At 47.4% G+C, this 143,165-nt stretch overlaps 2 protein-coding genes across 3 annotated transcripts; one reads left to right on the top strand and one right to left on the bottom strand.

Moving 5' to 3' along the window:
* Positions 1 to 1,696: 1,696 nt before the first annotated feature.
* Positions 1,697 to 52,920, top strand: VAPB (VAMP associated protein B and C). 2 transcript variants are annotated; one of them, XM_041732469.1, is made up of 6 exons: positions 1,697 to 1,988; positions 28,346 to 28,498; positions 42,609 to 42,712; positions 46,101 to 46,181; positions 48,131 to 48,307; positions 51,358 to 52,920. In XM_041732469.1, the coding sequence occupies exons 1-6, from the start codon at positions 1,931 to 1,933 to the stop codon at positions 51,514 to 51,516; spliced, it is 732 nt and encodes a 243-aa protein (XP_041588403.1). In that variant the 5' UTR covers positions 1,697 to 1,930; the 3' UTR covers positions 51,517 to 52,920. The 2 variants fall into 2 exon arrangements, with proteins under 2 accessions (XP_041588403.1, XP_041588402.1); XM_041732468.1 differs by lacking the exon at positions 1,697 to 1,988 and adding an exon at positions 2,229 to 2,492.
* Positions 52,921 to 69,039: 16,119 nt separating this feature from the next.
* APCDD1L (APC down-regulated 1 like) lies at positions 69,040 to 119,356 on the bottom strand. Its single transcript, XM_041733132.1, is given in 5 exon segments — positions 69,040 to 69,818; positions 74,467 to 74,721; positions 74,723 to 75,020; positions 77,735 to 77,873; positions 118,668 to 119,356. Coding segments are annotated over 5 exon segments (1,497 nt in total). The 5' UTR covers positions 118,717 to 119,356; the 3' UTR covers positions 69,040 to 69,062.
* Between the last annotated feature and the right edge of the window lie 23,809 nt (positions 119,357 to 143,165).

The following is a 143,165-nucleotide window of genomic DNA, read 5'->3' as shown; positions in this document are numbered from 1 at the left end:
GTTAATAAATATAATAAGTGTAAATGGACCAAACACTCTAGTTAAAAGACAAAGATCATCTTTAAAAAAACCTTTTTACTATGAAAAAATTTCAAGTATACAGAAAAGTGGGAAGAATAGTATAAAGAGTACCCAGATGCCCACCACAGTAGAGCCAACATTAATTATTCAATATTTATTTTCTCTCTATATATAGGTATAGGAGACTATTAATAATACATATATATATATTTTTTTAAAGATTTTATTTATTTATTCATGATAGACAGAGAGAGAGAGAGAGAGAGAGAGAGAGAGAGAGAGAGAGGCACAGGCCGAGGGAGAAGCAGGCTCCATGCTGGGAGCCCGATGTGGGACTCAATCCTGGGACTCCAGAATCACGCTCTGGGCCAAAGGCAGGTGCTGAACCGCTGAGCCACCCAGGGATCCCCCAAGAATGCATACATTTTTTAAGAGATTTATTCACTTAGAGAGAGAGAGAGAGACAGCACTCGTGCAGGCACAGGGGAGGGGGAGGGCATTGAGAAGAGCAGAGAGAGCCTTAAGCAGACTCCCCTGAGCTGAGCTAGATCTGACTGACATTACGACCTGAGATCACGACCTGAGCTGAAATCAAGGGCTGGATGCTTAACAGACCGGGCCACCCAGGCGCTCCTTGGGAGCCCATACTTTATGCAGGAAACATTACACGATGACATAATATTTAAGTGGCAATAATGACGTAGTGTTCACTTTGGAGGCCAAGCACATCTGCGATCCCAGCAGTTTATTTTAGTTTATTCCCAGCAGCTTTTTAATAAGTTATTTGGGTGGTTATTTTTCTGGAGGCCCGCTCTCCAGCGGGTTCTGGTTAGAGGGTAGAAACCAGGTCAATCTCTCTGATCATTGGATTTGTGGATGTTGGTTGCAGGTGTTAGTAAAGGACGCAGCCCCGTGCTTGCCACGGAGTAGCTGTGTAAGGGAGCGCTGCTTTCACCACGTCCCACCGTGGGGTTATTGAAGGCGGTCAGCGGAGTAGCATGAAAGCAGCGAGCAATAACTGGTAGTTTACTGTGCATCCATTGCTTAGCATAGGTCACGGTGCCTAGCACACGCCACTCACCTACAAACATGCTTATGCTAGGAATATAGGACTTTCCTTATTATTCAGTCTGCACCAGAGGCTGGCACTACAGAAGCAAGGCCACGGTGGAAGTTTCTTCTCTTTATTATTATTAAAGCACTTTGCAGGGATCCCTGGGTGGCGCAGCAGTTTGGCGCCTGCCTTTGGCCCAGGGCGCGATCCTGGAGTCCCGGGATCAAATCCCACGTCAGGCTCCCGGTGCATGGAGCCTGCTTCTCCCTCTGCCTATGTCTCTGCCTCTCTCTCTCTCTGTGACTATCATAAATAAATAAAAAAGTTAGAAAAAAAAGATTAAAAAAAATAAAGCACTTTGCACAGCGGCGGGCCCCCGTGGGTCCTGAATAAATCACCTTCGCCCTGCGGGGCCGCACTCCTGAGCATCCTTGACGGCTCCGCCTCCAGCCCTGCACGAAGCCCCGCCCCCTGCCGCCCGGTAGCCCCGCCCCGCGGCCCGCGCCGCGCCTGCGCACAGCGCCGGGAGGGGCTCCGCGCGCGCAGCTTCCCGCCGCCCGAGCGCGCGCAGGGCCAGCGGGCCAGCCCGCCTGCGTGCGTGCGTGCGTGCGTCGCTGCGTGCGTGCGTGCGTGCCGTGCGTTCGCCGGGCACCGCGGCCTCGCCCTCGCCCTCCGCCCCTGCGCCTGCACCGCGTAGGCCGCCCCCCCCCCGCGCGCGCCCCGCAGACGACCCCCGCCCGCGTCCCGGCCGGCCCCCCCCTCTCCGAATTTAAAGGGGGCGCAGCATTAACGCCTCCCGCCCCAGGTGACCTCTCAGGGGGTCCCCCCGGCAGAGCTGCCCCGCCGCTGAGGAACATGGCGAAGGTGGAGCAGGTCCTGAGCCTCGAGCCGCAGCACGAGCTCAAATTCCGAGGTAAGCGGGACGCCCGCCATGTTCGGCCGCGGGCCCGGCCCGGCCGCCCCGCGCCCCCGCCCGCGCTCGCAGGCACCGGCGGCGCGGTGGTGACGTGAGCGCCCGCCCGGCCCGCGGTCCCCGCCCCGCCCCGCCCGACGGCGCGCCCGCCCCGCGCCCCGCGCCCGCCGGGCGGCCCCGGCCCCGGCCCCGGCCCCCGCCCCGCCCGCCTCCCCCCGAGCCGCCCGGCCCGGGAGGCGCGGGGCGCGGTCCCCGTCCGGCCGCGGGCCCTGCCGAGCGCGCGCCGCCCCCGGGGCCGCCGCCCCCGGGCCCCCCGCGTTGGGCACCCGCCGTCGGCCCCGCCTCACCTCCGCCTGGCGCCCGCAGCGCCGCCGCCACCTCGGGAGGTTTTACGCACTTGTGTGCTGCGCTCGCGCTGGACGGGAAGCTCCATGAGGACAGGACGCGCCGCTCCCTGCCGGGCGCCGAGCACACGCCGGCAGGTGGACGAAGCGCCCCGCACAGGTGATGCGACGCGGCCCGGGGCCTGCAGCTGGCGGCCCGGCGCCCACGGCCCCGTCTGCGCGCGGGGCGGGTGCGGGGTCCCCCGGCAGCTGGGCCCGGAGCCTGGGCCACCTCGTGCGCCCCGCGTGCCGCTGGCCAGCCGGGGCCCTCGGGGAAGTGCCGCTTCGCACTTCTTAGGGTTTATCTGACCAAGCACAGGCGTCCCGGGCCGTGGGCACCACGTCAGACTTGCCCAGTCTCCTTTTCTTTTTTTTTTTTTTTAATATTTTATTTATTTACACATGAGAGACACAGAGAGGCAGACACACAGGCCGAGGGAGAAGCAGGCTCCATGCAGGGAGCCCGACGTGGGACTCGATCCCGGGCGTGAAGGCAGCGCTAAACCACTGAGCCACCCGGGCTGCCTAGTCTTTCCTTCTAAAACGTGTTGAGTCACCGTCTGCCAGGTGTCTGGTTGGCGTCAGAGAGGCAAGGAATGAACAAGCGACCCTCCCGTTCCCCTCCCCAGCTTAGAGCTTACCTCCTCGTGGTGGGGGCGGGAGGGGAGACAAATCAGCAAAAGAAGAGTACTTATTCCAGATTGTGGTAAGTTCCGAGAAGGAAAATACAAAATAACAGCAGGTGACCTGATGAGCCTATGCTTTAGGTCCGGTGGCCAGGTCACCAGGGGCCGCCAGCGCTTGGCCGGCAGCAGGTGCTCGGTAGGCATCCGTGGAATGGATGCTGGCCACAGGCACCCTCATCTATATGCACTGGCAGGAGGTAGTACAGGGGAGCTTACCCGGAGTTACCCGGTTGGCACATGGCACGTTTGAACTCAGACTTCAGAGCTCACACTCTTAACTGTTCTGCCGTCTGACCCCTGGGAAATACTCTAGAGCTGTGGCTGTCACTTTGCCTCCCAGAATAACAATCTGAAATGACTCCAAATGGTATAATGAACCAAAGATTTTCCAGTTAAAACGAAAATAGAACCCCACAAACCTAACATTGGTTGTGATTCTGGTGGCAAGTACTTTGCCCTGGGTGACGTTCTCATGGCCTTCCTCTAGAGCAGCCAGACTCGGGAACAGGGAGCGCAATAGTTTCCGCTCGAATCGTCTGAAGTTCTCTACTCCAGAAGCAGGATTCTGCTACTCCTGAGTATTGGCACATTCATTCGTTCAGTTCACATTTACTGAGTGGCTGCTGCACATGTCAGGTACCAGGGAAGAAGAATCACTTTCGCCCTCAATCCCCCCCGCCCCAGGCCTTAAGTTTAGGGAAGGAGGCAGATGACAGACCCATCCAGGACAGGTGCAATGATGGAAGGTAATCAGAGTACTCCAAGAGCAGTAAGGAGGTCAGATCCTGGAAAAGGTGTCATTTGAGCTGAGTTTAAAGGTCAAATGGAAGAGACTGAAAGAATGGGGGGGGGGGGGAGCGCATCAGGCAGAGGAAATCCCATGTGTAGAGGCAAAAAGCCTGAGATGACTGGACCCCTTTGGCAGCAGCAAAGAACATTTATTGGGGTTGCAAGGCAAGGTAGGGGATGAGACTAGTTAGACAGGAGTAACGTCCAAGGTCTCCTGTGCCTGGACACAACCAATATCCAAGTTCAAATTGTGTCGCTTCTCCTTAGCTAGTTCTTCCTTGATTGATTCCCATCCCCCTACCTGTCTCCCAGTACATACACTCATCTGTTAGGTTTTTGAAAGAGGTTCTGATTTTTGAGAAAAAGTTTTTGTTTTGGCTTTTTTACGTAAAGATGTTTGATCTTTGGCTGGCAAGTTCAACCCTCAAAGTTAGGTCATTCATCAGTCCATGGGGCTGGAACTCACATCTACTTGCTTCTTTTTTTCTTTTAAAGATTTTATTTATTATTGAGGGAACAGAGAGGCAGAGATACAGGCAGAGGGAGAAGCAGGCTCCATGCAGGGAGCCTGACGTGGGACGTGGGACTCGATCCCGGGACTCCAGGATCACCAGGATCACGGCCCTGGACCGAAGGCGGTGCTAAACCGCTGAGCCACCTGGGCTGCCCTACCTTGCTTCTTAGAGAAGGTTCTGTTGTTGCTTAGTAGTGATACTGTGGCTGTTCAGCAGCTTTATAAATGCACAATATTATACAGAGATGGCTGGTTGTATTTAGACAACTGATTTCATCATTTCAACTTCTTTACCTGAAAGGTAAGGCAGAGAACAGTGACCTTTGGCCCTGGGTTGCCCAAAGTAATAATGGTCAAAGTCACTGGATATTTTTGCTAGGGAAGTGGTCCAAGAGAAGTCATGGTATCAAATTGTTGAAGGCTGTTGGCTCGCAACTTCAGAAGAGGCATCTGCAGGCATGTGTAAACCACTTTATGAGATTGGTTTATTTGTTGTAAACTGAGCACTAAAACAAATTAGAGACTCAGTACTCTGGCTTGCTGCGTAGAGTTCATTCATTTCAGGGTGAGAACTGCCACATTTAACTGATCTGTTCCAAGTTATGCAGGGTGATGACTAACTTTAGGTGGTTCATTTAGATGAACCAAACCTGTAGGCTGACTTAATAAGAAGGAAATAATTAAAATGCCTAAAATAATACAACCTTATCCAAAGGAAAAAAGTTAATTTTCTTTTAAAGGAGAAAAAGAAGCATCTTTTAAATGCAGCCTAAGATGATAGGGGATTATATATGTTGGATTCTTTTTCATTTTGGGCATTTTGTGTGATTATGTTGAGGTTAAGGATGTTTTTGAGGAAAAGAGAACGCAGACTTATGTGACTTTGTCCAGACTTCTTGAAAGTGCCAGGCAGCACTGTGTTAAGTATCAAAAGAAGAACTGTTGGCCTCCTGAAAGAAGCATGACACTGACATTTGTACTGGTGAAATAGTACAAGCTTTTTGGGGGGTGGAGGTACCTTTCTGAGTTTTTGGAAACTCTTAACAAAGGGTTGTTGCTCTTTCTGTTGATCTCATGTCTTCTGAGGCCTAACTTCCTTTCCTTTGCATCTCCTGACCATGAGGGCCCTCTTGTTGCCCAGCTCAAAGACAGCTTTCTGAGGGAGTCACTTTCGGGGCATTTTGTGTCCGTTCTTTTCTTTCTCCTCTCTATCTTCTTCTGTCAGATTCCATCTTTGGTAAATAGTATGTCTTGTGTGTTTTTGGTCATTGTCCAAGACTCTTATTCCTTCTTCGCATCCTAGCACCCTGTCCCGCCCATGATGCAGTCATGTGAGAGTGGTCTGTTAACGGCTCTCATAAGCTGATTAGTTAAGGTGTAAGTCCACTGTGGACCTTTGCTTTACTCTGAGATGAACCCAGTGACTTTCAGGACATCTTGCTATTGGTCAGTAGGAATGGCACCAGTAGATTGGTGTGGTTGATGACCACTTTGGGGAGAAAATAGGAACCAGAGTGCTGCAGATGGAGGATAGGTTAGCAAAACTGTCTTTTGTGTTAGGAAAGCGTGCTTGGAATCATTAGTTCACCCCCTTAAGTTAATGTGTAATTTAATATTGTTTAGGAAGCTAAAAAGTATAAAACCCTGTAGATACAGTCCGTTCGATGCAGTAATTATCTTTCAGATGCTAAGTACAGCATTAATTCTTTAGCTTTAGTATAGCACTGATTTCTTTAACATTTCATGATCACATAGAACAGACTGTGTTTTACAGCACAACAAAATGTCAGCAGTGTGCTTAAGATTCTTTATGGTAGTGGTTTAAATCCATCCTGAATAGATTATCTTCATTTATTTAATTATTAACCAGCTTGCTCATCAAAAGCAAGTGGCATTAAACTTAGCTTTAATCAAACTTAAATCTTCTTAGATTGTACTATTTACTTCTGAGTTTGTGTTCTTGGGAGAAAAATGTGGATCAGAAATTAGCTTTCTTTTATTCACTTCTCTTTTTCACAGTTCATTCCTTAGGGGGTTGACATAGCCATGTGCTTATTATATCTGGAAATTGATGACAGTTCCTTGACATGTGTGGTTGTGATGTATACAGTAATTTTCTTCATGATTGTGTGGTAGCTTACATCTGTGTGTTTTTATTGAAATAATTAGTCTGAATTAATGCTTATCAAAGAGATGAACTCTTAAACATTTTTAACACTGGCCTTTATGTATGAAATTTATATAATATCTTGTTTTCCAGTTCTAAAGACAAAATATTGAGAACTTTGACCCTGCAGTATTACCACTTGGTAGTTGAAAGGGGAAGAGTCAAGGGAGTAAACTATTCTGGTTATCACTTAAGTACTACCTTTAGGATCAAATTTTAAAACCTGAAACTTGAATTTTTACATAAGGAATTACCTCCAGGATTGCCTCATCCATCCCCCATTTGTATTTGAAAAATTTGCCGTCTGAAGGATGACCATGATTTGGAACAAATGAGCACAGCTTTCAGCAAGATGACAAGAAAGACGAACACAAAGAGTGCTGAGTTCCATTAGTCAAGACAAGGTTGCCATAGAGTGTCTTTAATAAAATAAAATAAAAGCCTTCTGCACAGTTATTTTGCAGTGGGGATTGTGTTAAAACAAAGTTACATTATGCTTTCCAGGCTTGCTTCCTCTTTTTCTGTCATTTTAGGCTCCTTTCAGCCTGTCATCAGCATAGCACATCTAGGATTGCTTTGGCCCTTGCTCAGTGGAGATGTGCCTTCTTTGAAGTTTTTACCTGATGGACCTGGGCTGCTGGCTTTACAAAACCAAGAGTTGTTTAAAGAGCTTTGTTTATGGAAACAAAGTTACTGAACTTGACAGACATTTTAAGATTATTTAAAAAAAAAATCAGTGGGGAAAGTATCTCTAGAATATCTCTTTTTCTAGATGTTAAATGTGTTAACAGAAGCTGTTGATGTCTAGATACAATGCCTTAAGTGCTTTAGGGTTTCTGCCTTGCATGGAAAAAAACAAGTCTTTGAGAAAATGGCATAGTTTCATGGGAAACAATCTTTTTTTTTTTTTTTTTTTTTTTAAGATTTTATTCATTTATTCATGAGAGAGACCGAGAGAGAAAGAGGCAGAGACACCGGCAGAGGGAGAAGCAGGCTCCATGCAGGGAGCCCGACGTGGGACTCGATCCTGGGTCTCCAGGATCAGGCCCTGGGCTGAAGGTGGCGCTAAACTGCTGAGCCACCTGGGCTGCCCCATGGGAAACAATCTTGAAGTGCTTTTATTTTATTTTATTTTATTTTATTTTATTTTATTTTATTTATTTATTTTTTAGTGCTTTCTTTTAATAGCATGTTATCATTAATTGCACAAAACTGTAAAGCTATAGAAACACCTTTTTAGAGTTTTTCCTTTATCCTTTCAGAGGGCTATCATCAGGTTTTGACTAGTAGGTTAGTATTTCTTTTCATTGTGTCAGATAATGTTTTCAGTCAGACTTTTGGTTTGTGTATATGGCTGCACGGGCACCACAGGTGTGGCTAGTGGTATGTGTTATTACCAATAATTCATAATGTGTTTGAATTAGTACACATGAGCCATTCAGTAGGCTCCTACAACCTTAGCTTATCTGGGAAGGGTGGTTAGGGAGAAATACTTTGGGGGAGAGATAGAGACTTGCTTGTGTTTTTTGGATTATTCTTTAAGGCAGTGGGGTGGACCCCTGGACCATTTACCTAGATTTGAATTGCTTGTGATGTGGCTTGGAACCTTTATAGCTGAGTTGCTTTGATTGTTTCTACAGGCTGGAGGGTGCGCAGAGAATGGTGTAGAATAGAAAGCTGAACCTAGAGAGCTAAAAGCAGAGGACATATTTGTAAGGGGCCACGTGGTAGACTCGCCCAGCTTCCCCTCTGGGTTGGCTCTGGAGGTAAGAGTAGCAGCTGTGGTGGTGTGCTGATGTTCATTTGGAAAGACAAGTTAGGAGAAGAACAAACATTTCTAGAAGATAAATGTTTAATTTCCAGAAGGTAGTCCACAAAGTGTAGGGACTGTTGTAGATGCTTTCTTTTCTTTATCTTGTTTAACCTACGTCACAATCCTGTGAGGTCAGTTACTCAGTGTTTTAGACAGCTGGGTCTAAATGAGGCTACAGAGGTAAATGGGGGTGCAAGGCTTTAACTCTGGTTTGTCTAGCACCCAAACCCATTTCTTTCCAGTATATCACTGTCCTCTCTTTAGACTGAACTCATAAAGGGGTTCATTCTTTGGGGGAGGAATGCAGAGAAATCATAACCATTGAGGAAGTGTTAGTATCTGTCAGGATAATTGCTTAAGAATGTTAATTAAGAATTATTCTTTGTGGAATTTTTTATAAAGATTTTATTTATTTGAGAGCAAGAGAGAGCGCACAAGCAGGGGGGAAGGGCAGGAGGGAGAGGGAGGAGCAGACTCCTCACCGACCAGGGAACCTGATGTGGGACTCGTTCCCAGGACCCAGGAATCATGACTTGAGGTGAAGGCAGATGCTTAACTGACTGAGCCGCCCAGGCACCTCTTTGTGAAAATTTTTATGAGGGATTTTGTACTATACTTTTTAAAAAGTTTGTATTGATGTTGAATGCTTTGGAAACATTCTTTGGTATACCTTGTGGATATTCTCTTTTGATACCAGATTTTGATGGTGTTAAATGATTCTGTATATTTAGAAAACATTAGCTTTCAAATAATTTGCAGTTCTGTCATTGAGACTTTGGATGGTAGCATGAAATGTGTGTGTGTGGTAGGGATATCACAGGTTTGCAGGTTTGTGAAGGGGGAATTAGGTTCGAAGGGTGTTTATTAAGATAGGAATATCTAACATAAATGACCTTTATAGATGCCAACTTAAACTTTGCAGGTGGAGGGATGCCTGGGGGGCTCAGCAGGGTTAGTGCCTGCCTTTGGCCCAGGGCATGATCCTGGGGACTGGAGATCCACATTGGGCTCCCTGCTTGGAGCCTGCCTCTGCCTGTGTCTCTGTATCTCTCTCTCTCTGTGTCTCTCATGAATAAATAAATAAGATCTTTAAAAAACAACAAAACTTTGCAGGTGGGGCTGCAAAACCTTTAGTCCTGAGTGTTCCTGATGGGCCCCTCCCTTTAGCACGGTGCAAACAGGTTAAGTTAATATGTAACTAGAGATTTCTGAAATACTTAGAGAGACTAACTCAAGGTGATTAACAAAAAGTGCTCTTTTATTCTGTATGAGGTGTACTTTAGGAAGTCCTCATTCCCCAGTGTTGACCTGCAAGCATACAAATCTGATTGGGGAGGGTTTAGAGATGTGCATGGATATGATGATTGTGTGCATAATAGATGATTGTCCAGTTGTGACCATTTTGGGTTTCTTCCTTTTCCACAATTCATCCTTTGAGGTTTTTCTTCATGGACAAACAACTCCTTCTTGTCTGGTAGAATAAACATGACTGATTTGGGGTTGGTTCCGTCACATATACTGAAAGCTTCCTATGGGCCAGTCGTTGGGTTGGGAACTGGGAAGGAGTCCTGGCTCTTAAAGTACCCAGCTTCCAGGAGGTAGAGGAGGAGAGGAGACCATGGAAATAGGACACTGTTGTCCTCAGTTGGGAGCCTGGAAAAAGCTGTTTTAGTTCTTTGGGGTTTTGATCTCACAGGAATGAGGCATGTGAGATTGATTACTCTGGGCTTATACTGTGTGGTAGGCATTTTTCTTTCTTTCTTTCTTTTTTTATAACATTTTATTTATTTATTCATGAGAGACACCGGGAGAGAGAGAGAGGCAGAGACACAGGCAGAGGGAGAAGCAGGCTCCATGCAGGGAGCCCAACATGGGACTCGATCCCAGGACTCCAGGATCACACCCTGGGCCAAAGGCAGGCGCTAAACCACTGAGCCACCCGGGCTGCCCCAGTAGGCATTTTTTTAAACCATTTAATTAATTCTAACAACAGGCTTAGGAAGTAGACAGTTAGGATCTTCAGGTTCATGAACCTGCATTAGAGGTGGAGCTGGGATTGGAACCAAGGTCTGTCTGAGTGCAAAGCCTATGTCCTTTATCACCACGTTGGCACTATTTCTTCCCTTAGACCATGAGTGGAGGTGTGGCTGACTAGGAAGGCTCTACATTTCCTTCTTTATTATGTTGTTAGGAAGATGAAAAAAGGACTGGAAACAGGACAGTGGGAATTGAGAAGAAGTAAAAAGAGAAACAGGAGAAAAGAAAGGAACGGTGCTTAACTGTAATTGTAATCTAGTAATGGCCTCTGTGGCCTTGCTGCCACAAAGTGCAGAGTTGTTCTAGAACCTTAGAGTGACTAACTTTCAGGAATTCTTTCTACTACTTCTTTTTACCCTTAAGAACTTTTGTTCTAACTTGATCACTTCTGACTGTGTCATTAATTTATTAGTGTTGAAAATTATGTGCTCATATCGTCACTGTGCCTTCTACCTACTGGAAGTCCTTTATTTACTCAGTGCCTGAGGTCCCAGATGTTGCCACTTGACTGGGGACAAGTTTAGCCTTTAGTTGCACCATTCAGCATGTACATACAGTACAGTAAAGAGAAGAGAAGGAAAGGAAGGTACCTATCTCAGAAGTCCTATTATCACTATCTCCAGTTATTTTTTTATTTTTTAAAGATTTATTTATTTATTTTAGAGAGGGAAGGGGGAGAAGTGAGAAAGGGAGTGGGGAGGAGCAGAGGGAGAAGAAGAGAAAGAGAATCTCAGGTAGACTCCACGTGGAGCATGGAGCCCAGAAAAGGGCTCGATCCCATGACCCTGAGATCATGACCTGAGCAGAAACCAAGAGGCGGGATGCTTAACTGACTCTACCACCTGGGCATCCCACCATCTACAATTTAGAAGTGAGAGAATGTAGGCCCAGGATTCAGCGAAAGGTGTAATTTGCACTGAAGTCCCTCAGCCTGCAAAGTGTGTGTGTCCTGTATTATGAAGGGGGGCTTTGTTCCTGCCCTTGCTGTCACTTGGAGGTCCTAACCTGGGATCACTGGCTTTGATTGACTCTTTTGTGGGATGAGGATGCCTGAACTGAACATCTCTTGGTGTTCCTTCCAGCTCTAGCTTTGATAACATCACATTTAAGTTTATTTTAACTGAAGAAGAAAGATGGAAAGCTCCTTGAGGGCAGAAACTGGAGCTTGTATTTCCCATAGTACCCACCAGTGCTTTGTACTAGCAGGCGTAATTAATATTTAATTAACAAACCCTCTTTTCCTGTTTAAAAGCTCAGTATTCTGTTGACCTTTCTTGAGTATTTCTGGAAATACTCTCATCTAGTTTTCTGCATCTCAAATTGTACAGATTGTATATTATTTGCATATTTTGTTTATGTCTTACTCTTGGGTGCTTCATTTTCTAACTGCTTTTATTTTTTCTTCTAGAATGCAAACTCCTTTAGGTTTTGTTTCCTTAGTTTTGTCCAGTAGTGACTAACAGAATAAATCTTTTTTTCCAGGTACATTTTATGGGCCCCTTCCCCCTTTTTGCGGAGCAGTTTTAGATTAATAGTAAAATGAACAGGAAGGTACAGAGATTTTATATATACTTTGTTCCTATGTGCACAGCCTCCCCAGTGGTCAACATCCCCCACTGGAATGGCACATTTGTTACAACTGATGAACTTATGTTGACCTGTCATCATCACCCACAGTTCATAACTTAAGTTAGGGCTCGCTCTTGGTGTCGTCCATTCCATGGTTTTGGACATATGTACAGTGACATGTTTCCACCATCATAATATCATAAAAAATATTTTCACTGTGCTAAAAACTCTTTTCCACCTGTTCACCCCTCTCTCCTTGCCAGCCTCTGGTAACTACTGATCTTTTTACTGTCTCCATAGTTTTGTTTTCTTCAGAATGCCATAGAGTTAGAATCATGCAGGGTCTAGCCTTTTCAGACTGATTTCTTTCACTTTGTAATGAATATATTCTTTTCTTATCCTTTTCTTCTGCTAACCCCAAAGAGGGAATACAGCCCTGGACATGGTCATCTTTTTAGTGTTTGGTTTGACCATTTGAAATAGAAGCATACATAAGAACAAATAAAAAGAGATTTGCTGAAAAAAACCCAGAAGTTTGTCCTTGTGGAGGCTTATTTGAATTCTCATTCTGCTGGTTGAATTGATTTGTTGGCATATAAATGTATCCTGATGGACTGCTCTGAAAATCTAAATTCGTGCTTTTTGACCTTTTTAAGTCAGACAGTGCTTTACTAATTGGATGAAGGAAAGCCATGAATCACTCCTTAGAGAATTTGCAGGTGTACTCATTCAAAACTTCTCCTGTGATCTGGGGACAGAAGGATCACAGTTACCGTGGGTGTCTAGCTGACCTCTAATCTCACTCAGAACAGCAGAGGTGGAAGAAACATGAGAGGTCATCTAGAGAAGTCCTAAGAAAACTTGGTCCGTTCATTTGGGTATTTTTATTTTATTTTATCAGTACTTTTTAAATGAATGCCTTTGTTGCCTTCTTCCTTCAAAGCAAGATTGTATCTTTTTTCTGTACTTACCCCTGCTTGCACTGAGGCCCTGAGTGCAGTGCTCAGCCCATCAGCAAGCCTCTGAGTGTGGTCTCTTCCATCTTTAAAAGGGAGTAACTGCTTTCTCAGTCATGTTTGCTCTGTTTCACTAGTCCCTCCATGCTGCCTCTTGTCCTAACAGGCTTCTGGAGATAGCAGTCTTAATACCTATTTTTACTATCCCTCACTCCTGCTGCTTGTGCCTGGGACCCTTGTTACCCTGCACTACCCGCCTGTGGGTCCCACACAGTGTCCCTGTCTTCCATGCTCCCTCTAGCGCTGTTGCTGTTCCTTCTCTGACATTCTTCCTTCCCATCCCTCCCCATCCCTTGTCCCTGTTGGCTTCTTCCGCCCCTCGGGAGCCTTTCGCCCAATCCTCGTGGAGTCCTGGTAGTGTGGAGGGCTACAGGGTTTCCTTCTCTACCTCTTCTCGGTTTTTCTTTTCCTAAAAGATTTTGTTTGTTCGAGAGAGGCACAGAGACACAGACAAAGGCAGAAACAGGCTCCTCACAGGGAGCCTGATATGGGACTCAGTCCTTGGACCAGGATCACGCCCTGAGCTGAAGGCAGACACTCAACCGCCGAACCACCCAGGCATTCCTCTTCTCGCTTTTCTTTCTCAGTTTCCCTCCTGTGCTCCTTCCATCTTTCCCTTTCCTTGTTGGGGGGCTCTTCTGCAGCACTCACCAATGTAGTGACTCACCAATGACCCCAGACCTGACCCAAACCCATACACAGGGCCGCAGGGACCTCAAATACAGCAGACTCCAAACTGCCCTCCTCACTCCTTTGGCTTTTTCTCTTCCTATCTCCTCTTCCTGCTGCGATCACTGTGTGAGCGGTGCCCACATCCATGCAGTTGACCAGTTCAGTGACTCAGAGCCCATGACTCAAACCTGCCCCTTCTTCCTTGTCCCCTCTGTGGCTGCCTTATTTCCCCCTGGATGACAGTAATAGCCTCTTGACTGGCCTTCCTGTCTGAGTCCTCTTTTCTCTATACTGATGATACTTTCAAATATGTAAATCTGAGGTCATCGCTTGCTTGCTTAAAATCATTAAAGATCTCTCCATTGTCAAAAAGAATGAAGTTTAAAAATTTTTAAGATTGATTGATTTGAGAGACCGAGAATAAGCCAGGGTGGGAGGGGACAGAGGATGAGGAAGAGAAGCAGACCTCATGCTGAGCCACAGAGCCTGGAGGCCAATGGAGCCCAGTGGAGCCTGATGTGGGGCTCCATCCCAGGACCTTGAGATCATGACCTGAGCCAAAACGGAGAGTCAGACACTCAACTACCCAGGCAGCCTTAAAAATTTTTTTATTTTTTATTTATTTATTTTTTATTTTTAATTTTTTTAGATTTTATTTTTAAGTAATCTCCAAACCCAGCATGGCGCTCGAACAAGACCTGGAATATTGTTTGTGCCTGTCACCCTTGATTTCTCGCATTGTCTTTCCTTCACCTGTGTTCCAGCCTTTCCTCCTGCCTGGTCCTAGGCTTTGCAGATGTTGTCTCCCTGCCATGCAGAATGAGGGTGTTCCTTCATCTGTCTGCTGCTCCCTCTCACCTCCCTTCAAGGGTCAGCACAGCTTCAGGACTTGAGGTCATGCTCCTGTCACACTGTCCACTCACATGTGCCTGAGTCCTGTACCCCCACACTTGTGTGTTTCTTGATTCCCTTCCTCATTAATCAAGAAGATCTTCACCTTTTTTGGATTTTGTCTTTTATCCCCAGATACCTTGCACTGTGCCTTGCACGTGGCAGGGTCTTAGGGCATTAATGGTGTCTGGGTATAAGAATGCTGAAAAAGGAGAGAATTGGAAAAAAGAGGAGGGGACTTTCTGTGGTGAGGAATGGTGAGACCCACCAGTACAGCTGGTGTGGACACAGTGCCTTCTCAGAAATATGTAAGGTTTTCTACCCTGTGCGGGCACTTTTTCCTCTCCTGCAGACTTCCCTTCTCACCTATCCTCGCCTCCTCTTTCAGAGCCAGAACTGGCTTCTCACCCTGTGTTCTTTACCCATTCCGTTCCCATCACATATGGTTATCTTGCTCCATTAGTCAGCCTATTCTGGTGTCTCAGATTTCTCTTCTGCTTAACTCCTGCCCTGTTCCTACAAACATAGTGAAGTTTCCCCTTCCTGAAAAGAAATTGCATTCCCCTAGACCTTCCCCCCCCCCCCCCCCCCCCCCCCCCCCCCCTTAAGTGAATGCCCAGTCTTCCAAACTAAATTTCTGGAAACAAGGAATCTCAATTACTGGTTACATCTTCACTTTCTTTCAATTCTCAAGCCTTACCACTCCATTGAAACTATTTGTAGTTCACCAAGTTTCTGTTGCAACATGTATCTTTGACTTCTCTGGTGAACGTCCACCTCTTTATCATTCTTTTACTGGGTGTTAACATTTCCCAGGCCCTGTTCTCTGTCTTCTCCACTTAACCATTCTCTTTTTGTTTTCTCGTCAACAGTGCCTTCCATTATCACTTCTACACAGAAAATTTCAAAATCTCTATCTCTGAGCAGGTATTTTGATCCCTGGGCTATGCCTACTGGCTATCCCTGCCTATAGTTGTCGTGAAAGCACCTCAGACTCGACACAGTCCATACTGCATTCAGGATTCATCTACTTTTTCCTGTCGAATGTGTCTTTCATATCTTGGGAATGGCCCTTGCACCCTGCTGGGTTATCTGGAAGACCCATATTCATCTTTTACTCCCCCTCTTCCACCTCTGCACCCCTGTGCTGCTTTTATCCCTACGCTGAGGATAGACCCTGTCACTTGAGGATTATTGCCCCATGTCCCAACTCTTTTTCTGATTCTCCCTCCTTCCCCCATCCTTCAGCCCTCCTACAGTTTTCAGAGCTATTTTTCTAAAATTGAAATCTGATCATATCATTTCTGTATTTTAAAGCATTCATTGGCTTCCTAGATCTTACAGGTTTAGTGTTCAAAATTCCTAGGCCAGGATCAAAGCCTTTCAATATTGGGCCACACTTTTTAAATTTTTTAAAAAGTATCAGCTTTCATTTTCCATTTTAAATGACTACAGTATTTATAAGCTGTTTAGAGTAAGAAACCCTCACGTGTTCTCTCTCTCAGACACATGCAAATACGTGTCTTATTTCTGCTTTATACTACATCTGTAAATGCTGTAGAGGCATGGATGCTTCCAGAACCCATGTCAGAAAAGAGAAACCAATTTTTTTCCTCACACCTATCTTCCTAGAATTATTTTTAATATTCTTCTTTCCATTTCTTCATGCAGCACTTGCATAGGGTTTAGGTAATTAGATTTTATAGTTTATTTTTACTTATACTATAAGCTTGTCAAAAAGCATTTCTCAGCTTCATTCCCTTCCCTTGTGTTTCTTCTCCTATAACCCTATGGTGTCCCCTGTAAAGGCCCCACTTTGATCATACCACACAGCTTTCACCAAGGCTCTCCTGCAGCTCAAGAGCTCAAGAGGTGTATTCCTTCCTCTTTTTAGACTCCAGGACTTCTCTCAGTGTTCAAATCCCCAGGCTTCCTACCCTCCTGTGTTTACATAAAACATATATTAACTTTAACCCAGTACTCAGTGCAGTGAGAGGTAGTGGACAACCCACCAGTTAAGAGGTGAATTCTGGGACCGGGCTGCTTGGATATGAATCCTGGACCTGCTACCTAGAAGGCACATGACCTTGGATAAAGTATTTAACTTCTCTGTGCCTCATTGTCTTCCCTGTGGGGCATGTTAGGATCAAATGAGTTAACACATGTAGAAGTGCTTAGAATAGACCTGGCACAATTTTCAGTTTTTTGTGTGTAGTCTCTACCCACAATGTGGGGCTCAAACTCATGGCCCCAAGATAAAGAGTCGCATGCTCTACTGACTGAGCCAGCCAGGTATCCCAGACGTGGCACAATTAAATGTTAATTAAGGTCACTATGATTTGATAATTTCTCTTTTTTCCTAACCACAATATATCATCCTAGAACCTCAGTCTCAGATTCTTATTTCTTAATTCTGCTGGGCCCTGGAATGCTTCTCCAGGCATACTTACTGTCTTCCTAGGGTTCTGGCAGAAGCAGCAAAGCCATCTCTCTAGCTGGAGGGCTTAAGCACACACCAGACAGTTCATTTGCCAGTTACTTATTGAATGCCTACAATGTGCTAAGTATTGTTATGGGTACTTGAGAGACCAAGGTGAAAAAAACAGACAAAACTTTTGCCTTAGCTTATCTTTCAGTAGGGAAGATGGGTACTAAGTAAAAAACCAGGAAATATATATAACATGGTGCCAGATAATGGGGAGTGGAAGGGGGAGGGTGTGGCACACAGGTTAAAGAGGTTTGGCAGTGGGTTCTGTATTATAAAGAGGCAATTGGAGAAGGCCTTGTCCTTAAGATGATACTTGAACTGAGACCTGTATCAAATGAGTATGCAAGCCAGACACACATTTGGGGGAAGAGCATCGTGACAGGGAAGGGGCAAGGCCCCAAGGTGGCACTGAGTTTGGTGTGTTCATGGAGCAAGCAGCAAGATCATTGTGTCTGCAAAGGAATGATGGAGTGACACAGGAGGAGATGGATTCAGAGATGGAGGAGGAGCCTTCCTGGTAGGCCGACCACAGGAGAGACTAGGGATTTTGTTGTGAGTTGAGAAGCCATGGAGGATTCCAAGCAGGAGTCTGTTTTTAAAAGACCGCAGTGTAGGGTAGGGTGTAGGCTCTGAGAGTGTGAGATGTGTGGGTGATGGTATGTATGGAAGCTTAAGGCTACTACAGGAATCCAGGCCAAGAGTAAAAGAGAGACCACAGCTAGCACTAGGGTGGTGGCAGTGGAGAGAATGTGGTGAGAAGTACTCACATTCTGCTCTGAAGGCAGCGCTGGCTGCTGGGTTAAATGTGGAGTGGGACAAGGAAGAGAGGAATCTTAGATAACTGCTTTTTGGCCCAAGCATGTTAGTGAGTGGTGGTTCCTTTTCCTGAGATGGGAAACAGTGGGTTTGGGGGAGGGGAGAGGGACTTAAGAGTGTTATTGGGGCCTGATGAACTTCAGATGCTTAATACACCTGCAAGCTTTGATCAAGGGAGAGGACCGGACATGGATATAAACTTGGCTATCATTAGTGTTAGAATATGCTATTAGAAGGAATACTTTTTTCAGTTGAGAGACTAGATAAGCCTTTCCAAAAGGGAAGGCATTTGAGCAAAACTTTGAAGGCAGAAAGGGGGGAAATAGAAGATATTTTTCAACCAGGTTTCACAGCCCTTTTCCCTGGTCTCTGGTTGAATTTGTTTTAGAAGCTGCTGACCTGGTTGATAATCTCTTTTTGGTTGTGTAGCCACTTAGGTTCTCTATTGAAAAAGAGATCAGAGCAGATTATATACTGAGTAATAAACCGCATCCTGCTATTCCTCATTGTTCGCAGATTGAAAATGCAAGGTGGACCATAGAGGTACAGAATGCTAGATGTGTTTTGCTTCCCTTCTCTGTGTGTCGGCTGTGAATATGTTGGTTTTGGTGTGGAAGCTTTTCAGTGTGTTATCATCTTCACTAAAGATTGAATATTTGGGGGAAATTTTTACTTCTACAGGTATTGACCTTATGCACTTGACTTGAGCTGTTAATTTATAACTTAGTCAAGTTAAAACCACAACTACAACCATGTGGAATTGGGACCCCTTGCTGTCTTACCTCTCATATCCCTCACTTGGGCATAATGTCTATCTTGACTGTTCTTGCTTTGTGTGAAAAAATGAGTCATGTTTTGCCAGTCTCCTGTTGAGGTGGAATTTTATTTGGAGTGAAATATTGCGTATCTTTTTATTTTCATGATCACTGTAATCACAAATTTTGGTCTTCTAAAGAGAGAAAAATTACTAGATGTTTGTTACACTGGGATAAAGATGGTACATTGAAAAAATTTAGTTTGTTAAATGGTCTAAGATACTTTTAGAACTGATACATAAATTTGTACTAATCAGGTGTATTCAGCTGTTTACTGTAGTCTTAGTGCTGAGTATAGATAGGATTATGCAGCTTCATATACCCTTATATGATACTTTTAGCTATTTTTCTGTTTAGAAAAAAGTGTTGAATTAAAGAAAAGTAGTCATGGTATTTCTCTCTAGAGGGGTAAAGAAAGGCTTCTAGTCTTCACAGTTCTAATAATAGACTTTGTCAAAATTTTAAGTTTGGGTTTTTGTCTTGAATTAGTGAGACCACTGCTACCTTCAACATGTTTTTAAATGATAATCTTGGTTTTCATAAATTATACAGGAATGGCTGTTGTTGGTAGGTATATTGATTTTTAGCACTCCACAATTTGGGATTCCAGTATTTTTATACATCCAAGGCATTCTGGGTAAGAAGAAAATGATCTCAAACATTGCCTGCATCTGATGTAAACTGTAGGTAGCTTTTTTTTGTGTGTGGAAAAAAACTTACAGAAAAATACAGGTAATATAATAAATACCCAAATACAGAATAACGAAATGTTAATAAGTTATTATACTTGTTTTAAATCTTTCTTTAAAAGGTAAACTTTAGGAAGAATTTGAAGACATGTCTGCCCACTCATGCTCCTCTCTTCCTTACTCTCCAGAGGAATTTAGTGTGACCTGCTTTCACTGTTGTCTCTATGACTTGATGTGCTTTTGTGGCGTGTCTCCTGTCAAAATACAGGTCTCCTTAATTATTCTCAATTGTTGTATAGTATTCCTTCATAAGAATGTAGCATATTTATTGTTAATAATGAGTTCTTTGTGTAGTCTGATTAATAATTGCTTATCTGTTAACGTAAGCTACAAAGAGCTTTCAGTTTCCTAAACTGTTCCTTGTTTCTAGTTGTTATGTCTTTTTCGGGTAGCTTTCCTGAGTTTGACCTTAGGCCTTCCACAGTACTTTTATCTATTGAATTCTTACACTGCAGTAGAGTGCCTTGTGGTCTAGCTTTCCCACCCGTGGAGTTGGTGGCCGACTGACTTTTATTTCTTTCTGCTCCAAAGGAGCTGGGAGACTAGTGAGTTGAATAAACAGCCTGAAAGGTTGGTAGAGTCTGTTTCAATCAAGCTGGCTTCTGGTGTTTCTTTGATGGTATCATCAGTGAGTATTTATGGTGTTGATTTCTCTTGCTCTAATAATGGGTGTGATGTGTCTGTCTCCTGAGGATATTTTATTTTATTAATTTAGAGTTACTTTATTAATTGAGAACACTTTGCATTCTGAGATTTCTTCAGGAAAGGGATGTGTATGCAGGGTGGTTTATGTGTGGTTATTCCACAGTAAGAGCTACACAATTAAGCTTTCTGTTAAAATATTGGAATCCAATGTCTGCCATTAAAAACACATTGGTCGCAAAGCTTTATTTTTGTTTCTAAAGCATTGATTTAATCTGTGAGCTAACAATTCAATCAAGAAAATAGATTAAAAAAAAAAACTTCTCCCAGTGTCCTTACTCTTGAATTCATAGTTATTTAAGAGCTCACCCTCTTTGGCTATCTGTTACTATGATATCTTCTTTTCATTTTTTTAGAAGGGTGTGACTTTAAACAAAATTATCTTAGAATAATAATGATGAAAGCATTATTGACTCAAGTGAACATTTTTAATACCTTCAACCTATGTATGAACAGCACAAATTTATCATGACTTCAGATCCCAGTTATGGAGTTGGCATCTGTTTATATGAAACATGCCAGGATCAGAGCTGAGTTGCCTCTAAAGAAGCCTGCTGTTCATTCACGCTGTACACACTTACTGAGCCCCTCTACTGCTTTGGGTTGACTGTTCTTGGCTGAGGGCATCCAGTGATGAACAGGACCGACACAGCTTCCTCTCACATACAGGTTTATTCTAGGTGGGAAGTTTATTCAGGAAAGGAACATGCGAGCTGTCAGGTGATAGAAATCCTGTGCTGAGGGTAGAAAGGGTGATAGTGCCGGGGAGGGGGCCGGCAGTAGACTCGAGCCTCCATTTACAGGGAGCCTGGTTGGGCATACAGGGAAGGCATGCATGAAGAGTAAAACCATTGCTTAAAATAGCTGGGATCATGGTGTGGCCATTCATTCATTCATTCAGAACATTTACTGCATATTTTACTCTGTCTGAAAGTATTCTAGACATTGATGATCAGTATTGAACAAGAGGGACAGAAATGTCTCTGTTTTCCTAGAGTTTCCATTTTGGAAGGGGAAGACTTACATAAACAAGGAAAAAAAAATGTGAGGATTGGTGCACTGCAGATGGTTGGGGAAAGCAAGAGGCAGTAGGATACTCTAATGGGAATAGACTGCCAGCAGATAAATTTTAAAGACATCTGTAAGATATCCTACAGACTTTGCTTCATAGTGTCCATTTCTCCCCATTCCTGTATATTTTTCCCACGCACGAAGTCTGTTGTATTGAAAAGCATGATTTTATTGTCTTAACAAAATCCATCATCGGTCCTAGGGTTCTGGAGACAGATTATTACCTTCCCAGAAGGTAATCTTTTCAGAGTTGAAATGAAATATGGTAAGTTATTTTTTTGGAAGGGTTGAAGAAAGGAGAGATACTGTACCTAAATTGTGTTTGCAAAAATATAAAGTAATACAGCTCTTTTTATGCAGAGTGAAAAAAAATAACTGTTGTGGAGCTAATAACTTTAAGTTTATATCTGGAAAGCTGAAACCTGATAGATTATATATCAATTTGTTATATAAGTTATTTGGTAACACATATAGTTTGAATTTCAAAGTATTGTAGCTACATTAGGAACATATTATAAAGGAAGGGTATGTATTTCTAGCACCAGGATTTCATGAACTCCAGAAAAAGGAAGAAAAGCAATTTCTTTGCAAAGCAAAGTATCATTCTTCATGTATACGTATGTGTGTGTGTGCATATATACTTTATTCATTTTTGTGTACACATAAAATACATAAATATTTCACAATTAAAATGTAATATCAGAAGTGTTGGAGGTGCTACCAAAGCTGCATTAGTACAAAGTCCAAATACTTCTTTTCTCTTTTTTTTTTTTGAAAAACAAAGAAACACTTTGTTTTTTAAAGCAGTTTCCAGTTCACAACAAAATTGAGCAGAAAGTACGGAGGGCTCCTGTATACCCCCGACTCCACATATGTACAGCCTTCCTCACTATCAGCTTCCAGCACCAGAGGGCCACATCTGTTAACACTGGCTAACCTACATCAATACATCATTATCATCCAGTTTGTAGTCTATGTTAGGGTCCGGCTGGGTGTTGCACATCCTATGGATTTTGACAAATATATATAATGACATGCATCGACCATTGTAGTCATACAGAATAATTTTACTGCCCTAACAATCCCCTGTATTCCACCTATTTAGTCATTCTCCTCCCAACTTCTGGCAACCACTGATCCTTTTTAGTTTACATAGTTTTGCTTATTCTAGAATGATTCTATAATTGAAATCATACGGGATGTAGTCTTTTCAGATTGGCTTTTTTCACTTACTAATACACATTTAAGATCCCTCCATGTCTGAATTATGGCATGATAGCTCATTTTAGCACAGAATAATATTCCATTGGATGGACAAGTTTATCCATTCACTTACTGAAGAACAGCTTTGTTGCTTCCAAGTTTTGACAATTACGAAAAAGCTGTTATAAACATTGATGTGCAGATTTCTTGGTGGACGTGAGTCTTTGACTCCTTTTAGTGAATACTAGGGTGTGCGATTGCTAGATTGTATGGCAGGAGTATGTTTAGTGTTTTTTTTAAGAAACAGCCAAACTCTGTTCTAAAATGGCTACGCCATTTTTTATTCCCATCAGGAAGGAATGAAAGCTCCTGCTGCCCCACATCCTGGCCAGTGTTTGATGATGTCAGTGTTTTAGATTTTGGCCCTTCTGATAAGTGTGTGTTGGTATTTCACTGTTTAATTATTGTTTTAATTTGCAGTTTCCTAATGACATATGTTGAACATATTTTTCCATTTGTTTATCTTATTTTCCATCTGTCTATCTTCTTTGGTGAGGTATCTGTTCAGATCTTCTGCCCATTTTTTGTGTTGTCCATTTACTTACTGAGTTTTAACGGTTCTTTGTATATTAGGATGACAGTCCTTTATCAGATGTGTCTTCTGCAAATATTTCCTCCCAGTCTGTGGCCTATTTGTCTTCTCATTCTCCTGACAGTGCCCGTTGCAAAGCAGACTTTTTCACTTTAATGAAGTAGTGCTTGTCAATTATTTCTTTCATGGATGATGCCTTTGGTGGTGTCTCTGAAGAATCACTGCCAAACCCAAAGCCATATAGATTTTCTTCTGCGTTATCTTCTAGGAGTCTTACAGTTTCTTGTGTTTGGGGTGTGTGTGTGTATTTATATTCATTCTAGTAAATTGAATTGTTGAGTAAAAATGAATGATATATTTATTCCTTAAAAAATTCTGTCCTGCTGTTTACAGATGGGGTGTGGGGCATAAGATGTGCTTGAGGTTACGCAGGTAAGCAAGGCCGAGATGGAGTTTTGAGTTCACTTGGCAGTTTTCCCTCTTACTTTTACATCATTGGGACCTGAGCTCTTATTCTTTTGTAAAAATGGTATTTGCAGGGGCAGCCCCGGTAGCTCAGCGGTTTAGCACTGCCTTCAGTCCAGGACCTGATTCTGGAGACCTGGGATTGAGTCCCATGTCGGGCTCCCTGCATGGAGCCTGCTTCTCCACCTGTGTCTCTGCCTCTCTCTTTCTCTTTCTCTTTCTCTTTCTCTTTCTCTTTCTCTTTCTCTTTCTCTTTCTCTTTCTCTTTCTCTTTCTCTTTCTCTTTCTCTCTCTCTCTCTCTCTCTCTCTCTCTCTCTCTCATGAATAAACAAATAGGATCTTTTAAAAAAAGTGGTATTTGCATTTCCTGAAAGGAAGGCTGTCGTTGGTCTCTTTCTCTCTGGGTCTCTGAATGAATGAATGAACGATTGAATGATTACAGAAGAGAAATACAATACTTGTACTGTGCATAGATTGGTAAAATGTTTAAAGATTTAATGGAATACTTTTTTTTTTCTGAAAAATGTTCCTGTGTTTCCTGCTTAGTAAGTTTATCCAGCCATTTTTGATGAAATTTTCAGTACTTGGAACCTGGCCTCTTACTGTTGAGAAGTTTGCTGGATTGTGATCTTCTTTCCTTGGCTTTTAAACCAGCATTTTATAATTCCAAGACTCCATGTTTGTAAGACTGAAAAATTAACTGTTCCTCCTTTCACCTTTAGTGCAATGCATACTTCTGGTTTTGTAGTCTCTGTATTCTTTGCTTTCTAAGACAGGTGAGTTTCAGATCTTCTTACTGTCTGAAAATACACACTTCAGAATGACAGTAAGTCACGCCTTGGTGGAGAAAACAGTTTATACTGTGCTTAGCTTTATCTAAATTCCATTTAGAGCATGTCAAGGAGTCCATACTCAACTTAGTCCTTGGTATTCATGAGCATCTACAAACTCAAGAATTTTCACAGATGAGTATTTATAATATGGGGCATAAAGAATATTACTCAAATTGTTAAGAAAAATCAAAATGTTAAAGATTATTCCTAATTTGTCCCAAATCACATTGCTTCATTTTTTTGGCCTTCATTTCACATTTTAGATCCTTAGCTCCTAGTTTTGTATAAACATTATATGAAATAAGGAATAAAAAAATTGGAAAGAAAAATGATTAAAGTATGTGCTATGGTTCTAGAGGTACCAAATCATTTTTTCATTTCTTGGAGGAAAAAAGTCTAACTTTTGAAGGAGATTTCATTTGTAAAATTGACTCTGTACTTTATAAGCAATGTTTAAATTCACTGGTGATAAATATGCATGTTGGTATAGTAAAATCCCATTTTTTACATAATGCTTTAATGGAAATGGCAGTTTTATGAAATGAAAGTGACTAGTAAAAATCTGAATGATGCTCATAAGCCTTTACATCATTTTTATTGAGGTTTTTGTATATTCTAATTCATTAATACGGGGGAAAAGGAGATCACTAACATGGTTTATTTCCTATAATTACTCAAATCGAATATAATTTATTTTCAATAAAATTCTTAGAGTACATTGCCCAGGGTGGGGAGAAGAGGGCTGGCCTGTTTTTACAAAATGTCTGGTTTTTACTCATGAGACTTTGCTGTTTTAACAATGTTGTTCATTTGCTTATATTTTCAGTATAGTTCCCTCTAGATTTTTACAAATAACCTACATAAGTGCAAGAAATCTCAAATGCTTAAAAAGCCCAGGATTGAATGTTAAGGGAGAAACCTGGGTTATTGTATTCTACTTATTACTACAAATATTGTTTTTCTTTTAATAATTCAGACTACCTTTTATGTGATTCATAATGTGAAACATTACTTAAATTACCATGTAATAGATTAACTGGGGAAATTTCCAAAAAACACTTAGTGTTTACAGTTAAATTTGGTTTATTTTTGTGGAATACCTAGAAGAAAAGGTCAGTGTAAGGGATAACCAAATACTTAAATTTTGGTGCTCCCCTACCTCCAACTTCTTGAGGTAGGGCAAGGAAGAGGAGACACTACAATCTGAGTTGGAAACAGGTAAATATTCTTAATTTCATCATAGTGAAATCTTGCCAACAACTCTATTTTCTGCTCAGTATGCTTCAGACCGCCTTATGAAAGTCTGTTTTTGTTTGGATGTGATTGTGGGCCATTATGGATTTTTGGCATTCTGATCTGAAGATGCTTCCATGTTCTTGAGACAGAATTTTGTTGAAACTAATAACTTTTATACCCCTGCCCCCAGGCTTTATATTTGAAAGCTCACTCCTTTTCAGGTGTCTCTTTATGTAGACACAGTTTTGTCTGTTTTCTTCTTTGCCCCAGCATTGTGGAGCTACCTGAACTGGAGCTGCGTTTACATGGAGTTGCTGGGATTGGCAGCTCTCATGTAAAGGCCAGAGAATGTGTACGTGTTTGGTGGTTATGCCTACGTAGGTGTATGTGCCGTTTGTGCAAGCGTGAGAGAGAGAGAGTGTGTGTGTGTGTGTGTGTGTTTGTAATTGCTCTCTTTGACCCCAGAAAATCAGAATTGTGTTTAGCTGTTCTTTTTTCTTTTTACCATTGCTGAAGTGATCTCCACTCTTAAGCAAGTAAAGGGACTTACTGGGGGATAAGTCAGATTGTGTGCTTTGTGGAAGGTGGAAAAGGGTGGAGTTATAGAGAGCTGCTGCCTCCATAATCCTTCAAACACTGTCTCAGCACCAAATATCCTGTTTCTCCCTTGATGCCAAAAACTTGATACGAGGATGGAGCGTTGTCAGCATGTGGCTCTCCTTCATTATAGCTGAAAATCTTCTTAGGCCACAGGGCACCTGCCCTCTTGGGTAAGCTTTTGGTTCTCAATAAGGAGTGGACTTGGAGTGTAGTGAGAAGGTTGTGATGGGTGTCAGTCAGTGAGATGCACTACCAAAGGTGCTTTTACCAATATCTGGCTACAACTGCACCTATAAAATGCCTGACTCCCAGAGGGCCAAACTCAGGGCTTATTGGAAAGGTAATCGGATGGAAACATTCTCTTCAGGTATTTCATTCTTGAAGGTGCCATTGCCCACGAAATGAGGATGAGTCTTGGTGTAAGTAACTCCAAACAGTAGATGACCCAGGAGTACAGTTGATTCTGCTATAATGCGACATACACATTCCTAAAAATCATCATACTATGTAAAATAATACCACGATAAACAGGACTTAGAAGAGAGAGATGACATTAAGTGTAGAGCATTCAAAAACTTTTTTGGTCGTGCACACACATGGATAGGAATCTAATCATGGTTTTACACACATTAAATGGGTTAGGAATACATATATATTCAATAAACATGGCACTTCACCTTGAAGAAGACATGAAGTTTGCTTGTGGAAGTGGCATCAGAAGAGTTGTAGTTTGTAAGTCACTGTACAGTGGAGGAAGGCAGGCAGGTGGTGACATCAGGTGTGGGTGGGTGTGGCTGCTAACCCACAGGTGAGCTGAGGTAGCAAATAGGGGTTGAGGTGTGTGTAGGGGTGTATTTTATGTGTTTCTAGTCTGCTTGGTCTAGCTGGATGCAGTTTTCTGTGTTCATGTAGCATTTCTTGCAGACAAAATCATGCATAAGCAAATGTGAAATTTGTTTTATGCTTAGATTGTCCCCCTAATATGCACATCAATCACATTGGAACAAATTCATGATTTTAAACTAAGCTTTGTGGCAGAACTGTCTGTAGTTTATTTGATTCTGGAACTGAGTCCTTTTGCTTTCTTCCTTTCCATCATTATTGATTTCTTAATTTATATTTAAGTTAAGCCCATATCAAATTGATTTTTTACACCCTGAGCACTTCTGAAGGAGAGAAAGCAGCTTGAGATTTTAATTTTACTACAGCTTATCCACCAGGTAGTTTCCTCCTTAGTGAATATCTTTGCCTGCCTCTCTCTCTCTCTCTCTCTCTCTCTCTCTCTCTGTCGTCTATTTAGATACACACACACTGAGACCTTTACTAGATGCCAGGCACAGTGCCTGGAGATATAGAATGTATTCTGTATTCTGGAGATACAAAAACTGGTAAGATATCTCCCATATTAGTTACCTCAGGGGACAAGGAAAGCTTATTAACTTCCTCTTTATACATCTCTTATTGTTTGGCTTGTTTTAAGAAGCGTGTTTTACTTTTTTAATTAAAAAATCTAATAAAGTAGAAAATGAATAAATAATAATAATAAAAAATACCTTCAGGGCACTGAGCTTTGTTTCAGTCTTCCCAGTAGCCTGTGTAGTTATAAAGCTGAACATGACGTTTCAGGTGTGGGCTGCCTAGCAGGACTCTGAATTTGCTGTAATTAATGCCATGGCAGCAACACTGTGTTGTGGGGAATTTCTGTGTTTATAGACCATTTACACCTCAAAGTCTTTCTTACATTTGCTGCCCTTGGCACACTCTGCCTTTGATAATTGTGGGACCTAGTTTAGTCCTCCAGATTCTCCCTATTAGAGTTCATCTTATTGTAGAAATCAGTATTTAACATAGGTTAAGAACTGGTCTTGGATTCAGGCTGCCTGGTTCAGATCCTAACTACCTATTACTAACTAGCATGAACACTTAGACAAGAAATGCATATTCCTGAGCCCATTTTCTCATCGATAAAACCACAATAACCATAAAGTTGTGAGGTTTCAAGGAGAAACTAGATGTTAGAACACTTACCTAGATTGCCTGTTGGTGTGGTAAGAACATGGTGAATTTCAGAAGCTACTGCCAGCCATTAACCTCAGTTCCTTTCTCCCATCCAGTGATAGTGCGCTAGTTCTGGATCTTGAATCTTCCCCTAACCATATACCCCATATTCCTTTCCCACCCTGGAGCATAGATTAGTCTTCTAAATTTGTCTCACCAGATCTCCAATCAGTCTCTGTCTCATTCCACAGGTCCCTTCACTGATGTCGTTACCACCAACCTAAAGCTTGGCAACCCAACAGACCGAAATGTGTGTTTTAAAGTGAAGACCACGGCACCACGTAGGTACTGCGTGAGGCCCAACAGTGGGATCATCGATGCAGGGGCCTCCATTAATGTATCTGGTAAGTCCCGAGATTGGAGGCCCACAGGGGTGGGCCAGAAGGTCCCCCGAAGCCAGTAGGGTTTCTTAAAGTTTGAGTTTGCAATAGCAAAATAAGACCACAGACTTCTCCCTCAACCCTCCACTCTCTGATTAAAACACTTAGTGGGTCCCACTCCCCTATTGGTTTTCCATAATTAATACCTCTTTGGTTTCATGCTTATAGCATTCTGCGCCTCAATAGTTAAAGCAAAATTAAAGTGGTAACTTCAGACTTTACTTCAGAATGAGTTTGGTTTTCACTCCCTTGAAATTAAATCTGCCCTTTGGCAATAAATAAAAAAGGGCTAAACAAACTTAATTTTACTTTGTGGGAGAACGCTAAATGGAGTTATTTTCTTATTTAAGCTAAATGGTTTCTGACATTAGGCTCGTGTCATTCCCAATGATTGGTAACTGCACTTTACTGATGATGAAAAGCTTGGGGAGGTGAGGACTGAGGAGACTGGAATATATCCAAGGGCGAAAGTTTTGTGCGTGTCTGATGGGTTTTTCCCTTTCTGTCTGAGAATGCATATATTTTCCAAAGTCCAGCTTTTGAAAAGATGCTGGTAAAGTGCCCAGATTGAGAATTGGATTTTAGAATTAAGGAGATGTAAGTGATGGGTTTGCGTTTAAATGTCTTTTAGAAATGGAATAAACTTTCAGCTCATTAGAACTTCTGGATTCAGGATGCCTTTTGTATTTGTGGAGGAACTGTGGGGGAGTATGTGTTTATCCTGTAAAAATCAAGAGACTTTGTGTCACAGAGGGTTCTGCATCATTAGAAGCTCTACTACTCATTGAAATGGGTACCTGACTGGCTTTTTCCATGACAGATTTTGATTGTGATGCATTTGGCTATTCATTTGACACCTAAAGGAAAATGATTCACCTCTTTGGAAAGATACAAGGTGTTTCATTATCTGATCATTTCTGCAAACTCTTATTCCCCACACCCATTGGTCTCTCTCATTATGGTGCTCCCACACCAACTATCCCCCTGTGTTCTTCTCTCTGAGGCTGCAAGACCTGATCTGGACTCTTGAATTGGGTTGTTATCCAGGAAGTCAGGAGGGCGAGAGCCAGATTTTATTGAGGGTCTCCTTTGTGCTGGGCCAGCACACACATTATCTTCTATAATTTCTGTTATTTGGCCTGTGAGGAATGCATCATTACCTGCCTTGTACTAAGAAAGAGACCTGTGGCTGTAGGCTCACAAAGCTAGTAAGTGACACAGCCAACACTGGATCACTGTGTCTGGCTCCAAAGCCCAGACTAAAGTGCAGTGGCTGGGTAAGGAAGGGGTCCAAGGTGTTGGTATTTCTGTACCCCTTGGATTCATATGGTTTCAGTTTTTCTGCTGAAATCAAGGGCAGCTGAAATCTTTATTCTCCTCTTTTATTGACTTTTGTTTTTCCTCTTGATTTCTTTGCCCATATCAAATTTGAGCAAGGTTGTCAGTAGATGAGAATTACCAATTTTCACGGTAAATAAGAAGGCAGCAACATACTTTCTGAATAAAATAGCCTCCACAGGCAGTTGTACGGTGTAGGTGTGCTTTCCAGTATGAAATATAAATGTTTGTGTGTCTCTTTTCAAAAAGATTCATCCCTCCCCCATCATAGGAATGTGGTTTTTTTTTTAAGATTTTATTTATTCATTTACTTGAGAGAGAAAAAGCACTCAACCCAGGGGAGGGGAGGGTGAGAAAGAGAGAATCTCAAGCAGACTCCCCCCCGCTGAGCACAGAACCTGATGTGGGGCTCAGTCTCACAACCCCAAGATCATGACCTGAGCTGAAACCAAGAATCAGATGTTTAACTGACTGAGCCACCCATGTACCCTTATTTTAATTTTTTTTAATTAAAAAACTTTTTTGGAGTGTTTTTTAAAGCATTACTCCAAGGCATTTGTTTTGATTTATAATTATTTAAAGAAGACCCAAGATTTTGTGGTGGCAGCCTTTCTTTGCAGATAAGAATGGAAGGTCTAGAGCATAGGTGTGATTATCTAGAGTCACATGGGTGATTAGTACTAGAGCTGGTACTTGAAACTGGCTTTGCTGCTGGTTCAGTGGCTCTTCTGTGATATGAAACTGCCTTAACAGTGTTAGGAAGTGACCCCACTAACAAATGAATGTAAAGTATAAAGTACCATGGTTCTCAAAATGTAATGTACTTGGGGGAAAGCAAATGAATAATAAAATACCCTGTGTCTACAGGCCTTATTCCTAGATGAAACAAAATTCTGTTTGTACATGAGTAAAGGCTCCTTTGTTTTTACTTGGTGTGTATTTAATCTCACTGCTTCAGGTGCATCTGGGTGAAGCCAGATGTCATTGCATTTCTGGGACACCATCTCCAGTTAACAGAGGAGGCTGGCACCCATTTGTTGCAGCTTTGCATGCTGAGGGACCATTGTATAATTTATTAGACATTGATACTTTGAGGTTAAAAGCACTGGGCTTCTCTGAGGTCCTCTTAAAATGCAGCTATATGATGACATCTTCGTGAGTACGTAGAGTTTCTAGGTTCCTATGGGATAGAGAATATCCTCAGGACAAGAAAGCTACCAGCAGACAGGCAGTGCAGATTGCCGAAAGGCCAGGTGTCACATGGCCAAATTTGGCATCACCCAGTCTCCTCAAAGATCACTAGATTTGAGGTCTGGGAACCTGAATGGGAAACTTGGTTGTGCTGTTTAACCTGTTGGCTGATCTTTGGCTGACCCATCAATGTCTCTAGGTTCTAGTTTTCTCATTTATAAAATGGAAGGAATGGTATCTACCTCATGGAGTACTTCCCAGTGCTGTGTCAACTGAAAGCATAGCACAAAAGTGGAATTGTTTTTTTCTCACTAGCTTTGACAAAAACTGGGTAGTTTTTGTTGAACATGGATTGTATTATGTTTGAATTGCTTTTTTAGAAATAAATTAATTCCATACATTTTATTAATGGACTTTCGCTAATTTAAAGAAGAAATGTATTTTTCTTTCTATAATATACATTTGTTCTCTAGTGAAAAGCTACTAGTGAATTTTCAAATATAATCTATCAAAAGGTGGCTATCAAATCAACTTAAAATACTACCAGCATTGCCCTGTCTACCACACAGAATGTCACAGCATACCTGCAAAGGACATGCCTAGTACATTATTTCTCTCCCATTTCTGAAAACCCTTGGGATGTGCTACCTATTAGGGAAGGTTATAAATCATTCTTTGAGAGCAGGAGCAGGGAGGGAAAGAAGGAAGAGGGAGGAGGAGGAGGAGATTCACCCACATAGCTGGCCAGACGAATTGAGGTTTTGAAGGCACACAAATCAGGTTTATATTGGGGGGGAAAGAGGAGAGATTTTGAAGCTATCAGATATCTTTCTGAGGCACCCTGTGAAACTCTTCTTAGCTTTCAGGTAAGCTTGATATTCGAGGGAGCTTACATTGTGTGTCCAAAGTGCAGACTCTGAGCTATCTTGTTATTTTCTCCGGAAGATGGCAGATTACTTACTGAGTTCTTAAAAATAACGACTCTGTTTTAAAAACTTAGGGGGAGGGATCCCTGGGTGGCGCAGCGGTTTGGCGCCTGCCTTTGGCCCAGGGCGCGATCCTGGAGACCTGGGATCGAATCCCACGTCGGGCTCCCGGTGCATGGAGCCTGCTTCTCCCTCTGCCTGTGTCTCTGCCTCTCTCTCTATCTCTCTGTGACTATCATAAATAAATAAAAATTAAAAAAAATAAAAAAATAAAAACTTAGGGGGAAAAAAACAAAAACAAAAAAACTTAGGTGGTAAACTGGGGTTGGAAACAGGCATAATCTAAATTTTGTGTCTGTAGGTGAAAAATGCATGGCTTTCCCAAAGGGGTGGTTTTGAGTCTGGTCACCTGGGTCTAGGATGGGAGTCCTTTCCTTTGTCCTTTATGTAGGTGCTCATCTCATCTCATCCGCCCAGTAGCCCCTTCTGTGGTCTCTGCCTATTGGATGAGCAGTGTAGTAGATGAAAGAGTGATGAGCGCTTTCTGTTTGCATCCTTTGGCCCAAAATGCCATGGTTTTGGCCCTTGCTCCTTGATACACACCATCTACTAGAGATGGTTTTGAATTATTCAAATCTGGACCTCAGCAAAATAGCAACACTTAAATGGAGATTGGGGAAGAGGAGATTGGATTTTTTCCCCCCTGAGATTTTAAATGCAAGGAAAATAGAACTTTTTGAATTAATGAATTGTTTGAAGCAGTGGGGGGTCTCCCCATTTGTTCTAGCTTTACAAAATTAAATCTATTTTCTGAACTGTCTGGTGGGAAAATATTTTTAAGGTAGATAATTTCTGAAAATGTCTTTGTGGTAAGCTGTTAGCGGTTGTGGATTTTTTTTTAATACTGCAGTTTAATAATGAGGGAGTTTTCCATTAATATTCCAAACCATGTTTGCCAGCGGATACAGCAGGTGAAGTGGTAAAATTATGGGCCCATCAAAAATACTTATGCTTCCTGTAATATGATATTAAGTTTAATATTTTTATAACCTTCACTGAATTCTAATTTCACTAAAGTAGCAAGCATGCTTCCATTTGCAGTTCAATTATGCACATTGGTTGCCTTTGTACCAAGCAAATTAGAAATGCAAAATATCTGTGTGGGGGGGGGCATTGGAAAGAGTCATTAAAGACACCAATATTTAGGTACAGATACACTTTACTAAGTGAATCCTGGGAATTGAAAATGGATCAAAGACAAACAACCACAAATCTAGTAGTGTCTGAATCAGTATTTTGAATTAAAATCCTGAGATGCAACTCTTTCCAGCACTCCTTTCAATCACATGTTAAAGCATAAAGTTCTTCCAGTAAAATCCTGAGGACAGAGAATGCATATCAGCAACTCTTCTTGGATGGAAACATTGGTCAATTAAAGTAATTGGGTAGTATTGCAATTGATAATTAATCCTTTTAAGATTTTGCTGACTCAGTTTAATGGAGCTGCTTTCTTGTCCTGGACCAGTCAACCTTGGGCTGCAGCTTTTAGGTGATTAGCACCAGTGTATAAATGCACTGCCCTTAGAGAAAGAAGCCAGGCATTCATCTGTCAAGTGCTGATAGCAGGAGCTAAATTTGGGGGGTTTGGGCATCTTAACAGTAACATTCTTCTTTGTTTGATCATTTGCTTTGGAAGTCTCTGATAAGTGAAACCTTTTTATAAATGGTTTTTATGAACCAAGTTTATTCTTCTCAGACAAGAACAATTCATATTCATACTTAAAAGATACCTTTAATCTTAAAACCAGATAGATGATAGATTTTTTTTTACAAAGAAATTAACAAAAATTCAGCCTAATTATATTTCTTAAGATTTTTTAAAAGTTTACTGTGATTTTTAAGTTTCTTAAGAAGAATCCCTTGTTTTACTTTCTTAGGAGTATGAAACTATTCTTTACATCTTCAAAAATCATGGTCAAGAGGACTTCTCAGTACTGAGTCTACCTCACTGAGGATGGAAAGTACATACAGCTTTGGAGCAGCCAGGAGTTCTGTTCTTTTCACTCATAGTTTCTTGCATATTTAAACACTTGAGCTCTTCATCTCAACTCTCTTATTTACTCTTTATTATTATTTTAAAGATTTTATTTTTAAGTAATCTCTACACCCAACATGGGGCTTGATCTCACAACCCTAAGTTCAAGAGCTGCACACTCCACCAACCGAGTCAGCCAGGGGCTCCTGTTCTTAGACTGTTAGCCTTGTCCTGCTGTCCAGCCCGTCACAGGCCAGAATGAAGTCACAGGGCTTTGGGATGTAGCCATATTGAAGGACTGGACAGGAATATCACAAAAAGCAAGTAGGGAAGAGAGTTCAGAAATAACAGCAGGGCTATGGAATTACTCTGTATTCTACTTGATCAATCCCAAGAGCCATGTCTTGTAGGTCTTTCTAAGACAGTATATAATGGGTATTCATAATCCCAAGAGTCAATCAAGAAAAGGCTATATTGTATTCAGGAGACAGGGAAGTATGTTGGAGTTTTTAAAAAGATGTATGTTTTAAAATATATAAAAAGAGTGAATGAGGCCTTTTTTTTGGTCAGTACTTTGCATCTGGCACATTTCATCTTCCAGTGACACTGAGGGTACATTTGTACTCGTCTCTGCACAAATAAGTCATCCAGACAGTGAGGAGTTTGTTATCTAAGATGGGCTATACTGAATTAGAAAGTCCTATAGAGAACACAAAGACAATTCAATGTTAACTTATATATAAGTAGATAAAATTATTTACCTGCTAGACTCATGGTTCTATCCATGGGGGCCTGAAAAGCTAGAGTCTCAGAAAGCAGTTATGTTTTCAACATTTTGAGAATTCTAAAGGAAGTAATAAGTTTACTCATGATAAGGATACACAGTCTACAATGCTGAGTTGCTTTGCTTTAGGCTAGGATTATTTCACCTCTTTGTAGTAATACTGGTCTTTTAAGCTGATCAAGCTCTAGCTTGTTTCTGATTAGCTTAAAAAAGTGGAGAAGTAACTATATTACTACACCATAAATGCAGTTTGATAGAGAATAACTTTTTGGTATACAGGCGGTATAAAAGGAGAATGAGGGGATAGTTGTGATGGGAAGATTGGAAACCATTGTCTGAACCCATGGGTGGGAGGGTGAGTGGCCCCAGGATGTAGAATAGAAGGGAGGCCAGACGGTTGAGAGTTAAAGAGGGCTTCCTCTCTTTGTGCTGCCCCAAGGAGATTTCTGGAGGGAGCATGGTTCAGGAGTGCTTTGAATGTTGGAAGGGAAGAAGGTACACACCTGTTAACCAATGAGAAACTAGTACCCAGAATATGAGATCTCAAAACGTGAATTCCTGGTCTTAGTCAAATTGGGTGGAAGGGCAAACATGGGAAGGAGCTTAAGCATGTTAGTGTCAGCAGTGTCCAGTAGCAGAATAAGGTCCCAAAGAAGAACAAGGGTGTGAGATAGCATTCTGGTGGGGGCCGTAGTGTTAAGTGATATATTGAACATGCTTTCTCCAGGTCTCTGGGCTGGCAGCATCAGTATTATGTTAGAAATACATTTTCTCAGCCTCACTCCGGATCCTTTGAATCAGAAACTCTGGAGGTGGGGGTCCCACCATCTGTGTTTTAACAAGAACTCCAGGTGAGTCTGATGGCATGCTGAACCTTGAGATTCCCCTCATTACCAAGTCAGATTAGTGGCTTAAATTCTGGAAGACTGGTATATTGAGATGTCAGTAGGGTGTGCCAGGTGGGACCAACATGATAAGAAGACACTTTGCTAATGACAACACCCTGAGTGTGGGGGTGTGGCCAACACAATGTGTGTACCTGTTGTTGGGCCATACTGAGTGTTGAGGAGACTGGAAAGGGTCTACCTAATTGTCTTTTACTTGGGAACTAGAGTTTTTTTGTAGGAGGGTTTTGGTCTGAGGAATATGGAGATGGTGAATAGGGTGTGTAGGGGAGATTAAATTGACAGGGGTTATAGGAGCTGTGCAGAGGGATTTGATGGGAGAGATGCTGGGAGGAAGAGGGAAGATCTCTTAGTTGGTGAAACGTGTCAATGGGGGCCTCAGCTGTGATTGTGGTAAAGTACAAGGAGGGAGACAACTCAAAGGTAAGATTCTGAGGTTAAAACAAATAATAAAGCATGTTCTGTGGTGCCTGTGAGACTTTGATTCATTTGCTCTGTTCGCATTATGATGCAGATGAAAGTGATATGTAACTTGCTTGGGTTCTCCTAGGAAGCTGTTGTGCTGCGTTTAATGAGGTCATCATTTCTCTGAGGGTGTGTGTGTGTGTGTGTGTGTGTGTGTGTGTGTGTGTGTGTTTAGTAGCATATATTCTGCATATCTTCTCTTGTGAAGAAAGTTTGATCTTACTGACCCAGTGTTTTATGAGCCCCGAAGGCCCTTTCCTAACAGGATCCCACTTTTACAATCTGTGATACAGTGGACATCGTATCACAAAGCGTTAATGTTGGTGAATGGTGAGGAGCGGTCTCCTGGTAACCGGCTTCTTTTTAATGTAGTATCAGCAGATACATTTTAAAAGTAGGATAGATGGTTCGTTTAAGAGGGTTTTATCATCAGTGTCTCTGATATTCAAGTGAAATAAATTAAGTTAATGGGAAGCTCTTTTATAGCCTGTCATGGAAAAAAGTACATAATTTCTGTCACAATTTGCATGTATGGAGCTGAAGGAACAAACGATTAACAACATTTATTCTGTCATGTTCTCATAAAGCTCCAGCTAATAGGGTATAGCAAATTGAATTGGACATGAGATGATAGTAGCTGAGAAATACAAACTTTTCAACATGAGTTGGGGGCAGTGTTAAGGATGTGGATAGTGAGACACAGAAAGGCTTTATGAAGGTTCTCAGGGTCTGGGTGGCCACTTGACTTCCTCGTCCTTGCTTGCCAGCTGGGCGCCCCTAAGGAGACGAGAGCTTGTGGGCAGCCAGCACTTCTTTCCCACTTGCTGCTGCAGGTGGAAGGAGAGTGGGGGTACTGGGGCCAGGGCTGCTGCCCCCTTACCCCCAGAGCTTCCTGGAGGTTCACCAGCAGGCCACGGTTTTTCACTCCCAGTTCCACGTTTTCACTTCACCAGCCTCATGCTTGTTTGTATTTCACAAGTCGCTGCCACCAGTGCTCTTGTAAGGTGATTTGATTGCTGCCAATACCCACTTGGTGATTTTACATTCTTGTTGAACTTGAAAGTGATGCCTTCTTGTGGTTTTTCCAGATCTGTGCTGTGGCAGCTTGGTAGGTTGGATGCTCTCTAGGCCTGGAGTGTGCTCATGATGTCTGTGACATCCAGTGGTGGCAGTGGATTCAGCACCCACCCTTCTGCAGAGGTGGAGCGATCAGCTGCCCGGTGGTTCGGTTAGAGGAGACAGGGAGCCCCAGCCCCTTCCTGTAGTGGGTACATATGATGCCTGTGTGGACACTTCTGTCTCCACCCAGGGCCTGGATGCCCGCTGGGACTCGCATGGCTTGGTTTATGAGGTTGCTTTCACTTTTATTTATTTATCTATTTATTTTAAATAATTTCTTTTTAAGTAATCTCTATACCCAACATGGACTTCCAACCCGGAGATCAAGAGTCGCATGCTCCCCTGACTGAGCCGTTCAGGCACCCTAGTTGCTTTCTCTTTTAAACTGCACTTTCTCCTAAGAGGCACTGAAAGACCTACCAGTCCTTCACTTAAATTACTTAACCAGGTTATTTTCCCCCTGGAGGGGCATGTGAGGCAGCTTGTTAGAATAACAGGGCTCAGCCTTTTGGTCTCGGGACCCCTTTACACTCCTCGAAATTGAAGATCCAAAGAGCCTTTTCATTTGGGGTTTGTATCAATATTTATCATGGTGTAAGTTAAACTGAGAAATTTAAAGTGTATTAATTAACTTCAGGAACGCTAATAAGTCAATTACATGCTAACAGTGACATTTTTAATGAAAAGTAACTTCAGAAATTCAGTGAGAAGATTGGCATTATTTGACATGTTTTGCAAATCTCTTTAATATCTGGCTTAACAGAAGACAAGGCTGGATTCTCACACCTGCTTTTACATTTATTTAGTTTGTTACAATGTGTTCTTTTGGTGAATGTATATGAAGGAAAACCATTTTTGTCACACTTACGTAGTTGGGAAAGGAAAGAGTATTTTCACTAGCCTTTTCAGATCACTGTGGATATCGTACTTTGATACTACACCAAAACTTGACAAGTGGCATTTTTCTTAAAGTTCAGGTCTATGTGGAACCTTGAAGCCATGACAATGAACTATTTGAACTTTGTTTCACTAAAATGCATTGGTCTCTCTTGCATTTTGAATGGATTTTGTAATACTCTTTGTTAACTGAGTTATGCAGGTCTTCTAAATGTTGACATATTTCTTGACACAATATCAAAAAGTCACTGATCTCATCAGAAAAGTCTTCAAGTGTTTGAGAAACTGAACTCTTGATGTCAGAAGTTTTTCAAAAGTCTCATTTTGGGAGAAAGCTGGATTTTATCATTTGCAGCAACTACTATAAGTTGTTTTCCTTGAGTGAAGTTCACTCATTTTTGAGCAGATATTTGCCATATATACACTCAGGTCTGAATAACTATTGTTTTTCTGTTGATTGTTTTTTCAAGTAATTGGTCTTCCATGAGAAAGCCTCTGGTTGGGATCCCAGGGTGGCGCAGCGGTTTGGCGCCTGCCTTTGGCCCAGGGCGCGATCCTGGAGACCCGGGATCGAATCCCACGTCGGGCTCCCGGTGCATGGAGCCTGCTTCTCCCTCTGCCTGTGTCTCTGCCTCTCTCTATCTCTCTGTGACTATCATAAATAAATAAAAATTAAAAAAAAAAAAAAAAAAAAAAAGAAAGCCTCTGGTTTAGCTCACAACCCAAACAGCGGTATAGCCACTTTTCCTGACAGCAGAGTGCTTCACATGTACTTGCATTTCCTTGTAAGATGTGTTGTCAAGGGTTGAAGTTGAGTAAATTAGTCATTTTTATTGCTTCCTCCAGGATATTATTAAGTGAAAACAGCCTTTTAAAAAATGCTGCAAGTGTGGCAATGCCTGACACAAAGACTCTGCTGTGTGGGTGCTGTTGCCTGGCTTTAAAAAAAAAAAAAAAAAAAAAAGGCGCTGGCGATTTTACTCTTCCACTTTGCACCAGCCATCCCTGCAGAGCTCAGCACTGGCAGAGGGTCAGAACGTCCTGGTGTTATCATGACCATGCTGTTAGACTGTATGGATCACTTGGTTTGGGCACCCTTGGGGTTCTCTGGATAGTGCTTTGAGAACCTGGGTGTGGAATCTGACTCTGGAAGCAAAGCCGGTGTGGAGCTCTGGCTCTATCTTTTAATATGTTGGCCATGGGATCCAAGTGAGACCAGTCAGCCTTTCTCAGCCCTTGTCTTCTCATCTGGAAGGTGAAACACAGGCTTCTTTGGTGGATTGTTGTGGGGACTGACTGGAAGAAGCAATGAAAGCATGCCTTCTGTGGAGCCTGGTAGACAGTGGCACCAGTAAGGTCCTTTTCCCATCCTTCCTGGGATGTTGTGAAGGGGACTGGGAAGCTCCGGTGGGGTGGAGAGATGGGAAGGGGCAGTTTTGTCTTAGCACATGCCTAGAATCCACAGGAAGGTCTCTTGGCTTTTTTTTCTAACTTGCACTGCTTCAAGGAAGAGCGTTGGGGGGGGAGGATGGAAGGAGAATAGCAGATATCTCTGAGGCTGTTTGCAGGTGAAGGGGACTTAGGTTCTCTGGACCCGTCGGTTGTCTGTGTGTGACCCAGTGTAGTTTGAGCTAAAGAGCCAACTTCTCTGCAAATTAACAGTGTCTTCTGATTGCTATCATCTGAGCATTGAGGGCTTTTTACAGATAATTCTGGTTCAGCCTCAGAGCTCTCCATGGTGGAGGACTATAGGGGGCCTTTCACAGCTGGGAAAATAAAATCTCAAGGATTAGGCAGTTTTTGCTCTTAGAGCTTGCATGCTGCTGGACATCTGTAGTGTAGGACTAAGTTCTCTTCTTTCCCATGCTAAAAAAAATACCAGAGCATGATTTTGTCACAGCCAAGTGAAACCTGAAATTCTCAAAACGTAATTCACATTAATTTTTTTAAATGAACATTAATCCAGGGGCACCTGGGTGGCTCAGTCAGTTGGGCATTTGCCTTCTGCTCAGCTCATGATCCTGGTATTGAGCCCCATGTCAGGCTCCCTGTTTGGTGGGGACTCTGTTTCTCCCTCTGCTATCCCCCTCGGCCCCCACTCAAGCTCGCTCTCTCTCTTTCAAATAAATAAAATCTTTAAGAAGAAAAAAAAAAAGAACATTAATCTGAACAGTAGTTTGAAGACTGTGACCCAACTTCAAAGAAGGTTGATAGTCCTTGTCCAAGAGAGATCATAGTACATGTGAAGGTATTGGCCCCTAGTTTATCTTGTGTATTTTCCTTGTTGCATCCCTGGAGGTAGACAAAGCATGATGGGAGTTTAGCTTTCAGAAGAGTCTGGGGACTGATCTGCTAGTCTGCTCATTTGTCCCTGAGGTTAAGTGTCAAGCCCATGTGTGCGATGATGCCCCAAGTCTGTCCCCAGGAGAGCTCTTGCCAACTTGGTGGTGCTAGAGGGAGAGATAGTTGCCTTCCGGGCCCAAAGCCACCAGCAAGGACTGCTCTTTTGGGAGGGAACTGTACCTCTGCACCTGCAAGAGTAAAATTCCAGGTAGAGTGGCCTTGAGTTTTAAATGACCTTTTGTTCTCTCTGCTGGTGGTCACACTTTGGATTTTGGGTATTCAGAATATCTGTATTGGTATCTAGACTTGATGTCACGTGTGTATAAGACCCGAACTTTTTCTTTTTATATTTACTTTAGAGAGAGAGAAAGCACATGTGCACTCATGGGGGGAGGGAGCATGGGCAGAGGGAGAGAAGCAGACTCAACTGTGAGCATGGAGCTAGACTGGGGTGGGGGGGTTGATCTAATGACCCTGAGATTGTGACCTTTAAGAAAGGTTTGTACATTTATTGATTTTTATCTTGAAGAAGTCTCCCAGTAACGTCCCCTGGAACTCAGAGCACGTTAGATGGGTGATGTGGGCAGCAGAATTGTCTGGGCAACTGTGTATACCGAAACATTGAAATCTGTTGTGTTGTTGGATTTCAGTAGACTTTCTCTGTCCTGAAGGTAGAGGGAACTCTGTGTCCCAAAGATGGATGTCAGGGATATTTGCATTTTGATTCCCTATTTGCTTTTTTTATGTGATATGATAGGGGAATGTGAATTCGCAGAATGTGAATCTGCCTTCTATTGGAGTGACTGGTGTGGCAGAAGGAGTGGGTGCTGGGTTGCACTTGGCTCTGAAGTTTTGCTGCTTCATGACAGTGTGAACTAGGGTTTAGGACATGTGCCCTTTATCTGCTGCAGAGGGTAGTGGATAGTAAGCTTTAGAGGAAACCATAAGATGGGGCTCAAAGGCCACAGAACCTGATGAGTGCCCTGCAGGAAAGGTGCTTGTGGAGGACAGCACTCGACCTGGTAGAGGACGAGTCAGTCCCTTGTGGTGGGCCACCTGCATTGAGTGTCCCTCCTTCATGGTGTGATCTCAGGCAGGTTAGTTAACCTTTCTGTGCTCCAGTTTGTTCACTTGAAAACAGGCATTAAAATAACCTCTGCAATAGTACCTACCTCTTAAAAGTTAAATGACATACAGAGCCTAACATACAGAGCCGGGTTTTTGGCACATGGGAGACGCTGAGTTCGTATTAGGGCTTCTCATGGTCAGGGCTGCAGGAGGCATTTGCTGCGTGTGAAAAGGTGTGTGTCGGAATTTATCCAGATGTGTGGTTTAGCCAGAGCCTTGCAGCGGGTCAGCAGATCCATTTCAGAAGGGTGGAAGGTTCTAAGGAAGCCAGTAGGAACAGGGAGGCACCTCCTTAGTGCAGTGGGTGTGACTTGCCGGAGGGAGCCTGTATATGAGATTCCTCTAGGTTCTTGGGGTGTAGGCTGGTTATGTTCTCCCATGCTGTGATTGTGCTGGTTGTGAAAATTTCCTGACGCTGCATTGGCCAAATTGTATTTGAAGCAATACATGAATACCTTGATAGGGGAAATGGGACCAAGAAAAGCTAAAATGAAACTGTCACTTACATGTCTTGGATTATTCTTCTAGTTTACTTTTTGAAAAGATCATTTTGCTGTTTTGTCTTGAGCAAAAAAGCATATGGTATTTGTACCTAGTTTACTTCGTCTGTAGGGCCTATATCAGACCTCTGTGTCAGGTGGGCAGTTGTGAATGATCCAGGGGCTAGGAATCAAAAAACCTGGATCCTAAGCCCAAGTCCGAGCTCTCCCACTACTTGCTCTTTGATTTGGGCGAGTCCCCCAACTTCTGGATCTCAGGTTTGAGACGTAACAAGTGGAGAAGACACTGGGCATGTTGCCCTGCTGGCCTCACCTGGGGTGTTTATAAGACTCAGATGAGAATCCTGGTAAACTGCTTTATAACCAAGGTACAAGTTTTAACATAACAAATGGCTGCGGGTAACGAAGCTCTGACCCTCCTAATGAAATATTTTCTTTCTCAGTGATGTTACAGCCTTTCGATTATGACCCCAATGAGAAAAGTAAACACAAGTTTATGGTTCAGTCTATGTTTGCTCCGACTGACACTTCTGATATGGAAGCAGTAGTAAGTACTGAATGCTTCTTACTTTTTTTAGTAATTAAAAAAAAAAAGATGAGGTACAGAATTTTGGGTGCATGCATTTCAAAATGTGTCAAAGTTTTTAAAGGGGAATGGTGTTTTCAAGGAGGTTTGTACTTTGACTACCTTTATGGTTTTTCCTCAAACTTTTATTTTAACATTTTATGTAACTTTCCAGAATACTATTCTTTTCTGACTTTTTAAAATCAGTTTGCTTCAGCACTTCCTTGTTCTGATGAATTGTGTTTTAAATGGTTTGAGGATTTCTTCCCTTTATACCCCCTTTCCATCCTCCATAGGAAAGGGTACTTCTTAGTATAGGGAATGCCTCTTACCGCCTCTCCCTGCCCACCACCCTGACCCCCACCCCGCAAGAGCCCAGAGGGATGTGAGACTATGGAATACTTAAATGTCCTCCAGTGCCAAAGGGTTTCTTCCTTGCTTGGTTCTGGTAAGCATGATTTTTTCCCCCTCCCTAGTTTCCCTCTTTTTTTTTTTTTTTTTTCCCTGCTTAAATACATGTTTAACCCTTTCTCTAATTTCAGTAAAAATAGGATGACTTTGTTTTTATAAAATGAATAAGTGATATTATATTACTGGTTTTTCTGGGAAAAGGTTATAATGGAAATTCTTCTTAAAGTAAACTTTTTCCACATTTGAAGAAATTGGCAGACATTCTGCTGTCTGCAGGAATCACAATGTACAGATAAACCTTACCTTACACAGCCCCCGCTAGACTGGAGAGTCCACACTCACAGATGGGAAGAGAAAGGCAAGGTTCCCTCAACGTCTGCATCATCACTTTCCAGCTCACCACCCCAGGCTAGGAGACTGGTCACCTGAGGAGTACCTGCAGTTGGGAGGCAATGGTGGCTCACAAAGCACCGAGGTTTTTCTCTTTCAAGTTTTATGCAAAGGGCTTTCTATGCACCACTTCCCTTCGTGTCCCAGTGTCCCATTCAGCCTTTTCTGTTAGTCTTGGAAAAGCACAAATGACCATCTTTGTGGATGTTTAAGTTTGGGGCAGGAGATGAGGGGTAAGCCAGATACCTTGAGATTTGAGAGAGATGAGTGATAATAGACTACCTTCCCCTTTCATAAGAATGATTATTGAGGCATTTACTACTTTCTCTTTTATTCCCAGAACATGATGTGTCACTTCATGTTAATTTGTGTGAGCAAGGAAATGTATGGCAAATACAAAATTTGGAATATCCAAGAATGTATTCTGCTTGGCTTTTGCTGCATGGCTTAGTGACAAGAGCATGGGCTTGGGTGTCTTGGGTGTGGGGCTGAGCTCTGCCTTTTACTAATGTTGTGGCCTTGGGCAGTTTTCATTAACTCTCTATAGGGTTGGGTTACCTGTAAAAGGGGGATAAAAACGTAGTTTACACTGGTCGTGGGATTCCGTGTGCTGTGTGTGTCAGACACCTGGCACAGTCTCCAAAGCTGTTGTATCTGAGCACTATTGTAGGCCAGGCCCTCTATATACAATGAGGGTGAATTTCACTCCTTTTTATGATAATTTTCATAACAGTTAAAATTTTTTATATGAAATGTATATGGTAGGAAAATTTGGAAATATACAAATAAGCACAAATAAAACTAAAACTGACCTGTATTTATTTATTTATACTAGACCTAATCGCAGTTATTCAGAGCCTTGTGCTATTTCTTTATTTTTAACTATTTTTTTTTGTATTTTGATCTATAGAGTAGAAGTGGAAAAAATTATACAGTGACTACTCCTATAACGTTTATCTAGATTCACCATTTAATACTTTGCCACATTTGCTTTATTTCTCTTATAAACTTTCTTTTTTTGCCGAACCACTTGACTCTAAGACACAGACTTCAGGACACTTGCTCCTACATGCTTCAGAACAAGGACAGTGTCTTACACAGTCACAGCACTGCCCTCACAGCTGAGACGGTTGACATTAATCCAATCATATTATCTAACCGAGAAACTCCAATGCCGCGTTCTCCAGTTGCTCCAAAGTGGCCGTTGGTTGTTCTTAGTCAAGTAGAGTACAGTACCCTCAGCCTTTTTTGTTTTTCATGACTTTTAATTTTTTGAGACCAGGCCAGTTCTTGGGTTTGTCCACTTATTTCCTCATGATTAAATTCAGGTTAAATGTTTTTTAGCAAGAATATTCCATAAGTAATATCATGTATGCATCATATCAGAAGGCATTCAGTACTGGGTTGTCCCTCTACTGGTGATGCTAAAAGTTGGATTACTTTGTTAATTTGGTGACTGCCAACTTTCCAGTTCAAGGCAAGGTTGCCCCTTGTGGTTAGTATGTGATCTTTGATACTCTTGAGTAATTGGACGCTTGGAGACCACGTGAATAACCTGCTCACCAGCAGTCTCACCTGGTGGTTTAGTGTCTAGTGATTGACCCTTGCTTGATGTTCTTTTGACACACAAAAGAACTTTTGTATACTGTGTGTATACAGAGGAACAGACTTAAAATATTGTTTGTAGCTTCTTCACTTAATGTTCTGTGAATTTTCCCTGTGTAATTAAATACTCTTCAGTATCACTTGTGAATGGCATGCTGTTCCACTGAATGGACCTGCCATGGTTTATTTGGTAGTTCCTTATTGCTTGACATACAGATTGTTTCCTATTTCTGGCTCTTGGTACCTGTGTTGCGCTAGCTGCCTCCTGCATGGTCCTGGGCCGAGGGTGGGAAAGTTTGTTCTTTTTTTCTGTGTTAACCTTCCTGCTACGCTGGTCTGCAGTTCTCAGCATACCCTGGAATTCCTGCCCTCCACTGCCCAAAGGAGGAGGATTAAGCCAGGAGTACATCATCCCAGAGCATGGCTTTAGTCAGGAAGGTGTCCTCACCAGCAGACCGGAGAGAGTGGGGGGTCAGCCCAGACAGGGGTTCACTCATTAGTTCACCCTGTTGATAGTTGGCAGTGTGGTTCTAAAACCACTCCCACGTAGTATATGCTACCCTAAGAAGGATGTACCTGACAACATAAGTTTTATTTTCTTAAGGAGAGCCAGAGTGACCTCTGACCACCCAGACATAATTTAGAACATTCCTCTTCCTTCAACAGTGGTTGTCTCTGTCCCATGTGCTTCCCACAGACTAGCAACAGGAGCAGCATTGGTTGACTTGGAGGAATCAGGCAGCAGGACTGGGATTTGGAAAGTGTAATAAATATTCAGGAAAGCTAGTGTATTTAATCTTGTCATGTTAAAAATATTGAAATCGCAGCAGACGTAAGTTCTTTGTTTGATATACATCAGGGCTTTCTCATTAAGAGTATTTTTTTGAAATTGTCAGTTATAGGAAGAAAATTATTCTCCCAGCAGCTTTATAATATCCTGATTATTAAATTTAAATTGTTTTAGTGGAAGGAGGCAAAACCGGAAGACCTTATGGATTCAAAACTTAGATGTGTGTTTGAATTGCCAGCAGAAAATGATAAACCAGTAAGTATGTTTATAGTTAACAATAATTGAATGTTGCAAGCTGATACTTATTTGCATACCATCTCCTGCAAAACCAAGATTTAAGTTGGCAAATTATTTTCCTTCTTCTGATGTCTGATGAAAAAAATAAGCTGAAGTCAACAAATAAGTGGGCCTTCACGAAATCAGCCTTTGAGAGACTTGCAGAAAGAGAACTAATTGAAACAATTTTTTTTCTTGAAAAGTGCAACCTGTTGGCTGTTGAAATGTCATAAATCCTAAAGAGTTTCTTTTACTTGGCAAAGTGATAGGTTGCTGTAAAAGAGTGGGTAAGTCTAAAATGGAATAATTTGCCGTTTATCATGGTGCTTGAGGGACAGGTGGTAAGCTCTCAGGTTCTGTTGCTGTATAAACTGCTGTCTTAGGGCTCTCTGTCTACTCTTTCCCCTAACACCACCCCACCACCCCTTTTACCTTCCTGCCTCTTTAGTCAAAACCTGCTTTTAGATTAGGGTTTCTCAACCTCAGCACTATTAACGTCGGGGCTGGATCCTTCCCTGCTGGGGGATGCTGTCTTACCAGCATCCCTGGCCTCTCCTCACTATGTACTAGTGAGGTGATTACTCCTCTTGGGTAACAACTAAAATGGTCTCCAGACACTGCCTATTGTGCACTGGTGGGGGCAGAAGCACTGTCCATTGAGTCACCCCCTGTGCTGCCTAAGTTATTAGCATTAAGGCATATGTCGTAAGGGAAAGGACTAGCTGCCTCCAAGCTGTCAGCTCGCTTTTCTCCATGAAACTAAGGGGCAGGCCTGTCATGGCCCTTGCTCATGACCAGTTGAAGAGAGAAGACTGTATCTGAAATGCTAATTTGGACCTTCCTTCCACTTAGTCGGAAAAAGTTTAATTTGTATTAAAAACACCCTGTAGAACATTCCACTACCCTGGCTGTTAATAGCTGGAGTTGGGAAATCAAAATGCTCACATTCTGTTAGCGTTGTCCATAGTGATCTCCGGAACGCTGTTGATTTTGCCACGGCTACTGTATTTTCTTCCTGCTCAATGACGGACCACCATCATTAGCCTGTTTCTTTGAACGGGTAATGGGATTTTTGTTGTTGTTGATTTTGACTATTCCCATTGCATATTTTGTCCCAGGAAGGTTGATTTGGGAAGCTGTGAGACCTGTGCTCTGCTCCTGGCTCTGTGCTGTACCAGCTTTGTAGATGGGAGCCATGCTGTTTGCAGGGCTCTCCTCTTCTCACCTGGAAGATGAAGAGTCATACTAGAGAGAGTGCAATAGGGAGAGCCAGTCGTGTTCAGTGTGCTGCATGGAACCTGCAGGGCAGTGATGGCCAGCACATCTGACCACTTCCATGCCTTCCCTGGTAGTGTCTCCTCCCCAGGCACTCTCCAGAGGCTGTCGTCATGGTCTCGGTGGGGAAGTAGAGGATGTGTAGCTTCCCTCGATTGAAATAGCAGACACTAAGCTAGTTTCACCCTCAAACCAGCTTCGAAGTTCTGAGTTCGTGAAATAAATCGCCCTCTGTATAACATTCTCCCTGGCCTCCCACCTCCCCCATCCCAGCCCGTCCTGGGGATGTTGTGGTCTTCCTGGTGACAGTAATTTGTTGCTAATAACTCCTGAGCTTGCACGATTACGATATGCTAATTTTTACATGGCAGGAATTTGATCGTGCAGTATGCACAGGCTTTTTTCTCTTCCTTTGAAGTATTAGTCTCAGCCGAACTTCATTATTTGTCCTTATCCATAATTTCTGGGGCCCAGTTGCTTTAGATTATTAAGATTCTAGATAAAGTGATCCATTTTTAAAATAAATGTGACATTTTACAGTGTGGATGAAACGCTACCACGTGTGGTGTTTGCTGAGAACTACTTTACTTTGCATAAAAAAGTCCTTTATTACATAGTTGGTGACACTTGGGCTTTCATTTATTTCTGAACAGCATGATGTAGAAATAAATAAAATTATACCCACAACTGCATCAAAGACAGAAACACCAACGGTGTCTAAAGCTCTGAGTTCTTCTTTGGATGACACTGAAGTTAAGAAGGTGATGGAAGAGTGTAAGAGGCTGCAGGGTGAAGTGCAGAGGCTCCGGGAGGAAAACAAGCAATTCAAGGTAATGGCATTTTCTTTTCTTTTCTTTCCTTCCCTTTCCCTTTCCCTTTCCCTTTCCCTTTCCCTTTCCCTTTCCCTTTCCCTTTCCCTTTTCCTTTTTAAGATTTTATTTTTTAATTTTTTTTTTTTAATTTATTTATGATAGTCACAGAGAGAGAGAGAGGCAGAGACACAGGCAGAGGGAGAAGCGGGCTCCATGCACCGGGAGCCCGATGTGGGATTCGATCCCGGGTCTCCAGGATCGCACCCTGGGCCAAAGGCAGGCGCCAAACCGCTGCGCCACCCAGGGATCCCAAGATTTTATTTTTTTAAGTAATCTCTCCACCCAACATGGGGCTTGAACTCACAACCCTGAGATCAAGAGTCACATGCTCTATCAACTGAGCACTCCAATAGTGTTTTATTTCTTGATAATCTATAAAAAACAGGGACTTTTTAACACTCTGATCTTGAGTGGGGGAGTTGACAAATCCCTGAATTTGTAGTTGTTTTGTATTTACACATTCTTCCCCTAGGGAGAAATTTCTGTGGCTTTCATCAGGTTCTCAAAAGAGCTCTGATTCCCTCCTGCCACCCCACTCCCACCCCCACCCCCACCCCCCAAGTTAACCAATGTCTCTGAGGAGAAGCTTTTCAACTATTTAAATTCTTGTTCCCTTGTATTTGATGTGTTGTAATAATGTATTTCATCCTCTAAACCTTTCTGTGAGTAGGGATTGTTACCATCCCCAGTGTACAGGTGAGGAGACTGAGGAGCAGAGGTTAAGTGACTTGCCTGAGGTCGTACTTGGAGTGAGACTTGAACCCAGGCTTTGTGCCCTGAGCTCACAGTGGTTCCATTCTCCGGCCTCAGCCTGCAGACTCTTGTCCTCTTGTAAGAGCTCCTCTTGCCTTCGCATTAGTGTAAACTGAAGATAAATTCTGAGACTAAACACAAAACTGCAGTGGTTATCCTGAATTCACAGTGTCAAACCCTACTGTATCCCCAGTAGGTGAGAATCTTTTCTTTAGGAGGGTAAATAGGTAAATACCTGTATTCTTTTAACATAGGCATAATTCTGGTTTTTGAAGATTCTAGGTGGGTCTGGGCAGTAGGATCTCCTCAGACTGTTCACATGGTGATGAGATTGGAGATGGGAGGTTGTCACAGTAGACAGGTGGAGATTATAGAAGGAGAAACCCGGGTCTCCAGCTTGTGGCTGTTGGAGAGGTAGTTGGCATGGGTGTTGAGAGGCTCAGGTTGAACTGGGCAGTAAAGGAAAGTAGGGTGCACTTCATTTGGCCTTGTTGGCCTACGGTGTTATGCCAGTGACTGCTCACACTTGACTAGCTCTGGATCTGTGATGGTCACAGCATCTCCTGGGCCTCGACTCACAAAACCTGTCTGAGGCGCCGTCCAGCTTTAAAAGTATGTCTATTTCAGACATGGTCTTGAAGAGAATGGTTCTGAGCATCTGGTCATAGGAACGTCTGTTGCAGCTTAAATATGAGGCTGGTCTATTCACTTCTCGATCATGCCACTCACCCATGCCCTAGGCTTTTGCTCTTTAACCACCATAGCACTAGACACATGTAATAAATACATTCCATTCAGTTGACTTCTCCTTCTTTTATTCTGACAGTGCTATAGATACAGGAGACCTGACAGTGTCTGGAGAATGGCATCATCTTCTTTTTTTGCAGTAATCTTGATTTGCCTCGTTCAGTAACTTCTTTTAGTATGGTGTAAATTATGAAGCTGACACTTTACTTTTTGACTAAAAATCTAAGATATGCCTAAAGCTTCTCCTTGAGTGTATTTCTCTTCAGAAACAGAGTCCTGTGCCGTTTAAAGTGATAAATAGGTAGAAATAGCTTCTGTATAAACCCAATAAAATAAATGCTGTATTTTGCTGTGCCCATTTTTTTTTTGAAGTTAATCGAATAACACTAGTCATTTATCACTGTGCAGCGATATTGGCCATGCCCCATGAGCAGAATATCTTTAAAATATTATCAGACCAATCTTGACGTTAGAAGATTCTTTATCCTGCCAAATACTGATTTCTTGTTTTGTGTTGTTTCATTCTTTCATTTGGCCAACACATTTTCTGAGCCCCTCCCATGTACTAGCACTGTGGGCACAAATACAAGCTGTCCCTGCCACTGAGGAGCTCCCTGCTGACCAGGGTAGCTGGGGACAAAAGTACTGATGAGCTGAATGATGAGTGGCCCCACAGAGATGGCCACAAGTGCTGTGGAGAGTCAGCTCAATGGCCTGCCTGTTGTCTCCAGGACGGACAGGTTTGGGGATGAGTAGTTGGGGTAATTAGCTAGAGATGCACCTGAGCCCAAGTACAGAGGCCTTGCTGCATGCCCTGTGGAGGGGTGTGGAGTTGGCCTTGGGAGTAAAGGAAGAAAAAGTTTCTATTCCATGTATTAAGTAGAAAAATATCTGAGCTGCATATATGAGATTCAGTCACATTTTAATATTCCAAATACCGTGTTTTCTGTCCAGCAGTCTACATGTAACTCATCAATACAGAGTTCTGCATTTGAAAGCTGCTGCCCCTTTGTAGTTTCTTGTGATTTTTATATTTGTGCTTTGAGAAATGCCTATCATTTCAAAACTGGATGACTTGGTTAGGGAAGCCTGCTCCGTAGAGGGAGGGAGGACAGAGAGGGTAGGAGTCCGATGTAGAATGGTGGCCCGGAGGCATGGCCAGAGAGGTAGATGGCTTCTGGGGGCAGAAGAGACTGGCTGAGCCTTTCAGAGGCTTTTTTCTGTAAGTCATGGGGAACCAAGGTACTTAGATGTATGGTATAAAAAGGTGCCTAGCAGCATTGTGTAGGTGGGTGGAAGGAAAGAGGGGTTTCTGGGAATATTTTCTGAGTGACCTCAACCCAGTACTTTCTCTGTGGGATTCAGTTTCTCCCTTTGAAAAATGAGGAGGCTGGCCCACACCATGTGATTCAAGTGTGTTTTTTAAAGGCCCATCCTGTTGAACTGTACAGTTGACTTTTGCTTCTGGTGCCTTGGGTTGTCTTTGAAATGTGCCTTTGCTCCCATAGGAGGAAGATGGACTCCGGATGAGGAAGACAGCTCAGAGCAACAGCCCTGTGCCTGTGTTAGCTCCAGCTGGGAAGGAGGAGGGCCTCAGCGCCCGGCTCCTCGCCCTCGTGGTTTTGTTCTTCATCGTCGGTGTGATCATAGGGAAGATCGCCTTGTAGAGGCAGTGGGCACAGGGCGGAATACTGGATTGATGGGCCCGCCATCCCCTGGGCTTTGACTTTATCATAACCATGTGTAAAAAAGAAGTTCATGTATGATGACATCTCACAGGTCTTGCCTTTAAATTACTCCCTCCCTGCGCGTGCGCACGCGTGCACATACACACACACAATTATAACGTAACAATCCTTTAGAGAGTTAAAAATGTATAGTAAATGATTGGGGGAAAAGAATGGTCTTTATTAATGACAAGGGAAACCGTGATTAAATCGTAATGGCATGTCGTGTCATTTTAAACATGTGTAGCCTTGGTACATGGGGCTGGGTTGATTACTTCTCTTAGAACAAGACACTCTTCCTGCCTGTTGGTGCCGGGCCTTGGGGAGCTGGAACCCGGTGCGGTGGGGAGGGCCGTCATCTCCACATAGCAAGCCCCACCCACTCACTCACTCTCTGGGCTGCTGCTCCATGTTCTGTCCCCGGCTGTCTGTCCCCGGCTGTCGGTTCATTGGGACTGATGAACAGGGTCAGAAGCCAGTGGTATTGTGCTGTGGCAGCGTCAGATCTGCCCATCAGGAGCGAGAGGCAGTGGGAGGCAGCAGGAGGTGGACTGACCCAACACTTTGGAAATGAAAGTCAATGCTTTGTTCTCTTAAAGGGACCAAGCTAAATTACTGTTGGTTCATGTAGTGAGATTGAATTGTTATTGAGAGATGTTTAATGCATATTTAACTTATTTAATGTATCTCATCTCATGTTTCCTTATTGCCACAAGATTATAATTAATGCTGTGGCCTAAAAATCACCTGTGCTACCTAATGCCAGTGGGTGACGCTGGCACTGCTGCTGGAGAGCTGTGGGCTCCTCTCTCTCTCTCTGTTTCTCTCTCTCTCTCTCTCTCTCTCTCTCTCTCTCTCTCTCTCTCTCTCTCTCTCTCGGTTCTGGGCTCTATGTACGCTTGGAGGTGTGGTTTATTGGAATGTTGTAGAACAGCTGCCAGAAGTGTTTCACTGTGTAAATAAATAACAACTGTCAAAGAGAGGGAAGTCCTTAGTAGCAACAGTCAACTCTGTTACCCTTTCTAACTGGAGAAGACTAGCTGATCTTGTTTTTTTCCCTCATTACCCCTCAGCCACCACTCATTCTTCCAGCACATGTGCCCCAAGTCTGGTCCTGACCTTTCCCATGTGGCCCTTGCTTGGAATGAGGCAGCAGAATGGTAGCAGACAGGGAACCAGCTGGGTGGGGGCGGGAGAGGGGTGAGAGGCTCCAGATAATCGTCAAGTAGTGATTGAGAGTTTGACTGTAAATTAATTTTATGCCATAAAAGACCAATCCAATTCTGTTTGACTATGTAGCATCTTAAAAAGAAAAAAAATTAAAATAAAGCCCCAGAATTAAGAGTTCTTTTGTCATTTTGTCACACTTGCTATAGGGGGGAAATTATTATCCTTATGATCCTCAATATTATTTTGTTATTGGAAGGTTGGTTTTAAAATGAGCCCTATCAATTCAATGAGAAATATATATGTTTAATGATTTGAAGTGTGTGTGTGTGTGTATGTGTGTGTGTACTATTGGCTTCAACTGAGAGTGTAAAAATAAAACTGCTGGAAATCTTTAAGCAGCTGGTCACCCTTAACCTTTCCATTGCTTTGCCCCTCAGTAGAAAGAAATGTCTCCTCTGTGTCAAGGAGCCATGCAGAAGATTAGGGACCGGCATGCTGAGCATGGCTCCGGGAAATGGGTGGGTTTGAAAAGACAGTCATCAAAAGGAAGACAGTTCTTAGAAGTCATCCACTTGAGTCACATTTCTCCTGAGCTTGGCCAGGGCAGAAGGGCCTCGCTTCTGGCCCTGAGGAGATCTGATCAGGGACCTAGAGCCTGAGAGGCTGGGTGTCTGTGGTCTAAGTAAGTAGCTTCTGTCTTCATGAGAAGTTACTATATCCTGAGTGCTCGTGGGGATCATGAGCAGACCTGGTTCTCAGCCACCCGCCTGGTGGTCAGACTGTGTGGAGTGTGTGCACATGGAGGGCTGCCCAAGTAGAAGTTAGTCCTGGTACTGTCCACGTGGATCCAGGGACTTTGAGAACGGGGTGAAAAGACTGTGCCTTCTGCCATTAATTCTCTGTAAGTGCAGTACAGTCTGTCCAAGTGTGTGAGCTGTAGCGAACCAGTCTTCTTAGCTTCCAGCAGCTCATGGCCTCAAAAGGACTGTGATTAGGAGGGTCTCAGACTGTTCCTGGGAGTGCAGCACAGTCCCATTTCCTTGGAGCAGGGCTCTGTAGACTTTTTCTCAGGGAGTGTGGCTGTGTGTTCCCATGGACTTTATTCACAAAAGCAGCTGGTGGGATTTGGCCTATGAGGCTGGAATTTGCCCGTGTGTGCACGGAGACGACTAAGTTCTTAAAAAGAGTGCCCCAGATATCTGTTCTTTTCCAGATATCTTGGGAAGTGACTTAGCGTTTTATGTATTTGTAGGAGACGACATTCAGCTTCTCAGAAGATGTGGGCCTTTTGTTTGTAGCTGAAAATCAGAATTACAGATCCCCAGTTATCTTTCCAACTAATCCTCCTGTAAAATCTCTCTTTCCTTTAGAGATTATGATTTGGTGACGGCATCTTAATTTATGAAGCTTTTTTGGCTGAACAGAAGGGAACTCTCCCCCGGGAGAGAAAGGAAGGTAATGGTGGGAAGGTTGGATATGATATGAGTCATCCCATGAGTAGAGTGTGTCAGGAGAGGGAGAGTGTGGCACAAGCGCTGCTAAGGGTCGGGGGCCAGAACTCAAACCTGGGGAAGTCAGCACTTTTGAGTGTCTCTCCTGGAATGACAGAAGAGGAAGCATTAGAGAGTGAGGCAGAGGGTAGATGTGTGGTCCTCTCACGTGGCCTGGCCTGTCCCAAGAGGGGAAGAGTCACGTAGAATAAAGTGGCGCGGCATGGGCAGGCCAGACTCCTGCCTGGTGCCTTGGGCGCTGTTTTGCAGCACCTCTGGGAGCGGTGCCTTTGTTTTAGAAACCTGCCACCGAGCCCACAAATACAAAAGAGATGTAAGCAATAACAATCCTGTAAATTTTTATTGATTGAGTTTTTAAATTGATAATTTAAGCTCTCTCCATACAATACAAAATACCTCTTAAAGACAGCAGGCCATATTATTTGTAGGTATGAGGACCCGGCTTTAATTTTTTTCCTTCATCTAGATTTGCATGTTTTCCCTCTCTAGTCTTCTAAATTGCTGGAACCAGCAGTAATAAATACTGATAAAATCAAAATTGATTTTTACCAGTGGACAGTTTATGCCTAGAGAGATGGCTTATACCTACATAACACAGAAGGGGGAAAAATGAGGAACCTCCAGTGATCCGTGAAAACCTAAACGCTTTCAAACAAATCCCAGGAACAGAACTGCTATCCAAAGATATCAGTGCGGACTTGCAGGCTGTGTTGGGTCTGATAGAACTGAATGCAGTGATAGCTTAGAGCTAAATAGCCTTTCAAATTAATTTGAAAACAAACTGTGTGTGTGTGTGTGTGTGTGTGTGTGTGTGTGTGTATAGCATATATACCATATGTAAGTAGCTTAACATTTTCCAAATGGTGCCTATATATTTTGCACACACGAATCTTTGTATTTGCAAACTCAGAAACCCATGCCAAAACACAGCTCCGTTTGTCATCGTCAGCCCCTTCTGTAAACTAGACCATTTACAAGTTTCTGGGGATGGTTTGTGAAATTCTTGATTTGAACGAAAGATCCAAGGAGGGAGGTGGGACCCTTGGCGTCCCAGGCGCCCCCCCCCCTGCCCAGCCCTCCTCAGGGGCAGGGGCCGCTGCACCCCCTGCTGGCGGGCCGCTCCCCGAGGGCGGCTTCCCCCGGCCTGTCTGGGCGCCTCCGGCTAGAGGCAAGCATGCCTCTAGCCGTGGAAGGGACCTGCTCTGAGGAAGTCCCTGAGAGCCGGGCGGGAGCTGCTACGGCCCCGACGAGCGGCCCCGACGAGCACTGGAGCTGGGAGGCACCTTGGGCCTAGCTGCACCGCCCGCCCAGGGGCTCCCTTGGGCTCTCCCCACCCCGCTGGGTGTGTGGAAGGCCACTTCTCTGTAACCTGCCTCGGATGGAGCTGCTTTGACTGGAACCTTCTAGGGAAAGTTGCTGTTCCAGCCAGCGCTCCCTCTGCCCTGTGCAGACCATTTCCAGAACGTTCCCTTGCCACAGCTGTGACCCGGGGGTGGGGAGCGGGGGGAGCTGGGGGCTCTGTGTTGCACGTGAGGAAATGAAGCTTCCGAGAGGTTACGCTGAGCAGCTTTGCAGAGCCTCTCCCTGGGCACGAAGGCCGTCGTGAGGCTGGGATCGCTAAGGCACGGCCTGGAGCTCCATGCCTCCCGCTCAGCGGAGCTGCGTGGAGGCTCCGGTGCGTGACTCCCACGGCCTTGGCCACTCGGACCGTTTGTACCCTCATCAGAGATGTTGCCCTTCATCCCTCGTGCGGTCACTCTCAAGAAGTAGAACCCAGACTCGCGCTGAGATGCTTTTCTAATTTCTTTTTGAAACTAAACACACTTCAGACTGAGGAAAATGTGTGTTTTCCCTTTTCTGGTTGCCTGAGGATCTCTGCTGATGCTTGCGGGGAGTGAATCTGGGGGCCGTAGCAAGGAAAAACGCCAGTCTGTCTCAGGGAGGCAGGGAAGGACGCTTTCCGCGGGGCTTTCCAGAACCTGTAAATTAAACGTGAAGCGGAGGGCAGTTCATGAGAATAGGTATCACAGAAGAGGCCTGCCGAGGTCAAGGGTGGCCGGCTGCTCGGCTCAGCCCTCGCCCCGAGTTGGTGCCAGGCTTCTCTGGCTAATCCTGGAAGGGTGCAAGTCACAGCAGACCCTGGTGGGGAGCAGCAGCCAACGGGCCTCCAGCCAGACTCCTGCACCCTAGTCCCGGCTGCCAACCCTCAGCCCATGGGCTCGACCCCCCAGGATGTCACCTGGGGTGCCCGAGCCGCCCCCCTCCCCGCCAGCCCCTGGCAGGGGATCCGGACCTCCGTCTGTAGGGTGTTAGCCACGTCATCTAGGCCACTGAAAAGGTTTCTTTTTACTTACGTTCATCACAGGGGTATTTTGGAAAATTCAGAAGACTGGAACACACACGAACGGTTGTGTGTAATAGTTACAAGTGAAACCCGAGGAGGTAGATGAGAGGTTGTCTCGAGTAATATAATTACTTTGGATTTTTTTCCTAATGGAATTAATTCATTAGAAAATAATCTGCATCGACTCCGTAGAGGAAGAAAAAGCTAGCAACAAAAACATAGCTATTACCTAACTTGCTGTAGATATTTGCAATCATGATACCTTGGAATGTTGCCACAATATGGATTGCTTTGATTAAAAGATGTCAGTTGAATAAAACAGTACCATGGGATAATAGTTTTCTGCTGCTAGATAAATGCTAATGTTTATTTTTAAACCAGGAAACATTGATCCTGTGACAATGCCCTATTAGAATTACTTTATTATACCACAGGGTTGATGTATATTTAATCATTCGGCTAATGGACACGGGCGCAGGACGGCCCGTGTGCTCGCTGCAGTCCCTCGAGTGCCACCCGAGGGGCCCGGTCACTCCTGCCCCGCGCCACCGCCGCCGGCCCGAGCGAAATAGGTCACCGTTCACCCTGTTTCCCTTCAGAACATGCCAACCAGGGTAGACAAGCCCAGTAGCTCGACACATTTTCACTAAGACGTAGCACAGACGAGGATGCATACATAGCTTTTTGTGACATAAAACAATGACAGATTAGCATGCATGTTTCTCACGTCGACTCGATGGTTTTCCACGCGACACGAAAAGGTCTGGTTCTCTCTCTGAACCGGAAGCCTGCATTCCCATCTTCCTTTTGTACTTCAGAAGTAAACTACGTTCAGCTGTGACCCTCCGCCGTGGCATTCGTTTCAAACGAGGTTTTTCCATGGACTCTTCCACTTGGATTCAGAGGTCAGAATTTATTGTCTGTAATACTGAGACCATGTGTACAAGCCCCGCTTGCCTTCAGCATTCATGCGTTTAGCACACATTTATTGGTTTACCTTCTGTAGGTTAGGTGCTGGAGGAGATGCTGAGGAATTAATCAACGGGAGCGATTTGTTTTTGTGCTTTTCATTCGTAAGCAACCTCAGTAAAGTGATTCGAGCTTCTATGTAGAGAGCAGACTGCAGAGTACATTTGGTTCTCATTTCTGCTGCTAGCATTTCCTTTTTTAAGAATTTATAAACTGCTGCCATTTGGAACTTCCTATAAGAAACTCTGAATGATCTATTTAAATGTTCCCTTTACCTCTTCTCTCCTTTGTGAGTAAAGAAGTCATTTCAGCGGTGCACGCGGTCCCCCCCTCTGCTTTACAGCTTTCTCCCTGTCTTGGGGGAAAAAAAAATCTCTGCAGTTTGCGGTGTGTGTTTTTATTCTGACTCCAATGTACATTAACATTTTGGGGATCGAGTATTTTAAGAGATGTCTTAGAATGCTTTCATTTTCATAATTTTTCTTTTCTGTATTTTAAGTCGTATTTCCTGTTTTGACAGAGAATTCATTTAAAAAGTTGGTACAGGAAAGGACTCTACCATCATACGTTCTGGTTATCTGATATGTAATAAATTCATGGTTTTATGGCTGACTTTACATTTCCCGGAGGGAAGGAGATGTATTTCTGCAGTGTCCAGATCGAAAGAGCCATTCACAACGTGTTCTCACATGTTCTGTGTCAGCCTGATGAAACCTGCCCTACCGAGGCATAAACTTTTGTACTAGCCGTCTCCATATTATGTTCAATAAATTCTGTGCTCTGAATATATTTAAAGGATGCTTCAGTGTAAAATTATTTTGAATGGATGGCTTAAGAGCATTTGGATATGCTTTAGAGAACACACTAGGGCCCATCGCTTTTCCTCCGCCACTGACTTTTAGGAACATAAAATCAGTTTAAGATGAAAAATCATAGATATCTTGTGTGACGGAAACAGACTTAAGGGATGACTTAGGTCAACTTCCTCATTTTACTGATGAGCGAACTTTGGCGCAGAGAGCCTCAGCCTGGGAACGGGCCCGTGTTCCTGGACTTCCTGGGGGGTGGGGTGGGGAGGGTTTGTGGTTGATGTAGGGAGTACTAGCTGGTGTAGACTGCTTCCAAGTCTGCACGGTGGGGCGCCTCTAAGAAACGGTGGACAACTCTCCACCTGAACAGTGTTCCCTTTTTAAACGTTAATGACCACATTTTTACCTCCTTTGGAAAAGTAATACCTGCGAACCTTAAGACTTGACACCAGTCCAAAAGACAGCACGACGATCCCCCCCACCCCACGCCCAGGCCCAAGCCCACTGCCCTTCTCCAGAGACTCCTGGACTTCCCATTTCCTGTTTGCCTCTTTCCGGGGATCCTCTCTGCGCGATCCTCCTCCGAGCACGCACAGCCCCATGTTTTCTTACAGATGGGAGCACACACTACCCGCCCCCCTCATGCGTGATTTTTGACCTTGTAATATGTCGGAGACCATGTCCACACGCGTTTTCTTAATGGCTCTGTGGTTCTCCCCTGATGTGCGGTAGTTCACTAACCAGCCCTCTGTAGGGTGCACTTCCCTCGCCTCTAGTCCTGCTGCCACGGACACAGCCGCAGCAGTGCCCCTGTACACGAGCAGGAACAAGAGGGCACGGTTCCTAGAGGAGGCGTGGTTGAGTCAAAGGGTGCCTGCATTTGACAATTTGTCCCAAGCCTGCCACACTGTCGTCCACAGAGGACATGCCAGCTCCTGTCCCAGCGAGGCCTGCCACCCTGCTCTGCTAGCATGTTGCCATGTCTGATTTTATTTCTTTGCTCATCTGGAAAGGGCACAGATTCTTAGGTTCCATGTCCTTGCATGACTCTGAGCAGCTTCTCCACGTAAAGGTTGTTTGAACCCACTCGAGAAGATCTGGAATGATGGACGTTCAAAGGAAGGGAATTACCGCGTCCAGGGCCGGTGCTAGAACAGCAGAAGTGGACTCTACAGGGGGACATTCATGAGTGTGGAAATAGGAGCGGACGGTATTGTTCTCCTGGGGAAATCGCGGGCTGCAGGGGGTGTGGAGATGGGTGGAGCAGGGCGAGATATTGCCAACCCATCAAGCTCTCATTCCTGCCTTCTAGCCTGTCCCGATGGCGATAGTGGAGATGAGCATGTCCTCTTGCTTCCCAGGGTCCCTCTCACAGGGGGGCACAAATGAGGCACATTTCAGTGTCCTCAACCATGGGGAGTTCTGGGAGAGGGACTGGAAATGGTGGTCATCCTTGCAGCTCTGAGGTCGAGGTGTTTTCTAATCAATAATCGAAGGAGCTGTGTTGGCATTATCTCTCATGAGTGCCTCAGGAAGACAAATCTACAGCCTGGGAGGTTGCCAGGGTCCTGTGATGGAGGAGAGCCCCCCGCCACCCCAAAACACCCCCTGCCCCATCCGAAGCTGCTTTCCCTTGTCCAAGCAGGACTTCTGTTTCTGTCTTCTTAGCAATGCTCGGCCACTAAAATCACTTCAAAGAAAAAAAAAAAAAGTAAAAGTTTGGAGAAACACAGAATTAGTGTTATGGACTTTTTGAAAAATGTACCTTTATACTACTTCAAAAATGTTAGGAAAATGTGTATGGGAGGCAGGAGGCTTTTTAAAGTCAAGCCAAGACCCATTGTCGTATTTCAACCCCCGCCTCGCAGTCACATTTCCAGTCCTAAATGTGACTCCAAAGCGCAGAATGTATTTTCCGTTCGTAATGATAAAACCATCAAAAGGTATCCATCCAGCCGCTGCGCGGGGAGGGCCCGGCAGCTCGCGGCGGGTGCTCTGGCTATTTTCTCCCGTTCCCCTCAGTCTTAGGCCCTGAGGGTGGGTCTTATTTGTACAGACTCAACTGCTACATTGAGCACCCTGGGGTGCCCGCTCAGGGGCACCCTCCCTGCTCCACCACCCCTGGCCCCCGAAGTGTTTGGACCCTTTCTTGCCGTAGTCTGTCCTTACTGGACTGAAGCAATTGGATGGGGGATGTTCTAGGTTTTGTTGTTGGATTTGGTTTTGCAGTGTTTTTTGGTTTATTTTAATTCCAGATAGTTAACATACAATGTTAGTTAAATATATATATATATATATATATATATATATATATATATATATATTTAAAGATACTATTCATGTGTTTCAGAGAGAATGAGAGACAGAGATCATGAGCAGGGAGGAGAGGGAGAAGCAGGCTCCCCACTGAGCAGGGAGCCCGACACAGGGCTGGATCCCAGGACCCCGAGGTCACGACCTGAGCCGAAGGCAGACGCTTAACACCCCCCTGCCCCGAGCCACCCAGACACCCTCAGTGTTCTATTCGTTTCAAGTACATGATGCGGTGACTCAGGCCTTGCACACATCACCCGGCGCTCATCACAACAGGTGCCCTCCTTCATCCTCATCACCTCTTCCCCCAGCCCCCACCCCCCTCCCCTCTGGGGACCAGCAGTGTGTCTTCTGTTGTTAAGAGTCTGTTTCTTGGGTTTCCTCTCCCTACCCCCACCCCCGCCTTTGCTAATTTGTTTTGTTTCTTAAATTCCACATAGGAGCAAAACCATAGGGCATTGTCTTTCTCTGACTGCCTTATTTTGCTTAGCATGATACTCTCTGGCTCCATCTGTGTCATTGTAAATGGCAAGATTTCATTCTTTTTTGTGGCCAAGTAATGTTCGCTCGTGTATAGAGACCACATTTTCTTTATCCACTCATCCGTGGATGGACACTTGGGCTGTGTTCATAATTTGGCTACTGTACATAATGCTGCTGTAAACCTTGGGGTGCACGTATCCATCTGAATTAATGTTTTTGTATTCCTTGGGTCAATCCCCAGTAGTGGAATTACCGGATCGTACATTAATTCTATTTTCAGTTTTCTGAGGAGCCTCCATGCTGTTCTCCACAGTGGCTGCTCCAGTGCGCACTCCCACCAGCAGTGCAGGAGAGATCCTTTTTCTCTACCTCCTTGCCAACACCTGTTGTATCTTGCGTTGAATTTAGCCCTTCTGACCAGCGTGGGGCAGTTATCGCTTTGTGGTTTTGATTTGCATTTTCCTGGTGATGAGTGATGTGGAGCATCCTTTCATGTGTCGTGTGTTTTGCAGTATTTTGTAACTGTACCTCCTACCAGAGCACCTCATTGGCATAAATGCAAAGTATTTCTAATAATGAAAACGAGCAGACCCACATGGCCTTGTGCTTCCACTTCCTACAGGCAGCCACTTAGCACTTTCTGTCTTCTGGTATTAACATCTGTATTTCTCAATCATGTGGTATATTACTTTTTCTTGAGTTTTTACTTCAAGGTTTTATCTATTGATTTCCTTCTAAGGAAGGTGAGGAGTTAACTCCAGTAACCTTTGTCTCCACCCGTGTCTGAAGCATAGTGTCATGCTTCTCCTCCCTTTCATAGTGTCATGTCACAATTTTTGGCTATGTCAGTATCCTTTTGCTTGATGAAGACTTAGATATTGTTCACCGCAAAGTATTGTCTGTTCTGTGATTATATTTCCCTCTTATACATCACCCTTCCCCTCTCCCCTGCTTAGTTTCTTATATATCTCCAATTAACTCAGCCCTGGACTCTGACAGAAGCACGAAAGCATTCACCCATTCCGTAACTCTCTGATTCTTACTTATTTTCTCGGGAGGAGTCCCTCCTGGAGCTCTCCGTTCTCTTGCTCCTCTTTGGACTGATTGGTCTCCAGACCTGCTGCTCGACTCTCATCCCAGGAAAGCCCTTCCTTTGCCATCATCTGGGGGAAACTCCCTTTCTTCTCTTCTAGGTTGATCTCCTGTTTTCTGGATCTCTGGCTTCCTCTTTCTTGTTTTTATCTCCTCACTGTGGTGGAGTATATCCTTAAGCCAGTTTCTGAGAAAGGAGTATGTGGGAGGTAACTTTTCTGAGAACTTCATGTATCTGAACATGTTCCATTCTGCCCTCCCACTCAATTGATAGTTGCACTAGGTATAAAAATCAAGGTTGGAAATCACGCTGAGGATTTGGGGGAACACTGTTTACTGATTGCCAGTTTCCTAAGGCCAATAAGAAGTCTGCTACCATTAACTGGTGATCCTTTTTTTTTTTTTTTTAAGATTTTATTTATTTATTCATGAGAGACACACAGTGAGAGGAAGACACAGGCAGAGGGAGAAGCAGGCTCCATGCAAGGAGCCCGACTCAGAACTCGGTCCTGGGACCCCAGGACCACGCCCTGGGCCAAAGGCAGGCACCAACCCACTGAGCCACCCAGGGATCCCCTCTTTTTTAAATTTAATTTCTGGAGAGATTCTTCAACTTTAATTTCTAACTTTCTCTTGATTTGTCTGCCATCATTTTCATAATTTTCAATAATTCTTTCTAATTACTATTATTTGTTTATAACAACCTGCTCTTGCTTGATGTATATATTCTTTTCACTGAGGATATTCTAATTCTTTTTTTGTTCTTGTTCTGTACAGAAGAGGAACTGAAAAATGGCAATGGTCTTTAAAAGGTTGGCATTAGGGATCCCTGGGTGGCGCAGCGGTTTGGCGCTGGCCTTTGGCCCAGGGCGCGATCCTGGAGACCCCGGATCGAATCCCACGTCAGGTTCCCGGTGCATGGAGCCTGCCTTCTCCCTCTGCCTGTGTCTCTGCCTCTCTCTCTCTCTCTCTCTCTATCATAAATAAATAAAAATTAAAAAAAAAAAAAAGGTTAGCATTGTTTTCACCGAGGGCCATATAGTTATCATCCTGCCTCCAGATAAGGAGGCATTATCTGCTTCTTACCAATCACTTTGAATGTTTTTTTTAAGTGTATTGATTTATTTTTAAGTAATCTCTACACCCAACATGGGACTCTTACTCATCACTTTTTGTCTTTTCATTTTGGAGGCTTTCCTTAAATGGCTGGTGATCCTTGACTGTCCTTTAATGTATTTATGACTGAAGCACTAAAGAACTGGTGGGAAGTGGCATCTGTGTAGGTGGGATTTGCTGAATGGTGGGTTTCCAGGCAAGCTAACTGGGTAGGGACCTCACAGATACCTCCCCAGGGAAATTCCAGGTGTCAGCATCTGTAGTTGATTTAATGTGGGCTCATTGCTCTGGAATCTTCCCATCTCCTTCCTGGCAGCAGAAGCTGGCCACTATCTCTCAAGGAGAAGAAGCCTGTGTAACCCAGTTGTTTCATGGGTAGAGTTTTATTTGCTACCTAGATTTTTAGCATGACACTTTGCCCTGGATGGTCTCCAAGTCCAAATACCCTGATTGCCCATCTGGTTTCATGCAAGGGTCAGGAAGAGGATCTGGAGGTAAAACTCCTTTGTAGATTTTCATGTAGTCCTGTTTTCAGTCCCCGTGCTCTCCCACCTCCAGGGTTCCTTAGACCACCACTTCCTAAGCCTTTGGGGGCTTGCCTCTGACCCTTCTGCTACTAACCCAGCCTGACAGCACCTTTCTCTCCACTGTCACCTGCTGTCAGTGTGTCACCTGTCAGCCCCCCAGACTCTAGAGGTTTGCTACCATCTCTTATTGACTCTTCTCCTTTTCTGTGTATCCATGTGACCTTGTGCCTGTTTTTTCTTTTTCCATGATTTATTGGGGGCTTCAGAAGGAAGTAGATGTGAAAGTGTGTGTTCCACTTGGCCCATGTTGGGTAGTCAGTCCATAACATGTAGTTCTTAATAAATTGACAGTTGGGGACACCTGGTGGCTCAGTGGTTGAGCATCTGCCTTTGACTCCGGTTGTGATCCCGGGGTCCTGGGATCGAGTCCTGCATCAGGCTCCCTGCAGGGAGCCTGCTTCTCCCTCTGCCTATGTCTCTGCCTCTCTCTCTCTGTGTCTCTCATGAATAAATAAAATACAAAAATCTTAAAAAAAAATAAACTGCAGTTTATTTTAATAGCAGTAATGACCAAAAAGTAAGGGTTTTTTTGTTAATTATTTTCCTCCCAAGGAGTTAAAAAAAATACCAAATATAGGAGTGAGAGTAGTAGGTTGTTAATTAATAACCCTTAGGAAGTAAATACGACTTCACTGGAAGAAGACCCATCCTCATTGAGATTTTTGTTTAAAGCTATTCCCCTTGGAATTCGACATTGCTTCTTCTTGAGTCTCTAACTCAAGGCCAGGCATGGCCTTTCCAGGTGGTTCAGCCCGTTTCCCTGGTGAGGAAACTGAAGCTGGGGGCTCCACAGCTAAGGATGGGAAGTCGTAGGTGCCTGCATGATGCTAAGGGGTTTCCCTGTCTCGGTGACCTCTGTATGCATGAGACCTGATGGGGCCCCCAGGGGGTCCTGCCTACATCATGCCATGTGGCCTCCTGCTCGGGGACCGCAGTTGGTTCCAATACCCTTCCTAGGAAGAGCCTGGGCAGGAGAAAACGGAGTTCTTCAAGCTCACAGTTCTGGGGTCTGCTCTGCCCATCTTATTAAAAAAAATAATAATAATAAAAAGCAACATCAAAATTCCAAGCCAGGTTTGGAGTACGTGGCTGTCCTCTGGCCGCTGGGGTTCCAAGCCTGCATGAATACTCAGAGTGTTTATTTGTTCAGCTGGTGTTTGCTGTGCTCCTACTGTGTGCCAGGCGCCCTGCACACACGGACGTGGTGAGGACAAGACAGACAAGGGCCTGCCATCAGGGGACTCATGGAGGCCAGGGGCCGACAAAGAAATAAGGAGGTGAGGCCAAGGGTCCTTATGGTGACCGGTGCAGGCTCAGGTGCTGGAACATTCCAAGCAGAAGGAGGGACAAAGACAAGACCCTGACAGGTGGGGCCCAGGTGAGCACCCACGTAGTGGGGTGCGTGTGAAGAGGACCGGCGTCCAGCCTCCCAGGGCCATCTAGAGCAGGTTGGAGCAGGTTGGAGGGGGCTTGCCCGAGCCCAGCCCCAGCTCCCCAGGGAGCAGAAGCAGCCCCCCACCCTCCCGGGCCCCCCCATGGCCCTGCTGTGCCTCCCTCCCTCCTCTGCGTCAGGAGCCGAGGCTCCCGGCCTGTCCCCTCCCGCCCCCCTCATGCCTGAGTCACCGTGGTCCCCAGAGAGCGGCCTGAGTGCAGCAGAGCCCGCGTCACTGGGAGCTGCTCTTTCTCAGGCCCGTAGCTCCGCTGGGAGATTAAACACATTCGCTTAGAAAAAGCAAAGAAATAGCTTCTTTTGATAACCAGCATCTGTTAGTTAATGGGCCTCTGAGAGCTGTATACAATTTAAACTTTTTATTAAAAAAAAAAAAAGCCTCATTTACTCTCCTGGGAGCCTGCGCTATGAAATTATAAACTGCATGGGTTTTTTTCCCCCCCTTTTAAACGTGACTGAACATAGAATGGAGAACATTAATTTTGTTTTGTTTTGTTTTGAACTAGAACTATGGGTTTTACTTTCCCCTCTGTTGATTAAAGCTACCTTGGGTTTTACGTGGAGGGTGGTACAAGGGGCAGTCAGGGGCCAGAAGACGTGTCGTGGCTTCCCACGCAGCCCCTCGGCCCCCCAGGTCCCCGGACAACCCCTTCTTCTTTCAGTCCGGGAGCAAAGGGCTTGTGGTCCTTTCTCCAGCCGTGGCCTTTTGTCAGCATCCACTGCTCCTGGGAGGAGGGCACCTGGGTCCAGCCCAGGGGACTCTAAATAGCAGTGGCTCATGCTGTGCCCACAAGGCAGCTCTGCGTCACTTTCCCCAAATACAGTCAAGGAATTCCACTGTTACCTATGAAGGGCCTGGGACCCCAGAAACACCCCAAGACAGATGCTCAGGCCTCGGGTTCTGGGGCCCAGGTGCTGGTGATCTTGGGCAAAGCCCTTTGTCCTCTCTGAGTCTTTAGCATCCTCAGGAGCAAGATGCAGAGTCACAGCCCTCACTTCCCGTGTCCCCTGCCCCCCACTGAGAGATGCTGTGCCTGGCATGAGCCAGCAGCCCCGTCACAGGTCTCGGTGTGAGGACGGACTGGCATCGTAAACACGTGTTACTCGCCTGTACTTACTGAGGTGCTAGTGTGCGCACGCACTGCTGGAAGGGACTGTCGAGGCCAGCTCGGGCCTTCCTTGTTCCGTGGAGCTTATAGTTGTGGTGCAGGAGGCAGAGCATACGCGTGAATGGATGGTCGTTTCCGACAGTGTGATCAGTGAGCATTATAAAGAAGGGACAGCAGGATGGAAGGGATGGATGGATAGAAGGACAGAAGGGGAAGGGGGGGCTGCCGTTTGGGTTTGCGGGTAGTTGGCCTCCCCAAGTGGGTGACATCTGGTCTGAGACTTGAAAAGGCCAAGCTCCTGAGGATCCAGGGGAAGAGTAGCAGCAGTGACACGTGCAAAGGCCCTGAGGTAGGAAACAGGTTGTTATGGTCAAGAAACAGAAGGAAGGCTGATGCAGCGAGGGTGTGGGAGGTGCAGCTGGCCCTTGCAGACATCAGTGACCGAGGAGGAGGCATTTTATTCCGAGTGTACTGGAAGCTCTGGGAGAGTTTGTAACAGGGCAGGGCAGTCGCCTGAACCGAAGGGGCATAACAGACAGCCGGGGTTTACCTCCACTGGTTTTATTCTCTTTCACACATTCCCTGGAAGACACTTCACTTCCTTTCTTTAGAACCATAATCCCCTTGGTTGACTTTAATAACCGGCAAGAACATTTTTCAGGCTGTTTAATTTTATTAAAAGATTCAAATTTGATGACAAATGGTGTCATGGTTGCCTCGAGCCTCGGATACAAGACTTGCTCAGCCATGGACACATTATCGCCACCCACCCTCATCCCCACCAGCAACTGTACCCCCCACCCTGGTGTAGCCTGAGACCGTAAATAATCTAATTATTTTTTTGTACTTTGGTAAATATGCCAGGAACACTCATTGCTCTCTGAGACCTACCGAGAATATTAACTTGCTGGTTTTTTTTTTTTTTTTTTTTTTTTTTAAGAACGCTGGGTGGATAAGTGAGAGCAATTTCAGCGGGCTGATGGAACCCCACACAATCTAACAGGGGACACAGGGCTTCCCTCTGAAAGCATCCTTAGCCTCGATTGTTGTATTGTTGTTCGAGATCTGTGATAAGAGCCCGAGATAGGAATCGAGGCGGGGAGGGGGGCGGATCCCAGCCCCAGAGTCCCCGAAACCCTGGAGCCACCAGGATGCCAGTAAAATTCGCAGTGTTATGGGCGAGGCCCCGGGAACGCAGGCGGGGGCCCTGCAGAGGCGCAGCCTGTCCCCACCTTGATGGCAGCCCCCTCTGATCGGAGGGGACACCGGCCCGTGAGCATCGGGGCGAGCCGACGTTGCCTGGGGGCCCGGCGACCCCGACCTCTCCCTAGGATGGTCCCAAAGACCCATTCGGAGGTCTCTCTCCCTCCTTGTCAGTTAAGCGCAGGGAATCTTGAAAACAGAGGATGCCTGTACGGGGCTAATTACAGAGCACCTTAGTGTCGCCACTGTCATTAGTATTAATTACTTTCCAAAGGCTGGAAACGCCGCGCTCCTCCAAAGACCTGCCCGCAGCAGCCGGCGCCGCGCAGCGCTCTCCTGGGCCCCGCGCGGCCTCCTTCGTCGGGCCGGGAGGGCTGCTCCAGCCGCGCCGCATAGACGGCTTGAGGCCCGACTCCCGACGCGGAGGCAAGTGCAGACAAACGCCCGCAGCCAAAACTCAAGAAAGCTGAGTTGCCCCTGAAGAGACCAGGCCTCTCCCAGAAAGCCGCCAAGTACCGAAAGCCCGGAGCAGCATCTTTAATTCATGGCTCTGGTTCGAGTTTGTGTTGCTAAATTCGAATTAATAATCTTTAAACAACGATCCACAGGCTCGGCAGAGCAGCGGCAGCACCCTGCGCAGAGAGCCTCGCTCCCGCGCGCCCGAACGCCAAGGTCGGGCGGGAGAGGGGCTGCTGCCCTCCAGCCCCGGGGACCCCGCCAAGCACCTGACGCTGCCGCGCCCGGGTTCGTGCTCGACACTCGAGTTGAATTAGCGGGCCGTGGCGTGGGCTCCACAGGTGCCGCGGGCTCAGGGGCTGCGGGTTCAGGTGCTGCGGGCTCCGCAGGTGCCACAGACTCAGGTGCTGCGGGCTCTGCAGGTGCCGCGGGCTCAGGGACTGCGGGTTCAGGGGCTGCGGGCTTTGCAGGTGCCACAGGCTCTGCAGGTGCCGCAGGCTTTGCAGGTGCCACAGGCTTTGCAGGTGCCGCGGACTCAGGTACTGTGGGCTTCGCAGGTGCTGCGGGTTCAGGGGCTGCGGGTTCAGGGGCTGTGGGCTTCGTAGGTGCCGCAGGCTTTGCAGGTGCCACAGGCTTGCAGGTGCCACAGGCTCAGCTGCCACGGGCTTCGCAGGTGCCTCGGGCTTCGCAGGTGCCGCAGGCTCAGGGGCTGAGACCCCCGGGAGCCCCGGCGGGCAACGGCAGGGCCGCGTGACTGTCGGCAGAGCAGCGGGAACACAGGCCCTTCTGGCGGACACATGGAGGAGTCTGTGCCCGGGGGGAGTCCACAACGGTGGCGAGTGTCCGGGGGCGGCCTAGAGGTCAGAGGCCAATTTCATAGGCACGTGAGGAAGGCCAGCCCCAGTGCGAGGGGCAGGACGGGGAGAGGCCAGGGCCCCCCACCACGGAGGGGCTTCTGCGGAGGCCTGTGCCGTGGGGCCCCGGGCACCCCCTGGGCCACTCTGTCACAGAGCACCAGGGGCGCCTGGTAGGACGTGGGACGCCTCTCCGGGGTGTCAGGACTTGACCCGTCCGTGGGCCTCTGTCCGATGAAGAGCAGGCTTTGCCCGAGGGGGTCTAGCTCCATCCTGAAGAGCTCGTACTCCACGTGGGGGAGCCTGATGCCCAGCGGCAGGCACCCATTGGTGGCTGTGACGTCCCGCTCGGTTCCCAGGGACCAGGCCCCCGGGCCCCCGCAGCTGCTCGGTTCGGAGAAGTTGAGCATGGCCGTGGTGACCTGGTCCATGGGAGTCACTCGGGCCCGCGTGACCTGAAACACGAGTTCGGTGCCGCCGAGGACCTTGCGGGACGGCGTGCCCCTGGTGTAGCGGCCCGCGGCGTAGACCGTGAAGGTGGGCTGGTGGCAGGCGGGGTCTGAGAAGTGGCGGTAATATCCCTCCCAGGAGCGGTTGTGCCCGTGGAAGGTGAAGAGCCTGGTGAGGAACAGCACAGCGGGGCGCACCTCGCACCCGGGGCTGACCCACCGGCCGCCCAGGCGCAGGGGCAGGGCCGCCTGCGGGGGCAGCACGGGCGGGTGGTGCTCGTCGGAGCGCGCGATGAGGCTGCACACTGGGCAGGGCCGGGCGTGGTGCTGGCACAAGACAAACAGAACAGTCAGTGCCCGACGTGGAGGAGGCGTCGGTGCAGCCCGGGGAGGCGGGGGTGTCGTGGGGTCCCGCCCGCGGGTCACTCCCTGCCTCCCGCCCCCACGGCCACTTTGCTTTCCTCGGATCTCACTAAGCTCCTCCTTCCGGGCCTCCGCACCTGCCGTCCCTCTAGCTGGAACTGACCCCAGATGTCTGCTGGCAGGCTGCTTCCGATCTCAGCTCAGCAAGGCCTTAGTGAGAACTTTCCAGATCATAGACCTGTCACTTCCTATGTCCTCTTCCCTCCACCCTCCCCCTATGCTGGACGGTAGGCCCCTGTGGCTACTCCAGCCCCGGGGCCTGGTGCGGTGCCTGGCTCACAGCGGCCACACACTGACTGGCTGAACGGGGACAGATGAAGGAGAGATGGAGGCGCCTTATGCCCTGGGCCTTGCAGGTGGCCTTTCCACACGCATCCTGCTTGGTCCTGAGATGCAACCTTTCCAATTCGTCACCTTTCTCCTGACCCACTGTTACTCCCCCTGCCCCGTACCCCTCACTTTTAGGAGCCTTCTAAGTGCCAGGCGTCATGCTCAGCCCTGCTCGGGCAACTGTCATATGTTCTGGCCGAAGACGCTGGAACACGGTGGGCCGGGCGGCCTGCCATGGTCTCCAGCCTGGAAGTGGAGGAGACGGGCTGGAACCTCTGGCACCTCTTCCCCATCCCTTCCATACTGGAAACTTCACTGTCCTCACAGCAGTGCCGTCTCCACCTTGGGGTGGACAAGAGAGGCTCTTGTAGCTTCAAGAACCTCCCCTGGGCAAGTGAGCATCTTTCCCTCACCGCCTTGGGAAGTGCGTGCGCCGACGGGGATGAGGCCCGTTAATGTAATTGTGGCCCTGGCGCCCCATTGTGGAGCGTCTGCACTAGTGGATAGTGGAGAAGAGATGTAGCCCTGAGATGTTCATTCCAGTGTTATTTATCATAGAGGAAACCAGCCACCCTCTCGAGTGGCAGCCACAGCCACGGCCCTCAGTTGTCCCAGGCCGTGCATTTGCTTTGCTCTCTCTTTGGCCTCATTTACAGTTGTCCCTGCTTCACAGAGGCGCAGAGCTGGGCTTACAGTAAAACACGTCAACAGGGAACAGATGCCAAGCCAAAGTGTGTGGGAGTAGTCAGTCTGCATTTTGGAGGGAAAAGGCTCAGCAGAGGCCAAACAGGAACCAGAGAGACACATCCTGGTGCGTTTTTTTTTTTTTTTTTGGTTGTTGGGGTTTTTTGATTTTTTGTTTCTGTATTTGTTTTTCTTTTGTGTTTTGAAAGAGAGCTATTGGCCAGAATTTAGTCCAGAGCATCGTTCTGAAAGGTGAATGTCCTGGAAACAACCACTTGTCAAAGCAAGGTTGACGTGAGAACTTAGCAGACATCCCCTGCTCTTGCCATCTCAGGCCAGGGGTGCGGGCTGGACGGGCAAGGGGGAAAGAGGGGCATTTGGAGGGCCTGGCTGGGAAATCAGCTACCCCCCCCCCAAAAAAAACAAAAGATTTCCACAGATGGCTGCCGAGTGAGTTTCATGCCAAACAAGTGGCATTCGGGAGTCCTCCTTTAGAAAGAAACTCTAGGACGATTAAGAAACAGTTTGCCTTTTCTTTTTCTTTTTCAGATTGCCGCATTTTCAGCTTATTATTTGTATTCTATGATGAACCTAAACTTGACTTGATTTCCATAATACAGAAGACTATATTATTTTTGGTTTGGGAGATTTTGACTCGAGGACAGACTCGAAGGCACTTTGAAATGCTGGTAAATGGCTGCAAAAGCGTAATGGGAAGAAATGAGCCGGCTGGGTAGTTAGCTGGAGTGCCGGTAATTGGAACGCTGGCTGATAAGAGTCTAATTTAGGCATTTTAACCCACATTCCCACTGTTGTCGCACTGATGTGTATTGACAGGGCGTAATGCATTACATCAAAATAACACCAGGCCTGTCCTCCCCGATTCCCCCTGCAAACGAGAGATCTTCTGCAGGCAGGACACTTGGGATACCGGCTGGTAATTCGGGGCAAGTGGTTTTCTGCATAACAGAAACAAATTGAGAGCCAGTGAGCCTCTCAGGTGAGAGATGAGAGAGACCAGGCATCTTCTTTCCTGATGCATTCGGAGGGGATGAAAGATGAAAACCCTTCCTGGCGTCATTCTGCAGAGGTTTCGGGGTTGCACGTGTTAACAAGGCCCCAGCCAGCAGAATTCACACTTGTGCGGAAGCCAAACTCTCACTGGTTCAAACCTGTTACATAAAGTTATTTCTCAAACAGCACATAACAGTTTCTAATTAACCCCCAGAGGTGACACCAGGCTTAGATGATTTCGGTCGAGTGTTGGCTGATTGATTAGGATTCTACATCCAGGCAATGAATTTGGGGATCAAATTGGTTTTAAATTAACTTCTAAAAATGTTCATGTTTACCATCTGGTTTGGGTCATGGGCAAGGCCCGGGCCCCAGAGAGCATAAGGTAACGACTAATTCGTTACTTGGGGGTTTATCTGCAGCATTTTCTTCTTTGAAATTCTCTCTCTCTCTCCCTCTCTGTCTCTTTCCTCCCTCTCTCTCTCGCTCTCTCTTTCCCCCGAGGAGGGGGCAGTTGCTGAGCAGATATTTAATTTAATGCCTGTACATCTGGCACTGCTCATCTACGCGCACATTCCTGTTCTGCTTCTCAATCACTGTGCAGGTTGCATTGGCCACGCTGGCTGGGCAGGCAGCAGGAGGGCAGGAGTCTGCGGCCCCACAGCCCTGCCTGGGGAGACATGAAAATTGTCATCCTCTGCGCCCCCGGGGGTCCATCCTCTCCGTGTTCAGAGCAGTTTGCCCTCCTAATGAGGTGGTGGGCGCCGGTAATCACCCCGCTGCCAGGGCCTTCTTCTCTTTAAGTAGGATTAACGTCAGACCAGCCTAGAACATTGGCTGCCAAAAAGGGAATAATTTTGAGGTCACGAAAAGAACTCAGGCTGATTTTCTGATGATGAGAACTTCCTGTGCTGCTTCTCTGCTCTCCAGATCCTGGGTTGGGAGGAGGGGGCGGGAGAGGAGAGGAGGTACCATGGGGCTCATCCCTCGTGCCTCTCTTTGGGGTACTTTGACACGCAGCTGCTCACCTCTGGAGGGAGAGGTTAGTTCCTTGAGTGCTGGGTACACAGTAGGCACTCAATACATGCTGAATGACACAGGAGGGTTGCCTAAGGGCTCGCTCGACAGGGGCTCCCAAACTCACATATCCAATCTACTCATTCTCGCTTTTGAAAAATATTCCTTGGGTGCGCCCTACCTTGACTTCACTTTCCACACACCCACACTAATAAAAGTTAACTTTTCTTGTAATTGCCAGGGTAGGCAAGGAAGCCCTGTAACTTCTGGAACCTCCGACTTTGTTGCCTGTCTCCTCTTAATAAGATACTGGGACCTTGTTTACCCTCAATTACAGAGAATAAAGGATATCCCTGATGTTCCCTGGGTGGCTATTTTAATAGAATTGGTTTCTGTTTAAATTCTATGTATTTTATCTTACGCTCCTACAAACATTTTTCTGAGTTGGGGTGGGGGTGGGTCCTGAGGCTTCCCACGCTGCGCTGGAGAAGTCACGAGCCCCTGCCCCATGCGGACCAGGCTCTGTACTATGTGCCAAGAATACATCATGAGTGGAGCTCGGATTCTTTGGGCCTGTGTGCCCATCAGGCTGGAAAGGGCCACCAGATCTCCCCCAAATGAGGGCGGTATGTTAGTGACCCCTTAATTTAAGAATCTAGGTTAAGCACCGCAGGTGAAATCCACGTGGGAGTTGAGGGGGGGAAGTACATGTCCCTTTGTACTGCAGCCCCTGCCCAGAGGGCGGTCCCTGGGCCACTGGGGAGCCCCTTAGACATGCAGGGTCCCAGGCTCCACCCGGACCACGGGGCCTGACCCTGCCTTCTCAGAAGATGCCCAGGTGATGGCGTCTTGAGAGCAGGGCCTGAGCAGCGCTGCTTTCCCCGGCCTTAGTGTGAAGGGGCACGCTCAGCGTCTCCGGCTCCAGACAGCAGCGAGGTCCACGTGGACCTTTCGGGGGGCACCTTCCATGGGCGGCGTGGCCGTCCAGCGGAGCCCCGGAGAAGCGCTGACCTCTCCCCAGTTCATTCACTAATATTTATTGGCCCCGACTGTCTGCCAGACCCGGGCCACGTGTGGGGACACAGGAGAGAGCAGGGCCCTGCCCTTGCAGAGGGTCTACTTCTAGAGAAGGTGGCAAGAAAACAGACCATGCAGCCCAGGGCAAACTGAGTGCTGGAAAATGTGCAGAGTGGGGATTGGAGGGAACGTCTGATCTGGGAGCTGAGAGAGGCCTGCCCAAGCCCACACGCCCAGCAGGGGCAGAAGGGGACCCCGTGGGGCCCACAGGAAGGACCTCAGACAAGCTGAACTATGGTTCCTTTGGGAAAAGCCAGCCCTGTAAAGATCTGAGAAAAGCTGTCTCAAGCAGAAGGAACAGCATGTGCAAATGTCCTGAGGCAGGTAGGCCAGCCTGGGGGTGCAGAGAAGGGTCCTAGGCAGGGACCAGCCCATAGGGGGCCTATTGGGTTGGGGCTCAGAGCTCGTGCTCTCAGAGCTTTAGACTCACCAGGGCGCTCTGCAGTGGGCGCTGGTAGCCCCTGGGCCGGTAGTGCCGCCTCTCCGCGTGGTTGGTGTGGATGTCCCCCAGGTACAGCTCTTCCACTAGCCGGGGCCCGGCCCGGGGCTGCAGCTGCAGGTGGCGCTGCATGCGGACCAGGCTGAGCTCGTGCATGGTGAAGCCCAGGGCTTCCGTGCAGTCCTGCTTGGCCCGGGCGCTCAGCAGCTCGTAGAGGGCGCCGGGCAGCCAGGCCCGGGCCGGGGGGCAGCCGCTGGGCACAGTCCCGGCCCGCCCAGGTCTGGTTGAGGCTCCTGGTGACATCGAGCAGGGCACGGCGGCTGTGGAAGACGATGCCCACCTTGTGCAGGTGGTAGTCGGCCTCGGTGGCACCTCGGGTAACCCAGGAGGCCCGGCGCAGGCGGACCTTGCCCTTGATGAGCAGGGAGTGCGCGGGCTCCCGGCAGGAGGGGTCCCTGTAGTAGAACTGGTAGGCTCGGAAGAGGCGGCTGGGGTAGAAGGTGTAGGAGCGGGTGAGGAACTCGGGTCCCGGGCGCACCTCACAGCTGTCGGAGGGAGAGAGACGGGGGTTGGGCCGAGCCGGGAGCACCTGCACGGCGAGCCCGCTCCCTCTGCCTGGTTCCTGTCCCCCAGCTGGGCCCCGCCGCCTCGATTCCCTGAGTGGTCTCAGCTCCACCTTTGAGGCCACGGGCCTTCCACTTGCCTGTGGCCTCCACGAAAGCCTTGTTCTTCCTCCTGCAATCCTAACTGCCTTCTCCAGCTGACGTCCCGCCCTGTGGCGCCGGCCCTCCTACCTGTGCATACCTACTGGCCCAAGAAGTGCGCAGACTTTGCAGCCAGAGGACCTGGGTTCAAATCCCGTTTCTGACCCTCAGCAGCTGTGGATAATGCCCAGCTCCTTCCCGTGTGACGCAGAGGCATCGGGCCCACGGTCAGGGTTTCCAGGAAGCACGGGGTCCAGGGGGGCGTCCAGGAGGTGCTCAGGAAACCAGAGGCTCCTTTGCACCATTTGGGGAGCCCTGTGCTGTGAGCTCCGGGAGGCAGTGGCCTGCCCGTTCTTTCCCCAGTGGTTCCTTGGCTCCTGGCCCAGAGCCTGGCACCCAGGGGACCCTCCCTGGGGCCTCACTAGTGAATCGTGGTTGATGGGCACTTACGTCCGGTCTCCCCTTGGCTAGGTTGACTTCCCTGACCAAATTTCATTTGTGCCCGTGACAGGTTTGTTGATTGAAACGAGGGCTCACCAAGCTTTTTCTGTAAAGGGTCAGATAATAATAAATATTTTTGTTTTGGTGGGCCAGGTGGTCTCCAGAGCTAAGGCAGCCAAATGGGGTGGGGTGCGGCCTGGTGGTGTGCCAATAAAACTTTATTTACAAAAATAGGCAGTGGGCTGGACCCGGCCCCCAGGATCTCTTCTGCTGGTGATGACAAAGCACAGGGTGGGGTCGGGAGAAACAGAGGCTAAGTGACTCCTAGACCCACGGCCGCACCTGGATTGGGGGCAGGGGAGCCCCTGAGACTTTGCATTGAGGGCGCAGGCCGGGTGGATGCTGGATGAGTTCCAGGGGAAAGCAGGCCGGGCGGGGCCCCCTTCGCATCGCCACTGTGAGCGCGCACCACCGGTACTATTACTCTCTCGGTAGTTTTCCTGGCGAGGCTGATGGAGCAAAGGAAACATGTTCTTACCCAGCACGAAAACAGTTTCCCTTTTCTTTTCCTTTCAATCTTTCTGATTATGTTAAGGAGAAAGTCTCTGTTGGAACTACTATGTCTTTAACGCCAACCTCCCTTTTCTCCCAGAGAAAACAGACCCAGGACCCGAGGCAGGCAACGAATCTAGTGAGAATTTAATTATGTTGTTTTGTTTTCATTGACTTTCTTTTTACAGTTACCTCCTATTTATGGCAGGTGGCTCCGCTCTCCCTATCCGGGGTGATATTACACTTCCTTTAAAAATAATTATAGTACGCTGCAAATGTGTGCAGTTTACTGTATACCAATTATACCTCAATAAAGCTGTAAAAATAAATGAATATATTTAGGTAAACAAAAGCAAGCTGGCTCAAAGAAAATCGGAAAGGAAATGCCAGTATGGGAGGTCGAGAAAGAGGAGAGGGGTGACTCACACACCTGAGGGTGGGAGGCCATCCTGTCCTCACCTGTATCTCGGACAGGGCTGGGGGACGAGGGATATGCCTAATGGGACCACAGTGGCCGTCTCAGTGGTTCCCAGACTCTGGATCATTCCCTGCAGTTGCCTCCAGGAAGCAGCAAAGCCTGTCTGGAGAGCACGAAGGGGAACTTTCTAGGAAGAAAGTTCTAGAGGTTTCTAGAAGAACTGTCCTGGAATGCTGTGGTCTCAGGGCAGAAGCAGCCTGCAACCAGCTCTGACCTTTCCCGCGGCCCAGCTCTGTCTCAGGGTGACTTGACCAGCAGCTCCTGGATCTTACCTGGACCCTGTGGAGTTGGGGTGGGCAGAGCCTGGGAACGCATCCAAAGTGGCTTTGCAGAGCTCACGTCCCCTCCCTCCACCCCGAGTGCTAACAGATGTTTGGCAGTGGGATTTCTCCTTGACCCCAGGAGGTGCATGGAGGACACGGAGAGTCCAGTCCCTGACACCAGAACAGGACTGGCCCCAAAGGGATGGCGGGGGAGGGAAGGATGTACTAGCTGTGCAGGAGGCCATGGCTTCCCTCTCCCTCACCCCGGAGGGAGGGCTCAGCTGTTGTGTAGCGTCTGTGCTCCACAGATGAGGGTTCGAGCACAAAGCCCATTGCCCCAGAGCCACAAACAGGGCCTCTGAAATGTCAGGCAAGCCTGTCGGGTTAGAAAGAGAATTTGACGGATAAACAGGACCCCCGAGCCCTCTCTGGTCCATCGCGTCCGGTCTCAGGACCTTTGCACCAGCCTCTCCCTCTGCCTGGCTCTTCCCCTGGGTCTCTGGGTGGCTCCTTCTTCTCTTAGCTCTCAGCTGAGTATCACCACTTCTCAGAAGCCCCCCACCCCACCCAGGTCACTGGCTGTCACATCCTTGGTTCTGTTCCCTTCATTGCAGAGCTTAGCACCATCTCAGGTTTAGGTCACTTATTCCTGTGTCAGCAGGTTTGATGCTTGTCCCCACCGTGGCTGCAAAGCCCTATGTTCGGCAGGTAGCAGGCCTCTTGGCCAACGGGATGAATCATGCCCCATGGATGCCGAGGCTCAGAGAGGGTGAAGTCTCCCTGCCCAGGGGCCCGTAACCAGGGTGACCTCAGGGTCTTACCCAGTGGAGACCCAGGGCCCTTCGAGGCGTGGGGGCAGTGGCGCAGTGATGGGTACTCTGTGGGGCAGGGGCTGCTGGCAGCGGGGTTCCCAGCGTAGGCGGCCACCCCCTGCCATCCCAGTCGCCTCTGCGGTGCGGGCTGCAAAGTAGACAGATGTGAGTTAGTGACCCTGACGCACCCCAGAAGCTCTGTCTGCCCTGCCCGCCCTCCCAGCCCATCCTGGGCTGTAAGCGGGGTCAGAGAGGCAGACCCCATCGGGCCCCTTCCCGGGGCATCCAGCTCTGCCTCCACAAGTCAGGCTGCCGGGAGCTGCGTCTGCACTCCTCACCCTCTGCATCTCAGCCATGACCCCCGTGGAGTGAGGGCACCCCAGGCTCCCGAGCTGGAAGGCCTGCCACCGTGGCTGTGCCGTGCCACACTCCTGGGAGGCCAGGCCTTCCCAAGCCCCGGCTGCTGTGGCCAGGTCCCGCCGCGTGGCGCTGAAAGCCTCTGCAGTCCTGGACAAGGGGCACTCTAGACCCAGACCGAGGTGCTGGGCGGCGGGGTGGCACCCCCCATCCACCCAAGAGCCCAGGTTCCCCTTGGCCTCCACCCCACGGAGCAGGCCAGAACTGCCACTGGAGGCCACTCACGTAACGGTCCCTCCTCGGTGCCAGGCCTGTTGTCCGCCTGCCCGTCAGGGGCCCCAGGCCAGCGCCTGGCACACAGCGGGCGCCCAGTACGCGTGTGGCGGGTATCAGGGCTGATGCACGCGGCTGACGGGGCCGGCGAGATGGCCGTGAGCAGCAGGGGCCTCAGGCCCTCCCGAGTGACCCCCACATGTGCTCATCTCGTGGACACCAGCCAGGCTTGGCCACGGGACTGTTCACAATCTCGTCCACTTGCTGTCCCAAGGCGAGAGCACCAAGGCCTTCAGCTGCTAAAGAGCAGCGATTTCCCCAGAAACCGTCATCTCCACTCAGAGGCTTGGGCTTGACATGACCCAGATGGCGGGATGTGTGGGCAGCTTGGCGGCGAGCGATGTCCAGATATTACAGCAACAGGCCGTGTTCAGGGGCGGCCGGCCTCGACCCCCGGCCCCCGCAGCAGGCTTTCCAACGGCACTTCCTCCGCCCGAGCCGCCGTCCAAGGGGTCGGGGGCAGCTCAGGGACACGGGCCCTGCGCGGCCGGGGGAGGCCTGTCGGCTGAGTGGAGAAGCAAGTGGCAGGCGCACCGTGCCCCCTCCTCCGCTGCCCGCCACACCTTCCCGGCACCGCCGGACAAGGCCTCGGGTCCCCGCGCTGTCCTCTGGCAGCTGTCCGATGGGGCGTGTGGCCCCCAAACCTCTCTGGGCCCCAGGCGCTTCTCAGGAAAACGAGGCAGAGTAGATCCCTCACTTCCTGGAGGCCCGGGGTCTCATTTGGAGACTCTTGGGGTCCCCGGAGCCCAGCGGAGAAGTCACGGCTGATGCCAGGGGGCCCAGCCACGCCGAGTATCGGTTCCTGATCTTCGCTGCCCTCGGAGACGGGCGTGAGCGTCAGCTCCTCTCATGGGCGGAGGCGCAGGCCGGGTGAGCTGGGCTTAGCTGGCATGGGGCCCGGGCTCCCCGAATGCGGCCGAGCCCAGGTGGTGCCCGACGCAGCCACGGTTGGCCTCGTACATCACAGGCAAGGGGGACGGGGCTGTTTTAAAGACTTGGTGGGATGAATTTGCTGAATGAATGAATGAATGAATGAATGGATGAACGAACGGATGAGCAAATGGGCAAAAGTGCTGGGGCAGCGCCGGGTCCTTGCCATATTTCGGGTGTGTCCTACAGCAGATCTGTTGGTTTCAACCAGCCAAATAGGAGAAATGGAAACAACCGCCCACCCGGTGGGGGCTGACCTGGCGCCACACGGACACGTGGCCACTCGGGCTGCCCGAGGGCTCAGCGGGCCACTCCGCACGCAGGGTGAGTGCACACCAACGGGAGACTTGGAAAAGAAGCTTCGGGTAGTTCTGCACTGACTTGGGCACATCTCGGGTCTCGAGGACCGGACGCAAAACGTTGTGGTGTGTGGGTGGGCCCCAGAACTGGGCCCGACGGCCAGCGTGGCCCCACCAGGGACCCCGGATGTGAGCCATCCGAGTCTGCACCTCAGACCCTCTCGTGCGCCTGCAAGCACCCTCATCGGGAGACTCTGGGGCCCCCGGACTCAGCCCTGCGGTTAGTGTGAGCATCGCTGGTGTCAACGAAACCGATCTCCAAGTGGCGGTTTGGAGAATGCACACAAGCAGAGGGAGGAGAAGGACCACAGGGGTCAGCGTTACTTCCCTGGCAGGAAAATCGAGCTTATGTCTCCGAGCAAAATAGCAAACGGGCCCTGAAAATTATATTGACATTGTTTCCACAAAGCTCTGTTTCTCGAGGAAATGTTTTCTGTTCAAAAGAAAACAAGCCTTTCCCCCCTGTACTCTCTGAAGCTACCGAGAGGAGAAGGCTCTAGACGTGAAATTCTGTTGTGAGTCCTCAGACAGGATGTTCCTGCTGGCTGTGTTTTAGTTTGTCTTGTTTCTCCCTGAGAAATTAGGATTTCATGAAGGCGGGAGACGACATGAAATCTCACCGTCTTCAGAACAGACGCACACAAAACCCAAAACCCAAAACCCAACTGGAGGTCTTCGTGAAAATACCAGAGCATAACATCGCCTCTTGGCTGTTTGCAGAGCTTCAATTTAAAGGTTGTAAAAATTAAATTAACCAATTACAAATGAATCTGTGCAAGATTTTTCTGTTACAGCATCTGAGGTAGATTTTGATGGTTTCTTTCTCTCCCCCCTTCCGCCCTACCTTCCCCCGCCAAGCCCCCGCCGCCCCGAAAAGTCTTAGCTAGAGGAACAGCTGAAAGCAGATGGTGCTGTGAGCCAATTGCACAACTTTTCACAGGGACCTGATAGACTGAGTTCAATGCATGGGCCAAATTGATTTTTATCAACCATGGATTTTTAATTAACAGTGGTGTCCACTTACCGCCATCCATTATTTACTGTTTACCCACTAATTAAAAATTATGCTGCTTTTGCACTCGTAAGAGCAGGGACATTTGAAATTAGATAGCATCGTTCAAATTACCTGCAGAATTACATCCAGAGCGCCCAATTGCTCAGACCAAGCTACTGGGGTTTAAAATATGATCTGCTCCAACCTTTACGTATTATTGTGAGTCAGAATGCCAGAAACAGCCTACACAGGCCAACGCCGGATGGAGCCTGCCTGGCATCTTAAGGGGGAACGATGCTTGCTTTACTCGAGCCCAAGCCCTTGGCTGAGATTGTCTCCGGATCCGCTGCTCTGTCTGCATTACGGCGGTGAGTCCTTCTAGCAGTCCCACGGGGAGCAGCCTGTCAGGGCATTCACAGGCCCGTCATGTCTGTGGCTCAACTGGTATAATCTGCACAACCACCCATAGCACAGGTTCTATTGACGCCCCCCCCCCCCATTTTGCCGATGAGGAAACAGGTTCAGACAGGTGGAGGGACTTGGCTGGTGTCACTTACCCCAGGCAGATGCGTCTTACCCAATTAAAAAATAAATTTTGGTGGAATACACCTAATATAAAACTCATCATGTTCACCATTGTAAAGCGTATGAGTAAAATTCAGCTGCATTTAGGTCGTTCAGCACGCTGTGCAACCACTCCCACTGTCTGGTCCCAGAAGATTCTTATCACCCCGAAAGGAGGCCCCGTACGCATCAGTGGTCACTCTCCACTCTCTCCTCTCAAACCCTGGCAACCGCTAATCTGCTCTCTCTCTCTCTCCAAGGGTTTGAGTATTCTGGATATTTCATATAAATGGCATTAAAAATATGTGCCTTCCTCTTATCTGGTCTTCAGAGCACTTCTGGCAGGTGGATGTGGTTATCCTCATTTTAGAGATGAAAATGCAGGCTTAGAGGAGGGTCACACCCAGCTCCACCATCCGTGTTTTCTGCAAAGATCACAAGAGTGAGCCTGAATGGAAGGGGGAGGAGGCGGGGAAAAGACATGGGGTTTGTCGCCAGAGAAATATCAGGTCTTCAGAGATCTTTCTTTTGGGGGAAAAAAAAAGCAGCAGAAAAGCAGTCATTTTTCTTATCCTAATTGGCCTGTGCTGAGGTTCTGGGAGGTGATTCTGGGCGCGGGGCGAGCGCTTCCTCCAGTGGGTATGTGCTGATTCTAGAGGGTGTTAAAAAGCAGCCACAGTGACTGTAGCACACTTGTGCTGTGTGATCCACGCTTGCCAAGGACAAGACTGGATTTTCAAGGGGGGCTTGGCCTGTGCTGGATTTTAAGATATTAAGTAATGCTCTGAGCAAATAATATTTAATAAGCAAATGCACAAGTGACTCACGGAACACATGAAGGACGGTGGCTGGGTGTCCTAGAGCGGCCCTAACAAAGGACCACACACGGGGTGACCTGCACAGCACCCCTCCATTCCGTCAGACCCGGAGTCCGACATCAAGGTGTGCGCAGGGCCGCGCGCTCTCCTGAGGCTGTAGGGGAGGATCCTTCGGGCATCTTCTGGCTTCTGGCGGCTCCAGCCATTCCTCGGCTTGTAGAGGCATCGCTTGGGCTTCCGCTTCCATCCACTCGTGGACCTCTTTCCTGTCCTTCCAGCATCGTCCGACAGATGCCACCATGTTTCTCTAGCGGGTGTTCTTCCTAGGGAAGAACAGGGATGAATCTGTTCCTGCCTCGGGGCCTTCGTGCATGCTGTTCCGTAGCCAGAGCACTGTTCCTCCGCGTCGTGCTGGCGTCTCCCTCTGCGCTGAGGTCTGAGCATGGATGGCAGCTCCTGGCGGGGTGATGCCGAACACCCCCTTCTGCTATTTCCTGCCTGCTTCTGTTCGGTGTGGCACTCGTTGCAGCTGGCAATTAGTAACCTGCTTTCTGTCTCTTTTCTCTTTTATTTTTGGACTTTTCCATTTGAAATAATTTCAGACTTACAAAAATGTTGCAAAAGCGCCAGAAAGTTCTAGCATACCCTTCGTCTAGTTCCCCAAAAGCTCATATCCTGCGCAGACACGGTGCTTGATCAAAACCAGGCCTCTGATGTTGATACAATGCTATTAACTCATCTACAAACCCTACGCAGGTTTCACGGGCTGTCCCACCAGGGGAGGATCCGACTCAGGATCACACAGCACGTTTATTTTTCACATCTCTGGTCACCTTTTTTTTTTTTTTTTTTTTAGATTTTTATTTATTTATTCATGAGAGACACAGAAAGAGAGAGAGACAGAGACACAGGCAGAGGGAGAAGCAGGCTCCATGCAGGGAGGCTGACATGGGACTCGATCCCGAGTCTCCAGGATCAGGCCCTGGACTGAAGGCGGCGCTAAACCGCTGAGCCACCCGGGCTGCCCTCTGGTCGCCTTTAATCAGAGAACTTTGGTCTGTTCACAACCTGGACACCTTCCGAAGAGTATTGGCTGGTATTTTGTAGTGTGTCCCTCAATTGGGATTATCTGATGTTTCTTCATGATTAAACTCAGCTTATGCAGTTTTGGTAAGAATGCCGTCGAGGTGATGTTGCGTGACTGTCGGGACAGCATCTCAGGAGGCACACGGTGTCTGTCCATCCCAACGCTGGTGACGTTCACTTTGATTCCTTGCTCCGGGAGGTGATTGCCAGGTTTCTCCACCATTAAATTACTACTTTTCTCCTTGTAATGAATAATTATCTTACGAGGATATACTTAGGTAATGTAAATAGCTTGTTTTCCATAATTTTAGCATCTCCTGATAATTTTAGCATCTCCTGATGACAACTGACAATTCTTGCCTACAATAATGATCACTGCAGTGATCACTCTCTACTTGCATCACCCCTTCTGAATTGACTGATTGGGATTGGGCTGTAAGGAAGCACTGTCTCTTCTCCTATTTATCTCTTTATTCAGTTGCTATTTGCATCAGTGTGAACCTAGATATATTTATTTTATAGGTTTACAATCCATTGCTATCATTTATTCATTTTGCGGCTGAATTGTCCCTGATTTGGTCATTAGGAGATCCTTCGACTTAGCTGTTGTGTAACTTCCAATATGCCCTTGTCATTTTGGTGAGCACGTCCTCATTTTCTGACACCAGAAGATCTTCCAGGCTCATTTTGTGCTTTCCTTGCCCTTGCCCTGCAATCAACCATTTCTTCAAGGAGTCCTGGTTCCTTTTTTTTTTTTTTTTTTGGAGGATGGTGTTTAGAAACCAATATCTGGGTGCTAGGTGTGCTCACTGCTGCTGGGGTGTCCCTCAAGATTTCTCAGTTTTTCCTTTCTTTCTTTTTCTTCCTTTCTTCCTTCCTTCCACCCTTTCCTTTCCCTTTCTTTTTTCTTTCCTTTCCTTTTCTTTTTTTCTTTCTCTTTCCTTTCCTTTCCTATCCTCCTTCCTTTCTCTCACTGTCTTCCCCACTAGCCTGTCTGCTCATGAGGACAGGTCTTTCTCTCTCTTGCTTACTGCTGACTCTTCAGCACCTAGCACAAAGCCTGATGGATGCTCAATTCATATTTATTGTCAAGCATAAAAGCACTTAGAACACCTGCACATAGCAAGTGCTCAATAGATGCTAGTTATAATTGCTCCTTTAGTGAAATGAATGAATGAATGAATGAATGAATGGATGACTTGTGCACCATAATACTGATGCACATGAGCTCTTTTTGTTGACACTTCTCCCACCCTTTGGGGTTCCCTTCCTAAACATCAGCTGGTGATTTCTGTAACACGTGTGGCTATTGGGGTCAGGCTTGAAATGGACACAGAAACAGAGACGTTTTACAGTTGTTGTGATCACTAACAGTCTGGCTAAGGGTGAAAGGATGGTAGGTAAGGGAGTTCACAGCAGGCTGGGGATCTTGGATGATCCAAGCAAGAGGGGAGGAAAGAGAAGTAGGTGGAGAGAAATTTAAGTGTGAGCATCAAATGCTGCTGAGAACTTCAAACAGGCTGGATCCAGCATCAGAATCAGATGCTAGGTACTTTGCTTAAAAACTTCTGTTGAGGTTTGGAACCCACCCCAGCCAACCAGGACCCTGATGTGGTTGCTTACCCCCAGGGAAGGCTCCACCTAGCCCCATGGCACGAGTCACAATGGGAGCCGGGTGTGTGATTTTACATTTTCTAGTAGCCACATTTAAAAAGCTAAAAAGTAACACGTGAAATTAATTTTAATGATTTTATTTGGCCCCAAATATTGTGTTTTAACATGGAATAAGTATGAAAATTATTAATAAGACATATACTTCTTTTCATAAAAGGCTTGGAAATCAGATATGTATTTACAGTAACAACACAACTCACTTTAGATGAGCTGCATTTCAGGGGCTCAGGGGCCACACACAGCTAGTGGCGGCCATTCCAACAGCATAGCTCTAGCTCAGGAATGGAGAGTGTGTGTCACATTTCGTTTTATTGGAGGTTTTCGAGCTGGTTTCTGAAGGCCACTGGCATTTTGGAGGGGGGAGGAAAGGAGAGACCAGTGAATGCAGCTCTAGCCCCCCACCCCCAGCTTTACCCCAAGTAGCTCCTAGTTTATATAATGGGATGCTGATTAAGATCTCCTTTGAAAAAATCATTCTCTTGCTTAAAAAAAAAAAAAAAAAACAAAAACACTGAAATCCTCTGGTTTATTTCAAAATCCTCAGCTTGAGGTAATTCACCTAGAATGTTTGGACTTGGAAGCTTTTCCCCTTTTTAATAAAAATCTCCACCCAAAAAAATAACCTCTCTTGATTAGAGGTGGCCGCCTTTTGCAAATTGAGATGTGCTGGCGTGCAGTGGTAACGCACGGGCTGCTTGGCCAACAAGCTTCGGAAACCGGCTGTTGAAATGGCAGCCGTCACTGTGTTGCTACAGCAAAAGATGTGCTTTCCGATGAAGTCATTGCACAAAAGGCACGCAGAGTTTCCATTTAAACTCCCCCGAGAAGGTTACAGATTGTCATGCTATGACAGTACCAGCAAATCGCAGAAATATGAAGACAAACTCTGAATTCTAAGAAGTCTGAACTTCCCCTCTGGTGTGGATGGCTGGTCTTCAGATCCCTCATATGTCCCTCATTTGGCCATAATTGAAACTCATCATCCATCTAATCCCAGGCCTTTGTGTTCAAGGCCGAGAGGTGGGGGCGGGGGGAGAGATGAGCTTTGCATTCTTGGGAACCTCAGAAATGGTGTGCCCTGGGAAAAGTACACTCCACGGCCCACTCCCTGCAGCATCCAGGACTTTGAAGCGTGCCCTCCTTTGCTTGTTGAGCTCAGAGGGTGGAAAGTCGCCCTGGGGAATGCTGGAGTGACTGGGTGCCTGGAGAAGCAGATTGCCTAGCTGGCGGGAAGGAAGAGGGCACCAGAGTCGGATGTCAGCGTGTTGAAAGGCCAGCGAAGGGCATAGCTTGGTTTGTCACCGTTTACCCAGTTCTCCATGAAAAGCCCGGGTCAGGCTGGACCACAGTGTCGGTGGCAAAGGTGGGCCTCGCTGGGTGCCACCTGGAGGAGGTGATTGCTTTACACGTGCCTTTCCACAATTGAAAACATTTCGTAATGGGGAGCAGCCGCTTGTGCAGATCCCCCCTCCCCACGGTCTGTGTTGAGCATTTCCTGCTGAGGGAAAAGGAAACGAACAGCCCCTGGGATGGGAAAGGAACGGGGGTTTGGGAGACAGGTCTGGCCCATCAGGCCTGGCTCATCGGCCAGTGTTTTTTGTTTGTTTGTTTAGGAATGTTCCAGTACGAAAAAACGGTTCACATCAAAACTCTCCCTCGGCCCCATGATAATGCTAATTATTCCTCGTTCTGGCTGAGGCTTCCACCCAGATGAGAACTGGAAAAGCCCAGCCAAAGCCCAGCTGTTTCCAAATAGCCAAGGCATTAGGGTGATTGATGGAAGTTTTTGCCTTTTCACCCAGATGTTCTGGTGTCTTGGAGACAAGGCCTCATGAGCTCGACTCTCATGCCTGCGCTCTCAGATCTGCATGTCGGGCCTCACGTGTCTATAATTCATAGCGAATCCAGCCAGCGCTGTCCACCGGTACCAGCATTCGGTTCCATGCTTTGAGGAGGGGGTTGCGGGGCACAGGGGGGCTCAGATAGATAGAGCCTGAGCAACTCCAGGGCTTCGGAGTGTGCCCAGGCCGGACATCCTGATGCCTGCCATAAGGGTGTAGTTACAAGTCAGTATTTGCTCAACAGAATGTTGTCTAGACGTCTCCCATTGGACTGAATCCTTGTTCGCCCTCTTGGCAGAAGACTGAAGCTTTCATTGTTCTACAGAACAGGAATTTGGTAAGATAATCACAAGGTTTTGACACATTCAATAAGAAAGAAGACGTGTGTGTAATCGCCGTGAATACTCTAGAAAAAAGCAAAAGGAAAGGGATCTTCGGGCGGCTCCCTGAGGAGCTTAACTCTTCACGGGGCCTTGGGAGCTGGTTCTCCACCAGCTCTTCCCTGGAGGGACCAAGAACCTTCTTGGCCCATGGAAGTGTTAGGTCTTGAAGAGAGAAGGATGAGGTTGGTGGTTTCTGTTGAGTGTCTTTGGGCCTGAGAAGTGCCCGGTGATGCAGGGGGTCACGGGGAGCAACCCAGCGTTGGGGGAAGCACACCACTTACCGGGCTGTTCATGGGAGTCTCCACAAGGGGGCCCTCTTGAGCTTTGGTTGGGGTGGTTGGGCGCCCAGGGTGTATCCCGGCACCAGGGCCTCCAGCCTCGGCCTCCAGTCCAGGGCCACCAAGGCTTCCTCGGCCACCCTGACTTCGGGGAAGAGGGAGCCCATAGAAGGCCAGCTCTGGGCTCCATGCTGTCTCCCACGGGGCATCGCTTCTACTCCCACAGAGGACGCGTCTGGAGATTGAAGGGCACGGGTCATGGGGTCACCTAGCCTTGCCTCCTTTCAAACAAGTTTGCAGCACGAAACAAAAAGTCCAATTGGAGCCACAAGAAAGAGCATCTAGGAAGCTTCATAAACAATGAAACACAACATCCTGGCTCCCTGGGCCTTTCCCTAAAGACACATATGGGGGAGGGGGTCCCTTTGGGTCAGCTGCGACAGGAAGCATGGAGATTTTAAATGCAGGAAAATTATTGTAATTTCACAAATCAATTTTTCTTACATTGCGTTGAGATTAAGTTCGTGGTCTCTTCCATACATTGAAAATAACGAATTTCCCTAGAGAGCAATTTTGTGGGAAAACCTACATCATGTTTTGAAAAAAAACCATTTTGTTAGGAGTTACCAGATTTTATTTTAAGAGAAATGGTAATATTTAATTATGGCATTATTTTACCGTCTAGAAAATTAATGTGCTTTCAGAGTTTCAGGAGAAAGCCCTGCTGTAAGTCCGAACCCTATTTTTAAATTACCATACAAATAGAATCCCAAAGACGCAAATATTGGCTTAAGTGTTACAGACAAGGTCCCGGAAAATGCGTTGGTTCCTAAATGTTAAATAAACAGGCTTGTGATTCTTGCCTTCCCCTGCGACCCCGGGCCAGGGCAGTCTCAGGCCGGGGAGGCGCACACGGCTCGCGGAGGGGACCCAGCGGCGCACGGTGGGCGGCCACCGCCGGCTCCTCATCCGTGTCCTGTGACCGTCCCAGGAATCAGCCCACGTTCCTGTAAAGCTCCAGAGTCTGCAAAGCCGCCTTGGCTTCTCCGCTCGGTCGTGCCCACGGGCCTTTGGGGTGGGAAGTGGGGCCGCCCCATCTTACAGACGGGGACACTGAGGCCCAGGGAAGGAGAGCCGGGGGGTCTCACCAGTCAGTGTGGGGCCGGGGATGGGAGGCCTGAGGCCCTGGTCTCCGTCCACGTCCACACAGGCCCTGGGCCCCGCTCGGCCTCCGCGGACCCTGGGCCTGGCCCGACGTGGCTCCGACCCCATATTCCGGGCCAGGGCACTGGAGCCGCGGCGAGGTTCTGTCCCCACGCCGACCCGTCTGCCGGAGGGACACCCAAGGAGGGGCCGCCTCCGTGCTCCCCGAGAGCCTGGTGGCCCAGGGTGCTCGACAGGCAGCCGGGCCGGGTGGGCGCTCGGGAGGCCGAGGCGGTGGCAGGCAGGTGTGAAGAGCTGCCCATTGAGGGACACGTAATTAGAGGCTGTGACGGGCACAGGGCGGGGGTTGTCATGGGAGGGGGGTCAGGAGGCCCCACGCCACTTCGGGGTCCGGAGTGTTCTTCCACGGAGGGGGGCTGTGCGGGGGGGGGGGGGGTGACCGCAGCTTACATCTGATTAGTTACGTTTTGCTTTGGTTCAATAACATCAGGCCTGGGATTTTGTTAGCACGAGGCGAACGCATACAGGGTTAGGCTGGTTTTTTTTTTTTTTTTTTAAATAAGTGAGAATGAGTTACTTCCTTTAGAGAGAAATGGTGACCCAATTATAGGACAGGAGCAATCAGACGTGGCCAAGTTGCCGTGGTGGCACTCGGTGGCAGGCTGCTGGGGACCAAGGCTCCAAGGCCTCCCGGCTCACCTTAAGGATGATCCCGTGGGTGGGGCAGCCCAGGTGGCTCAGGGGTTTGGCACCACCTTCGGCCCAGGGCCTGATCCTGGAGGCCCGGGGTCGAGTCCCACGTTGGGCTCCCTGCATGGAGCCTGCTTCTCCCTCTGCCTGTGTCTCTGCCTCTCTCTCTCTCTCTCTGTGTGTGTGTGTCTCATGAATAAATAAATAAAATCTTTAAAAAAAAAATACTTTAAAAGGATGATCTAGTGGGTGGGTGGAGGAGGGAGGTGGGGAAGGAAGGGCTCGAACCCGAGAGAGGCCACCTGAGACCCCGGGCGCAGAGGCGAGGCTGGGGCAGGCGGCGTCGAGGGTCCAGGCCAGCCTGGCACCGTGGGGATGTGGGGGAGGGCAGGGAGGAGAGGCGGCGGGGGTGTGTGGGTTCTCGGCCCGGAGGCTGCAGGGGATGCCGGTGCCACTCCGGAGCTGGCGGAGGGGGATGCTGTGTCTGGGGTGTGCCTGCCGTCGGATGAGCTGCTGGGCACCCGGGAGGAGGCGGTCACGAGGGGCTCCCCGGGGCCACTCATCAGTCCACAGAGGCCACCCGGCATGCGAGGGCGGAGGGGGGAAGGCGGCCAGAGGCAGGAGCCCAAGGAAAGTGGCCCCCAAGGAAGGGCCCCCTCGGAGAGGGCCGGCAGGGCTGGGAGCAGGTTGTTTCAAAGTAGGGTTGCAGATAAAACACAAGATGCACACTTAGATTTGATTTCCAGATACATAACGCAAAATTTTTTAGTATCAGTGTATCTCAAATATCGCTCGGATGAGTGTAGGCGTTCGGAGAAGAGAGACAAAACCAGAGGGATAGAGAGATTGTGTTTTATGACTTAATTATTATTTTTATATAAGATCTTTTATGCCAGACACAGGGCAGGAAAAAAATGAATCAGAAGATACAGAAAAGCATGAAGGTGATATAAAAGCTCACCCACAATCGCCTCACCCACAGTGAATTGCCATTAACCTGCTGGTACACATTACCCTTTAGAGTCTAGAGTCTGGGATGCAGGGAGAGGCAGAGCGCAGGGACTCTGGTGGCTGAACTTCCGTCTCAATAACAATGCCTGGCCCGTGGCAGGCACACAATACATTTCTGCTGAATGAATGGATAAATCTTTCTAGACTTTTTTTCTTTTATACACAGATACATGCATTTATTCCATTATTGTTTACAAAAATGGGATCATTTTATGCATATTATTTGAAATCTATGTTTTTGACTTAATAATAGATTTTAGAAATCTTTGAGGGAGGTTGGTTTTTCAGGACCGGAGGGACTGAGGCGTATTCACAGTTTTCAAGGGAGGAACCAGAGGAAATAATGAAGTGCCACAAGCAGGAGATGTAATAACCAGGGGAAGCAGGTTCCCTAATCAAGAAGAGTCCAATAAAAACAGGCTAAACTCCTCAAACAAAAGCAATACGTGGCTTGCAGTGGAATTTTCAAAATGTATAAAAAGGTATAAAATGAAAAGCGAAAGTTGCTTTCTACCCTGAAGCCCTGGTTGCTTTTCCCAACATGAATCATTTTAAGTTTCCTGTGCATTCTCCCAGAAAATGGTTTCATGCCGATCTCTGCATATAAATGTATATGTTTTTTATTTGGCTATTAAAATTTTTTTATGAATGCAATCTTTCTATACACATCGTTCTGCATTTTGCTTTTTACACTTAAATTATCAGGGATATCTTTCCATCGTAGATGTATCCCTTTGTGGAAAAGGTAAAAGAGTATTCCATTATGTAGATGACTCTTGATTTAGCTAGCCAGTCCTCTGCAGGTAGTCATTTAGATTGTGGTTGGGGTTTTGTTTTTGTTTTTGTTCCATTTTGTTTTTTGTTTTTTTTTTTTTGGTTTGTTTGTTTCTCTGTCTGTTGCTCTTAATACATAGGACAGTATGTTGGACATCCTTTAATGTTTTAACATATTTTGGCGCATGTTTTGTATGTGTCCTTTGGAGAAATTTCTAACAAAGGAATTGTACATTTCATATTTTGCAAGATTGGACCAAACTGTCCTCCCAAAATGTTATGTCAATTTAGCCTCCACCAATGGTAGAAGGAGTATTTGTGTCCTTTTACCTTTTGACCACACTGGATATTATCAAAAGTCTTACTTTCTGCTCTCTAACATATGAACAGTGGAAGAGAAATGTTAACATTTGTGGCTAATGGCACATTTTTGTGCCTATAAATAAACAAGGTACACCAGTTAATAAGCAGATAGCCCAGTAACTTGGATTCACTTCCTTCTGTTTATTCTCACTGCCACCACTCTGGGTTCAGTCACCATCATGCCTCAGCTGAAAGCCTCACAGTTGCCCCTCAGTGTTTTCCCTGCACCTGGTCTGCCCCCCATAATCCATTCTCCATGGGGCAGCAAGTGTGATCTTTTAAAAAATGTAAATTGGCATCCTGTTTCTGGAGTGTAGCTCTCTGAATATTCTGAAGACACCCTCACTGTGCGCAACTAGATTTGAGGTAAAGTATAATTTTTCAGATAGTAGGGAACCCCTGAGTTCCCTGGCCCCCAAGCTGAGCTGAAGTGGGACCAGTGGAGACTGTCCTGGGGGCAAATGTCAAAGTCAGCACTGCTTGTGATAAAAACCAGGGGGTGAACCACAGGCTAGGGTGGTCCCAGGCTGCTGCTGCCCCTTGGCTCCTGGGAGAAACCGATATGAATGTTCTCTTGAGAAAAGCATGATCATTTTTTCCAAGATCTTCCATGGATTAAGAGCAAACAAATGTGAGTTCCCAATTGACGATCACTAAATACACAAGTAAATAACTCACTAGGGACGAAGAGTTAGCAGAAAGAAAAACTTACATCCCAAGAGCATCAGATATTGGAACTACTATCACAGAAAAAAAAAAAAGAAGAAGAAAAGTGTGTATGAAATATCTAATAAACTAAAATTGGGAATTAAAACAATGAGCAACAAACATGGACTTCTAAGAAAACAACCATGCAGATTTGGGAAAAGAATCAACTAGAACCTTAAGAAATAAAAAATATAATTGTTGACACAAAAAGTTAGTGGCTGGATCACAGAGCAGGTTAGACATAGTTGAAAAGGGAATTAGTGAACTGGAAAATAGATGTAAAGAAATTACCCAACATTCAGAAAAGAAAGAGAGGGGGCTGAAACCTTAGGAAAGGGGGTTGAGCGACACAGCAGCTGCATGAATAAAATCTAGTGGCTCCCAGAAAGAGAGAAAAAGCAGGGTAGCAGAGAAGCAGCAAGTGGAGAAACAATGTCTGAAAATTTCCAGAAGTGACAAAAGATGCCAAAGCATGGGTACCAGGAAGAACAGTGAGCGAGATTGATAAAAATAAATCAACACTTGAACCTGCAGAATTCTAACAGAAGAGGAGAAAAGAACCATCAGCCTAGACTTGTGCGCCTGGCCAAATACCTTTCAAGAACAAGGATAAAACTAAGGCATTTTTAGATAAACAATACTGAGTATGGTACCAAGGGGACCAGTATACACTAGTGCCCTTTTATACAAGGGAGCTGAAGAAGGAAGGTCTGAATTTTAAAAAGATTTAATGAGCAAAGAATTTGAAAATATTGTAAAGACACACACACACACTCAAACTAATCTATAATTTTGTGGGGTCAAAAACAAATAAACAAACAAGCATGACTAAAATAGTGGAAAACAGCAGTATGTGATTTTGGAGAGTATTTAGGTTAGTGTTTGAAATTCTTTGCATTATCAGGAAAGTGGTGAAGATATTAAGTGTTAAGGCATTATAATTTCAGGGGTAGTCACTGAAGTAATAGAAGTACCAAATAACTTCTAAACCAGAAGAAAGAAAAAAAAAGTAATAGGAACAAACACAACCCAACTCTTTTAAATACATATGTCATTTATATATAACATATATATAATATATATGTCATATCTATATTTATGACAAGAAAGGAGAAAAAAAGCATAAAAGCACAATTTGTAGAAAATAAGAAGACAATAGAAATAAATCTAATTTACTTGCCAGTTAGCAGACATTATCAAATTGGATTTTTAGAACTCCTGGCTATATGTTTTTTACATGAAGCATAAGGACACAAAAAGTTTGAAAGTAAAGTGATTGAAAGCCACTTACTAATACTAACAGAAGGAAACTGGTGGCAGATAAAACTAGATATATTATTAAAAGCATTATTAAGGATAGAGGTTCCTCCATAAATGGTCCAATTTTCTAGGAAATTATGATCATAAAGTAGCATCAAAATATACAAAGCAAAAATTGCTATAGACATAGGGAGCTATTGACAGATCCATAATCCTGGTGAAAGATTACATAGCACAATGTTGTCAATTATTTATGGGTCAAGCAGACAAAAGTTAGTAACGTGCAGAAGATTTGAAAACACAGTGAACAAATCTAATTCATTTGATATATGAATGCACAGGCATGTGTGCATATATATGCATATTATCTAAATGTGTGTATAGAACTGTGCCCAATGATTAAAGGATGCATGTTCTTTCCAGGCACGGGTACAACACTTATAAAAACTGACCCTGTACTCTGTCATAGACTAAATAAACAAATTCAAACAAATGGTATCATACTGGCCACATTACTGATCACAATGTAACTAAATTGAAAATCAGAAATAAAAACTTTTTAAAAATTCTGTGTCTGGAAGTTAAAAACACTTCTTTACAAAAAAAAAAAAAGATTTATTTATTTATTTTAGAGAGAGAGAGAGAGTACAGTGGGAAAGGGCAGAGAGAGTCTTAAGTAGACTCCATGCTGAGTGCAGAGCCCAACCTGGGGCTGGATCTCACAACCCTGAGATCATGATCTGAACCCAAACCAAGAGTCAGATGCCAGCCAGGCGCCCCTAAAAACACTTAAAAAAGTATTTCCAAAAAAAAAAAAAAAAAGATTTCCTTATCTCATAAAAAAAAAACCCAAGATAGATGTATGTATGTATATATGTATGTATTTGAGAGAGCAAGAGAGAGAGAGCAGGGTAGAGGGGCAGAGGGAAAAGCAGACTCCCTGCTGAGCAGGGAGCCTGACATGGATTCAATCCCAGGACCCTGGGATCATGACCTGAGCTGAAGGCAGACACTTAGCTGACTGAGCAACCCAGATGCCCCCCTAAAAATACCTCTAAAATACCCAATTATCAACGAATAAATAAAAACAAAAGTTAAGAAATACAAAACTTACAGCTAAGCTAAAGCTGAAAATAGTACATATCAAAACTTATGGAATGAAAGCAAGACTTTGAGGTGAGCTTAAAGGCTTATACACTTATATTTAAAAGAGGAAGGCCTGAAAATTAAAGCTGATTATTCAACTTAAAAAGTTAGAACAAGAAAAATAGAGCAAGCCCAAATAAGGTAAAAGGAAAGAGATAATAAGCAAAAACAAAGCAAAACAAAAAGCAGACATTAATAAAAAACAGAATAAACAAGGCCCAAGTTAGTTCTCTGAAATCCTTAATAAATGAGATAAATCTCTGGTAAGACTCACCAAGAAAAGAAAGAAGGAAAAGAAAAGAACAGTGGGTGGGAGAGAGGAGAAGAGAAATAAAATCGGGAATGAAAGGGGGCAGACCTACAGATCCAGCCGAGATAGTTTTTTGAAAAGAAGCGTGTGATCCAATGTATGTAGCTGCTGTGTGAATAGCTCCATAACAGAAACTGAGCTGTGATTTGAAATCTTCCCCTCCCTGAAGTAAACAGAAAACAAAACAGAACACTAAACAAAAAAAGAAACAAACAAATGAACGAAAAGCCCAGCATGGTGTTTTTACAGGAGACCTACTAAACTTTATAGAAAGAGTTCCTTCCAATTTTACATAAGCTCTTGCAATAAGTAGAAAAAGAGGGAGCACGCCCCACCTCCTACGTGAGTCCCTTTTGCCGAGGCAGAGCCCGAAGTTATTCAATTTGGGAAACTCTCTTCAGAAAAAAAAAAAAGTGCAAATATACACAAATACATTTGTATTTGTAAAATAAAAATAGATACTGATGTAGAATGAGAAAAACGTGACAAGAAATCACAAGTTTTATAAAACTGAAAGATGCCAGAAAATCACAGCCCCCAGGAAAACAGTATCCGATCTTTATCAATCAACTGCTCTACTTTCCTACCACAGCTACTTCCAGCATTTTGGGGGGTCATATAGTCTTCGATCATGTCTTTACAGGATAAAGATTTTGTATGTTCACTTTCTATGGCAAGAATAGCAAGGCTCTTCAGGCTTTCTCCTGCCTTTGTTGACTAGAAATGTTTTTGGCTATTGATAGTTTAGAAACTTTTTTTAAGCCTCATGAACTCACTATTATATGTCATTCATTTGGTGGGGTGTAATCCAAGTTTGGGGAATTTCTAGCAAGTTTCTTTCATGTATGAGCTATGGGATGTGAAGTAACTTTCCATATGTTAGCTCTGGTTCTCTCTCCATTTCATGCCATGTCTCCCCACCACCTGCATGGTTTTGGTGACTGGTGCCTGAGGACAAATCCAAATGCACCTTCCTTCATAATAGGAGCTCCCACCACCTCCCCGGAGGCAAGAGTATTCCTGAGCTTAGTCCCACACTGGCTTAGACAGCAATAATTAACTGCACAGGGAGGTGGCTGCATAGTCCGTGAACATATCCCACTAAGTAAAAGGATTCCCGTCTCAGGATTTCCTATCCTTAAGCTGGATCTCCAAAATGTCTGTGGTCACTCCAACACTTGACAGCAAGAGGCAGGGATGGAAGGAATTCAGGGTGGGCAGAGGCAGCAAGGAGGGGGAAGAGACTGTCTCCTAATTGCCCAATGTTAAAATAGTTTCTGTTTTCAATGTCCATCAATGACACTGATGTCTTGGGTACACGTTCCTAGAGTTCCTGCTCCCCTCCGGGTTTTGGAAAGGACTCTCACAAAAGAGAGACTCTGAAGCCTTTTGAAGACAGCCTGAGGAAGGAAAATTAAGGATGGGATGAGAAAGGAAAGTTATGGGACAGTCTCATTTATGGACATGGTCACAAAAGTTCCAAATAAAATATTAGCAAATGGAATGCAAGAGTATATAAAAAGATCATGCATCATGTCCACGTGAGGGTCTATTCCTATAACATAAACACATTTAATGTTAGAAAAATCTGTTAGTGTCATTCACTATATTCACAGATTAAAAGATGAAAACCATATAATCTACTATTCATAGATGCAAAAAGCATTTGATAAAATTCCACACCCACTCACAGTTTTAGAAACTCTTATCAAAAGAGAAATAGTTTTGAAATACCCTTATGCTGATTAAGGGCATTTCTAAAATTCATACATTAAGTGTTCTTTCTTTTTTTTTTTTTTTTAAGATGTTATTTATTCATTTGAGAGAGAGAGAGAGAGCAAGAGCAAGGAGGAGAGGCAGAGGGAGGAGCAGAGCTCCCTGTTGAGCTGGGAGCCTGATGCCGATGCGGGGCTTGATCCCAGGACCCAGAGATCATGACCTGAGCCAAAAGCAGACGCTTAACCATCTGAGACACTCACGTGCCCCTAAGTGATATTTCTTAATGGTGAAATACTGAACTTTTGAGATCAGGAATACGAAAAGATGCCGCTGCCACAGTGGATGCTAGTTAGTTTCAACATTTACTGAAGATCCTAGCAGTAAGGGGGAAAAAACGGCTTAAGGATTAGAAAAGAAATTAAATGATCACTATTTGTAGATGATGTAATTGTCTTTGTACAGAACTCAACATCTACAGAAAAATGGTTGGAAACAATAAGAGTGTTTAGCGAGATGACTGAATAAAAGAAATCAATGTAAAAAAATCAATTACATTCCGTAACAGCAACAAATAGTTGGAGGGAGAAGACACCGTTTACAATAGCAGTAAAAAGTAGAAGGTACCTAGGAATAAATCTCATAAACTAAGCAAGACATATTTGGAGATAAAAATGTACGGTAAGACAATAAAGTATAAAAAATGAAGTGATGCATTAATGGACAGGAAATATCAAAAGATAGCTGTTCTTTTCTGATTCACAGACACAATGGATTCCAGTCAAAAATCCCAATTTTTTTCTGTAGGCTCTTGACAAGATGGTTATAAAATTTATGTGAAGGAGCAAAGTTGTCAGGAATTGAAGAGAAATAGGATATGGGGGCATGCTGTATCAGAGATCGAGATTTATTGAAAACTTGAGTAATTATAAGATTGTATATTCTGTGAAGAGATAAAGTGAACAATAGAATAAAGAGCTCAGATACTGATTCATGAAATTTATGAGCTTGATATACGATGGGACTCCTGATCGGTGCGGAAGAGACGTCTATACCATACACAGGACCAGGACCATTGTTTATCCACACAGAAAATGAAATCAGAGCCCTTCCTCACACCATACCCCCAAGTCAACTTCCGGCGGCTAAAAGACTTAAATGTAAATGCAAGATGCTAAAATTTTTAGAAGAAAAACGTAAAAGACTGTTTAGGACCTCGAAGTAGCCAAGGATTCTTTTTAAACAAAATGCAAAGAGTGTTAATGCTAGAAGACAAGCTGATCAATATGATTGAATTAAAATTAGGAACTTCTGTTATTCAAAAGACACCTTAAAGAGAATGAGGAGGAGAGCCACGAACCAGGAGAAGATGTTTGCAACACAATAACCAGCAAAGAATTAATATACGGAATATGCAAAGAAGTCCTACAAATCTTAAGAGGCAAACAATACAATAGAAAAATAGGCACAAGGCACAAGCCAGTATTTCAAGGAAGAGGAAACAGAATAGTAAATAAAGCTGTGTAGAGACGTTCAGACCCATTAATAGTCAGGGCCATGCAAATTAAGACCCAACGAAGTAACATTTTATACTCATTAGATTAGCAAAAATTATAAATTCCAAAAATAGCAAGTGTAGCTGGAGATTGGTGGGAGCCCTGCCAGTGGGAGCGTAAATTGGGATAATTACTTTATAAAGCAACTCTTGTAAATCAACTTTATAAAAGTTTACAACGTGAGACCCGTGGCTTACAGTTTCTCGCTGTGACTCGCAGCGAGAAATATGTTGAACGTCAACACCCACCAGGCTGCACATGGATGTGCACACGCGCGCGCGCACATGCGCACGCAGATGATGGCAATGGCAGTTTTAGGAAGCAACACTGGCTCTCACTGTGAGACGTCCGCTCTGTAGGATTCTCCGTCCTGGAAGAAAGCACACTGGTTGGGCCCCACTAATGTGATTTCCTAACCCTGTCAGTAAACCACCACTCTGCCTGTGTAACCCTTGCACGCGTATTACCAGCTGGTGACGAGCATAGGCATGTTTGTAAGAAACTTAGCCCAAGGCTTGAGGAATGTTCCAGACCCAAGAACAAAGAAATAACCTGCAGCAGCCTCACACATTGGAATGTTATACAGCAGGGGGAAATGGATACACCGTGATCGTAACCAGCACACCCCATCCCCCCGACACACACACACACACACACACACACACACACACATCCTGGAAACATAGAGTGACAAAAGCTTGTGCAGAAGAACCCATGCAGGCTGCAATAGCTCTGGGATAGCTCAAGACAAGCAGGGCTAAAAAATATATTGGGGGCACACCTGCCCTGAAGAGGCAGGGCAAGGACAAACACGAGGAAGGGAACGGAAGGTTGACAGGTGGCTAAAGTCACTGACAAGGTTCTGGTTCTTGGTGTGAGAAGTGGGTTCACCAGGGCGCATTTTATGTTACATTTGAGGGGACACACGGTCTTGTTGAGACCAAGTATTGGGTAATAAGAATGTACGTATGATCAAGTCACTCTCCTGTTTAAAACTCTTCCCATTTTGAAGTTCCTACAAAATCCAGTCTTTGCCTGGGGTTCCCTCATCGTTTTCCCCTGGGGCTCTGCGCACCGTGCACCCTGACCTCCTGTGAAATTTTTAACCACAGCCGATGTGATGGGCCGAATGTTTGTGCCCTCCCAGAATGTGTATGTCGAAGCCCTGCTTCCCCGGGGTGGTGGCATCTGGAGGTGGGGCCTTTGGGCGATAGGAAGTTTAGATGTGTCGTGGGGCTGGAGCCCCCATGATGGGACTAGTGCCCTTACAAGAATAGCAGGACACCCAGGCCGTCTCTCAGCCGTGTGAGGACGCAGCACGAAGGTTAACCAGGGGGTGGGCCCCCACCAGACTGAGAATTTGCTGGCGCCTGGATCTTGGGGCTCCCAGGCTCCCAGACGGCGAGAACGGCAGGTGGAAGCCTCTCTGTGTGCGGTGTTTGCTGTAGCCTGAAATGACCGACCTACCCGGCTTGGACTCACCGCAGGGCCTTTGTACTTGGCACTGTCCCAGGGATGTTCTTTTTGCTCATTCTTCTGGCTCATTCTCATTCTTTTTTTTTTTTTAAAGATTGTATTCATTTATTCATGAGAGACGCAGAGAGAGAGGCAGAGACACAGGCAAAGGGAGAAGCAGGCTCCATGCAGGGAGCGTGACGCGGGACTCAATCCCGGGTCTCCAGGATCAGGCCCTGGGCTGAAGGCGCGCTAAACCGCTGAGCCACCCGGGCTGCCCTCATTCTCATTCTTTACCTCAAGTGTCACCTCTTTGATGAGAACTTACCAATGATCCTTGGGCCTTCTGGTGCCCCCAGAGTCTGTTCCCCCTCCCCGCCTCCCCTAACAGGGAACAATGGGATACTGGTCACCACCTTCCCAGCACTGACCACCGTTAGTGCACAGCGGGGCACTTGCCGATCACAGGCCTCTTCAGCTGACTGTGAGCTCAGAGAGGCTGGGATGCCTCGGTCTCGCTCACCTTGTCATCTGCCAAGCCTGGTGCCATATCTGCCAGGGTCTCACAGCAAACACTGGCTGCCAGGACCAGCTACACGGTTTGCGGGCCCCAGTGCGTATTCGAAAAAGCAGGGCCCGTGCCCAGAAACTAAAGAATTTCAAGGTGATAGCAGGGCACTAAACCCAGCTTGGAGGGGCTCCTGGGTGGCTCAGCGGTTGAGCACCTGCCTTAGGCTCAGGGTGTGACCCTGGGGTCCGGGATCGAGTCCCCCATCGGGCTCCCTGCATGGAGCCTGCTTCTCCCTCTGCTTGTGTCTCTGCCTCTCTCCGTGTCGCTCACGAATAAATAAATAAAATCTTTAAAATAAATAAAGAGATACAGCCAGCTCCGGGCCCTTGTCAGCCTGGGACCCTGCGGGGACGCCCAGGCCACAGCCCCACAAGGCCCACCCTCTGGCAGGTAAACGGAGGCGCGCTGGGGCCTCAGCACCACATGCAGCCGGGGGTCCAGTGTGTGACTCTCCGCCCAAGGCTCGCCCCTCCCAGGGCGCACCACCGGGTGCCTGGGCTCCTGGTGGGCGAGGACCTCCTGTCGTGCCCTGGGGCTGGAACCCAGGCCGGCAGCCAGAGCTGGCTTGGGTCCCCGCTTATGTGGCCTGGGGTGAGAGGCCCGTGCTTTGCCCCCAGGGGCTCGATGTCCTCATCTGTTCAATGGGTTCAGATGCTTGCCTGGGGAAGAGGTAACAGGGGAGGTGCTGCACCAGGCGGCTGCCGGTGGGGACGGGCCAGCCTGCGTGCTGCTCCTGCCACCGCACAGGAGGCCAGAGGCACAGCCCCCCACCCCCCCAGGCTGAGGTGTGGCGCCCCACCCGGGCCATCAGCACGGCCACCTCCTGGCCCTGGGCTGGCTCCGCAGGGGCCAGGACCCCCCCACCAACCCTGCTCAAAGGTCACTTCGCTTGCGTGACTGTGGGCACCTGGCCCCCTCCACACACCTGTTTACTGTCCCGAGCCTGGGGCTAAGGCAGCCACATGGCTCATTCCTCGAGGGGGAGTGGGGACCACATGACAGGGCGGCGCAGAGCTGCTCACTCTTTATGACTATTTTTACGAGCAGATGAGGGCAAGGGGCATTTCTATTCAGTCCCGCTTCCCCCAAGGTTAATGAGTTCAGGTTGGTTTTCTGAATCCTGAAAAGAAATTTTAGTGTATGCAATTACTGCTTTTATTTAGCAATAACCCGCGCCAAGCTCCGGGTCAGGCGTGGGAGGGCCACAGTGGGGGGAATAAAACATGCAGCGGCGCCAGAGGGGCTCGCAGCCCTGCCGGGGAGCCGGACCCCAGATGCACCCCTGCGGAGCGGTGGGCGAGGGGGTGCCCCCGGGCGGGCCGGCCGCGTTCTCGGCAGGTGGAGCCGCGCGGCTCTCCAGCAGGTGCCTTGCCGGGCGCCGCGCGTGGGCCCGGCACCCCCCTCCCCGGGCGGCAGGTGTACCCGGACACAGAGGTGGCTCAAATGATCCCGCGGATCAAACAGAAGGACGAATAAATGGTGCAAACAGGGAGATAAGAGCGGTGCCTCTGAGAAAGACTAGCTGCGAGGGCTCCCCACGGTTGGGGCCCCGGGAAGGGATTTTGGGGTAGGAGGCGTGGGGAGTAAGTCGGGGCTGCCCGGGGGGGCCCGCAGCAGGACAGGGGGGTACGGTGTGTGCAAAGACCCCAAGGAGGGGCCGAGCAGGGAACAGACCAGGGAGGGAAGGAGCTGCTGTGGCTGGAGCCCCACTTGCAGGGGGAGAGTGGGGCAAGAGGCCGGCGGTGGCCAGGTGGGGTGGGCTGTGAGGCTGGCACATGGGGGGGCAGTTTGGACTTTATCGGGGGGCATCAGAAGCCTTGGAGACACTAGGAGTGGAGCAGCCCAGGAGGCCTAAGCCTCCGGAGTGGAGGGTGCAGGGGCAGGAGACCCCCAGGGGCCTTCTGGTGGGCCAGGCAAGGATGGGGGAGGCCTGGGTCGTGCCCAGAAGAAAGGGGGCGTCATTAATAAGACTCTCATCTGTTAAGTGAAAAAAAAATAGTAGAGAAGCCACTATTCAAATTTGCATTATGTATTATGATGTCTGTGCTTACAGACGTGGCCATGAGATCCCCCCCACAGAGAGAGGCTGCAGGAGGGTCTGAGCAGGGGCTGCAAGGTGGCCCTGAGCCCCTGGGTGGGCTGCGTGGGGCACAGCTCAGGTGGCTTGTGGAGCCGAGAGCCCTGGAGGCACAGCAGGTGGTGACTGGGGTTTAGGGAGTTGGGTCTGAGGTGTCTGGGGGCGCCCGGTGTGCCCGAGGGGTGGAGGCCCAAGGAATGGACCATGAAGGAGGCGCCTGGGCCCTTCATTCACAAGGCACGTCAGGGCAATGTCACAGACACCTGTCCGTGTGAGCAGGGAGGAGCCAGGGCAGAGATGCTGGTCCAGACATGGACCAGTGTAGACTGAGGAGCTGAGATTTTGGATTATGAATGAACTTTAAATTTAGCTTAGTTTCAGATTTACAGAAAAGTTGGGAAGATAGTACAGAGTTTTCATGTACCTGCCCCCCACCCCCCATTAACATCTTACATTATGTGGCATGTTTGTCACCCTGGATGAAACCATATTGATACATCATTATTTTTTTTTATTTTTTTGATACATCATTATTAACTGAAGTTTATACTTTATTGAGATTTCCTTAGGTTTTGTTTTGTTTTGTTTTTACCTAACGTCCCTTTTTGGAGAAACTGGATTTTAAATTTAATTTACATTTGAAAACTAAAACTCAGTTCAGTTATTTGAAAAACATACATTTTGGAACCACTTGGGCTGGTGCATGTCCTTTTCAACGGTGAATTGTAAGAAACCGAAATATGGATTGAGTCTTTCTGATGGAAATCTTGTGTCTGAAATGGGATGTGCTGTAACCGTTAAACTACAGGCCAGATTTTGAAGACTTGCTATGAAAAAAGAATGTGAACCACCTCAATAAGCTTAAAATATTGATTATGTGTTGAAATAACAATATTTGGGTCCGTTGGGTTAAGGAAAATATAGAATTAAATATATAATTAAACCAATTACAATAGATAATTATGTAATTTCCTCTCATTCTGTTTAGTTTTGAAAAAAGTGGCTACTAGACCATTTAAAATTGTGTTAGTGGTCACCAGCCACACTGTTTTAAGGGACAGGAGCCTGCAAGAGACAGAGGAGTGTATTTGGGGAGCAGGGGCTAAACCATAAGGAAGCAGGGGGGTCGGAGAACAGATGAGGAGAAGCTGGGTGGGCTGCCTGGGGTTGGGGGCCTCCGGAAGCAGGGAGGGAGGAGGAGGATGGGGCACGCTCAGAAGGAGCCCCATAGAGGAGGCGGGGATGGGGTCAGTCTGGGGAACCCTTGGAGGGGGCACAGGGAGGCCTGACAAGATGTTGCAGGGATTTAGGGAGCCTGTTCCAGGACTGAACAAGAGAAGGTGTGGGTCTCTGGAAGTGGCCAGTGCGGGTGACATCCTGTGAGGCTGATCCTTCCCAATTCGCTCACAGCGTGTGCAGGACACCAGCCCGGCGGCACTGGTGGAAGGGCAGGGGTAGCACAGCCTGAGTGGAGGCTGGAGGAGGCAGCGGTGGGCGGACGCAGGAGGCCTGCATCGTCACGTCTGCGGCTCCGTGTCCAGCTCGGGTCCACCTCGACACTCCACTCCACAGAGGAGGGACTTGGACCCTCGTGACATACCGTTCGGCCCCTGGGACAAAGCACCGCACGCTGGGGGCTTCCAGCACAGAAACGGATTCTGTCCCAGTTCTGGAGGCTGGAAGTCCCAGCTCAAGGTGTGGGCAGGGTGGGTGCCTTTGCAGCCTTCTCTCCCGGGCTTCCTGTGTCTTCACATGCCCTCCAAGCGTCCCTGCCTCAGGTGACACCAGTCATGGTGGAGTAGGGCCCACCCATGTCCTCAGTCTCACTCCAGCAGGTCTGCAAAGACCCTCCTGCAAATAAGGTTGCATTCCGAGGTCCTGGGGTCACCACTGCAGCCCATGAATTTGGGGGAGGGGGAGACACAATTCAACCCATACCGCTTACCCAAGCCCACGCTGCTGGTGGGATGCAGGACCATATCCGGCTTCTATTAATACATTCTCATTATTAAAAAATAATCCAATGTAGGGAAGCAGAATCCCTTATTAGTACACTCAACATCCTTCCCCCTTCCTGTCAGCAACCATTATTATTAGTTTGTGTATCTTTCCAGACCTTTTAAAATGGAGGAACATACATAAATATGTGTTGTTGGGTTGAGGGAGGGGGCAGGCTGTTTTTAAAATAAAATTTAAACCCTTGTTACGGTGAAAAACCTGGCTAATGAAAATTATGTTTCAAAACAGACTGAGGCATTCTTTGTGCTAAATATGGTGTTCTTTGTCTCATTTGCAATGGCAAAGTCCCTTGTTTCAAAAAAAAAAAAAAACATTATTAAGAGGCCTTACAATACAAACTACATTTTCCAATTCAATAGCGTACAAGGTCAGCCAAGCAAAGACAATGTAAACTAGCTTCAAAAGTGTCTTGTTCAATAATGAAATTTGTTCCGAGGGGCCAGCATTATAATCAGAGCCTGGTGCAGGCTGGCTGTGCGCAGCGCAAGTTTTAGCCTCCGGAATGAACCCCCTCGCTGGCTGGGAACCTATGAAAGGCTGCTTAATGCAGCCCCAGACATCACAGCTCCTGATTAACAAGGATATAATTTCTCGGAGTTAAAAACAAAAGAAAAAGGATGCCGTTCACATCGTTGCCTTTCCTGAATTGGCCCCTGGAAACAGAAAGGCCCGCGAGCCACTGGTCCAGCTGGGAGTTGATGGGGACAGGCTTGACCGGGGAGAGGGTCCCAGGGGTGCCGGCGGGACCAAAGGGAGCACTTTTAGGAGAGCCCGTGTGAGCCGGCCAGCTGAGCTGCGTCTAGTCTGGAGGCCCGCTGCACCTGGTGCCCGCACCCTTGGCTCCTGCCCGCGTGTCAACGTCCCCGACTGCTGACCCTCCACTGGTGCTTAGGGAAACTATGATGGTGTGGAGCGCCCTTCCTCACGTCCTCTTGGCCAACTTCTCCTTGCCCTGTGCTCGGGGAGGCCTTCCCTGGTTCTCCGAGGGGGGGGTGGCCCACCCTCTTGGAGTGTCTCCCAGCCTGCACCTGCGCCGACTGCTGTCGTTTACCCATCTCTCTCTGCAGCCCCCTCTGAGTGCCCTGAAGGGGCAGGAGACAGAGCCTTCTGGGAGTGCTAGCCTAGCTGAGAACGTCCCCACTCTTGGATACCTGCAGCACCGTACTGCTGAACGGGGTTCTTGATTTCCCCCACCTCCAGCCCAGTCCATGTGGGCTATAGTAAGGAAGTCAGAAAGTGAGTTAGAAAAAGGTGACCCTCTGGGTAGGCACAGCCCCCACCCACCAGGGCCCTTGGCTGGGCTTGTGGAGCACAGAGCATGTCACTCTCGTAGAGTGAACAACCTACCCGACAGTACATGGTGGTGCCAGAGCACACATCCGAGAGTTGTCTCTTTATCCCCTGTGGTGAGTTGAATTGTGGTCTCCCAAAAGATGCATCAAGTCCTAACTGCCCATACCTGTGAATATGATCTCGGAAATAGGGCGTTTGCAGAGGTAATCAAGCTAAGATGATGTCATACTGGATGAGGGTGGGCCCTAGTCCTTCTCGTGTTCTGAGAAGAAGACAGAGATTTGGACACAGACGCAGAAGACACGGGGAGCAGTGCCGTGTGAAGACAGAGGCAGAGACTGGAGGGACCTGGAGCCACCAAATGCTGGAGGAGGTGAGGAAGGAGGGAGCACAGCCCTGCTGATACACTGACGCTGGCCTTCCAGCCTCCAGAACCAGGAAAGAACGCATTTCTATTGGCTTACGCCCCCGAGTCGGTGGCACCTTGTTGCGGCAGCCCCAGGACCCTGACACGGCACCCACATGGCATCCACCGACAAGGGCTCCAGCGCTGCAGGTGCAGCCCAGCCTCCCGGCGGTCCACTCTCCGTGCGGCAGCCACGGAGCCTTTCTGAGCCCCTGAACTTGCGCTGGACTTGACCTCAGCCTCGGCCGAGGCCTCCCACTCCCCCGGGAGCGGGCCTGCCCACCCTTCTGACTTGGCCCCGTCACCCTCTCCTGCGGGGCTGTGCTGACTGTCCTCCTGTTCCCTAAACTGGCCAAGGCGGCCTGGTCTTCGGGCCTCTGCAGCTGCTGAGCCCCTGACTCCGCTTCCTGGCGTCTCAGAAATTTCCAGGCCGACCCCATTGCATTTCGGCTTTCCAGAGCGAGCCTGGAGGGAGGTGATGTCACCTCGCTCCGGGGACCCAGGTAGTCCTCATGCCGATCGGGGCTTTTCTTCATTTCAGAGAGATATCATCCCTGGTCATTTTCTCATTTATTTGTTTGCTTATTTATTGCCTGCACCCACCTCCCCGCCCCAACCCCAGCACCCAGCTAGCACCTGGGCCCACTCCCGTGGCTCGCTGCCGCGCGGTGCAGAGCAGCACCCCCGACACAGTAGGCACCCCCTGAATGCCTGTCGAATTGCTGAATATTTGAATGAGCTGAAGTTACATGAAGTTATCCAAAAACACAATAGATGTGTGCTCATTCATCTGCGCTCCCTGAATTAGAATTTGGAGGAGGGAGAGAGAGGCGTTTGTCTTTGTACTTAAGCAGGATAAAAAAAGAAAAGAACTTTCTGAGCAAATTATCTATGTAAACAGGGAGTATGCTTCGCCGTGTTAATAATGAACTCCAGCCGCCCCGGCCTCAAACACTTGGAGGATCGCTCTGGTGATGAATATGCAAATTCCAGGTGAATCTGTGTCCTTGGTGAAACCCTGACGGGATGGGGGCGGTGGGTGGGGGCCTGAGGGTCCCAGCCTGTCCTCCCCTGGGCAATAATGAGTGCAATCATGAATGCCCTGGTTGGGAATGGACTTGGCTCTTCATGTGGACCTTGGCTCGGCGACGTTTCTGGAATTCAGGTGGTCCCTACGCACCTTAGCAGCAGAGCCACAATTCCTGAATTGCCCCAAGCAGGCATTTGGGATCCCTGAACGCTGGAGGGGTGGTGTGCAAGGAAAATGCAGCTGTCATTTGGTCACAAAGTCGTGACCTTCTCTGAGATCTCAAGGGTTACTTCGTTTAGTTTTTTTTTTTTCCCCCAATGGTTATGTTAAATCGATCTTTTCTGCACAAGGTAGATGAAGATGCAGAAGTCTTGTAAGACCACAGAAGAAAAAAACAAGTCCAAACGTCAATCACGGTAAAATGCCAGGCACTCTTAATCACTGGCAAGTTGGTTTTCATTTCTGTAACTGTGGGTTGCCGTTAAGGAAATTGGAGCCCAACAGATTTGGATAAAGCTGATGGGCTCAACAGTAGGCTTAAGTTTCAAACTATCTAGAAACCACACCCAACCACCAAAAACACATGTTAAAACAACTCTAATTGTAGATTTCAAAGAACAAGTAATTTAGTTTTGCTGTGGTTGCTGGTGATTCCAAGCTAAATATATCTGCATCCTGCTCTCCGTTTTAATGCATATTTTTTTTTTGCAAAGAGTGGGGTTGGGTGTGAGCTCTTGATTTTCTTCCTCTTCTCTGTATATTTTAATACCGGGACTGGGGGGATGGCAGCTCCGATTTTGTAGTGCACAGGGAGCTCCAGGGATAGCTAACAATGGAGACCAAAGCGTGGACAGCCTTTAGCTAACTGCTCAAAGAGCATGGCCTCACAGTGGCCATTGGAGGCATTGGTTAGGTGCTTTGGTTGTGAGCAACAGAAGCCACCCCTGAGTCATGTAAAAGGAAAGGGAACTCCTTCGAAGGGTGTGGGTGCTCACTGCCCTAAGGGGTGCCCCGGGAACCCAGTTGGTGGGAACCACTCCGGAGCTTCTCTAGGACATCCGACATGGGCACCATGCATTCGAGCCTCTGGTCACTGCACAAAGATTGGAGGTCCTGGCGCAAGTATCCCATTTGCCCAGCCTGAGACTCCTGCGCAGCTGGAAGGGAGGCACCCTGACTGCCAAGTCCTCCAGGATGAGAGTCACTGAGGGGGACTGTGCTGTTAGCAGAAGGGGACATTTGTCCATTGAGTTTTGCTTAAAGCAGAGGACTTGAGGAGTGGGGATTCCTCAGGGCAAAGGGGCCAACAAGAAGCACAGCGAGTCTCCCTGGCTTTGGTGAAGGACCCCGACTCCCTGACTCCCCGGTTCTTCTCTGTGGTCAGCAGTGGGTCTCCTGGCCCCTGGGCTGCCCATGCAGAGACTGTGCTTCTGGGGCCTGGCATCTCGCATGGTCTGGATGGCTCCTGAACACCCAAGAGCCCGCCAGGCTGCAGTCTTTGCAGGCCTCTGCCCCTCTGAAGCATCCTAACCCAGTGGCCTCCAAGTCCTCAGAGGTCAAATGGCAATGACAGCAGGACCTGAATCACAAGGTGCCCGTGAAGAAATAATGTGATGTCCCCTACCGTGCTTAATGAGAGCAGGTGCCTGGTGGACGTCAGCTGTTGCTGATACTGGTCCGTTCAGAGCTCTGGTCTGGCCTCAGACACGCTATAGGGATGGACTCTGGCCCCATCTGTCCTGAGGCCCCATCTGCCTGATGGCATCCCCGTCTCCTTGTAGTGCAGAGTGGGGCGGGGGCCTGTCCAAATGTCTGGCTGGTTGGGACCTTGCTGTTTCCCAAATCAATTCCCTGGGAACCCTAGCCTGCCTAAGATCTTCTCTACTGCCCGGGACCCTGGTGCCATTCACGTCCAACCCCAGGACCCCCCACCCTGCAGCCAGGGCGGGTTTGGCCAGTCTCACCCTCCATGACTTCTCTAATGGGACTCTCCTGCTGGGGTCCTGACAAACCCAGGGGACTGCAAGTCTGGGAGGCTGCAAACCCAGCCCAGAGGGAACTGATCCTGGAGGAAACACAGGAGAAGCAGAGAGGGAGAAATCACCCTTAGTGACAGCTCTCAGACATCACCCCTCGTCTCTTCTGTTTTCCTCTAGGTTATTATTTTTTTTCTTTTGTTGTTGTTTTAAGAGAGAGAAAGGCACAGGCAGGGACAGAGGGGAAGAGAGAGAGAGAGAGAGAATTTTAAGCAGGCTCCATGCCCAGAGCAGAGCCCAACGTGAGGCTTCATCTCACAACTCTGAGCTCATGACCGGAGCTAAAATCAAGAGTCGGACGCTTAACCCGCAGAAACACCCAGGCGCTCTTCTCCTGGTTTATTTTTACAGAATAAGGATGCATCCCCGCCAATGCAAACAGAAGCGAGATCAAATGTACAGACACCGTGTTTCTGTTCTAACGTTATGTCAAAAATATCTTTCCCTGTCATTCAATGCTTTTTGTGACATATAACTTTGTGGGTGCATAATTCCCTCAAAATTTATTCAGGTCATTACCTAATGGTGGAAAATTTAGGTTCTGGTCCCCTGGCCTCCCTTCCCTCCCTTGGGTCCCTGGATATGGCTTGATGCGGTCCACCTGCTTCTTTTTTTTTTTTTTTTAAGATTTTATTTATTTATTCATGAGAGACACACAGAGAGAGGCAGAGACACAGGCAAAGGGAGAAGCAGGCTCCCTGCAGGGAGCCCGATGCGGGGCTCGATCCCAGAACCCCGGGATCACGCCTGAGCCGAAGGCAGATGCTCAACCACTGAGCCACCCTGGTGCCCCTGTCCCACCTGCTTCTGAGCCGCAGGCTGATCACATAACTTCTAGAGTCTCCACTTCCCAGAAACACCTGCTGCCATTGCACCCACCTGCGGGGCCTTCAGCTGTAACACTAGGTGCCGGGAGCTGATTTGTTCCCCGTCCCCAAATATGTTCAAGTCCTAACCCCCAGTACCTCACTCAGAACGTGCCCTTATTTAGAAATGGGGTCATCACAGATGTAAATCATGAGAACGAGGTCCTGCTGGAGAGTGATTAGGGTGCTCTAATCCAGGATGACTGGTCTCCTGACACGAAGAGGTGAAGAGGCACATGCACACAGGGCAGCCGCGTGATGCTGCAGGCAGGCGCTGGAGGGAGGGATGCTTCAAAAGTCAGGGAAGGCCACAGATTCCCAGCAAACAGCAGAAGCTACAGGAGGCGAGGGAGGATCGTGCCCTACAGGTTTCAGAGGGAGCATGGCCCTGCTCACACCTGCATTTCGGATTCCCAAAACCTGAGACTGTACATTTCTGGTGTTCTAAGTCACCTGGTTGGCGGTCCCTTGTGCAGCAGCCTTAGGAAACAGAGTTCCTACAGCCCTAGTTCCTGCAACATGTGGCACCTAACCACCCACCAGAACAGGTGGGCCCTGTGGGTATGTGGTCGGGCAACCCCAAGCCCCCTCGCGCCTGCAGAAGCAGGAACCTGGGCTCCTGATACCGCCCCCCCCCCGGCTCTGTGCCCCCATCCTCCTCAGACGCAGTCCAGCCACCATTTCTGACCCTTCCTCCCCAGCCCTTCTGTCCCCAGATGCCTTGCAGCGTCCAAAAGAAGCCGTGTAGCCTGGTCCCAATACTGGAACCCACAGGCGGTGTCCTGTCCCTCAGCAACGGTGGGAGCGACACCCACCAAGCGCTTGTCCTGTGCCTGACACTGTGCTCCCCGCCCCTGCCATAGTCTCACCTCCTCTTCACAGCAACCCCATGGGCTGGGCCTTCCTGTGCAAAGGAAGGGGGAACCCGAGACAAGAAGGGTCAAGTCGTTAGCAAGTCAGGGGGGCAGCTGGAGTTGGAATGTGGGAAGGTGCTTCCAGAGCCTGGCCCACTCTGCCATCTTCACAGACGGACAGCCAGGGTCCTTCCACTTCAGCAGCTCTCTGATCAGCGTGCAGTCGGCGGATGCAACCAACTGTCGTGCTGGCGCACCTGCAGTCTCTGCACTGTGCTCCCCCCATCGGGCCATGCCTGGAAAGCACCAGCCCAGACCCCTCGGGTGAGCACATCTCCTGGTGCCCGCACTTGGCACCGAAGCCTGGCTCTCGGAGGGAGGTGCAGGGCAGGGAGGCCTTGCCTGGATTCTGACCTTGACAATCACTGGCAGGGGGAGCAGCTCAGGCAGGAAGCTCCGCGGCCTACAAGTCTGGGCCTTAGGTGCCTGGTCTTGCTTCTGTCTTCTGTGAAATGTGCCCATCACATGGTGGGGGGTGGGAGATGGGGTGTCACGAGAATCAAATGAGGAAAAGTGGTTGGCACAATACATAGCTCAGGTATGAGCTATGACTCATAGGGAAAAGCCAGACTCTCCCTCCCTCCCTCTCTCTCTCTCATATACACTCTACATGTGGTCATTTATGGTAAGAATATCTAGCCATCTATTCTCCTCTCTGGGGGAAAAATGTACATTTAGCTGGTAGTCTGTGTGCCATTGCCCAGGTTCCCACAGACGTGAGAAGGAGGAGGGAAGCTTAAGTGGACAAATGGTAGACTGGGGAAAACTGCAATAGATACAGGAGACGATTTATTTTCTATATATAAAGAGCACTAACAAATCAATAAGAAGAAAAGATTTTTTTCAGAAGTCCAATACAAAAATGGGTAAAGGATATGACCAGACAGACCCTAAGAAAATCACTAAAAGGGGTCCATAGAAATACAAGTAGACGTTCCTGTTTGCTCATAATCAAAGGGCTGCGTGGAACATTTTTCTATTTCTTGTGCTCATGGATTGGAAGAACAAATATTGTTCAAATGTCTGTGCTACCCAGAGCAATGTATACATTCATGCAATCCGTATCAAAATACCATCAATTTATTTCACAGAGTTGGAACAAATAATCCTAAAATTTGTGTGGAACCAGAAAAGACCCCCCTCCCCCCAAGTAGCCAAAGGAATGTTGAAAAGAAAACCAAAACTGGTGGCATCACAATTCTGGACTTCAACCTTGATTACAAAGCCCTAATCATCAAGACAGTGTGGTACTGACACAAAAACAGTCACAGAGATGGATGGAACAGAATAGAGACCCCAGAAATGGACCCTCAGCTCTATGGTCAACTAATCTCTGACAAAGCAGGAAAGAATATCCAATGGAAAAAAGTCTCTTCAACAAATGGTGTTGGGGAAATTGGACAGCCACGTGCAGAAGAATGAAACTGGACCATCTCCTCACACCACACACAAAGATAGACTCAAGGTGAATGAAAGACCTAAATGTGAGACAGGAATCCATAAAACCGTAGAGGAGAATGCAGACTGCAATCTCTTTGACCTCGGCCGCAGCAACTTCTTACTAGACACGTCTCCAAAGGCAAGGGAAACAAAAATAAAAATGAACTACTGGGACTTTATCAAGATAAAAAGCTCTTGCACAGCAAAGGAAACAGTCGACAAAACCAAAAGGCAACCTACAGAACAGGAGAAGATATCTGCAGGTGACACATCAGATAAAGGGCTGGGATCCGAGATCTATGAACTTATCAAACTCAACAGCCAAAGAGCAAATAATCCAGTCAAGAAATGGGCGGGAGTCATGAACAGACATTTCTCCAAAGGCCTCCACATGAACAACAGACACATGAAACAATGCTCAATGTCACTTGCCATCAGGGAAATACAAATCAAAACCACCATGAGATCCCACCTCACACCAGTGAGAATGGGGAAAATTAACAAGTCAGGAAACAACAAATGTTGGAGAGGATGTGGAGAAAGGGGAGCCCTCTTGCCCTGTCGGTGGCAATGCAAGCTGATGCAGCCTCTCTGGAACACAGTGTGGAGGGTCCTCAAGGAGTCAAAGATGGAGCTACCCTGTGACCCAGCAATTGCACTACTTAGTATTTCCCCCAAAGATACAAACGTACTGATCCGAAGGGGCACCTGCACCCCAATGTTTATGGCACTAATGTCTACAAGGGCCAAACTGACATGGCCTTGTCTACAAGGGCCAACTGAAAGAGCCCAGACATCCATCGACAGGTGAAAGGATTAAGAAGATGTGGTCTCTATCTACAGCGGAACACTACTCAGCCATCAGAAAATGAAATCTTGCCATTTGCACCAATGCGGATGGAGCCAGAGGGTATTACGCTAAACAAAATAAGTCAGTCAGAGAAAGACCATTATCCTATGCTCTCACTCATATGTGGAATTTAAGAAGCAACACAGAGGATCATAGGGGAAGAGAGGACAAAATAAAAGAAGATGAAATCAGAGAGGGAGACAAAGCATAAGAGACTCTTAATCACAGGAAACAAACTGAGGGTCGCTGGAGGGGATGTGGGTGGGGAGATGGGGTAACCGGGTGATGGGCATTAAGCCTCCTTAATCGCGTGACGTGATGAGCTCGGGGTGTTATATAAGACTGATGAATCACTGGCCTCTACCCCTGAAACCAATCATACATTATGTATTAATTAATTGAATTTAAAGAAAAAAAATTTTTAAAAACTCCATATATCAGAAAAAAAAAAATCAAAGGCCTGCAAATCTAAAGAACCGAGCATTACTGTTTGCAAGATTTTTAAAGAATGCTAAGGGTCGGCCAGGGTGGGAAGTGGCGCTCCCGCGGGCCATCTGTGGGGAGCGCGGACTGGTAAACCCATCGGGAGGGAAGTCAGCAAACAAAGGTCGCGCACACAGTCTGCTGCAGCAGTTCCACCGTTAGGCATTTGCAGGCAAGTGTGCAGGTGCAGGGCAGGCTGGGGGAGGGAACAGTGTTGTCGGCAGGAGGAACCGCGTGTGTGCGCGTGGACACCGTGGTAGAAAGGACTTCGTCGTGGTGGCTGGTGACCGCCGTCTTCTCTGCGGTGGAGAAAGCTTGTCTGTGAAGTGTGTGGGGGTGAGGGTGAGATGGGGGCAGAGGGGCGCAGAGGGGCGGGAGAGAAGACAAGTCGCTTGGAAGAGGGGCGAGTGGGGCCTTCCAGCCTTCCAGCACTGCTAACGGGCTGGGCACTGGGGGAGCCTGGGGGCCCGAAACACCAGCTGAAGGCCCGTGTCCTGGCGCCGGGAGGCGGGTGGCACTCCCTACACCCAGGGGCTTCGGGGGCTGGGAAGCGAATCCGGGCAACTTCCCAGCTCATGCTGCCCTCACATGGCTCTGTTTGCTCTTGGATGCCTCCAGTGACGGGAGGCTCAGTAATTCTAGAGGCAGCCCATTCCTCGCCCGCTGAAAACCCTTCAGTGGGCCACTGCAGTGCCTGTGACACAAAGTCTGCTTCCTTTCCAAGACCCCCAGGTCCTCCGTGATTGACCCTGGCTGCCTCCGAGCTCACCCACACCTGTCCCTTGGCCCTTCACTCTCCCCTTGCCGGCCCCAGTGGCCCCCTCTGCCGTCCCCTGACACAGCGGTGCCCCCTCCCGCACCTAGGCTTTTGCACATGCTGGTACCTCTCCCTGGACGATCCTCCTCCTCCTCCCCACCTCCTCCTCCTCCTCCCCACCTCCTCCTCCTCCTCCAGTTAACTCTTCCTCTTTCGTCAGGTTCCAGCGAGCGTGTCACCCGCCAGCCTAGGCTGGATGCCCCTGCACACACTCTGTGTAGCGCTCATCACTCCCTAATTCGTGGCTCATCTAAGATTGCATCGCCCGCCTGAGTCTGGCCTCCACGGGGACGGCGAGCTGCCTCCTGGCTTCAGCGCCACCCGCCGAGGGCCGGGTGTTCCGCGGGGCCCGGGGCCGGGACGCTGAACGGAGCCTCGCGTGGGCTCCTCCCCACTGGACGCCTGCTTGGGTCAGCGCCCCCGCCCCCTGCCACCAGCCGTGGGTGCCGCCAGCTCTGCCATTTCACAGAGAAGGGGACTGAGGGCGGCGGCCGAGGCTGTGGGGTCACGGGGGGCAGCTGAGCCCAGGTTCCCCAGGCAGAGGAGGCAGACACAGTGCTCTCGGGGACACACAGGACATCAGAGGGGAAGGAGACGGACATGGAGAGACCTCGCAAACTCAGGGTGGTTCGGCGGCAGAGCGGGGCCTCCTGGCGGGGAGGGCGGGGAGGGCCGGGGGATCCACAGGGCCGGGTCCTCACACTTAACCACACCGGTCCCAACTCGCTGATGGGGACGCGGGGGACAGGATGGGAAGGTGACAGAGCTGGAGGGGACCAGGTCTGTCCAAGTCCCCAGATGCTGCTTTCAAGGTCCCCAGGGCTCACAAGACGGGCGTTGGGCTCAGCCCAGTCCAGCGGGCTCCGGGCACCAGGTAGGGGTCCCCGTGGGCACGGCCCAGCCCAGGGTTCCCTCCAGCTGGGGGTCTGACATCCTCTGGGATGCACTGGGCTCGCTGGGACACCGTCACTCCCCTCTCCTGCTCTGCAGCTCCCTTACCGGGTCTTACATGGTTTCCTGTATCGGAGTCTTTTGGAGACTCCAGGTGTCCCAGGAGGGCCGGGGACCCGCTCTGCACCAAGGGCTCCTGGAAGCTGTTCTGGTTTAGGGAACAACCGCGCCAGCCCCCTGGTCACAGTTCATGGCCACCCCCGGTGCCAGCTTCTGAATCTAGGTCTCTCCCTACCACCCCCCTGGCTTGGCCCCGTGGCCCTCGAGCTCAAACCGGTTTGAGCGCCCCCCCTTCCTCTGCACTGGGCTCTCGATCCTCATTTTCTAGGCGGGCTCGGGCTCTGGTGGTGAAAGCAGCGTATCTCAGAAGTTTTATCAGGGGCTCATTCTGGCTTGAAGCTTTCATTAACGTAGTTAACTTCCAATACATTGCACAAATGTTTCTTCATGTGTGGCTTCTAACTGGTCTGCTATCCAGATGGTTTTGAAATTAAGGAAGCTGCTGTATTTGCCTTGAGCCGGTTATTTTAAATTTGGAGATTAGAGCCCCGGTCAGGAGATAAGCAAAACAGCTGCCCCCCCCCCCCCCCCCGCTCCAGCGACCTGTCCCCGGCAAGATGAAGTTTCCGATGACAATGTACTTCATTTTGAACAACTAATTCAATAACCGATCTTTATTCACATTTGATTTTCGGATGAGCGTGTTTAAGTTCATTCTCTTCCCGGTTTCTATTCCGGGTTTGCAAACGGAGTCCCACACCAACAACTCATTTATTACGGAATGGCCCGTGACTCTGCTCTAGTTAATCTGCCTTGAGATGATAACTTGCCATCACAAAGTATATGGCTCGAGATAAAAGCAGGACTGAAATTAGAAAAAAGAAATACAGATGAGGGGGGAAGTAAAAAAATGAAGCCAGGTTTTTTTTTTTTTTTCATTTTTTTCCCCCCTCAAGCATAAACTTGTTGAGTAAGGAGATTTTTAAAAGCCAGAAATTGCTGTGGTGCGAAGCAAAGCTGGAGGCTGGTAAACTGGCATGAGACCCGGGTTTGCAGGAAGGTCTGCCGTGGCGGGGAGCTAACCACTACCCGCAGCTGTGCTCCCATCGTCCCCCCAGGACGCTTTCAGAGACAAGAGGGAGGGAGAAACCCGAGTTCAAATTAGAAGCCACCTAAGCTGTGCTGTTTCTCTTGGGCCCCCACTGTGCCTTTGAATTCCTGATTGCTCAGAGCGAGAACAAAATTCATCTGACCTGGTGATTTTGACAGATTCATTTGAAAAGCTACCAGCGGTCCGTCTGGCCCTACCAAGGGTTCTCGGACAGGGGCTCCGTTGCTCCCCGCTCACCCCTTGAACGGGGGACATTGGGCGGTGTCTGGAGACCTTTGTGGTTGTCATAACCGGGAAGATGGTGCTGCCGGCATCTGGGAGGGGAAGGGCCGGGGATGCTGCTAAACATCCTATGCCCCCCCCCGCCTCCCCCCCACCCCGCCAGCAGAGGAGGATTTGGACCACAACGTGGGTAGTGCTGTGTGTGTGTGTGTACACTCAGTGGGAACTCACCCGCTGGGCCGCGTGCGCGCCATCCTGTGCCAAATTCACACTGGAGGCCCGAGGTTCAGGCATGCCCCAGCTCAGGTACCTAAACTGGTAAGTATCTGAGGGATTAAGTGGGTTCTGTTCCCTTTCACCAGAGCAAAAGGAGCCGGTTGCCTGGTGACGCAGCCAGTGGCGAAAAGAACTTTCGAAAGAAGAGCTCAGTGGAAAATGGTACCCGAGTTAAGAGCAGGGAACCGTGAAGGCCGCCCGCCCGGGATTGTCCCCCTTTCAGCCTCTGCGTCTACCTCCGGGGTTGGGGGGCAGTGGGCCTGTCGTGGCCTCGGTGCACCGGGGGCCACCAGGCGGGCCCCTGGCTTCTGTCCTGCGGAATCTGTCACACTTGCTAAGGCGAAAGGTCGCCAGGGAGTGAAGCAGCGGGGCTCCCCGAGATGCTAAACTTCCAATGATTTTATTGGCATGACGAGAATTCAGGGCCTGCCAAAGACAACAGCCCTGCGCTGTGGCCGAGGCTGCAGGTTTCTGGGGGGTAATCGGCCCTCTTGTTCTTGATGGTCCCATCCCGGGGGTGGAGGAGTGTCCTCCGGGCCTCCTCCCACCTCAGCGCCCAGAGGAAAGCATGGACCTCCTGGGCCAGGCTCTCGCCTTGCCCTCTGCCTTATCTTTCCTGCCCTCTCTCCCTGGGACCAGCAGGGTGGCCCTGGCCTGCTTTCGCATCGAGGGAGAACTCCCAGGCAAAGGAGAGCTGTGTGAGTGCTCACTTCCAGCCCTGGCGGGAGCCCCTCCTGGTGGACATAGCTGAGACTCATCCCTGGCTGACCCAACCCTCCCCTGACCTGCCTTCAGACCCCTTTCATGTCTTCTTCAAATAATCTTGCTTAGAAATTTGGGGTTGGGAAGAAAACACTGTGGTTGACGAGCTGCTGGAGATGGACCAGGCTGCTGTTTGCCTGTAAATGGGGTGGAGAGTGCCCGGTGGGACCCAGCAGCCCCGGGCATACCTATCCTCACAACGATCCTAGTTGAAGGGGGGATTCTGTGAGCCCATCGGACAGATGAGAAGGTTGAGGCTAAGAGAGCAAATAAGGGACATGGCTGCCCAAGGCCACGCAGGTTGATAGGAAGGTGATCTGGGTTCTGAGCGGGGCGATGGGACTCCAGGGCAAGGATTCTTAATCCTTCACAATGTGAGGGTGCTTGGGGGTGAGCCTGGGACTGCAAGCACTTCCACAGCTGTGGTTGTTACCATCCTTTTGGCCAAAGGTGACACACCATGGTCAGGTGGCATTTGTAGAGAGTTTTGTCTCTGCCCACCCCCTCTGGAGAGCCAGCAGGAGAGCAGTTAGTCCTGGAGAAGGCACTGCCTCCTCTCCCTGCCATCAGGGTTTGTTGCTCAGGGTCACTGCACGCTCCCAAACTTCTCCCCCAGGCTCTGTAGGTTCAGGATTCAGTGGGCGACACCGGATCCCGCAGCCCCGGTCTGAGGGATTCGGGGCTTATATCTTGCCATGTGGGGGCGGCGGTTCAATTGGGCCTGGGATCCCCCTGCGCCTTCTCGGAGGTCCCAGCCCCTCTGGGCCCTGGCGCAAGGGGCTGCTCCAGGTGCCTGGAGACACAGCACGGGACCAGAGGGCCTAGCAAGGTGACACAACATGCTCGGGAGGTGCGTCGCGGCAGGTGCTGGCCAGGTGAGGCCAGAGAAGAGCGCAGAGGAGCCCGCAGAGCACAGCGTCACCAAGTCACCGACCATGCCCGCCCGCCTGGCAGTCGCTGCGGGACCCCAGGGAACACCCGACGGCGAGCTCCCTCCCTTCCCTCGGAGCCGAGCCGGCAGCCAGCCGGTGGGGGGGGCGGCACCTACCTCCCAAAAGCACCAGGACGCACGCGTAGGGGAGCATGGTCGCGGGCATCCCGTCGGGGCTGGCCGGACGGCCGGGGCGCCCGCTGTGCGCGGAGAGGCCTGCGAGGAAGTGCGGGGTCCCGAGCCCCCGGCGCTCACACGCGCTCACCCGCCCGGGCTGTTGACGGTTGTAAGTCGAGCTGCGCACTCATAGGTCCAACTTGCCAGAAGAGGTGGAGACAGCCCCGGGCGCTGCCGCAGCGCGCCCGGCCCTCTGGCGCGGCTCCTCCTGCCATGCAGACCCTCCAGCCGACCCCCTCCGTCCCCTGGTCCTGGCCTCCCCAGAGTCTTCGCGGCGAGCAAGCAGGCCTCCCTCCAACTCCTGGCCTGGCCCAGCCGAGCCGTGCGCTCCTCCCGCCGAGGCGCACGGGAGTGGCAGATCCCTGGGAGGGCAGGGGGCTTGCCGGAGACTCCCCTCTGCCCCGCTGGATTCCAGGACCCCCGAGGTTTCTATTCAGGCCTTTCAGATACTCTTGGAAAAGTTGCGTCAACTTGGAGCCCAGTGAGCGCAGGAGCACAGTTAAAGTGGCCAAGCTGGGGTGCCCGGCAGCCCGCAGCGGGCTCTGTAATTAGCTCGTCCTGCTCCAGAGAGCATCTAGGCAAACAGTGTGGAGCCGACCAGGGATGGTTTCCTCCCCCCATCCCACCCCAACTCCTCCTCCACCCCCACATCTGAGTGAGTCAGTTTAGGGTGGCAGCCCAGAGGCAAGGCCGCTGGGAAGAGGTGGAGGAGGTGGAGGAGGTGGAGGAGGAGGAGGAGGAGGAGGAGGAGGGCAGGCACCAAGTGGAGACTAGTCACCTCCTGCCCCCCCACCCCCACCCCAGGCCCGGAGGGGCTTCCCAGGCACCTCCCCAAGGGGCAGGCAAGCCTTGAATGAAGGTGGTGAGCATCTGGGAAGGAGGTTCTCTGCAAGCTATTGGATTTGTGAATGAAGCAGAGAAAGCATCACTTGGATGGGAAGGTTTTGGAAAGCTTTCCTGGGTTGTTCCTGCCCGCATGGACCATGTGGGTGCCAGAGGGAAAGTGGTGTGGGGCCGGCTTGGAGCTGGAGCGCGTAGATGGGGCCTCCACTTCCACAGGGTTGCCCTTCGCTCAGAGGACAGAAGGAGAGGGAAAAGGAAGAGAGACCCCAGAGAGGAGGGAGGGAGAGAAAGGGACCTGGGAGGGACAAGAGCAAGGAGAGAGGAAGGAGGCAGGGACCAAGAACCAGGAGGAGATGCAGGGGAGGGAGAGAGAGAAACTAAGGGAGGAGGCGAGAGGTGAGTGAAGGGGAGGGAAGAAGAGAGGTGGAACCTGTCCCCTCTGCCAGTACGGGGACCCCGGGACCCAAGCTGGGGGGCCTGCCCTCCGAAGGCTTCAGAGGCCTGTGTCCACATCTGTCCTGGGGGCTCTGAGACAGCACCCCACCTTTGGATTCCTTGCTAGAAGCGTGGGTGAGGCCCCCAGGGGGCCCTTCGGCTGAGTGCAACCTCAAGGGCCCCCAATCCAGGCCTCCCACCTCCACCCCGGGCGGCCTTCGCTTCCCTCTTCTCCAGAGGCAGCAGAGATGAGAAGGTGCAGGATGAGGCCACAGCGTGATCTTACACGAATGGAAATGTGAGAGAAACAATCAGTTCCCTTCCTGAAAATGACATTTTCCTGGTCTCTGTGGATTGCCGAGAACAGCATGAGACCAGAGCGGCACCTGCTCTCCGCGCACGCAGTGGCCGCCGCGGGACAGGGTCACTGTGCGGCCTGAGGGGCGTTGTCGGGGGATTATTTATAATTGCATAATTGTGATTTTTTGTGGCAATTTGTGTCTTTAAATCCGCAAAATTCACACCTACGGGGAGTTGTACTTCCTCGGTGCTGTGCTGTCCATACCGGGGCAGAGGGCCCTCCCTGGGCTGCCGAGTGTGGGTGTTCCCGGACCCCTGGCAGGGGCTGTTACACTCATGTCCTGGGTGGGGTTATAATTTGGTGCTTTTAGAACTTACTGAACTGCTAGGAGATGTGGGAACGTCCCCACCAAGTATGGGGCCCGTTTATGAATCGCTGGGTTGGCTTATTTCTAAGTGAGAGGAATTGCCCCTGGTACCGAGAACCCGGGATGGGCCAGGTGCTTTCCATGCATATACCTTCCATCCAAACGACCTGATGAGAACTAAGAATTATTGTTGCCACATTGTACAGAAGGGGGAAACTGAGTTTGGCGGGGTTGTGCCCCGGTCCTGAGGCCATGCATCTGGAAGGTGGTGGAGCCCCTGCTTGTGACCCGGATGCTCTGCATCTCCATGGGCCGCACTGGGTCACTGCGCTGTGGGCTCCATTCTGTGTCTGAAGATCCTAAAGGAAAAAGCCCATTCTAGAATAACAGCCTTTCTTGGAAGAGGTTTCGGAACGAAGGGGAAGCACAATGACAGAGGGCTTCCTGGGCATGGACAGCGGGGGGACCCACACCCCCGTCCTCTTCATGCAAATGACAGGGTGGCCCTCAGGAGAGGGCCTTTCGGGGGGACGACGGAGCGGGCTCCTCTCTTACAGGTAAGAAGCGAAGTGCAGGGCGCCACACTACCTGTTCTCAGGCAGATTTTACTCCCAAAAAGAAAAAGAAGGAAAAAAAAACAGTGTTAACAAGACTCTCCTCTTGTTACAAGAAGATCCAACAATAGACAAAGATGGAACCAAAGCTAAAATGTATTGGCTTCATTTATTTTTTAACCAAAAAAAAAAAAAAATTATATTGTCCAGACCTTGCATTTTGCCAGAGGAAGGGTGGTATTTGCTCGGTTCCTGACCCCTTTCTTACACACACAGCAATTATCCGAGAACATTTGAAATGCTAGTAATTATAAGGCTGGTTGGGGGGACAAGCAAAATATTTCTCAAGCCCCCACTCTGCTGGCTGTGAGTCACATCCATGGGCATTATCACACCTTGGCCTCTAGAGCTGGGCTTTTCTGAGTTGTTAACCACAGGGACCCTCCCCAGGCGCCAGAGCTCCGGGGGAGAAGGGGACACAGGGTACGTCTCTCCGGGGCCATGCACCGCCACTGGGAGGGAGGTGGCCATGAGCCAGAGGTCCCTGATGGGGGCAGAGGAGGCCAGCCTCCCGTGCTCAGATCTCATCTCCCACCCACCCTCCCCCCAAATCCAAGCCTGGGGGGTGGGTCAGTGGAAACAGAGCCTCTTCCTTTCCCTCCCCACCAAACACCTACCTCCTCACCCTTGTCTCTGCTAAAAACACCGTGGGAAGGTAAGATCGCTCCATGAAATCTTGCTATAAAATGGTCTGTTTCCTCTGCTTGTTATCAGGGGTGTCTGATCAAAGAAACGGTGCCCAGACCTGGTTATCTAATAACTACATAAACAACCAGGCCGGCTTCCCGGGTTGGGAAGGGTGGGTGAGGGCAGCTCTGGATGAAATGAGGGACAGCCAGAGTGGCCAGACCCCTCTTGATGACCATTCAGGCCTATAGCGTGTCACCCTGGCCAGATCCTCACCATCACCCGCATGTTCCGGGGGAGAAACTGAGGCAGGGAACCCATGTTCCTGCCCTTCAGGGAAGCCCATGGCCATTAGGTAAGTGATGCTCATTTGACCCCTCTGGTGATTGCCACGGTGTCAGCCTTACTTCCCAGGCCCGCGCTCAGCACGTGCCTTGTGTGATGGAGGCTCACTACAGACTTGCTGAATGAATGAGTGAGCAGATCAACTATACAGGATGAGCACTGGGTTTGCCTTAGAAAATGTGGTCACGCATCTTAATGCTACCGATTAGCCCCTCACTGGGGCTGTGGGGCTAGGGTGAAGGAAGGGAGACACCCAGGGCTCCGCACTAGGGGGTCACTCACTCTCTGACCTCCACCCTGCACCTCGACAAGCTTGGGAGTGAGCTTCCCCCCACGTGTTGAATCTGGGACTTGAAGTCTGGCTGCTTAGCCTGACTCTAAACTGCTTTGGTCCTGAATGGCTTCTTGTCCACCCACCTCTGGGGGAGGCAGATCGTGAAAATGCCTTGGGCATCCCAGAAATTCTGCTCCCACCAGTCCTCGCACCTGCCTCAGTCTTCAGGCTCTATCAGGCTGTGGTAGGAGCTGGGAGGCACTGGAGGGCTTAACCCAGCACCTGGCACAGAGGTGTTCAGTGGACACGTTGTGGGTGGTGGGTGGGTGGGTGGGTTTGTGGGTAACTGGTTAGATGGATGGATGGATGGATGGATGGATGAGTGGGCGGGTGGGAAGCTGGATGGATGGAGAAATGGAAGGATGGAGAGATGAATGGATAGATGGATGGGCAGAGGACTAGGTGGATGGATGGATGGACGGATGGATGGATGGATGACACAGTGGGCAGGTGGTTGGATGGGTAGAATGACTAGCATCGCAGTTGTCACAGTTGTTCTGGGTGGTGCCTAAGCTGAATGGTTTGTTCCTTCTATCATTACATTTATTTATTTATTAGTAATAATCATTAATGCATGAACTCACCCTTGAATTACAAATTCCTAAACTGTGGAGATACATCATAGTCCCTGCATTGAAGGGTCACTCTTCCACTAGGTGGGACCCTGTGTTCCCCTAGGAGTAGCCACAGAGCCTGACTTAATGGGTAAGTGCTTTGCTGAGTGAAGAGCAGATTTTGATTTGTTAGGTTACCAGGCTTGCTTGTCTGGGAGGCTTGGGGGTGGTCATCCTCTCTGATGCCAGGGCTGCTCATGCTTGGTGGTGGGATGACTGGATGAGCCACCCAGTCCAGATACCAGTAACTTTGTCTATAGAACACCGTGTCCATCGATGGACAGGTTGGAGCTACTTAGACACACCGGGGTTCACAGGCGGATTGTAGAGAGAATGGTTTGGTTCGTCCCGTTTTACCTGAGAAGCATGGGCAACGCCTCTGAGCCTTTGGCGCATCAAAAGTGAGAATCCTTAGAGGGTTTGGGGGGAGGATCCTGGGAGGTGACGCAGTGAAACTTTTAGTGTGGGACCTGGCAGGTGGTATGTCCTTGGTAAGATGGAAGCCGTCCCCATCTGTGGATGTGTCCCCCAAACACAGAGATGCTTCACGCCGGGCTCAGGCCTGCAGGCTGTCGGAGCTGGAGAGCCTCGAGGTCATCCAGCTCACTGCTTTTCAAATGGTGCTTTGGAGGCCTCCTGGTAACTGGTTAGATGGATGTATGGGTGGATGGATGGATGAGTAGGTGGGTGGGAAACTGGATGGATGGAGGAGGAGACAGGAGGAGGCAGGAATGGAGGCAGCGCTCCCTCCTCCCAGGTAGCCTCAGCTGCAGCAGGGTCCTCTTTGTGGGGAGAGCAGTGGCTGTCTCCTAGGTGTTCCTGTTGGAGCAATGAATGAGACACACACACAGTAGGGAAAGATCTAGAAGGCCCCATGTCTCAGAAGAGAAGCAGAAGGGCTCGCTCATGTCAACTCCAAACACAGGTCTGCACGCAGCCCACGGCATGCTTTCCAGGTATGTGTGTATCTGAGGACATCAGACGTGTTTGAGCGGATGCCTCCAGCAGGGAAATGGGCATGGAAATCAGAGACGGGAAGGGAGGGATTATCATAAATACACGTGAGGGGCCTTACACGGGCCGAGGTCATTAGCACACAGAAATTCAGTGATGTCATCACAACCGTCTGCATCTGGAAGCTCTGCACAGGTGAGCAAAAGAGGTGAGAGACCACCAACTGGCTCTTCTCGAATATGGAGAAACGGAGGCACAGCCAGGGGCGGAGGGGCCGCCAAGGTGACGGTGGGGTATCACCCTAGAGTCAGCATCCTCCCCTCTGTGCCTCGACCCAGCAGCCCCGACCCAAGGGACAGGTTTCTTTTCATTCCCGCAGGGGTTTGCAGAAGGCTGCCCAGAGATGGGGAGGCGGGGTGTCTCACCTGTCTGCAGCCACCAGCTGGGTGGTGTGAAAGAAACCACTGTGACAATTCCTCTGGTCTGAGGGACTTCTCATGGAAGAGGCAAATAAAAAAAGAAGGCCAGGGACATGCATGGCTTCCGACTGTTGATTTTTTTTCCAGCAATAAACTTTACTGTTCTCTTCCCATTATGAAAAGCACCTAATAGAGCTAATTTATTAGCTAATATATCTAATACATTTAGAAAGCACAAAGTTTATTATTTCTCTCCCATTATAAAATTAACAGTGCTCCTAATACACTCTTTGGAAAATGCAGAGAGAAAGGCTGCAAATGAAAGTCACGCGCATTCCCACCTGAGGACAAGCCCTGATGCCATTATGACTTTTTTCTCCACTTACGCATATTTTTCTCCAATCTGTGGTCAAATTTAATAATGTGAATGTCTAACTAAAACCTCCAATTCCCCAATTTCGTCTTCCGGGTTAATTGACCAGCCTTTAAGGACCGGGCAAGTGCTAGGTCCTGGGGCTTGGGGGCGGGGAGACTGCTGAAAGCAGTCATTCTTTTTGGATGCAGATCCTCCTGCGCCTTGGCTTTGCGGGGTTTTGTTTTGTCTGAACCTTTCACCTTACCTGGGAGGCAGCAAACTTCCCTCTGCTTCCGATTTCGGTCTGGAGGCAGCAGATTGATTTTAAATAGAAATACCTGACAGGTGGTGTTGTTTGGGAGTTTAAAAATCCATCCAAAGGTGCCCCTTCTTCCCCCCCATCAACGACCAGTCAATAGAGAGGCTTGCTGCGGCGTCAGGGAGGAGGTGAGCCGCATTCAAGGTCAAAGACAAATTTGGGGGCCGAGGATCCTACAAGTGCTCGTGGCACGACCAAGACACGAGGCCTGTACTGTTTTCTTTCCTTCTTTCTTTCTTTTTTTTTTTTTCAGTTCACAATTAACATTCAGGGTTTCGTCTACACCCTCCCTCTTGAAATGGAATTTTTATCTCTTGATTCATGCTACAAGATAAAATCCCTGTTTATCCAGTTGCATGAATAATTGATAAGCTCTTTCCAACTTGCCAGAAGCAACTTAGCAGTCTCGCCTTGCGGCCTGGAACCCATGGCAATTTCCTGAGCGCCGGCAAGAGACCTTTGCACAGTTTCTGCTCGGAGTCCACCGACTTGCTGTCTCCAGGGTGGGGTTATCTCTTGATCCAGATTCGGGAGTTACAGATTAGGCGCTCAGGGTTCTAGCGTGGGGGATGCGGGGATGGGAGGGGGCATGCATCCGTGTCCACTTAGATTTTCTAAATCGCGGCTGTGACAGGTGTGGATTCCGATGGGAGCCTCCCGGCTGGCGGTTTCAGAGTTCACGGCATTAATTAACTCTAATCTGTTCCCTGATAGTTTAAACCAGACCCAAGATGTGAAGGCATTTTCTTTCCTACATATTTAATGGGCTTAATGAGATAACAGTAAGAACCTGTGTTTGGCCGTGTTTATATGATAAAACGCAGTGGGGGGTTATTTATGTGCTTAGCTGGGGTTTCTCCTTCTTAAACAGGCCGGGACAGATACCTGTCATATTTGGCTCCTGCTAAGCTTAAAAAAAGGATTTATAGCCTGTACTGTAGAATGTCCCAATCCTTCAAAGCCAAGGTAAATGGGTGCGGGATGGTGGTCATGGTGCAAAATGCCCCAAAAGAAAAAGGATGGACAAGATACGGTTCCTTCCTCCCCCTTCTTCCCCACCCCCACTCCCACTCCAAGAGTCTTCCTTCCCACCCGGGGTTCAAGGGGGCAAACTCTTGGGTTCACCGCAGCTGAGGTTTGTGGCCTCTGGCGGGCGGGGTGCTCGGGTTGGAACCTCCCAGTTCCTTGGGAGCTGCGCCGTCCATGGTCGTGGGGAACGAGGGCTTTGATGTAAGCCACTCGGCATTTATCAGCCACAGACACTCCTTCAGGTTTTTTGTTTGCAGAAGGTGGTGAGACCATGAATCGGAGGCTGATTTTTTTTTTCTGGTCCGTTATCCCCAAAGCTCCAGGAAATTAAGAAACATGCCATTGGTTTTAGCAGACACTTCAAAACACTAACACCCAACCTCCGGGCGAAGGCCTGGATCTGGGTGCAGAGCCTGCCCTTCGCGGCCCAGGCCTCCTCACGGGAGCTGCTGGCCGAGGCCAAGGGGCCGTGGCTGGAAGGGTAGCCCCAGTGTCGCAGAGGGCTGCGAGGGACCCGTCCTTCCCGTACCTTCTCCACATTTCTCATCGCTCCGATGTTCATTTGTGGCCTACTGGCTACAGTGGAAGGGCGACGGAAGGCGTTTCTGGGGCCACATGACCAGACCCCAGGCCTGGCCATGGAGGGGAAGCGGGGAGGCCTCTGTGCGCCAGGACCCACCCACCTGCAGACCCCCGAGACCAGCAGGCATTTCCTTGGAAGCTGGTCCCCAAGGTGGCACTGGGCGGCCTGCCCCTGTTCCCCAGGTAAATCCACTGGTGGCTGCTGTGTCTTCAAGGCCGTGGTGGTTTGTTGGGAAGCAGAGCAGAGGATGGGTTTCCACGGTCTCTACCAGAGATGTCACCGTGGGGCAGGGGCCCGAGAGAAATAGCACTGGTGGGCCTGCCTCTTGCAGGGAGCTCTGCCCCAGGACGGACACGGGTCCCACGGGCCCCTGCTAGCAGGCTAGTGTGCCACCCTGAGCCGAATTTGTGTTTCTCAGAGGGCTACTCTGGATAAAGGAGACGGACGAAGCCATAACCCAGTGCGTGGCACAAGGTGGTCGTTGGATGATGTCGGCTGCAGTGAGGAGGAGGAGTCGGGAGTCCTGACTCCCGTGTGCCCCTGGCAAGTCCGTGTCCCCTCTGGGTCAGATTGTTCATTGATAAAGCACCTGAAGCACATGGGAAGGAGGTGTGAGACATAACTGCCGATCTTGAGAAGCACAGACACCCCACAACTTCCAGACTCCTGGGGCGCAGGTTTCTTTCCTCTCTTTTTTCCTGATTCCCACATAAAACATCTTCCTATAATGGAAAACCACGAAAAACAGAAAAGCATGCCCAGGAAGGCCAGGGGGTGTCTATTCATTATCAGCCATTCGTTTGACAGCCGCTTGGGAGAGGGCGGGAGGAGAGCCCAGAGTGGAGGCAACAATTCAAAAGTCTCCCCCCAGCCCCCCCCCCCCCCAAAAAAAGTCTTTTCCCAGCTGCTGTGTAGACCAGGCATGAAATCTCATGGCATATGTTCCACCAAAGAGAACGTCTCTGTTGGGTGCTGGTGTGTCTCCGACACCACTCAATGCCCGCAAGCTCTCCGTTTAACCAAGGGAAAGGAGCCCGGAGTTTTAGCTTGTGTTTCTCTGATAACTAACGAGGCTTAGCACTTTCTCATGGGTTTATCTGCGATCCATCTGTTTTCTTTCATGAGGTATCTGTTTAGATCTGGGCCCATTTTTTTATTTGGGTGGTTTGCTTTCTTTTTATTGAGCTCTGAGTGTTCTTTATGTATTCTGGATATAAGCCCTTTCCTTTCCTTAATATGCGACTGGCAAATATTCTCTCCCAGTCTGAGCATTCCTATTAATGGTGCCCTTTGAAATGCATAAATTGTTAATTGTGAAGTATACTTTATCGTTTTTTTTTTCTTTTATAGATTGTACTTTTGGGTCCATGCCTACAAAATATTTGTCTAATCCAAGATCACAAAGATTTTCTTCTATGTGTTTTCCTAGAGTTTTTTTTTTTAATAGTTTGAGTTTTACATTTAGATCGGATCTATTTTGAGCGAGTTTTCTTTAATATGATAGGAGATACAGATCGGGTTTTTTTGATGGATAGCTAATTGTTCCTATAACATTTATTGACAAAAGTGTCCTGTCTCCATTTATTTTTCTTTGCAACTTTATTGGAAATTATTTGACCCAAATGGGTAGGTGCATTTCTGGACTTTCTATGCTATTCCATTTTCCCATCTATCTACCTTTTCTCCAATTATTTCTCCACTATCTTGACTACATTAGCCGGTAGCCTTATAGTAAGATTGGAAATCAGGTAGTTTGATTCTATTCTCTAACATATGTTATTTTATTCTAACCTTATTCTTCCTTTTCAGAACTGTTTCCATTAATCTCCCTTTGCCTTTGCATATACATTTTAGAATTGAATTAACAATTTCTACAAAAAAAATCCTGCTCAGGTTTTGATTGGAATTATGTTGATTATAGGGGTTGGTTTTGGAAGAATTGGCACCTTAACAAAATTGTCTTCTAAACCATCAACATGACATATCTCTCTGTCTAGATAGGTCTTTGATTTCTTTCATTACTGGTTTTTGGTGTACAGCATAGAGAGTACACATGTATTTTTTTTCAGGTTCATATTTCAGTATTCATGGGTTTGTGCTCTTGTAAATGGTACCCTGAAAATTTAAATTTTAATTGTTCATTGCTAGTATGTAGAAATATAATTAACTTTTGTATGTGGACTTTGTATTCTGACCTTGCTAAACTCAGTTTTTATGTCTAGTAGCTTTTTCTTCTTTTATTTTTTAAGATTTTATTTGTGTGTGAGAGAGAGAGAGGCAGAGACAGAGACACAGGCAGAGGGAGAAGCAGGCTCTCTGTGGGGAGCCCGATGCAGGACTCCATCCCAGGGCCCCAGGATGACACCCTGAGCCAAAGGCAGACGTTCAACCGATGAGCCACCCAGGTGCCCCTGTGTAGTAGCTTTTGAATAGATTTTTGGGGATTTTATATGTAGACAATCATGGAGTCTATGCATAAAGATAGTTTTATTCCTTCCTTTTCAATGTGGATGGATTTTTTTGCCTCTTTGACTTAGTGCATTAGTGCAATATTGAGTAGGAGGGAGGAGAGCCAGTATCTTTGCTTTGTTCTTGATCTTAATCTTAGGGGAAAAGCACTCAGTCTTTCATCATTATATGTGATGTTTGTTGTAGGTTGTAAGCCCTTGCTTTCTGAAAGTTTTTATCATGAATGTGTGTGTCTAAAATGTTTTTTTTTTTTTGGTGTCTCTTGTGATGATAATATGAGTTTTCTTCTTTAGCCTACTGACATGGTGAATTAAACTGATTGACTTTTGAATGTTGAACCAGCCTTGCATTCCTAGGATAAACCCTACTTGGCTGTGATGAATTATCCTTCTTATATATTGTTGGATTTGATTTGCTCATATTTTGTTAAGGATTTTATCTATATTCATGAAGGCTACTGATCTGTATTTTTGTTGTAATGTTTTTGTGTGATTTTGGCATCAGGATGAATGCTGGTCTCATAAAATGAGTTTGGAAGTATTCCCTCCTCTTTTGTATTCCAGGAGAAATATGTGTGAAATTTGTATTATTTCTCTCTTAAATATTTGGTGGAATTCACCAGTGAAGCCATCTGGGTCTGGAACTTTATTTTTTGGAAGGTTTTAACTATGCATTTAATTTCTTTAAAAGATAAAAGAATTATTCAGCTTATTTATTTCTTCTTGAGTGAGCTTTGATATTTTGTGTCTTTCAAGGGACTTCTCTATTTCATTTAAGTTGTCAAATTTGGGGGCATAGAGATGATTGTAATATTATCTTACTATTTCTGAATCTTTGTGATGTGATGTCTGACCTTGCATTCCTAAAACTGATCATTTCTGTTATTCTCTTTTTTCTTGGTTAGCCTGATTAAAGTTTTATCAGTTTTATTTATCTTTTTTCAAAGAAGCAGCTTTGGGTTTTGTTTATTTTCTCTATTATTTTTTCTGCTAACAATTTCAATAATTTCTGCTCATTATTATTTCCCTCCTTCTGTTTATGATTCTTGACTATTGGCTTATTGTTTATATCTCTTTAAACATTTTTAGTGGTTGCCCTAGGTTTTATAATATGAATCTTTAATTAAAAATTCTCACTTCAAATAATAGGATACTGCTTTATGTCTAGTCTAAGAAACTTACAACAATATGCTAATAATTTTTCCCTCTAATGCTCTGTGCCATGGGTGCCATATATTCTACTCTTGCATATGCCATAAGCATACAGCTGCAGCTTGCTACAGCTTTTGCTTTTGCTACTACTCTTTTGAAAGTCAGTTATCCTTTAGAACAGGAGTTGGCAAACTCTGGCAATCTCTGTAAAAAGTCATGTAATAACACTTTTAGGTTTTACAGACCATGTGGTTTTTGTCACAACTTCTTGACTCTGCCATTGTAGTGTGAAAGTGGCCATAGACAATACATATCTGAATTTTATAAATTCAATATAACTGTATTTACAAAAATGGACAGCAGGCTATATATGGCCCACAAGCTGGAAATAAATCTTGAGTCGATCATTTTTTCCTTTTAGCACTTTAAAGACATCATTTCTATTGTTTTTTGGCTTGTATAGTTTCTCATGAGAATTCTGACATAATTCATATCTTTATTCCTCTGTATGTAATGCATTTCCCCCCGTCTGCTTACCTCTGATTTTTCTCCTTGTCCTTCCTTCTTCATTTTCAGCAGTGCTTGTAGGGTAGCCTGAGTGTTTGTTTTTGTTTAACTTACCCTGGTTGATGTTCTCTGAGCTTCTTGGATCTGTGATTTGGTGTCTATCATTAATTTTAGAAAATGCTTATTGTATAAATTCAATTATTTTAGGTATTTTAAAATCTTAACATTAGTTTCATGGTCTAGAATATGGTTTGTCCTGGTGAATGTTCCTTGTGTAGTTAGGTAGAGTTTTCTATAAATGTCAGTTAGAGGATTATTTCTTCAAATCCTTTTTTTCTACCTCATTCTTTCTTGTCCTGAAAATCCAATTGCATTCTGTTACACCATTTACTTTGTCCCACAATTCTTGAATGCTCTGCTTTTCCTTTAATAAAAAAACTCTTTTCCTGTTTGAGTTTCAATCTGACTAATTTCTTTTGACCTATCTTCAATTTTATTACCTGTGTTAAGTTTACTAATGAGGCTGTCAAAGTCATGCTTTATCTTTGCTAAGAGGTTTTTCTTTTTCTTTTCTTTTAATATTTCATTTATTTATTGAGAGACACAGAGAGAGAGGCAGGGACATAGGCAGAGGGAGAAGCAGGCTCCCTGAGTGGGGCTCAATGTGGGACTCGATCCTAGAACTCTAGGATCACGCCCTGAGCCGAAGGCAGACACTCAACCACTGAGTCACCCAGATGTCCCTAGGTTTTTATTTCTAGCATTTCCTTTTGATTTTTCTCTTAGAGCTCCAACTCCTTTGTTGAAATTACCCACAGGATGACTCACGGTGTCCTTGCTTTCCCTAGAGACTTTAACATGTTTATTTTAAGTTCCTGTCCGATAATTCCAACATCCGTACCATATCTGAGTCCAATTCTGTTGATTCTTTTGTCCCTTGACAGTGTGTTGCATTTTCTCACTTTTTTGAAAGACTCACAACTTTTTTATTGAAAGCCAGACATCTGGTATAGGACAGTAGAGACAGAGGTAAATAATATTTATGTCTGAAATGGAGCATGCCTTTATTTCTGCTAGACTTTTAGTATGGAGGAGTTGAGGCAATTTACTCAGGAGTCAAGCTGGGTTTAGGTTTTGTTGTAGCTATGGTTACCCTCAGTGTACCACTAGCTTCAAAGACCTCTTGTCTGGGCTTTGGTTTAGGTTGGGGGCTGATTTGCTAGAGGGCTTTCCGCAATGTTTGCTCTGCTCTCAGTTTTAAGTCTTTTTTTTTTTTTTTTTTTTGCATTTTGCCAAAGTGAGTATCTGTCTCTACACTCTTGCCCCTCTGCCAGCAGTAAATGCTGATTTGCCTAGTGGGGAGTGTTCTTTGCTGTTCTGAATATGCCTCCATCTCATCTAGGCACTGTGTGATCCTGTCCAACTCCCAGCTATAGGTCTGAGCTCAGGATGTCTTCCTGCCCATCCTATCCACCCCAGGAATAGAGGGATTTTGTTGTAGTTTCCTGGAGTCAGTTACATTGGTTTAACTGATGCCCTAAGGGGGAGAAGGATTTAGGTGGGGCTTTGTGTTTTCCCTATGGTGGCTGTTGTTCTCCAGCTTCAGAAATACACAGGGAGGGAACATCCTCAGGATTCTCACCCTGCCCTTTCTTATCTTTTTGTGAGTGTCAGTTTAGCCGTGGGAACAAACCTATGTATAGAATGAATCCCTCTTGTGTATATGGCTCTCAGAAGTGCTAGATTGCCTCACTAGCCCACACTCAATCTTTAGCAATTTGTTAAATATTTTAGCTTATTTTTCCTACCAGTGTCCAGTGGCATTTACCCCAGGTAAGCAAGTGTTCCTGTTTCTCCTTAGAGGCACCTATCTTTCCTTATATTTCAGGTTAGTTGGTTGCCTGGCAACCTCAGCTCTCTGCTGGATTAAAGAAAAGTTGCAAGATTTCAAATTATCTGGGCTGATTTCTTGTAGTGGTAAGAATGGGAATGATGCTCTTCCCAGCTTTCTACATCTGAAGTTGTCTGACTTAAAAAAAAAAAAAATTGTTTTCCAGTAAAGATAATGTGTCTTTTAAATAGTAAGTTAATGATACAAAGCCAAGGTGCAGATAGTAGAGGTGGTTGGTGAAGCTGTGATCTGGGGAAATGATTAGGGACAAGAGCTTCGGAACCCGTGTCCACCCATCTCATGCTGTGTATTTGACCTTGGGTAAGACACTTGACCTTGCTGAGTTTTAGTTTCTTTTTCCTTTTCCTCTTTGGTACAATGGAGATCAAATGTAATCTACACCTGAGGATTAAAAGAGCTAATATATAAACAGAGCTTGGCATGGGGCTTGGCTCATGTTAAGTGCTCCATAAATGGTGGTTATTAATTTTCATAGATCTAAGACCATCTCTGTGGTATAGGAGGCGGTTCCAGAATGTACTCAGATGAGAAATGAGGTGGTTTTTTTCTTCTGTATGATTCCCACATCTTCTGGACTCTGGCTGGTGTGTGTGTGTGTGTGTGTGTGTGTGTGTCCGTGCAGCATGTGAGTTCGAGGCTTTGATGTAGTTCTCTGAAGCAGCTTCTGTCACGACTTCTACCCTGAAAGCATATCCTAAGGCAAAAGAAAATGTATAGGTCAGGAAATATTTAAAGAGAGCAAGAGAGAGTGGAGGTATATAGCCCAGCACTGGGCACCTAGAGAGCACTCAGTAAACACTGGCAAAATGACAAGAAAGAAATCTGCAGATAGAGAGAGGCTGGGGCAGGGAACAGACTTCCAGCTTAGTCTCGTTTTTATCAGCCCTGTGTCTGGTTGACCTTGGGCGAGACCCTTGACTTCTCTGAGCCTCAGTTTCTCATCAGCAAGATGGCAGAAATCTCTGCTGCCCTCCCTCACCTTATATCATTGTTATGAAGTTGAGACAAGAGGATGTCTGTGACCGTCTGAAAACTCTACAAACATAAAGCCTTAGTGTTAAAAATGATCACTCAAATCCATTCTGAAAGGTTGAAGGATACGTGAGAAGTGGACCTTGGGGCCTTTTCAATTATGGCTTCAGAAATAGTTAAGGTAAAGTCAGGCAGCAAGTGATCAATTCTTCCAGAAGTTTCTATCCCAAGGAGGCACTCAGATTTTTGTGGCTGCCCGACATGTTTCTTAACAAGTTACCTCCAACTGGAGAAACATCAGTAGTTGTCGAGGCCACAGTTTGTCTGGCTGATTTATACAAATCGGCGAAACAATATCTCCGGCCCGTTCTTTGATCTTGGTTTGAAGCAAGTCAACTTAAACGCTCGTGGGAGCTGGAAGGAGATCCTTCATATAAATGTGTCCACAAATCTCTCCTGGATGCTCAGGCTGAGGCCTCCGCTAGTTGCTTCAAAGGCCTCATCCATCACAACAGGAGGAATAAAAACTCAAGTTGTGCTTTATTAATCTTATTGATTGCCACCCTTGACCCAACTCAACCTGTATCCAAAGCAGCAGGAATTTCTAACTCAACTTTTGCTGTAGTAGAACTTCACTTACTTTACCACAGCCTCTTCCTCACCCCACAGTCCTCTGGTGACCATCCCTCTCTTTAGTCAAGAGGACGGGTGGGGATGGAAGGTTTCACTGCTAGAGGATGAGCACCATGGTAGGTGATGGTGTGGACTCCAGAGCCTCGCTGCCTGGATTCCAATCCTAGCTCTGGCATAAACACACATACATGTATGGATGACCTTGGAGAAGCTATAGAAACCTACTGCTGCCTCAGTTTCCCTGTTTAAAATTTAAATGGTGTATTGGTCAGGGTAATACCAGAGAAACAGAACCAATAGGATATATGTATTAGGAGATGCATGTTAAAGAACCAGCTCATGGGATGGGGGTCTGGCTAGGTAAGTTGAAATCTGCAGGGCAGGCCAGCAGGCTGAAGACCTTCGGGCAGGAGCTGAGGCCACTGTCCATGGGCGGAATTTCTTCTTCCTCAAGGAAACTCAAGTTTTGCCTTTCAACTGATTGGATGAGGCCCTCCAAATTATTAAGGATCATCTCCTTTATTTTAAGTCATCTGTTGATGCTAACTTATGTATAAAATACCTTCATAGTAACACTGAGGTTAGTGTTTGATGGAATAATATGGTCCAATAGCTCAGCCAAGTTGACACACGATGCTGACCGTGACAGATGGTATAAGATGGATGCAAAGAACAGAAGAGGTACTATATGTAAAGTGTTTAGGATGGGACCTGGCGTAGAATATGCACTCTCATAAAAGTTATTATTGTCACTAAGAGGATTAGATGAGAGAATTCTCACAATAGCTTGGCTCTTCATAAGTGCTCAGAAAACATTAGCTATTTATGATGTCTCCAAAATCTCACTCAATATATATGTATTAAGCTTCTGTCACGTGCCAGGCATTGTTAAGTGATGGACATAATGGTGTGTTCACTGACTGGGGCCTATGGTAACCAGCACTTGCACACATGCACGGACTCACACACAGGCACACACAGAGCTGATGACAAACAGTGATTTCATAGGGTGACATGACAGCTCATAATAGCGGACCAGCAGAGTCTGGGGGTTTGGGGAAGCTTCCTTGAAAATGTGAGCTCGTTGCTAAGGTTTGAAGGATGAGCGGGAGTACTCGGGCAAGGGTGGTGGGGCAGAGTGGGTGAGCTCCGGAAGCCTATTTTGGGGAGAAGGACAAGCATAAGCACAGGCCCCACTCAGGGCCTGGAACTGCGGGGTGCTCCCAGCCAACACATGCAGATTGGCTCCTGACTATGGATACTTGATTGCCTTGGTTTTGTGTTTGTGTTCTTTTTCTCTCTTAGGCTCAATTTAAAGAATTGCTTATTGGTTCTGTCTGTCTACTTCAAAATGACAATACCAATGTTATTACTAACAATATTATTATTCCTAAAGGCAGTTTAAGACTTCTTATCCTTTCTGTTTATCCCGCCAGGGATGCATGTCAATGTATTTTAAAAACACTGGAAACAAGTCTTCTGGGATGGGTGAAATGAGGAATTGACAAACCTTTTCTTAAAAGGCCACATAGCCCAGGTACAAAACAGGCTCCCTCTTGAAAGAAATGAGGAGGGTGGAGGTACTCAGCAGGGATAAGGCCAGGCACCGTGCTTGGCCCTCTCTGCTGGCACCACCATGTCAGGCCCGTCTCATCTAGTCCACCTTCACTCATCTGCCTTATGTCTTCCTGCCTCCCCATCACAGCCCAAGCCATCCTTCCCTCTCGCTTGACAAGTACCACAGCCTCTGAAATGGTCTCCCTGCTTCCGTTCCTGCCCAGGTTCCACCCACATTCTACTTCCCACCAAAGCCAAGGTAAATTTTATTTTCCCTAGTTGAACTGTAACCTAATGCAGAAGAGGAGTTCATGAAATAGTCACACAGTGCTCCTCTGTGGAACCTCAACCCGGATCACGAGGTCACCTTGCTCCATCTTAGGAACTGCCCTCTCCTTACTCCCCAAAGAGAACCACTGTCTTGACACCCAGCGTTATTGCTTCACTTTGCCTGATTTGGGGCTTTCTTTAAATGGACTAATTCAGACCCTGTTCTTTTGCGTAACATTTTTCTTTGAGTAGGCTCCACACCCAACGTGGGGCTTAAACTCATAATCCTGAGATCAAGAGTTGGATGCTCTACTGACTGAGCCACCTAGGCACCCCTTGCATAACATTTTTAAGATGAGACTCAAGCAAGCTCTTGTGTGGCTCTAGTTCTTCCATTGTCTTTGCCGGAGAGTGTTCTGTTTATGAATATGCTGTGATTTGTTTATCCATGTGCCTGATGGATATTTGGGTTGGTTGTTTCCATTTTGCTACTACCACCAACACTTACATAAACATTCTTGTACAGTTTTGTTTCTGAAGGACAGAGATTGATTCACTGTGCTAGAGGGTCTGGTATGTTTTTATAGATGTTGCCAAACAGTTTAGCGGAACAGCAGTAGTCCTGTGCTACCCTCCTGCCTGCAGGTGCAAGAGTGCTAGTTGTTCTGTGCCCTTGAAATACTTACTACCGTCCAGCGGTTTTATGGGTTTTATTTTTGTTTCTTTGGTTTGCCATTCTCTGGGTATGTACAATATCTTACTGTACTTTTAATTTGCATTTCCCTAAGGGCTAATTAGATTGAGTCTCTTTTCATGTGCTTTTGGCCACTTGGATCTCTTTTTGTGAAGTGACTGTTCAAGTCTTTTGCCCATTTTTGTATCAGGTTATTTGTATTTTCTCCTTGTCTTGTAGTAATTCTTCATCTGGATTTGTCCTTTATCCTTCATATATGATTCAATGATCAAAGTGAGCCTGCTCAAAAGAAAAATCTGATCATGTCACCCTCATGGGTTGTCCTTTATATCAGCATATGGAAAGTCCCTCCGTGTTCTGGCCTGCTTATGTCTCCAGCCTCCCCTGGGGCCACCCATTCTCTGACTTCTCTCCTTCAGCCACACTGGACTCCCTTGAACACTCTGCTGCGTCTCCTCCAGAATCCCACAAAAGATAGAGTAGCTTAGAGGCTGACGGCAGAGACTCTAGAGCCAGACTGCTTTGGGTCTCATTCCTCAGGTGTACAGTGATGATGGTGATCATTGCGCCTCATAGAGTTGCTGTGAGGAGGTGATGTATGGGAGAGCTTAGTCAGTGCTTAGCTTATGGTAAGTGGATTTAGTTCCCTCTCAGGCTGCATGTCCATTGTGGGTTGGCTGGGGGCTCTGCTCTCAACTTTTTACACCCTTGTTCCAGGTTCTGGTCCTGTGGATTGGCCAGTACCTGGAACACCACCAGGCAGAGTGGCAGAGGGAAAGGAGGGCTCTGGCAAGTCTCACACCAGAAAGGAAGTGCTTAGCCCAGAAATGACACTCATCTCTCTTCCCCTCTCACCTCATTGGCCAGAATTAGTCACATGGCCACACCACCCACAGGAGGCTAGGAAGTTCAGCCCTGCCATGTGTTTAGAAGAAGAAAGGACTGGAATGTTTGGAGAGCAGTATCAAAGACGAATGACACCTTGCCTGAGCCCTGAACTATCAGGTCAGCCACTCTACTGCAAGCTCTGATCCTCTGCTTTCCTTTCTCAAACACACCTCAGTATGTAGTTGTCTGTTTGTATAATGATCTGATTATTATTTGTTTCCTACACAAGAATATGAATTCCACAAGGGCAGAGACCTGTCTCAATCATTCCTTGGTATCTCTCTGTTTCTCTTAACTTGCTCCCCGTAGACAGTTGAGTTTTCAATCCCGTCTATGGGGAGTTAGAGTCTGTACCAGTCAGTTATTGAGGTACATTGAGGTCCAGTGGAAGAGGTCCTGGATTCTTCATCATGTCATTCTTAGATGCCTTTTCCCCCCATTTATTCATTGTTGAAATTTTGGAGTCTATAAAAAAGTAGAATAGTATAGTAAATCCTCATGTACCCATCACCCAGCTTCGATAGTTAACAACATGTCAATCTTGTTTTATCTAACTCCTTTTTTTAAAAATTTTGCAATTTATCTAACTCCTATATTTCCTCCTCACCAATTATTTTAGAGGAAATCCAACATATAATATCATTTCGTTCAAAAATGATTTACTATGTATCTCTAAAAGATAAGGACTTTGTAAACAGAATGTAACATCATTGCTGTACTTAAAAAAAATATGACTGACATTTTCTTAATGTCGTGTGATACCTAGTCAATAGTCCAGTCTGATTGGTTGCCTCATAAATGTCTTTTCACAGTGCTGTGTTCAAATTAAGATCTAAACAAGATGCACACATTGCGTTTGGTTGGTTTGTCTCCAAAAATCTTTAATGAGTCTCCCTCCTCTTTTTAATGTTCCTGCTTTTGCTGTTGTTGTGGAAAACCACATCATTTGCCCTGTAGTATTTGCCGTGGTCTGGATGTTGCTGATTCCATATGCGTGGTGTCTTTTGACACGTCCCCCATTCTCTGTGCTTCTTGCAAACTGGTAGTTAGCTTTCAGTTAAGATCTAGGAGTTTGGAGAGACTCATTAGATTTCTTGACAAGAATGCTTCAGAGGTGGTATTGTGAACTGGCGATCGCATCATACCAGGAGGCACATGATGTCGGCTTGTCCGTCTTTCGGTGACGTTAAGATTGTCAAAGGGCATCAGGTATTGTCAGCCTGATCCATATCCTTTAGCAAGTGGACCATTAGCCTCTCACATCATGGTTTTATCAGCTAGTGATGATCATTAATGACATCCATCATATCACCAGGGATTGCAAAATGGCAATATTCAAATTGTATTATTCTTTCTGCATTTATTAGCTGGAACTCTTCTATCAAGAAGAACATTTCCTCATTAACTATTCAGCTACCCTGAACTATAGTTGGGACAGGAAAGGCAGGCTAAATGCTTTAATCTTTCTCTGTATTTACCAGTTTTCAGGATAATGAGTTAGACCCTTAGCCACCTCTGAAGGGGACCAACTTTTTTTTAAATTTAAGAATCATTAGGAGCTCATGATTTTAACATATTTGATGTGCTTTAATTAAGTGCAGTGATTATCTTTCTTGATGTTAACACTGTCCTACCCTTGGCCAGTGGAAGCCTCTTAAAGTTGCTTTCTATGTTTTTTTGATGCCCCCACCCCACCCCACCACCCCCGGAGTCTCATGGCTTCCTTGCTTCCTGGGGTGATGAGATGTTCCAGGAGCATGGCGCACATGCCTTGTTCCAGCCTTGGAACCAGACATTTCTCCAAGGAGCCCTAGTTCTTTCTATGAAAATTAGTATTTAGAGATCGCAGTCTGCAGAGTGTGGGTGCTCAGCACGACCAGACTGGTCATCATTTCCAGGCTGTTTCAGTGGACCGAGCCTGGACATAGATAAGAGGAAGAGACAGCATGTGTTCATACTGATACTTTCATTTCAAGTTTAAGAGGACGAGGTTCTTGATTACTTTCATGTATTATTTGTATTTTTCTCTTAGGCTGAACAATAATTACAAGGATTGCTTATTAGCTTTCTGTGTATATGTAGGTCTGTGCATGTGTGTTTCAAAAGAACAATATTAATGATATTACTCACAATATTCCTAAAAAATTCCTATTCCTAAAAATAGTTTAAGATTTCCTTGTAGTTCTTTTTCTCCCACCAAGATGTACATCCAAGGAGGAAATATTTTCAGCTTTGTGGGCTGTATGGTCTCCAGTCTCTGCTGCAACTCCTCAGCTCTGCCTTTGTAGCACCAAGGCAGCCACGTAGACAAAATGGAAGCAAGACTGCTGAGCTATGGCCCAAAACACTTTCTTTATGAAAACAGACAGCAAGCCAGATTTGGCTAGCTTTGTGGGTCCTATTTTGCTGACCCCCACCATAAACCACCAATTTGATGAACAGGTTCATATACTTTCTCTTTATTTGCAATTATTTTCATTTAAACGGTTTGCTTTTTCATTTAAATTTTCCTCATTTTTATAATTTTGTAAACAATTTCATTGCATTAAGGCCAAAACTATAAAACAAGGTACATTTGAAAAAGTCTAGGTTCTCTCAATGTTCCTTTGACAACATCTCTGGGCTTTGCTGAGAGACAGAGAGAGAGAGACCGACCCCCTATGATGAGGTCAATCTCACCACTAGCTGATTCTCCTCCAGAGAGGATCTCCTGACCACTCCCTCCTTTTATTTTTGAAGGTGGTCCTGGTACCACCTTTCCCCCCATAATTGGAGTAGGAAATTTGAGAGGGAATAACCAGGTGTGTCCTTCCCTGGAGGCTGAGAGGGTGCTTGGGGTGGCTACAGGGTCTCCTCATATGAGCCTCATGGACTGAGAGCCTTCAAAGTAAAATTGAGAGGCTGTTTCTAGCAAAAGGGTGAGTTAATTCCAGGCAGGAAAAAACCCACCAGCTGTCCCATCCCCTGTCCTTACCTCCCGTTCAGGGCACCACCCTCTCCTCCATTCACTTTGGTTTGCTTTGTGCCACTTTCTTATAAAATGCTCATTCCCTGCCTGGAAACCCCATCCAGCCATAAATGAACATCAGATGCAGATCTTCATCCGTTCTGAGCTTAGTGGGCATCAATTTTATCAACAGCCCCCGTCTTTAATCAAGAAGGAATTACCCAGTGGCAAGGCATTATAGTTTTCTTTTATAACTGGCTCGTTTAAAAAAAATTAATTTCAGTTCAACTTTTAAGCGAGGGAAGAGAAAGGATAATTGTGCCACGTTTCCTGAAAAGTTATGAAAGCAGGCAAGGGGCCATTTTTCAGGCCTCTCCTCCTCACAATTTATAATCATCAGGCTTGAGTCCATCCTGCATCTTGCAGCTGAGCTGGGAGCTCTGGAATTAGCCGACTGGCTCCGCTTCCAGGATGCCTCTCGGAGTCCCCTGTTTCTAGAGAAGGGGTTTGGAATGGGGGAAGAAGCCTGTGTGTAGGACGGAGAGATGCTCACCATAGGGCCGATGGATCCACACCCTCACATCTGCTCCCCCTCCCTTTCCCTCGGGATCAGCCCCTCCTGTTCTCTCCTCCATCCTTATTTTTATTCGAATCAGGGGTCGTGTGTGCTCTCATGCCTCAATACTGATGCAGGGAGTTTTCAAACTGTAATTTATCATGTGGATGAAGGTTTTATCTCTTATTTGGTGCCCATAACATTGGGGTTCTCATTTGCACCCAGGACCGGTTCCCCACGGCCCAGGGCAGGCCTTGCCTCACCTTCCCATGTCGGCTTCATCCCCTGGAAAATAGAGTTAATATCTCCCATGCTCACACTAACACGAGAATTAGTCACTGTTTCGCAGGGTGTTCGTCTCATACCTTTGCCAGCAGAAGGCAATTCCACCAACAGCCCCCAAATTATATCTGATAGCGCAGTTGCTGATGAGCATTATTTCTTATCACCATTTCCATTGTGAGGCTCCAAACTAATACTTATGAGGTCGCCACTTAATTCATAAATCCAAGAAGCTGTCAGGCTCACTGCAGCGAGTGGGGTTCAGAGCTGAGGGCCACTTTGAAAAAATTACCACCCACCCCAGGGCCAGCCTTCATCTGAGGCTGGGCAGGCAATCACGAGGAAAATTATAAGGGTCACAATGGGATGTGGCTCCATCCCTTTCAATTTCAGGCTATGATTAATCTCTTCTGATGTTATTTTATTTGAGAGAATAATCTAAAACCAGCCCCAGACAGAATAAACTCTCCTGAAAAGAGAAATCTGGGCTAAAGAAGGGAGTGTTGCTCACCGAGGGGAACGGGCGTGAACACCCTGGGGGAGGCTGGAGGCCAGGGAGGACGCAGAGAGGCCTGGTCCTTAATTTATGGCTTAGGAATGGAGAGCCCTTTCTTCTTGGAAGTTGATGATTCACGACCTCATCTGGGTCTGACTCCATCAAAAATATGTCCAGTCGCAGGAGCTGCCAAAAAAGTGGGTTTCCTGCAGCCGGCAAGACCCCACACAGTCTCCCCTCCAGCCTGGAGATCTGGGTATACGGTCTACTGTGAATCTGTGAGGTCCCCCAACCTGAGATTTCTTGCCCTCAGAGCTGTAAATAGTCCATGAGAAAGACCCTTCGGGAGGCAGGCTGCTTTGGTTGGGATGCTTCTCTCGGGCGGGGGTTCCTAACTGCCCTGCTACAGACACTAGGGACGGAATCGTCCAGCGTCGCGGGGCCTACATCACAGTGTAGGATGTTTAGCAGCATCCCTGGCCTCGATCCACTAGATGCCGTTAGCCGCCCCCTGTCCCCGGTTGTGACAACCCCACGTCTCTTCAGACACTGCCAAACCACCCCAGGGTGGGGGGTGAATATCACCTGGGGAGCAATTCGCAGGGCTGTATGTCCTGAGGCTGCCCCTTGGCCTCCCCTCACGGGCCTGAGAGAGGCTAGAAGCTTCGAGACCTCCAGCTGGGGGAGCAAGGCTGCGAGAGCTGTTCTGGCTCCAAGAGCATCCTTGTGTCCTGTGCACACGTCTGGGCCACCACGCCGCCCGGCAGTGTCGCCTGCCTCCCAGGTGCCCATTTGAATTGTGCCTGCAAACCAGGTGGTTAATCAGCTCTCCAGCGCTGCTTGGAAGTGTCACTGCCTAAGCGAGCATGTAATTACAGCTTGCACCCGGGGCTGCAGGCATGGGGAGAATAGTGGGAGACACGGGTAGCCTTGCTGCGGTCGCGTGGGGGTGGGGGAGCCCGAGA

Source organism: Vulpes lagopus, chromosome 18 (genome assembly GCF_018345385.1).
Source record: "Vulpes lagopus strain Blue_001 chromosome 18, ASM1834538v1, whole genome shotgun sequence".
Taxonomy (NCBI): domain Eukaryota; kingdom Metazoa; phylum Chordata; class Mammalia; order Carnivora; family Canidae; genus Vulpes; species Vulpes lagopus.
The sequence above is the reverse complement of the archived record's forward strand: the minus strand, read 5'-3'. Positions and strand labels throughout refer to the sequence as shown.

Coding starts and splice junctions, on each gene's coding strand:
- VAPB (XM_041732468.1), top strand. CDS start 2,420: ATGAGGACAGGACGCGCCGCTCCCTGCCGGGCGCCGAGCACACGCCGG. Junction 42,713..46,100: donor CTTCTGATATGGAAGCAGTA/GTAAGTACTGAA, acceptor AAATTGTTTTAG/TGGAAGGAGGCAAAACCGGA. Junction 48,308..51,357: donor AGGAAAACAAGCAATTCAAG/GTAATGGCATTT, acceptor TTGCTCCCATAG/GAGGAAGATGGACTCCGGAT.